A 108,663-nucleotide genomic window follows, 5' to 3' on the forward strand; every position below is an offset into this window, starting at 1 on the left:
GAACGCCTCTTCTCCGTGTTTAGTTAGGACTCTGGGAACAGAAAGCAGACAATCAGAGAGGTCAGGATAGTTCAAAATGTAGCAGCAGATCAGAAATGTATGTGACCCTAAACCATTCAATGCTTTATAAACCAACAGCAGTATCTTAAAACCAAATATTTAACAGACAGGAAGCCAGTGTAAAGATCTGAGAACTGGAGTGATATGATCCACTTTCTTGGTCTTAGTGAGGACGAGCAGCAGCTTTCTGAATTAGCTCCAGCTGTCTGATCGATTTTTTAGGCAGACCTGTAAAGACACCTTTACAGTAGTCAAGTCTATTGATAAACTCATGGACAAGTTTTTCTATATCCTGCTGAGACATAAGTCCTTTAATCCTTGATATATTCTTAAAATGACAGTAGGTTGACTTTGTAATCGTCTTAATGTAGCTGTTGAAATTCACAAACACTGAGATTTCCGGCTTGGTTTGTGGTTTTTAACAAGTGAAGCTGGTCCACTGTCTATTAATCTTTCTTCTTTGGTTCCAAAAACAATAACCTCAGTTTTATCTTTGGCTATCTGAAGAAAATTGTTTGTTTATTTGTTCAATGCACTCAATCTTATACTGGACCATAGTTGAAATGGTTATGTAAATTTGTGTATCCTCTGCATAATTATGGTAACATATTTTGTTGTTTTCCATAATCTGAGCCAGTGGAAGCATGTCGATGTTGAATAGAAGAGGCCCCAGAATGGAGCCTTGGGGAAATCTGTCTGTCATTTTTGTCCACTCAGATGTGTAATTACCTATAGACACTACGAAGTCCCTGTCATTTAAGTAGGATTCAAACCAGTTTAGCACTGTGCCAGAAAGTCCCACCCAGTTTTCCAGTTAGCCTAGTAATATGTTGTGGCCGACCATATCGAATGCAACACTTAGATCCAGTAATACTAAAACTGAAATTCTGCTACTGTCTGTGTTTAAGTGTATGACACCGAAGACATTAACAACAGCTTTCTCAGTGCTGTGGTCAAAATACTGACTGGAAGACATCAAAATAGTTGTTTAGTGCCAATAAGTTGTTCAGCTTTTGAAAAAAAAAGCTTTTTCAATTAACATCCAATCATCCTCTGTGGCATGTATAAAAATGCTGAGCAAGCCCAATAAATTCAGATTTTGTATCAAGATGACAAGAGGAAAAGATCTAATTGAGGGTTCATTGGTGGGGTACAGATGGCAGGAGATTCAGTCACAAAAACTGCTCAACTGACTGGTGTTTCAATAGGAACAGTGACTAAAGTGACATCTGCATTTAGATCTATGGGAGAAACATCAGTAAATAGGGTCAGAAATTGTGGTTGACAGCACACATTTGATGACTGTGATGTCCATGCATTAGTGCAATATGTATGGAAAAATAGAAAAGCAACTCTTCCTCAGGTGACTGAGAATGTCAATGCAGGACGTGATAAGGCTGTGTCAGCAAGAACAGTCCATGGACAATTACATAGGGAGGGATGTTATGGTAGGGTGGCAGTGTATAAACCCCTCATTACAAAAATGAATGCATATTTGAGAGTTCAGTGGTGCCAAAAGCCATAGGCACTGCTCTACAGACATGGGAAAGCATGTGTTTCGTACCTCAAGAGAATGGTACAGGCCTGAATGCTTGGCCCCTACAGTGAGGGGATCCGGTGGCTCTGTTATGCTGTGGGTGGCATTTTGCTGGCATGGTTTGGGTCCACTTGTCCCTTTAGAGGGAAGTGTCACTGCAAATCAAAGTTGTTTTGAATGATAACCTTAATCCTATGATGAAACATTTCCAGGCTCATCCAGAATGACAATGCCCCCTACAATAGGGCATGAGGGTTCACTGAATGGTTTGATGAGTATGAAAATGGCCTTCACAGTCATCAGATCTCAATCCAATTAAACACCTATGACAGATTATGGACTGACATGTTAGATAACGCTCTTCACCACCACCATCAAAACACCAAATGAGGGAATATCTTTAGTAACAATGGTGTTCATATATTTGGTCAGTTTTGTGAATGTACTCTATGTATATTTTTGTTTCAGTCGATAAATTGAGATTTTATGTTGGGAAAGGGCCCTATGAAATTTTCAGTAAGGCAACACTGTCTTACCAGAGTTGGCCAACTGGTGAACCTGTTAGTCATTAGTTGATTGACGTTCATTGTTGGTGAGAGGTTAAAAAGACTCAAGCATGAAACTGAAGAACTATTGCATAATCAAAAAATCATAACTGAAATGTCTGTGTATTTAGACACTGAGAATTGAATTAAAGCAACACTCTGATTTTTTTGTTGGGTTTGCAATCCTTTTGTTATACTTTCTGGATGATTTAAGGATTAAATAATTCAGTTGCAAGGAAAAGTTTATTTGTAGATCTTGGGAGAATAGATAAAGGTTTTTGTTTGCAATGTAATAAGAAGTTATGTTGTCAATGTGGGCTGTGCACAACACAAATAACTACTGCATGGCAACTTCACTCAGTTATGAGGTCATAACATAGTAGTGGATTTTACCTGGAAATAGGTATTAGAAATATCAAGGATATGTCCTATTTGAAAAAGCATGATTGGCTCTGCTTGCTGTTTGCAGGGTTTGTACCCGGGTTTGTCTGGCGGGCTTAGGCTCAAGGATGGACAGATAAGAGGACATACACACACACACTCACTCACTGAGCATACACGCTTCCAAGACTAAATCAAATATTTATCAAATTCAGGGAAAAAAGTTAGAAAGGAATGAAACATATTGCCTCAAATATAAACGTCTGCTGATGAGTGAAATTGTGAGTAATCCATGCAGTATTCATTAAAGTGAATGTTTTCTGTTTTCTGTGAAAGTTTCAGCTCCTCTTCATTACAACCCTAGGTTATATATACAGAATTCTATGCTCTTTTACAGTAAACCCTCAGATGTGCCAACATGAACATCACAAGGAATTGTCAGAGATAACAAGTTTACATTGAAAATGCATGTCAGGTACTGTGAATATAACCAACCTATCTACAATCAGGCAAGGTCTAATGGGATTTCACTTCCTGCATTGTGTACACAGACTGTATAAACTATGTTAAATCAAGTGGAGATGAAAGCCAGTAGCCTAATCTTAACTCTTTATATACCAGATAAATAATAGAGAAACGCTAACACTGCAATGGTTTTAATAAAGCTGGATCCTTCTCTTTCTCATACCTCTCATTCTTCCCACACTCCCTCATGTACTGCTTCACCTCCCCTCCTCCTTTACTTGTCTGCCCTAAGTGTATCTCATTTTAGCATCGACTATCTGTAAGCCAAGAGCCGCTGTCACCAGATCCCCCAGTCCTGCAGAGTTCTTAGGAATGGCATGTGTTCCTAATTTGCAGCTTAATGGATGCCAACTACGCAACTACAACCATGGGCTTTCTGGACGCAAAGGTGGGCTGAGCCACAGGTCATGCCTGGCAACTTATCAATAATACAATGAAGTAAAATTTAAGGCAAGGATGTGCTTGCAGACAGCTCCTCAATGTCTTTAGGAGGCCACTGTATCAAACAGGTACACACAGGTTTATCTCATCAGCAGTCTTGAATTAAACAAGTGTTGCTGGTTTGGTTTTTCAGCAAAACGGTATCAAACCTTTCCGATGCTTCTGCACATAGATAATGTCAATGTTGCTTCTCAGCTTTCAGAGGAAAGCGCCACAGGGAGAGCCAGAAGTTTCTTGGCAGTGACGATAGCTTCTCTCAACTGTCCCAACTACGCCAGAGCTGGCGTAGTTCGGAGAGTGTATGATGAGTGCAAAGAGTGCAAAGTGTGCAAAGTGTGCATGTGTCTGTAACTGAGTGTATGTGTAAGATATAGTGTATCTTTAAGTATATAATAAGAGTATGTACAGCATATCTGCTGCTCATCGTGTTGTCATGTGTCATGCAATACCCACACTTGCAGATGCACACATTTTCATTTACATTTCTACCCTGGCACATGGAGCAAGATTTAAAAAAAGAAAGAAACATGAACAATTTATAGCTTTGGCTCCAGAGCATGTGCTGCAGAATGTCACTGGGAGTGGCAACATTAACAGGGAATACTCCATAAAAGGTCAAGGTGAATATGTAGACAAGAGTAGGATAGAAAATTGTCACAGTTACACTGGTTCTCTTTTTTTCCTCCTCTGCCCCTCAATGATACTAACAACACCCTTAGTGTTTGGCTGACTCACTCCAGATTTAGTTTTATCCTTTAGCCCACTGCCTGTGAGGGCGTCACTGTTTCTCAGTTTCCTTCATTGGTTTGTCCTTCTCTATAGGGTCATTGTCCACTTTTGTTTTTTTATTTATTGATTCATTAATCACATAATGTCTCTGCGTAACTCTCACTTACTGAGCAATAATTGCATTTCTCCTCTATGTTCACTCTCTGCAATGCTGTTTCCAACAATGTCACCCATTTTATTCAGTTGCAATAGAGATGGATATGGATTGCCATAACATTTGGTACAGATGTGCACAATGCCCAGAGGATGAATCCTAATGACTTTGTTCATCCCCTGACTTTCCTCTAGCCATGAAGTTGACCTTTTTGCTTTGTAGTTAAATTTCTCTTCAATTATTAGATGGATTTTCATGACATTTGGTGCAGACATGTCCATGTTCCCTTCAGGATGAACTGTAATAACGGTGGTTAAACTCTAAAACTTTTTACTCCAGCTCTGCCATCCAGTCAACATTTTAATTTGTCTAGTGCTTTGCTTTATGACCAAAGCATGTTAGCATTGTCAATGCGATTATGGTAGCATGCTGACATTAGCATTTAGTTTAAATCACCTCTGTGCCTGGCAGATGCATAGCTGTATGACTCTCCATCCTTGGAAGGGAATGGAGCAACGCAAAGCAGCAAAGTCCAAATATAACTTTGAGTTTTGGCAGTTAAAAAGGAGTGAAAGCAAGTCAGCTATTTCTTACAAAGAGGGATACACTATATGATATCTTAAAACCTGTCCCCTCTGTCTTGTGTTATATCTTTGCCTTGTTTTGATTTTTCATCCCCAGTCTCAGAATGTTCTCCATCTCCTTTTTTATATACAGCAGTTTACTACCTTTTCTGACGTTCTGGTTAAAATACATTTTACAGAGGGATTCCACCTACCCCCACCCACATTGTCAGCCCGATTTTTCCTGCAGACACTGGCACAGCCCGGCAGAAACACAGAAATGCACACACACACATTCACTGACACACATATATACACAGAGGCAACCCAGTAATTAGGGCTACTGTAATTGTGACTTAGTATTGTAAACTGGTGTTGCCAGGGGAAGGTTTGTTGACTGTAAGATTATGACAGGGAATCTAAATGGTATGTGTTTATCTACATTCTGCAGTGGTGAGAGCTGCCGTCTAAAATATCCACCAGGTTCTTGGTAATGGAGTTGGCTGGGGCTGTAAAGTTCAGTGGCCACCATCATCATCACTGTAACTGGCATCTTCTCTGATGTATTCTTGCCTGAGTAGGATGATGTTGAAAATAAATGTTAAATGATGTCATGCACGTAAGTTACTTCGATTGTGTAATGTTTGTTTTTGGTTTTACGTAAGGAAAAGTTTTATGCCATAAGTGCGGAATGAAATACAACTAAACTTAACTTAGCAATGAGACATCATGACAGCATGTGTGCATTAATCATTTTGTGGTACCATACATCTGTTTACACAATCACATTATGGGGACATTTTTCCTATCTATATTTATATATTTGTGCATAAAAGAGGACCACTTTAAAAATAAACATTTAAATTTAAGGTTAAGATTTGTCTGATTTTTTTTTTCATGAAGTGGTTTTGGTTAAGTTTAAAGCAAGTCTCCAGGAAATGAATGTAAATCAATGCAGTGTCCTCCTAAGTGACAAAAACAAGTTGGTGTGTGTGTGAGTGTGTGTGTGTGTGTGCATGAGGGTGAGACAGGTGGAAGTAATGACAAAGTCAAATATTTGACACTGGGTAATTGCAAAGGTAGCCTTGTGACTTTATGTGGTCATATTTTCCATAGGTGTTGAAAACAAAGATTTTGTTCTATTCAGCTACATGGTGTAAAACTCAACACATGTGCATACATTCACGTGCATGTGCGTGCATATATTTGTGTGTATATGCGTGCATACAAAGCAAGCACAACATAACAACAGGAAGTCCAGCATCAGATAAAAAAGAAATCTACCATATTTTCTCTCTTTCCTTCAGCCCACCGTTTTTAAATTCCCATACTCAAACACAATAAATCTTCCTACAACAATATTTCCATTCATACCACCACAAATCACATTCATCAAAGTCGTACATTTCCAGGCTATTATTCCTTTTTATGGCATTCTCAAACTCAAATTCCCATGTCCGAAATTTCCATATAATTCATGTGAGTGGCAGATCAGCAGATTTTCTTTTTTCACAGTGCTCTGAAGTAAACAATGGCTGCTTTCAGAACTTGGTGCTAGAGGGGCTGAGAAGGAGCTGTTTGGTGGCATAAAATATCAAGGTGAGAGATTAGGGCTTATCAGAGATTTCCTTTGAGGAAAAAATGTTTTTTCCTACAGCTACTGTTGGACTTGTACAGCAACCAGTGGGAGTGGAAGAGGTATCCATGTATTGCAGCATGGTCAGGTGGTCAACAGCAGGTGATTTCCGGACTCTAAGGATGGTCTTCACATGTTGTCCACTTGTTTTCTCAATCCCTGCCTCTCATTCCTGTCCTCTGTCCGCTCTTTACCTGAGTGGGTTTGAGTGTTTAACCTCATGTACTCTCTGGCTAGCAAAGCCAAATTACAGGGGAGTGTTGACCTTCCAGGAAACAGTCATTCACACACTATTGTACCCTTTTGATCACCGCAGTATTTGCAGTATGGCAGAGGACAAAATATTCATAAACAGTGTCATTGTTGTCAACTTGAATGGAAAGGGCTGTGTTAACAGCGTGCTTAACGAGCACAGGGCATCGGAGAGAAGGTCAGCTGAAACTGACATGACTCCAAATGCCAGTCATACATGAAGGTTTGCGTCATTCAGTCAGCGGACGTGTAGCTCAGTGAGTTCTGGGGGAAACTACCTGAGTTATTTGGGATCAGGTCCCCCACTGTCAGTTAATACCCTACCACCCTCCAGTGGTCATGGGGCAAATTTAAAATGACCTTGGAGGTCATGTAAATGTGCCCATTTGAATACTAAAAATATTTTAAATAATATAAAAAGGGTTTATTTTATATGAGTAACCTCCTTTTGAAACTTTCAGGTTCACGAGTTCCTTATATGGCCTGTCCTGATTTTGCTTTGAGGTTGCAGGCTAGAAAAGAAAATAATTGAACAATGTACCAGGGTACAACCACCTTGATAACGTGTCACAGTCTTGCAAATTATTCATCAGTGTGCTTCAACTTCTCCAGGTAAGCAGCAGTCAATGAGCAAGAACGCAGGGCAACAAGATAAAGCACATCTGATTGTGTACCTGTTTTTAACACGGCAGTACCAAGAGTCATTTACAGTGCAGTACGTGTCAACATTCACACACAACTATGACTTGACCCAAAATCTCTCCTGACACTGTGACACGGAGCAGGGGACTTTTTACGTCACAGTTTTGACAAGTAGCTCTTTTCTTCACCACTCACAAAGCCTCAACTGTGCTCATAATGGACTGAAAGAACAGCTGCTCACATGTCAGCTCCAAGATTGTGAAGAACGCTGCTGGCTGAAAAAGGCCTAGTGTTGCAGGTGGCAGGGCCTGGTGGGTGTGGGATTTCTGGCACAAGTGGGCTCCTTGTCATGCAGGTGAATATCAGTATAGCAGCCAGTAGTGCCAGAAGGACTCTGGTCAGGCTATGCCAGTTCAGCAGGTGCTTCTGCACCCTGAACTCTGCTTCTCACCAACACTGCAAGTAAGTGATTGTGACAGAGATTATGGATCTCAGGCTGTAACATCTTCTCTTTTATGGTTCTGTGCCTATGCTAGTTAGGATATTAATTTGCTAGACTTCAAAAACATCTCTCTTTATATACTTTCAGGTGTCTTCATATGAATACCGTTATTTACACAAGAAGACCACACACTTACACACAACACATACACACTCAGACCACTTAGACTAAACTGTACCCAGTCCCCAGAGTTAATGTTTAGACACACTATGCCTGCTGAGATATACGCAGCAGGCGGTGGGGGTGCTGGGCTGAAGGTCAGCCCCACATTTTCTGTTTGATCTTTTCCAGCCAACAGCGAGCCAAATGACATGGATTTAAGGACCCGGTAGATGGAGGGAGGGGGGAGAGGGGGGAGAGGGGGGCGGCTGGGGAGGGGCTGGCAGGAGGTGAGCAGGCAGCACAGTCACAAGGTAGGACTGACCTACGTGACACAAAGTCAGCCTCAGGAGAAGTCAGTCAATGAAAGATAGAGAGGTGAAAAGATAGATAGTTACTGAGAAAGCAAGTGTGCGTTTGTGTGTGTGTGTCTGTGTATGTGTAAGTGTGCCGGTGTGCAAGAGGGAGGCAGATTGGCAGACATGCAGTAAAATGCAGGTTGGGATGTCTCCAAAAGACAGGATATTAAGGATATTTGTTTAATAGTCCTGTGTGTGTGTTTGTGTGTGTGTGTGTGTTGCCAAGAACTGTTGCCAAGCAAAGTAATAAAGACATTAATTCTCTTGTTATTAAACACAAGGTGTCAATCGATGGACAATCACACTTCCTTGTGTCTTATCTTATTCATGTCAATATGGTGTTCTAATTTTCCCCTTAACTAAAAGCTGCAGTAAAACAGTTAAGATTTTATCGATTTCTCCAAAACCGGATTAAACAACTACTTTGTCTATTATAACACCACAGGAAGCAAGAACTCCTGTAAAGCAACAATCTAATCTGTAACCTTTATCACTGCTGCTACTAACAGCTGTCGTTGTATAATATATCTGCAGTTTATGTTTGACAGTTATGAAAAACTGAATAACCTCAATGAAATAATTAAGTCTACAGCAATGCTAGCTGTGCAATGTAGCAATGTTTTGAGCTAAATGCTAACATGCTCACAATGACAATGCTAACATGCTAATGTTTCGCAGGTTTAATGTTGCATTCCATTTACCTCGGAAGTTGGAAGTCGGAGCTGGGAGTGACTTCACCCTGAGTTTGTATCATTCCAGTTTAGAAGGCAGAAAACCTAAAAAATTCTAGCCAGGTTAGCCATCGATAGCAATACCAGTTGATAAAAACGCATTTTGCTGTATTTTGTGCATACAAACACCGTAGTAACATGTCCACAGATGGAAGTTGGACAGTGCTGTGTGTATGATTGATTTAATGACACACAAATAAGACAAAACTGCTAATACACAGGATATTACTACAACTTTCACTTTGTTGATGCACAGGGCTACCATCTTGGATTTTGAGGTTGGGGCTGGTGAGGTTTGTCCGACCTACCGAGTTGGAAAGCCGACTTCAGGGGGCATTCTATGTGAAATTTCCAACTGGGAACTCGGTACTACTTCTGAGTACAATTGAAATGCACCATAATCTTTACTATGGTCACCATCTTAGTTCAGTATGTTTGCATGCAAAAATGTATTTGAATTTGTTTTTTGGTCTGATACTAGAGCTGGATGAAAAGTCAGGTGATCACCAATGTCAATAGAATTCATCTTCCAGGGACCCTGAATATCTGTTTCAATTTCATGTAGACCATAACTAAAGCTGTGCTGCTAGCGTGGCTAAAAATCTTGGGAAACAGTCATGGCAATGTAGTAGGATTCGTGTTGTATCATCTTACACTGCTGAAAGGAGAAGAAATCAAGTTGTGGTGATTTCATTGGTGTAAATGATTTGACCTTTATTCAGGACACCTTTACAGACAGAATTAGTGATAGAGTATGAACAAGTGACAGATTGACAGAAAGACAGCTGAAAGAGGTGTTGGTGACAGACTGACAAGTGGAGAGAGAAGAGGTAACAATCACTATCAGAAGGATTCAGCCTAATTAAGAAAAGAAAGTTCAAATGCTTATTGACATGAACAAAAATAGCCAGAATATCATGCACATGGATATTCCCGGAGCAGACTAAAGGTTACAAGAGGCATTGTTGACCGATCACTTCTCTATTTTTATTGTCCGTTCCCCCCGCACATGACTTTTTTCAAACTAATCTTGTCAGTCAACTTTCTACAGCATCATGCTGTGTTTCATTGTGGGGCCTTACCCAAAAATAGACACATTATCAGGCTTAAAATGGCATCATGTTACCCAACAAATTGTTGCTGTGTGAATGCACATCACATATCTGCTGGTAATCTGACAAGACTCTAATGGTGTGACCCTCGCCACATGCATGCATGCATGCACGCACATACACACACACACGTGCTCACCCGCAAAAACTCTTTCCAAAGAACTCCACCTGCTCTTTCCAGTCCTTTCCAACCATTCTCCTTGAAGCTGATTTGGGCCAAATCCTGCTGCTGTGTTGGCTGTGCTCTGCTCTAGCCAGTGAAAGGGAAGATGGGGTTTTGTTCTGGTGCCCAGAAAAGCTTCGGGATCTGACGCGGAAACCTCAGACAGGGAATACAGTGGAACAGAAGAATTCAGTGTGGGACTGACCACACACACACTGTCTCGCTGTCACACAGATGTACAGTCTATGTGTGTATGTGTGGAAGATAAATATGGTGACTCTATCCTGTGAGATCCAGGATATAAGGGATTTGTCTGTACAGGACAGGACAGGATAGGACGAGAAATGCACAAGAGAAAGAAAATGAGCCCAGGTTCACAATGTATGAACATGTGTGCAACATCAAGAGGGGGAAATACAGAGTTAAAGGGAAAGAATGAGATCATGACTGTGTGTGTGTGTGTGTGTGTGTGTGTGTGTGTGTGTGTGTGTGTGTGTGTGTGTGTGTGTGTGTGTGTGTGTGTGTGTGTGTGTGTGTGTGTGTGTGTGTGGTCGCTGTGTCTGTCTGAGTGTGTATGAGAGAGAGAGAGAGAGAGAGAAAGAGAGAGAGAGAGAGAGAGCAGTATTGGCTGCAGTGTCTGACTTTGACCCACACAGGCTGCCAGTAAGCAGGCAGCTGACAGCCTGGCCCAGTGCCATGCGAACCCAACGCCTCGGCAACGTGCAGCTCGCCTCGTACACAGCAGCGTCGTGGAAACAGTAACCAGGCGCGTCTGTTTGACTGAGTCAACAGCAGCCACTGGTGGACAAATCCAGACATTCATTCATTCATAAAACTTACAGAGCAGCAGAATCTGACCACACATGACGGGTACAGATATTAAATCCTGGAAGTATAAACTGCTAAATCATGAAAATATTTTGCATTGACATCATGTGAAGTTTCATCATTGATGAGACAGATGAGTCATTAACTGTGTCCCTTCACAGTTGCAGACATAACACATTTTTGCCTTCATGCACACAAGGTCCCCAACTCCCCAGCTATATACATCTCTTTCATACATACACACAAGCATTGATGCATTCTCGCTCCAGCTGAAACAACAATGTCTCCATACAGCCAGCAGGACATCTTTGGTTGTAACAGCTTATAGGACACAACAGGTCAGAATAACCTTAACCAGGTGTCCAGAGTCCAAACCATAATCAATTTAATCCCACAGTACTTTTGGATTAAAGGAGAGAGTAAATGAGTCTGCAGCAAGCACACTGTCACAACATGCAACAGTAGAAAAGAGTGTGTAATGTAAAGCATGAGTTCAAGTTCAAGACCTTTATTTTTCCCTGAGGGCCAATTGGTTCTCCTACAGTAGCAATAAAAAACAACACAGGGCGACACGCACAAGATAAAAACCACACCTAATAAAAAACACATATCAGTGAGCAGCGAGACAGCGGGAGGAGAAGGTGTCTGGTCTAATGCATGAGCAAGTAAATGTAGGAGGGAAAAGACATCAAGAAAAGCAAGTGTGAGGCAACAACAGAGAAGTAATAGCTTGCAGACTTTCCATGTTTGCTTAAAGACACACTCCAGACATTTAAAATGCACCTTGTTAAAAACTTCTTCTCCTTGTTGAAAACCCATAATCTATGAGTGCATATTCTCATACTATCCATTTTCAAAATTCTAACTACACAAGATGTCTATTACTTCTTCAATGAAAAGTCAATTCTCAGCATTTGTGTATGTTTCATACAGAATCACGATTGGCTCTAAACTAGTGATGTCACAAATTATGTTCATATGCCCACCCCTGAAACTCACATTTTTATCACTGAGTACAGAGAAACTTTCCTCCTCCTCCAGTGTCAAACTGTGCACACATACATCATTCTGCACAGTAAAGCTTAAACCTCTTGAAGTAAAGTATGCATTTTTGAGAGGAGGGGCACTCTAAAATAAAACCTGGATGTCCAGTCTGAACCATTGGGGGAAATCTCCACTGACAGGAAATGATAAATCAGTGCTTAATTACACTATTAACATTTCAGCAGTGTTGCAAGTGAAACGAGCAGGCTGGTCCAGGCTTTCTGTCTCACCTGCACTTTACTCAAAATGGAGCAACTAGATAAAGCAGTATTGTGGCATGCTCAAACAAGTATTGCAATTATCCATTTTGCCCTTCTTATAAAAAATGTTATAATATATGTATCTTAAAACAGCAAATGTAGCAAGAAAAAAAGGTAAAAATCAAACTGTTGTGACTACACTTTATACAGAGCTAAATTTACACAATTTGTACTGTTTCCGGTGACTGAAAAATCAACTATGATGCTCCAGCATGTTCATTTATTACATCACATAAATAATGCAGTACCTTAATCTTATAAAAATTCAAACTAAAAAGATTGTCCTGCTAAAAGCTAACTAGCCTAGCTTAGCTTGTCTGTAGATACTGCAAATTAAAAATATGCTTTGCTTCAGATTCTAACATATAGTGCAGCATCGAAATGGATTTTTATTATCATTATTCCTATTTTATGTAAAACCTGTAATGACAATGGTTTATAATTATCCAGAAAAGACATGCAAGTAAGGTTTTTATAATATGCAGTCAGAAGTTTGGACACATCCTCCTATTCACTTGAATGGGAAAGTGTGTCCAAACTTTTGCCTGATACTGTATATCTAACTGCCTTTGCCAAACAGTCTTCTGTTATTTAAGGGTATATAACAGTATTTAATCAATGGTTTGAGGTGTCGAACAGGATGAAGACAATACAGTACATACAGATGGGTGAGATAACATTGAACACTTTATCTGCAATGTAGCAGACTTTGGGATAGTGACGTTATGAGTCAGCAATCAGCCATGCAAATTGGCAGCACCAGAGGAACGATTTCACTAGGATGAGCTGCAGAGCACAGTGCCAGTATGTGTGTGTCTGTGCATGTAGCTAAATGAACAGATTTCAAGATTCAAATGTATTCATTATTTAATGTTGTTAAATACAAAACTGCAACTATTGTGGCATGCACAGCCAGAAATGAAAATGTTACCGTTGCAGACACAAGAGATTGAGGCACAGCTCAATTACTTGTCTTTTTCTGTGGCAGCTCCTTAGAGGTTTTGAGTGCACTTGGCCTCTTTTGAGACCATGCATATATACTGACCTATATGCAAAGTCCTGTCTGCATCTTGAGGGCAGCCACAAGAGGCTGAACCCCCCACCCACTTCATTTGGGTTAAATTTTAGAGGTGCAAGGCAGAGAGTGTGACTAGCAGCGTGACCACAGCACATGTGTTGGGTGAATGAAAGGGGGTCAACAGAATTGAATCAGTAGTGCTGGTGTTGGTGGTGGGGGGGGGGTACAAAGATGAGAGTGGCAACTGCGCCTCTGCAGCTGTGGGCCTACGTGAGCATCGGCAGGAACGCTGTCTCTCCTTGTCTCACCCCCCTCCCTTACCCGTTCCGTTGCTCTCTCTCATCTCTCACAGCCCCCCCCCCCCCCCCCCCCCCCCCCCACTTTACTCATTTGCACCTTCTAATAGACTTTTGACAGCCCCTTCTTTTCCTCCTTTGCCCAAATCCTTGTTGCACTGTTCTCTCTTTCTCTCTATCACAACTCCCTCGCTTCTCTCCCACGTCATGTTCCCAAACAGCGGGGACCTTGACAGTGAGAGATGTGTCGTGTTCAGCCAGCCAATGGATATCTGAGCTGACTGAAAGGGAAAGAAAGGAAGGCTAAGATCCTCTTTCCCACACATGCACACACAGACACAGCAGATCTGGCCTGAAATGACCTAGAAGGTGGGTGTGTGTGTGTGTGTGTGTGTGTGTGTGTGTGTGTGTGTGTGTGTGTGTGTGTGTGTGTGTGTGTGTGTGTGTGTGTGTCACTCACTGCAAGTTTACTCCTGTCATACGTACGCACATGTAGTAGCATGAATGCCAATGCACACACTCATGTGACCACTCCTGTATCTTGAGACTGTGTGCAGACGAAGGGCTTTGAGGCCAAGGTCAGAGGTGATACTATGCACAACATTCAGCAGAATGAGACTAGAAGAAGGAGGAGTTGAGGCAGGAATAAAGATGAGACAGAATGAATACAATGGATTAGTTAGGGAATGAAGGACAAAGTATACATTGTATAAAAGGAGTTTATATAATGTTGTACAAGTGTAATAACTGAAAGAGGGTACTGGACAAGACTAAATCATAACAAAGAGATAAAGAGCCAAGTCGAATGAACTGACTTGTCCTTGTGCTGGTCAGCAGGTGCATTTTTTGGCAGTGGATTGACTGGAAGGCACATGTTGTCACGTCCGTACAGCCTGAAGAGCATGACTGACCTCTACTGGCTGATTATGGATGTGCGCCTGTGTTTCTGTTTGCTAATTTATTCTGTTTACCTTTCCCTGTGTTTATTTTCTGTAGTCAGTGCAAACAAATCTGTGAGTCAGGTTCCTATTCATGCTGTGTACAGTATCTTAATTGGAAAATTACAGTATTAAACCGTTTAAATAGCATCACGTTATCAACAATCTGTCGCTGGATGAATGTAGATTAGCCTAGTTGTTGTTTTAAATATGCAGTGCAAATGAGTTTAGTTTTAAAACTTAACAGCAGCATGAGTTGAGACATACTTCAACAAGCAATAGGGAAGTGAAAGCTAAAAAGGGACTAAATGCCTCTCACCATTTCAAGAAGAGCTGAACCTAAATGGTTCAGGAAGTTGAACAGAAACCATGTTCTAAATGTTTCATACCATGATGAAGCAAAACATGAAATCCTTGCTTATATTACTGCACAATTATTGATTCAAGGCTGTTAAATGATGTGAAGTTGAAATAATAACCCATTACTTATTACATGTGTCATCTACTTACTTATGAAATCTCTTGCCACACACACACAATTTTCTACTGCAGTGCATTCACGTTTGTGTTTGTATGAGCCTCAGCTATCCCTTAAGTTGACTGAACAGGATCCTTTAATGTAATTGAGACTGAGCTGCTTTTGAGTTAAGGTCAATCAAATCAAACTTGTATGTGTCCATAGATGGTGTGTGTACATTGATTTTAAAAAGACGTCTTAATGGAAAAAAGACATTTCATGGAAGTATTTTTAGTCTGATGAGCAAATTCTAGATCAAGATGGTCCATGTATATGTAAAGAATTTCAAATAAACTCAAAAATCAGTCATTACATGATTGAAATTAGAAATGCATTGTTTAATTTAATAAGAAATAACCAATAATTCACAAAATTGTCATAAAAATCTAAAACAAATTACTAAAACGCTTAACTGTCAAATGAACAAAAATCCAAATGTAAACCTTATTCATTCAAACATGGCAGTAATCATCCTTTTTCATTTGTACATTTTTCAAGAACAGATTATCCTGCTTCCTTATCAGAGGGAATGAAAGTTTGAATAATAAAGTCTTTCAACTTTGGCAATCATAAAACCATTCAGCAGCTCAGTACAAAACCACTTTAGATGGGCACCAAATCATCACTTTTCTCATTCGGATATTAAAAGTGTTAAAAGTTATTAAAAGTTTCGGAGCCATTTGATTGATCCTCTGAGAGGAGGTTCACAGAGACTTCAAGTGATACACAAAAAAATACAGATGCAAACGTCTGTCCCTGAGCTCACATTGATTTGTTTCTTGCAATGGATATTGCCATTCACTTAATATAACCGTATTTAGCGCCACCCATTGGCAGTAAGTCCTTTGAACACCTGACAATGATCATCAAGACTCTTGGTTAGCACTGCTAAATGGTGGTTATTAGATGATAAAGTTAAATCATGGAGCCCATCAAAGGAAGACGGGAGGGATGGCGTTTTCATGGTCATTGTAGACAGATCCCTGGAGTCTGCCACCTTTATAGAACTGGCGGAGGCTCTGTTTGGCGGGTGCAGAGACATACCACATGACCACCCCTGTGGGGTTCACTGACACCACAAAGGTAGTGGAGTCTTTCAGCATCATGGGCTTCTCCGTGAAGATGTCAAAGATCTGAGGGACAATAAAAGAGAAAATAAGTGAGTGATTCTCCTGCTATGTTCGTATTTGTTGCAATTAATACAAATAATTGACCTTGTAGCTGCCGGTGGTGTAGTTTAGTTTGCTGAGAGAAGTTTGGTAGCGGTAGGGCATGTCAGTGCGACGACTGAAGAAAACTAAGGCACTGGTATTGCTTGACAGGGGACGCAAAAACACCTCAATGCCGCTCTTCTCCTGGCAGGAAGAAAAGGACCAAAAAATTGTAAATAAAGCTACAAGCAATGAGAAGAAATGTGAACAGGAGGATAGAAAGATAGAAACAATCTGTGAGATCAGTGCAAAAGTGGGTCACCTTTATGATGCGTCTTCCCTGGATACCCATGGGGTCCTGGTTGATGCTGATGGCCATTTTGTTTTGCAGGATACTGCGGGCCCCGCTGCTGATGGTGCGCAGGTCATTGGACATGAAAAGAGGAGCAGCCATAATCGCCCACAGAGCCATCTGAGAACGAGACTGGTCCATGCTGAGGCCAAAGTCACCAAGAACCAGCTGTGTGGGTCAAAAATCACACAATCATAAAATCAATAAATATCAAACAGAGGAATCAAAGTATAAAGATTAAGACAAAAAAAGGAAAGAAGGTACAAAACGGGTTGCTGTAATACTTGAGGGTCCTAACAAGGAACTCAGCCTTCAGTAAATGTCAGGTTACCATGTTATCATGGCCATATACTTGAAAATACTTGAGAGGTTCCTATAGAGACATTAAGGCCTTCTTCAATAACTTGTAATACTAATACTTCCTGATCTTACTGATTGACCATATAGTTAATATTGAAAAATTGTGTCCATTATTATATCTGTAAACAGACCATATCTGGGTCATTCCATCTTCCAGGTCCAGCTGCAGGCCCCAGGATATCCTGGTTTTCAAAGAACCAATCTGCAATGTTCAGTATGCTGTCCCAAGAGTCCTGAATGTCACCATAGTTACGCCACAGGTTGCAGATCTCCCCCAACTGAGTGTAATTGACCTGGAAACATAAAGCATATTTCACATGATGAAACAATAAAAAATGACAATTGTAATGCAATATGTAAAAACAGTGAGGCCTAAAGCTTCAGGTGGATTATAAAAATTCAAGATTTTGTGATTATACCTTAGGTGGCAGGCCACCCTGGTAGGCGGGCCAGCTGCAGGAGTAGCCAATGGGACGGCCCGTGGCATTTAAAGCCTTAGACATTCGAGGGTATCCTGTGCAAGAAGAGGAGAAGAAGCAAACAAGATCAAATCAGCAGCTTTTCCATAACCACAATGTAAAAGTCATCTCTTTGATCCTTACCTTGCTCTTGCTCTGTGGCGTTAGAATAACAGCCATCAAATTTTAACATATCCACCTCCCAGTCAGCAAAGGTCTGAGCATCTATCTCAATCTTGTCAAGTGTGGTGCCAGGGTAGCCCCCACAGGTATGTGTTCCCATGTCTCCGTAGATGCCCAGCTTGAGACCCCTGTCATGCATGTAGCGTGCAAGCTTTCGGATTCCTCCTGGGAATCTGAGAAGGAGGGAGTAAAGCACAATTATAATGTTATACCACACATTTCATGAAATATACTTATTAGGGACAAGGTTTTAAGTTCAACAAAAGGTAAGGCAAGCAATTTCAAATCATCACCTGTGAAGAACAACGTTTGTTTTTTTGTCAAATATAATATGCAGTTGAGAGATCAGTCTAAATGGATCCAGTGAAATGGTTACTTTCTGTATAAAGTTGGAGGTTATGGAGATTAGCATGAAATAATGCAAATACAAGCAATAAAATCCTAACAAGAAATAAAAGAAAGTGAAGCTCTAAGCCAAAAAAGTTTTCAGCTCATTTACGTCTGATAATAATCACAGTGTGAATTTTGTATTGTTTGTGTGTGTGACAATATTTGTACATCCTTCTTTTCATTTCCACTTTCCATGTAAGTCAAACGTCACTGTCTTTATTGTATTGATGCTGCAGTTTTAAAGCACACTTTTTTTGTTAGTCATATGATTGCGTGACCGTCACATTGTCACACCGTCAGTAACACGTTTATTGACTTAAAGATAAGTGTTTGCACTAAAGAACAGTAGCTTCTGTGTGTGTATGAGTGGGTGTGGGTGTACCTCTTAGGATCAGGTTGGAGCCGCCCCTGCTTGTCTCTGTCCATGGAGGCCCAGCAGTCGTCTATGTTAACATAAACGTAGCCGAGCTCCCGCCAGCCATCCTCTGATAGCCTATCTGCCATGTCGATGAACAGATTCTCACTGCAGGAAAGAGAGACAGCCCAATGGGAGGCAAATATTTTAAAAAGGGATGGATTTAAATGGAGTCACAGTGGAATTTAAAAGATAAGCACATAAAGAGCACTGTGACTGGCTTTGGTATGTGAAGGTATTTGCTGAGTGTGATGTTTGGTCTAAGATTGCTGCCTAAAGCTCATTGACAAATAACTGTAAAGACACCATGAGGTCAAAAGGAATTTTTTTTTTTACCACTTATAAATGCACATTGTTAAAGTGGCAATTTGTTCACCAAAGGGGTTTTTTTTGGTTTCCAGAGCATCACACCCACCTGAACTAAAAGAGGGTACTTATAGGTATATATAGTAATATAATAGTAGTATTAATGACAATCTTGGAGGATACATACATTAGATACTGTATATTTTTTAAGTTGTGTGCAAAACTAATGGTTTATAGAACTTGCCTGATGCAGTTCTTAGGGTCATGTTCACAGTCAATGTCACAGCGGAACCGTTCCCATGCCAACCAACCCATGGGAGGGGTCCTCATCAGCCCGTTGTCAAGGGCGAAGGTGGCCGCAGAGAGCACCGATGCAAAAACAAGCACCGTCAGATGCATTCCTGCCGAACAGATAATAACAACAACAAAAAAAAACACAATGAAGCAGAATTGTGAATGATATCAAACCTCAGTTGCGTCAACTTTGGCTGAGAAACATGCTGACCTGCTGGGAAAATGTCTCGTTATTGAAAATGTGGTTTATTGAGTAAAGCCAAGACAGTTTAAGTCTTTTACATTCTGACAGTATAATCTACTGAGTGCCAAATCCACCTGAGTCTCAGCTGACTGGGTGTGACCTGGCTGAAAGCATTAACAACCTGCCAGGTGACTTTTCTGGTTATACAGTCTTAAACAATAAACTTTATTGTGTAAAATGACATTGGTGCACTAAAACAGTAAACTTCACTGGGAATGTAATAATTGTGCATAACATTCAATTTAAAAAAAATCAGAACAAACAAAGCATGTATGTATATTTAACTTGAATTTAGAGAAGTGATCAAATATACATGAAATGCCGCCTACATAACGTTAACTTTCAAAAAAATATATTAGTGTGTAATGTATATCAGACAAAATATGCCAATACCGACATCTCTATATGCCAATATCGGAAAATAATATCGGCCGACCAATATTGGTCTGGCTAGACTGAATCAAAACTAAAAATGAAAGAGAACATTAAATTCTTACAACATGATTAATGGAGAGTTTACAATCACTCTTTACATTAAAAAAAACATATCAAAATGCAATGCTAGCCTATGTAAATGTCTAACACTATTGTAGCATTTATTTTGTTTTTAATTTGAAAATTAAACTAATTACAATTTTGAAAATGAAAGTGATTCTTTAAACTAAAATTAAGGGAATAACTAATACATTTTAAAAATCTATCCTTCAAAAACAGTTTGACGGCTTATATCTACTGACATACATTCACATGATTAACCTTTAGAGACACTTACTGAAGTTGTCTGGCCGGTTCTCAGTAACGAGAAGCTGAAGGATGAGAGAAGCTGCAAGAAGACGCGTTTAGACCTCCTGTACTCTCCTGAACTCTCCTCACTCCTCTCTATCCCTTTATAAGACCGGCTCCCTCATTTAAATTACAGTGGTCATAAGATCTCTGATCGGCTGTCATGAAATAAAATAAGGGGCTACTCTAGGGATATAAGGAAGTAAAGTCACATGACACAACGGCCTGTCAGCTGACTACATACGACGCAACCGGAAGGGAATAACCCGAGCCCCATTTTTTTCCTAGGATGGCGAAGTCATGACCCGCCCTACTCTGCCTCTGATTGGCTCGTACTTGTTGCCTTCATTGAGATGAGGAGTGAGATTGGTTTGGATTTTAGTAAGAGTGTCAGGGTCTGAGGTGCTAACAAGCCCGTGACAAGCTTCAGCTTCTGCCTATTTCAGGGGTGGTGAACCATGTGCCATGGAGAGCCATGTGTATGCAGGTTTTCCTTCCAACCAAACACTTCAACAGGTGATTTCACTGATTAACACAGCTTCAGCCACAGAGGTGTGTTAATCAGTGAAATCACCTTTTGAAGTGTCTGGTTGGAAGGAAAACCTGCATACACATAGCTCTCCATGGCACATGGTTCGCCACCCCTGGCCTATTTTCTCAGGTTGAAAAATATCATTCCAAAACTAATTCTATCCAGCAACTTAAAATTGATAATACATATGTGATAACCCCAAGCAAATTGCTACATACTGTTCAAACTTCTAGCAAAAAATATACTTCTCAATATTGTGAAAGTAGCGCATCTGCCTTTTTAGACTATTGAGGTGAATAATATTAATGATGTAGACAGAGATATATGTGATGCTCCTTTGACATTACAAGAAATAATTGATTCCATCAATAGCCTCAAACATAACAAGTCTCCCGGTGAGGATTGAATTACCTCTTCATCATTATTACCTGGTTCAAGTGGCCACAACAAAAGAAAGACACCTGTGTCAATTTATTTTAAACAAATGTAACCAAATTAAAGAGTTAACTATATGCAATAAAGGCTATGGAAATCAGTGGTGTATGTTATGCATGATTGGAGAGAGTGTGTACTAGGTTGTGTGCAAGCAAACTAAAACAAATAGGTGCCTGTAGGGAGAGGCAAGTGAGAGCTGCAGCAGCAAGACAGCTAAGTGTCAGAGAGAGAGCTGGCTGCTGCAGCCAGGCTTTAATAACCTGGAAACACCACAGGCCCTCAGGTGTGTCTGGTTACACTGACGATCACCTGCAGCACAAGAAGAGACAGGTTAATACCAGATCAAACCTCAAGATGACACCAGAGGTCATTCCAACATAGAAAAAAAGTGGTTATTCATCTGTAATATGTGATAAATAAACAACAATTAATTCATTTATTTCATATGCATGGTTTATTCACCAAGAGTATTTTAATTTCTGTTATTATTTATCAGTATGTTACCCCTTTTTTTCTGATTGGTTCTGCCTCCTGTGGATTTAAATATGACATCAAACAGGAAAAGATGGAGTGAAATATTTAAATATTAGAAAAGAGGAAAGAATGGACAGATCATAATCTTAACAGTGGGAATTTGGTTCAAGAATATTTGAAGAAGAGCTACTATAATTATGTAAATATGCTTACAGGGGGATCAAAACACTCAAATAATGAGCATGTAAGAGTGGGTATATATATATATTTAACAGTATTAAGATAATTTCAAACAGGGTTTCAGTATAATCTTCAATTGAGTTTCAACCAATTTAAGTAAAATATGCTCAGATTCTGCAGGACAAAGTGTAAAATCAGGAAAAACAGTTTGAACGGCTATTTTAATTGAAATGTATATAATCTTATTGGATCTACAGCCACTAGGAAAAGATGTTAATTTCTGTTCGATGATGGCACATGTTGGAATAAAGAGAAATAAAGTTGCAGATTAACTTGCACTAAACAAAAATCCTAATGAAATTCTAGAAATTTGTTCTGGGAGATCAGAAACAAATCCCCTAATTCACAGATTAATCACGTTTTGGCAGGAAATGTGGAATAACAACACTAAGGGTAGAGATTATTACAAAATCCAAAAGTATGCCAGAGTCAGAAGTCACTGAGGTATATGTAGGAATTATTTGTTTCTAGGTTATAAATGCAGGTACTTTTTTAATAAGGAGACAGTGAAGAAGTCATGTTACAGTCTGGTACATTAGGGGGCAGCATGTATTTTTAACATTGGTTTGTAATCCACCAGAGAAGAAGAAGAACAGGTGGAGCTTGTGCACTGGTTGGACAGATAGGAGCCATGGCAGCTATGAATCTTGGTAAGATCACATCAGAAACACTCTTACTTCACTTAAATAACACCCATATGTGACTTTAATGCAGCTTCTTTCATGTGTTGGACAGAGTTGTTGTATGGACAGGATCTGAGAGCTGCAGCCATGTCACACACAGTAGTAGCTGCTGTGGTGATATGTAAAAGTGATTATCTAGAAGTTCATCAGTATAGTATAGTATTGGCTTTACTGACAGATTTTGTGTTAGTGAGACATTCTGTTGAAATGTTTGTTGATCTTGCCGTAGCTCAGACATACTTCCTGGTTTAAGTTTCAGCATGAAGCCACTTGAATGGTTTCACTTTCCTCTTAAAGTGACAGGAGCAATTTATAACAGTATGAATAAGTGTATTGAAAATGGTATCAAGTTACTTTAAGGAAAAGAAGCTATTTTACAATTACAAGTACAAGTTCTGCATTCAAAATGGTCTAGCATTTATTGCATTCAGAGGTATTATCAGTAAAATATACTTGAAATACCAACAGTAAAAGTACTCCTAATGCAGAGTGACCCTTTTCAGAACTTTGTTACATATTTTATATTATTATTATTATTATTATTATTATTATTATTATTATTATTATTATTATTATTATTATTATTAATGTATTAACATTATTTTATGGAGATTATATCAACTACTTTAATCTATAACAAGTCATCATCTTTAATATGTTGATCATACTTTTTGTTTGAAAAATCTTAATCAATTAGTGTCAAGTAGTTGGAGTAATTGTAGCTGTAAGATAAAGCAGCAACTATTAGTAAATTAATCAGCTATTTTTATTGTCAATCAATCTTTTTTTAATTAAAAAAATACAAAGTTATCTGGTTCCAGCCTCTCAAATTATAATTATTATCATCATACAAATTGATATTTTATGGTGTCTTAAACCTTTACTGATAGTGTTGACTGTTGAAACAAAACAACACATTTGGTATCGACATTTTAATACACCAAATGTCCAATCAATGAATTAAGAATATAATAAACAGATTAAGTTTAGTTGCAGCTCTAAAGTTAAATGTACTGGAGTAAAAAGTACGGTATTTCTTCATGATATGTAGTGAATAAGAAATATGAAGTAGCAAAGAATTGAAAGAGAAGCACCTAAAAACTATATCTTAGTAAATCTTATTTACTACTAGAACATAAGATCTAAATCTTGCATTTTCACCCCTCTCAGGTGTTTTTGATGCAGTGAGACCATTCCTTTGGAGTGCAGCAGCGGGTTTCGCTTTTGGAGAAGCTGCATTATTTGCAGTTAAACCCACTCTGACTGAAGATGAGGTCCTGCTGTCTGCTGCCACTGTGACCGCTGAGCGAGTTGGTTCTACTGGAGTAGGCGTGATCACCGCATGTCTTGTATTTACCTCCCTGCTCTTATCTCTGGGAAGCGGCTTCCTCCTTGCTGCAATGACGATGAAGCTGTTCAGTAAAGTTGGAGTGAGGGTGCCGTGGTTATCAGAGGTGACAGCAGGAGCCTCTGTCGTGGTGGGCGCAGTCACTACTGGACTGCCAGCTGGAATCCTTCCACCGTGGATCTACATTGCAGCTCAAGGCATTCTGGTCCTTATAGTCTACTCATACTCCAATATTAATGACATGACCAAAGCTTTGTTAATCATCTTCACCACTCTTTTCCTCAGTGTCCTATATGGAAGGTTGGGTGTCATAATTGGATTCTTTGTCACAGGATTCACCATCTCTTTCCTCTTTGCCCTTCGAAAGTTCCTGACAGAGAATGCAACACAGACACCAAAATCTAAAACTGAATGCCGGCTGCTGGAGAGGATATTCTTCTACTCTGTTGTGGTGGGGATTCTGGGATTTTCAGTAGGTCTAGGGGCAGGTGAACCAGGGGAAGGGTCAAAGAAGGAGGTGGTTTCAATGCTGCACTCAGTCCTCTGGGTGGCGTTTCTGTCTGCAGGGCTGCTAGGTGCAGGTCTGGGAACAGTGGCCATGGTCGGGCTGGGGCCAAAGGTGGCTGAAAAGGTTGCTGTGGGGGCTGCTATAATATCATCAGCAGCCTTGAGAGCCATCCTGGAGTCATACTCTTCTCTGGGGGCCCGAAGCTTCACAGGGGGAATGCTAGGAGTGGCTGCAGCTGCAGGGGTGTCACTCGGAGCTGCAAGTGTTTCAGCAAAGCAGGCATTTGGGTCTAGAGAGTCAACATTAGCAGTTTTAGGTTCAGTTGTTTTCGGTGCAGTTTTGGCCACGCGAGGTTTAGCACTGAAAGCAATTCCGCTGGCAACATCAGAACTTATAACAATCGCTCTTGTTGCAGTTGGGGCATTTGTTCTGGGTGCACCAAAGAGCCCGTTTAACACTCAAGTGAATCTACAAAAGGGCCTCCTCAAGGGGCCAGAGCTAATTAAAGGAATTGGCATGGAGACGATCACTGCAGCAGCAGCACCTATTGGCGCAGGGGCACTTGGGGCTGCGGCATTAGCCACCGCAGCTCTGGGGAGTCTGGGGACTGTGGGTGTTGTGGTGGCTATAGTTTTGGCTTTGGGAAGTACTCTGAGCAGCATGACAAGAAAATCACCATCTGCAACACAGGCACACACAGACTGATGGACATCTGAGTGTAGATCTTGTTCTCCTGCTGATTACTAATGTGCCTGAAGACACGGTTGTTGTATGTCTGTGTGCAGACAGTCTTGAATGTAACGTTATTTTGATATGAGCAGATATGAACACATTTTCTTGACAATCAAACATTGTAATTATGTCAAACTTGTATTATTGGGTATATCAGTGTTGATTAAAGAAATGACAAATGTTAATAAATCCTGTGTTGGTATACTTTTGTTTGAGTGAGAGGGAAAAAGTAATAATAAATGGCCTTTTTTTCCTGACATTTTGCAATGTGTCTTTAATGATCCATTTTCCTCACCCTCTCACCATCTTCGCCACATTTCCCAAGACATGACTGCAAGCTGGCAGTTACTTTGGTTTCATCTTAGCAACAGTAACAGAGGATTTGCTGTTTAGAAAAAGGAGGGGGGAGTGGGAGGAGAAAGAAAACAGGGAAAGGAACAGAGAATAATATCAGAGGAGCATCTTAGAATAGATTATGATGTGCAGGTGTGATCATGATTTAAAGGAATGGGGATTTAATCATCAAAATGGGGTGTTTGTCAACAATAAGTTCCTATAACCCTTTCTGAAAGGATAATATGCTCCTTGTAAATGGATATCCACCTGTGGCTCAAGATTGTGATGGTCCACCATGGCAGCAGACTGGACTTCAGCTGCAAGAGGAGACTGCAAGAAGTTTTTTCATCACACGACAGAAGGGTTGTACCAAGACTGTGAGATGTTCTGCCAATGTTCTTTTTTTAAGGAGTTAAATTGCACTTAATTCATATGAAGAAACACGGTAATCGGTAGAGAGAGTTCCCCATGGATAAATTGTGAAACTAGTTGTTGCAACAGCATCTTGGTGTTACTTGGCACCCTGGAACTTTTTTTTATTCATTTTTTTTATTTCGGCACCATGGTAAAAGTTTGACAATGTAATTTCTCCAGTGGTAGTATAGAGATGGGACATATCAATAGTTTTCCGTTGGTTTTGGCATTCAGGGAACTTCAGGAATAGTGTTGTACAACAGTATTAAATAAACCAAGAAGATTACCTTTATTAAAACAAAGATGTCTCTGAACCGGATCCATACAACAGACACGGATCAATCTGCAGAATACTCTGTGGAGTATTCAGTGGAGGTTCCCGGTGATCACGGCGGAGGTCGGACGCGTGAAGTGACGGTGCTCCAGTCCAGCTGCTGCAGCTGCTTGCCCCGTGCTGTGCGCCTCACCTTTACGCCTGAATCACTGGAGAGGCTTTATCAGAGCTACTTCCGTCGGCAGAGAAAAGAGAACTTACCGGTGTTGTTGATGTTTGCTGCTCTTTTCAACAGCTTCATCATCATCATGTGTGCAGTGGTGTACACTGAGGACAAGCTGGCGATGGTGGTGGTGGCAGCTGTGGGGCTGGCTGCGGACATTGTGCTCTCCACGTTGTGCTGGCTGCAGAAGCTCCCCGTGTCACCAGTCTCACGCGGAGCAGTGCCATATATAGTGTGGCTGATGATCACCATTCACGTTTTATGTTACATGGGGCTCAACTATCGGCCTTTCCACCAAGCCAGTGACTCTGTAGGCTGGCAAGCCTTTTTCAGTTTCTCCACCTTTCTGACGCTCCCGCTGAACCTGGTCCCTCTGCTCCTGCTCAGTGCCCTCTCTGGTGGGATTCATACCTTGGTTTTGGGGGTGACTGTGGCTCAGAGGTTTGAAGATAATTTGCAGGGGCCCATACTGGTGAGACAGGTAAATATGGCCCTTGTTAAAGTGGCAACAAAGCACATGCAATTTAAAGGATGAGAGAAGCCAAAGATGGGAAAGATGGTCACACAAGCTTGGACAGCAGTGGAAGGAGAAAGGGGAATAATACACATGTCCATTATTTATTATAGGGAACAATATGATAAGTGGTGTGAAAGCCAGGTGCAGTTGTGTTGGCCTTTTGTCAGAATTTTGTGAGGAAAGACCAGCGCAACACTTACTGTTCTGAAAATACAGCTCTGTTACTGCACAGAAAGCAACTTAATCCCCTTTTGCACAATATATATATATATATATATATATATATTTTTTTTTTTTTTTTTTTTTTTTTTCAAACTTGGCCAGCAGAAATGTGCTCAAATATAATAAAAGTGCATTTTGTCATAAATACTCCAAATTAATGTAGTAAAGATATTGTTATTATACTAAAGTTATTCAATTTCCTTGTCTTAATTGTGTGGTATCAAATACATTCAGACACCTTGTACCATGTTGTATAATGCATTTTGTTTAAAAAAAAAAAAACAGAAAAACAACAACATTCAGGTAGAACCTTTCTGAAAGCTTTAAAATGAGAGTTAATGATCAATGATAAATTCGATTCAACCGAAATACACAAATTAAATCTAGATGTAATTGAGAGTTTACATTTTAGTTTTTAGATTTTTAAAACAATCAGAACTGAGCCTACCCCTGGTTTTCTCTGTGAAAAGCATTCCAGTGTAAAACATGGCCCTCCTTAAACCTAAACCTTGAGTTTACTAAATCTGTGCGTGAACATGTTTGAGGCAAGAAATACACCGTACAGTCTCCATCTAATCAATACATTTACTGAACTGATAGATAGTTGTTACAAAGTGATAGTGGAGGCAAACTGACCATCACACATTCACACATCCTTTCTTCCTCTCTTCAGCTTCTAGCCAATGTGATGCTGTACCTGTGCTCAGCCACAGTGGGCGTGATGTCATACTACATGGCAGACAGGAAGTACAGGACGGCCTTTTTGGAGGCTCGTCAGTCACTAGAGGTCAAACTCACATTGGAGGATCAGAGCACCCAGCAGGTACGTAGGGCATAAACAAGAACTAGTGTACACATTCTTTGCTTTATGAAATATTATATTTTCTTATTTTTAGGTAAACACACACATACACATGGGCTCACACTCACAAATACACCTGTGAGGTAAGAACACCCTGTGCTGCTTAATTAAAGAGTGTTTTGCTCACCTCAGGGCTAATAAGGTTGATTAGAGAGACTGTTGTTTTCACCCCCAGAGCCACCGTCAGGGACCTGCCTCAGTACGGTCAGCCTAAGCTCTGTGACAACCAACAGAAATATATAATAATATATTTTGCAAAGTGTTTAAAAAATATATCTTTATTCCTCTTAATTTCTTCTTCACGTTACCTCAATCTACTCATAGCTTATCATTTTATTTGTATTGCTTGTCAGCCTTTAATCATCAATCTCTTTTGCAGCTACATGAAGTTTGCTAATGTATAAAAACTGTGAATGAACCGGCAATGACAATGTTCCTTTGCAACCAGGTTATGCAATATTAAATCATATTTCTTCTCATGCTACCAGCAAGGTGTCAAAATTTGGAAGCTGATATTTCAAATTGCTAATTCATAACTTTATTTAGAATGTATTTTTTAGTTAAAGTTAATGTAACCTGTGTTGTTTCCAAGTTTGATTTTATTCATTTTATGCACTTCCATGATCCTGACTGTGACCATTTGCACAATAAAGAGAGTGGACCTGTGAGAGGTGTTTACAGGCAAATGGAAAGGATGGTGAATGTTGGTGGATATGTAGAAGATAGGGATGGAAAGATAGACAGAGAAAGAGAGTAGAGATTGAAATCCCAAAACAGTGCTGCATCAGTAGAAGAGAGATAGAACTAGGCAACCAAAACACATCTGACCGGTTGACAGGATCTCTTGAGGCCCGCTAGGATTAATTTACTGACTCAGTCATGCACATATAGGAACAATTTCTTTTTTTCTTTTGTCATTAGTGAATATGGTAACACTCACCGTTTCCACTGACTCTGTCTCCATGCAGGAAGAATTATTATTGTCTATCCTGCCCAAACACATAGCTGATGAGATGCTGCAGGGCATGAAGAACCAGGCCAATCAGAATGAGGTCCAGCAGCAACAGTTCAACACCATGTACATGTACCGCCATGAAAACGTCAGGTCAGGATCACAAAATCAACCTTTTCTGAGTCTCTAAACAATCATTATTATAGGAATGTTTTTACAACCTGTTAAATTTCACATTTCATCCTCTACGCTTGTGTTGCAGTATCCTGTTTGCTGACATTGTGGGCTTCACCCAGCTGTCTTCAGCCTGCAGTGCACAGGAGCTCGTAAAGCTGCTGAATGAACTATTTGCTCGCTTTGATAAACTGGCAGATGTGAGTATTTATTTTAGTCTGTCTCTGCTGTATTTTACTATTTTCTTCTGAGCTCATTTCTCTTCCTGTCCTTAAATGACTCAAACCATGAATCCGATTTAATAAGGACAATGGACTGCATAGTGTATTGCTGGTATGAGCATGGTTTTACATTTATAATAAATGCTGCAAAATTAACTCAGCTCCTGCTAATGTTTTGCTTTCCAACATCTCCTCTCTTGCTCTGGCCTCATCTTACAGGAACATCACCAGTTGCGGATTAAGATCCTCGGAGACTGTTACTACTGTATCTGTGGTCTTCCTGACTTCAGGGAGGACCATGCTGCCTGCTCCATAATGATGGGCCTTGCAATGGTTGATGCCATCTCGTAAGTAGTGACTTCACGTTTAGAGAAATAATTGATCCATTCAAAGAAGAGCAAAGACATAGCCAGGTGGGTGAGGGCAGGGGACACTGTTAATACAGAAGAGGTGATGCAGTCATTTTAATTTAAGACAACACTGACTCACAAAAAACACGTAGATTAGAAAAGAATGAAAGAAAGGAAGAAGGTAAGGCATTAGAGGAAGAAGGAGGAGGATATTTCTGCGTCAACTGCCACAATCAACACAGTATGAGGAAATAAAGGTATAGTGGGAAAAAATGGTTTTATGGTGTGAGACACACTACGTAGTGACTCTACAGGAATGCTTTACTTTTCTTCTCTCTCCAGGTATGTGCGAGAGAAGACTAAAACTGAGGTGGACATGCGTGTGGGCGTCCACTCTGGCATCGTACTGGGAGGGGTACTCGGGCAGAAGCGATGGCAATTTGATGTCTGGTCCACAGATGTCACAGTAGCCAATAAGATGGAATCTGGAGGGATTCCTGGGTGAGAGAACAATACTTTTTCTTACTGCTCGTGGTGATCAACCAACTATTTCATTTATTTCATTTTGAAGATTATGTGTCTCCACAGGAGAGTGCACATCTCTCAGACCACCAAGGAAAGTCTGCACGGAGAATTTGAACTGGAGCCGGGGAATGGAGGAGAGAGGTGCGAGTACCTGCTGGAGAAAGGCATTGACACTTACCTGGTTCTTGTGCCTAAACAGACGTCAAATAAGCTTAATGAAAATGTGAGTGGATTGGGCCTTTGTAGAACTTTTAAGGAAACTATAATTGAATTGATCTAAAACATTGTCCTGTTTCTTTCTGGTCATACGTTAAATAACTCTAACCTATAGCTAGCTTGAGACAAAACTACAAGCTAAAACGCATACTTTTCAAACACTACATTAAGTAAAACTATTTATCAAATGAAACTTCTCCATTTTTATAGAGAAGAATACATTTTTGATTTACAGTTTTATTTATGTCACATTAACTGATGTTTTTTCTTCTTCTTCTACTCCTCCCTCAGAAACCGGGCACATTTTTCAACAGGAATTCAAACCAGCTGATAAACACAACAGCAACCAATGGGAGCCCAGCCACATCCCAAAGCACGCCCACTGAGACTAAACCAGAGGTGAATTACAATTAATGACTTAATTTGTTGCCTCAACTAAACTTATGCTACACAGACACATGTCTTCATATTGTGCATGAATAAAGATTGTATTGATATCCAGCTATTCACAGAAACACACATATTCCTCAGTGTCATTACATGCACATGACATTCTTTGAAAAATCACTTGACAAGTACACTTGACAATCTTACTTCTCTTGTCATGCTGATTACCTCAGAGGAATAAGATGGTTGAAGAGCAAGTGATCAACAAACAACTGCGGCAGGAGCTGCTGGACCGAGAATCCCAGCAAATGTAAGAAAATTAGACTAATAAAAAGAAGATAAGAAAAGCAAAGGCAGATTAATACATAGTTAGAGGGATACAATGAAGGTTTAAGGTTGACTTTGCAAATTAGACTGTTACATGTATACAAGTAAATCTTTCCCTAATCGCTCCATCTCCCACCTTAAAGGCATTTTTGCCCCTTTGACTGCTCTCAAATCCTTCTTGACACCATTTCCCAACTGCCATATATCTCTGCATCCCTGACAGAATGAAGGATCATAAGATTAATCCTGTATCATTGCGTTTTGTGGATGGGAAGTTGGAAGAGCACTACTCCTCGGAGAAGGAGAAGCGCAGCGGAGCGGCCTTCTGCTGCTGCATCATAGTGCTCTTCTTAATCACAGCAATGGAGGTAGTCATTGACCCACTGTAAGTTCATTTATATTACTGTGTCCTATTGCATACTACAATATATGATACACATGAACCAATTTCATGCAGACTGTGAAATGTATTGTCTGTACTTTAATATGGCAACAGAGGTACATGTTTGCTGCCATTTATTAGCCATTACCTAATTATTCGCCTTATTTGTGTATTTGACACAAATTGTTAGAAATGGACTCATAATGTGTGTTTTTGTTCTAGGTTGGTTGTGAACTATGTGACTCTCGCAGTAGGAGAAGTCTTATTGCTAATCCTCACAGTGTGCTCTCTGGCTGCCATCTTTCCCAAGGTGAGAAAGCTAAAAAGTCCCTATGGTTGTGATTATGGGACACAGAATTTATTGCAAAATGTCTTTTATCAGCGTTTGATAGACCATTTCTGCTCAAGATCCTAAACAACAAAAGAGTTCAAATTTGCAACATCATATGTACATGCACGGAAAAATGGAACTCTGACACTGAACAATTGTCATTTTCTGTGACATACATTATAGAATGTGATTTTTGTGAGAATGTACAGACTTTTTTTTTGCTAACTCTATAACACTTGTTGGTGATATTGACACTGTTAAAGTTTGTTTGTTAAAGATGTTCTCCAAGAGGTTGGTGTCTTTCTCGATGTGGATTGACCGCACACGCTGGGCGAGAAACACGTGGGCAATGGCAGCCATATTTGTTCTTACCATGGCTGTGATCGCTGACATGGTATGACTGCAGAACACTCTGGCAGACTGTGATACACTGTGTGTGTATGTGTTTGTATGGATGACATTGTATTAAAGGAATAGCTTCCTTAGCTGAAATAGTAGCCTAAAGTATAAACTCTGCTCTTTCACAAACCTTAATCATCTCACGATTTATACCATCAAATCACCCAACCCTAGTAGGTGTGCATCTTTCCATTTGTGAGTTTCCAATTTGTCTTCATCATATTACTGCCTTTAATGTGTCCAACTACTTGTTCCCTGTGGGGTCCATTAGTAGTCTGTCTCGCTGCCTGCTGGCTCATTTGTCACAGCCCCACAGGAGCAGCCTGTTACACACACTGCTGCCTTTAAGGTCTGACAGGAATAGAGGACGCTTAAGTGAACATTCATTTCTCTACTTTAGCTGTCATGCAGTGGTGACAGTTTCAATTAGAAAAAAATGCTTGATTTACTACATACAATTTGTATATATATAGTAGCTAGGTTGGATATTCAAACATTATAAGTAAATAACATTAAATTAGATTTTTTAAAGACAGAATAACCAGTTGGTTTGGGGCTTGAAACTCCATGATAATTATATTGGTATCATGTTTGTGGCTCTGTATTTTCAGTGAATGTATCCTGTTTTCCCCAACTGATACAAATGTCAAAAACTGTATCCAGGCTACCCAAGGAGAGGTTGAATTGAGGGCAACCAGACTTAGTTGAAGATACTTGAAGGATTTGCCTCTTATCCAAGAGGCATCTTCACTGACTGGTAGGTATTTAATCTCTGTGTGGTTGATATCAAGAAAATATTAAATATCATATTATAATGACCCCACAGAGATTAAATGCCTGGGACTCCCTGCCAGCCAGTTACAAATAAAAAATAATAAGGTGAAACATCTTCAAGTGTCCTTGACTAAGTACAGTTGCCCTCGATTCAACCCTACTTAGATAACTAAAACCTGGATGACAGAGAATCCTCACAGACAACTGTATCCTAACGTGTAATATGAATCTAAATAACAAATGATCACTAAAAATCATTCACTCACTTTATTTGTGATGTCACAGCTCAGCTGTGTCCCACCATCCCTCCGGGTCTTCAACAGCACCTCCGGACCTGTGCTGGAGTCATTAGGTGACCTTGGCTGTGCAGAGAATCCCAAACACTACAGCTTCATGGCGGTGATGTCACTAATTGCTACTGCCATGCTGGTGCAGGTCAGCCACCTGATTAAATTGGGCCTCATGGTGCTAGTTGTCACAGCAACCGGTGCTGTTAATATCTACAGCTGGCGGGACATCTATGATCTATATGACTTCATACAGTTTGCCTCCTACAGGTGAGAAAAGTGTCATTTTATATTTAATTGAAAATAGATTTGATATATTAATAAAATAAATAAATAACTAAAATAAAAAGGTAATGATTTTATGGCCTCTGTCATTGTTTGAAATGTTAGTCAGTGAAGTTCTGTATGCTGTCTTTTACTTTGTGTCTCCAGAACATCCATGGTGCCATCCAAGTACCTCATGACCATGATGATCATCGTCATGATGATTAGCTTCTACATCTTTGCCCGTCATGTGAGTTACTCTCTCCTGTGCACCCAAACACTATCACACTTTGTTAACCCACAGCTTATCTGCTACAGCCTTGAAAGTCGGCACCTTCTGTACCAAGGAGATATCAGTGCCAGGGCAAGTTTCTCATTTCATTATTTCATATGTTTCTCTCCAAATATCTTTGTGTGTCACACTGTGGTGTGTTCGTGTAGTTGGAGCATCAGTCCAGGAAGCTTTTCCTGTGGAAGTTCGCTGTGCATGACCAGAAAGAGAAGGTGTTTGAGATGAGACGCTGGAACGAAGCTCTGGTCACTAACATGCTGCCAGAGCATGTGGCCAAACACTTCCTGGGCACTAAAAAGAGAGACGAGGTGTGTATGAGTCAAACAGTTCACATTCTCATCAGGAGCTAAGAAAAATAACTGTATAAATTTGATAATTGCATCATTAAAGTAATCAGTTTACGTTGTGTGTCACCTGCAACTTCAGTGCCATCTTGTGGCCCATTTCATATTAACATAATGCTGTTCTTACCTGATGCATTATAGGAATCATTGATGATAAAACGTTTAACTTTTGGGTAAAAGTAAAAGCAGAGTAACCTTACATCTTGTTATTTGCCATTTCAGGAGCTGTACAGTCAGTCTTATGATGAAACAGGTGTGATGTTCGCTTCAATCCCCAACTTCTCTGATTTCTACACTGAAGAGGGCATCAACAATGGAGGCCTTGAGTGCCTCCGGATTCTCAACGAGATCATCTCCGACTTTGACAGTGTGAGTCCTGTCAGTGTTTGTACAGAGATTTAACAACACAACTCCTCTGTTAGATCATGGTTTGAATGACCCACAGAGAATTAAACACCTGGGATTCCTTGCAACTAATCAATATGTCCACTTTCTCTGCTAGTTACTAGACAGGGACGAGTTCCGCCGCATCACTAAGATCAAGACGATAGGAAGCACCTACATGGCCGCATCAGGACTCACCCCAGAGAGCAACACTAATGGATACAGTAACCGCAAGGTTTGATACTCTAACTACATCTTTGTTACAAATACAACAATGTACTGCACTGTTTGATCATAGTGATGCAGCTGATGGTGACAACGATTACTACGAAAGCTGTTGTTTTTACACAGCCAGAGGACCAGTCACTGATTGAGCGCTGGCAGCACCTTTCTGACCTGGCAGACTTTGCCTTGGCTATGAAAGTCACCCTCAACAACCTCAATAAACAGTCCTTCAATAACTTCATGCTCCGAATCGGTCAGTGTGTGTGTATGTATTTATGTGTGTGTTCCTGTCTATGTGCGTATTTGCAAGCATGTGTGTTCATGTTTTCATGTGGATGTCTTCAGGTCTCAATAAAGGAGGAGTTCTGGCTGGAGTGATTGGCGCTCGTAAACCTCACTATGATATCTGGGGCAACACAGTTAATGTGGCCAGCAGAATGGAGTCCACTGGAGTAATGGGAAACATCCAGGTTGCACATCCCTCTTTAATATCTCGTTTTTACCGAGTTTTTTTTCAAATTTTATGCTTATCTTCAGCTTCTGATTTCTGTGTCCATCACACTAAAATGTTTCGTCTCTCTCTGCCCTCAGGTGGTGGAAGACTGCTATGACATCCTGAAGGAGTACGGCTTCCGCTTCATCCGAAGAGGGCCCATATTTGTCAAAGGAAAAGGGGAGCTGCTCACCTTCTTTATGAAAGGAAAAGACAAACCCAGCACCAATGGCGCTCCACAAACCACTGCCCTTCCGCATCAAGTAGTTCCTTGATTCTCTTCACCTGATGAGATGTCATTGACAAAAGGATAGACCTGGACAGAGTGTTTGTTTTGCTACATTTCTCTCATAGGCACAGTTTATTCTACATATCCCTTTTTCATAAACTCTATAGCAATGTAACATACATAAGGACATAGACCAACACAACTATCATGACTATTACAACAGTAAGGAATTTAAGAACACAAATTTATTTAGTTATTTGTATAGTTGTTCATAATTCAGCATTCACAGATGTCCTGCACTGAAGACTTGTTTGCACTTGATTCATAGAGCGCCCTTTAAAACAAACATTTAAAACTACTGTTGTTGATTTACCTTGAGCTCAGGTTTTGTAAAATAATGTAGCTTGATCACACTGTATTTATACTGTTAATTAAACTTGTTTGCACTACATTTTTGAGATTTTTATTTAATTTTGCCATGTGGCATTGGTATTTAGATGGGCTATGTCTGTTGTGTGGTCTCTTCGTCCAACACATTGATTGCAGAGCTTTAATTAGATTTTAAAAGGTGCCAGGGCTCTACACGGGCCATATCTGCACAACATGCATGTGCAGCTTTTATGGAGAAGTAGTCTGTAATGATTAGATAAATTGCCAATTAGATGGCTTAAAGGCACGAACACACACACACACACACACACACACACACACACACACACACACACACACACACACAAACAGCTGTTATCAATTATTCTCGCCAGACTTCTGCTCAGTGTGAATGTGGGTGGGGCTATGTTGGAAATTAAGTCAACAAAGTCAACAAACCTATAGGAATGGTAAAGATGAAAACTTTTGCACCTTAGTTGTAATAGAAACTTTGTCTGTCAACAACCACACTGTCCTGAGATTTGCTCTGACCAGGCAAAATAAGTGAAGTAAGTATAACAGTAACTGAATATTAAGTAAAATATTTAATGTGTTGTGGATTTAATTCGATCATGGCTGATTATTTCAAGACAGAAATAAAATCTTGATTAAAGAGAGAATCCCAATTTATATTTCAAATGACGACACCAACCTCTCTTGTAAAACTGATTGTTGCATTTTGTATTGTTGGAAAAATAAGAATGAATTATCTATGCTAAATTTTAGCGTGTAGTTTTGCTATTGTTACAGTGTTTCCATGCTAAAGGTATGGACTGATACAAGACAATAGTGGGTTAACTGTACCACATGCATTCAATTTCATTCATTTATTTAATCTGAATGGTAATTAAAACTGATTAGTGGTAACTGATTGAATTACAAATACAGCAGAAGTTTCTGTAGCCACTTTTTAAAAGAAAATCTTTATTTATTCAGCCCCTGATTAATTATCTGTTTACACATATGGCAGCGAAAAGACTTTGATCAGCCTTTGTCAGCTAGTTTTCTCGTAACATTTGGTTCAAGAAATGGACTTTGATTAGTTACAGTTACAGACTCTCAAACTCTTGCAAACTCTCACAAACACAACCATACAAGAGTATGGTAATAAAAATAATGAAATAAACAAAATTATACATTTGTCATACAGTAGAATGAGCCAGTGAAAGCATAATTTATGTATATAGTGGCTATATATACACACTAACTGGCCTCTATATTAGGTACACCTGTGCAATCTAATGCAATCCATACAACAGCTCTGCTATACATTTTACATTTATGAAGCTTACACATTTTCAGTTTTTGTTGACATTGTCAGGAAGGTGATGATTTTACTTTATTATTGAGGTCATAGTGGGTGATGGTGATGTACGTGGGTGCATTATATTGAATGGTGTTCCTTCTTTACATATGGTCAGATCAGTAATATCTATTGTTTGTTGTTGTTGTTGTTGTTGTTGTTGTCGTCTGATTGTGTCATCTTTTTATTTAATATACCTCTATACCCTATAACTCTAAAAACCTTCAGGCCATGACTTGCATAGATTCTACCTGGGTACAATGTAAATATATTCTTAGAGATAATTATTCTGGGTCTACGTTTGTCTATTAGTGATTTATTGATTATTACATTATAGTTATTATCAGATTATTATTGGTGTGTGTGGTTTAATTAGTTAGAGAGGTAAACTGGACACCTGTGGAGGGTCGATTTGAGGTTCACACATTTTTAATTCAGGCTGTATCAAAGTCAAGTCTCCGGAGACATCGATATGAATTTTAATGTGATGTGTTATTGTTGTCAGGTCATTATTATGATAATTAATTCTCATGCGCCAACCTTGGATTAAAATTCTACCCGGAAGCATGGTAGTGTAGGAATTTCCGGTTACGTCAAGGCGTCAGGACTCCATTAGAGCTGCAGCTGTTTGGAGAGAAACAACAACAAAAACGGGCTAAGTGATACAACCTCCACACTGACAGTCCGCTCTGAGCCCCACAACGAGGCCTCAAATCTGGAAGCTACGTCTTCATTTCCCACCCGGAGCTCCGCCGGCTTCTAACCACGGCCGCTCTCGGTGAGGAAACTCTGGCCTCCGCTTCCTCCTCCTCCGACTCGGACACCGGCGGAGCGTCGCCGCCCCCGCGGAAGAAGCACCGAGCCTCGGCGGCGGAGGGAGCAGGAGAGCCCGGGGCTTCAGCAGTTGTAACAGGCCTCTCTGGAGTTGTTTTAGGACTTGCTACACACTCTCAAGCCACCTCTGCCATCCACTTTAACCGCAGTGTTGTCAACAACCTCAGCAGCAGTATGCAGGCAAACGGAGCAGGACAGGGACAAGAATCCTCCGAGCTTTCCTGCCTAAACAGCGCACAAAACGGAGAGTCGTCCTCGGCCGGCGGAACCCACTCCAACGGGCTCCTTTCCAGCACAGACAACGGGAATAGTGTCGGTACCAGTAACGGGTCTTCAGCTGGGCCCGGTACGGGGACTTCGGCTACCTCCACAGCTTCAAGCTCGGAGGTCGGCTCTCTGAAAAAGAAAAAACGACTTTCGCAGGCGGAGGAAGATGTCATACGATTAATAGGGCAACATCTCCACGGACTAGGGCTGAAGTAAGTTTATTCAATGTGTCAGTCGAGGAAAAACACACAAAAGCACCTAACGTTCGTGTTGGGCATACGAAGTGTGATTCAATTAATGGCTGTTTTGTGTAAAACTGCGAAATAGCAGTGGGTAAAAAGCGCTGTTAGTGCGGCTTGACAGACACAAACATTGGGGGATGGGGCAGTTAGCCTGTGAGCTCGGCAGTCGGATAGAAAGAAGGGGTCCATCTTGCACAATAACAGTTAGCTTTGATCGCTAACAGCACTTAGCATGCGCTGAGGTGTTGTGTCCTGACATTAAACTGCTACACAATCACAACAAAAATAACTGCTTTTAAACATTTGGCTGCTAAACACATCAGTAGAGGATTGAACCGTGTTTTATGTGACGGTGAAAGCCGTGATGTGTTAATTAATGTTAACGATTTCGCATTGAATAAAAGGCATTACATCATCTATAATGTTAGTAACGTTTTATATTCAGACAAAAACAAACATCCGCTGACTTGTTGTGTTTTGAAAAGCAGATTGATTTAATCAGGTTGATTTTTAATGAACCACACAAACAGGATGATTGAGTTTGGAGTATATATCTATATATTGTTTGCGCTTCCAGAGCTGTTGCGCAAAATTGTGTGAAGGAAATGTTAATGTGCGGGATTGTCAACGTCGGTTTTCGCCTTGATGGTGTTTTTCCTTCATTTTTCCAGCCTCGGGAAGAAAAAAATAATAGCATAGTTGCATTAAGAGGTCGACCACACTGTAATAACGAGCGTGGTTATGAAAACTGTCCTGGTTATTTTAGTATTTCACAGTGCACTCTTTGTACGTCTTGAGCTGTCATGTCGAGCAACTCTTTTTTTTTTTTTTTAAATCCATCATTATCAATCACCTATTTTATATGTAGCTGTGTCACTAAACATAACTTTCTTCTAAGATTACTGTCTTCATTTTTGCTGTCACTGTCAGATCAATGTGTCAGCAGTCAGTCACAGGCAGTGACATGCATGTATTAGGGCTCCTATTTATTTAAAGATTGCAGCCAGCACCATGGGCGACATTTGGTCCCTAAATTGAACAGAATCGGTTGGTTTCATGGCGGCTGAGGAATGTGCCTTCTACCAGCTGTTTCAGATGGAAAGGCTGTGCTTGAATCTAATTATAGCGTAGTGGGGTTTTCAAAAAATGTATGTCTAGCCCTCTTCTTCTTCAATGTGGCTGTGGTAGACACAATTGGATAGACAACCAGCTAAGAAAGTGTAGCTGCCATTACAATGCACTGTGAAAGACAGCCTAACATCAGTATGTTTACAGAGAGGGTGGGTAGAGCCGGGGGGGGGGGGGGGGGGGGGTGGGGGTGTACATGGTTTTGGCTGGCATGAAACAGAGCCCCTACATTTCAGCTGGGGAAACGCAAGTGAAATCAGTGTTAGCAGCCAGCTGGATGAGAGGCTCAACAGAGAGCTGCTGCGCCACTCCATTGATACCTGAGAATGATGTCATCATGCTGAAGGTGTCAGTTATCCCACATCCTCAACGCACCTCCATTATCTCTCACACACACACACACACACACACACACACACACACACACACACACACACACACACACATACCACATCAGACCTGTTTGTCGTGGTGGAGTTTGTAGAGATGTGGTGTTTGAACAGATGGTTATGGTTCATGGTTGACAGGCTGATGTCAACTCAACTGCAGCGGAAGCTCGATTCACGTCGTCGGACCTCATGCTGTCCACAAATAATGCTCCAATGACAATACGGCTCCTGGCTGGCCTCCTCCAGACCATCTTGGCCACAAAAATGCCTTTGTGCCATTGTCAGCTAATGACGCTAATATTATCCCTGTGCTAAAGTTATTGTTGTGGATCTCCTACTCAACAACTTGCTATCCTTGTAAATATAACGTAATCTGACATGGTGAAAATGCCACATACAATTAACAAAAGATGAATAATCTGCCTTTAAATGCCACTTTCTACAATCACAAGATAACTTTTCAAAATAACACTGATTCTTCAGTTTTAAAAGCATCCTCATCTTTCTTTTATTCTTTCTGTGTTGTGTCTGTATGTCTGCCTAACTTTGTCTGCCCCTCTCTCTCCCTCTCTCTCTGTCTGTGTCTGTCTCTCTATGTTTCTCGCTGCAGTCAGACAGTGGACCTGCTGATGCAGGAATCAGGCTGCAGACTGGAGCACCCCTCTGCTACCAAGTTCCGCAACCATGTCATGGAGGGGGAGTGGGACAAGGTTAGTCTTGGGTTACCATGGTGACGTAATAGCAATCATTTTTTGGTAGAGAGGGAATCGTGGGTCCTTCCTAGTGATCTGTCCTCTGCACACTGTGACATGAAGAGCTTCTTTGGTCAAGAAAGAAGTAGACAGATGTATATGATTGCAGATCAAATTGATCTCATATGACTTATTTACAAAAGCAAACATGACACAGGTTAAGTACGTAAAGTGGTCTGAATGGTTTGCTTTATCTGTGTCAGATAAGTGTGATACACATTGCTGACACTTACCTGTGGAAAACTTGAATTAAAAATGAAATTTTCTTGAGCTCTTAATAAAGTGATATTCGACTTTAGAAGAACAACATCTTAAGTGTACATAGCTCTAATATTAATTCTGTAGTAGCCAACCACAGAATTAAAATAATTTATCCTGTTTGTCAGAAGGATACATTCATCTGCTTATACTCATTAATACCGAGAGCTTGTTTGGAAAAATCCTGACTTCTTGTGGTTGAGAATAATGTTTGCTTGGTCTTAGCGAGGGTTTCATGCTTAAAGTAATTATTTGTTTGTACTGAAAAGTCTCGTAACACAATTACAAGGTATGCCCGTTATGTATCTTATCTTATCTTAAAGCCAAAATTAATGTTAAAGTGACAACCTGAGGCACAGTGGAGCATTATTGCAGTATTGTGAGTGCTCCATTAGACCAAATAATGTGGATTTCAAAAACATTTTTATGCATTTGCACATTCAAAATAGTTTTCATGTAATTGGCTTTTAAATCACCGGTCTTAATTGTATTACCCCGTTCTTGATGCTGAATTCTCATTCCAACATTTTAGAGCTGAGGCTTATAAAAGTGCACATCTTATTAAAATGGCCCTGTGAATCTTCAGGAATAATGAACCCATCCATGTCAGTGCTGCAGGCTGGGAATTTAGCACCAGCTTCGAGCCAAACGATGGTAAATCTTTGGATGTGTTTGGCCGGCCGTAGCCAACAGCAAACTAGCCACTTACTTTTTGATTACACTGCTCAAGTTAACTAGCAGAGTAGTAAAAGCCAGTGTTTTTTCATAGCCACCAGAACCTGTAAACATCAAGGTTGTTTTTAATGTTATCTTTTAGAATTATAATCACAGCATTTAACACGACTTCCATTATTATTAATTTACTCTTCCTGAATAAGATCTGTATTACAGCTCATGTCATGAGGTTTTTTTTTCTTCTTTTTTTCTGTGCAAGCATGAAAACTGCTGAGCTAACTATTTCTCTCTCTGTCTCTCCCCTCCATCACCCTCTCTTTGTTTTGGTCCAGGCTGAGAATGATCTCAATGAGCTGAGAGCACTGATGCATTCGCCCAACGCTATTGTGGTAAGCTCCCTTTACCCAAACCTGAACAGTTTCTAGAACGATGCCGTTATAATGCGAGGCCGCAGGTTCTTGTTGTCGAACGCTGGATGCAAAATGTTCTGGATCGCGCCTCAGAAATTGTTGCAGCACAAATGGACACCGCATTCGCTTTAGGGAATGAGTTTGTGATTTAATTTTTTTTAAGCAAAATATGTCTCTATTCAGTGGCAAGCATGATTTTTAAAACCACCACAGTGTCCTTTGATTGGTTAACCCTTAAACAGGCAACGTGCGCCAGGAGAAACATACATACACATACATATATATATATATATATATATATATATGCATTATATATGCATTATATATGCATTTATACCTTAAGAGGGTCAACGCATCCTGGTGGAGATACAATTTATAAAATCCAAAATATACAAAATATTTTTTTAATTATTTGTGGAAATGTTTACTTAGGTGCAAATGAGATAACTAGTAACATCAAAGTAAATAAAAAGAATAATTTTCACATCTCATTTTCCACTCCTGATGTTTAAAGGGTTAAAATGAATGGACTGAAAATAAGCCTGTAGTTTTTTACTGTCACTAAGACTTTCAGGAGGATATGATTGAATGAAGATTCTTTATATGTATTTGAGATATCGTTAATTCAGATGCCTTTGTGAGAGTGTAACCACAATTGATTTGCCCCACTCTCACAATTAATAGATCTAATCTAACAGGGTTTTAAGGATCTTTACACTGAAAAAGTGCTGAAAGTATAATCAGGTATTTCAACATGCTTGCAAATTTTTTCCGATTTATTTATTTTAAATGTGATATTGTTCCACAATGCAATGAGCAGTGTAAATACAGAAGCTACTCACAGCTGGGAAAAAATATAATTAATGGGAATGTTGGAAAGATGGATCCAGGAAAATCTCAGTGAACAAAGAATAAAATAATTTAGAAACATATTTAGCCTTCTCTTCAAATTCTAAGTTTGTTGGACATCTGTAAGACTGCTTGTATCAATTTTTGTTTGTACAGAATGATTAAAAGAATACATTTATTTTATACTAAACAAAGTGGTAGTGTGAAGATTATAACACAACATGCTTTACAGTGTTCGTTAAGTGCCTGCGTCTCTCTGTCTGGTTTCTATTGCCAGCTGGGTTATTGAGAGAGTGGTTGTAGTTGTTGATCTTCATCTGTATCTGCAATGTGGGGGTAGCCATTTTAGGTCTAGAGTTGTAGCAGGTTAGTGTTGTCATTGTCAACATGGTTTTCACTGCAGTGCTAGGAGGCACTTTACTCGCAGTGTACCACAGGTTCAGTTGTTCAGGAGATGCACTCCTGTGGGTGGATGTTCTCCTTCTTTATCTGTGTGAGGTAGGTCTTACTGTGTTTGCAAGGCCGCAGTTCATGCTGCATACCTGAGATAAGATAAAGACTCTTTAAGGAGAAATTAATCACAGTGAATTTGATGGTATTTTAAAACTAGGTCACGTATGTAGTAGAAATGTTTAATTATTTTTGAAATTGATTCCCATTGACTAGAGAAACTGAGGAAAAAGGCTTTAGATTCCCCATACTGCTCTTAATGGAAAAACTACAACAACCAGAATGCTTTGAGCAAGTCTTATCCAATCAGCTTCCAGTGAGCTACCCATGTTGCGTTTACAACTAAAGACAAAGTGAGCAGCGTTATCTTTGCTCTGGATATATATCATACTGGAGTTTCTAACTAACCGCTTCTTCTTTTACTTGTTTTGGACGACGATGAGCCAGAACAGATTGTGCTCAAAGCTGGATTCAGCCATAATAATCTGTCAGATTTACCAAAGCAGCTCAAAGTTTGTTGCAGCACGTAGTTTCAGCCTGTCTCCGTCCTCCTGATGATCCTCACCAGGCTTCAGTCTTACTGCAGCAGCCTCGACTGACGCAGTTATAGCTCCTGTGGTCGATTCCTTGTCTGATTGCACAGGACTATATTCAGCCTCCATATGTTGTAATAGTGACACCACATCTCTTCTCTGATGTTAAATTGTAGAGCTAGTTGTTTATTTGTGTTTATTGTTAAGATTATGGAGAAACTCTGTAACTGAAATCAGGCTGCGGCTGCTACATCGCTCCAGTTTGGTGGTCGCTTCCTCTTCCATACGCTGTTTTATCTGATTACACAGCACTATATTCTGCCTCATAAATTGTTATACCACATCTCTGCTCTGACATTATATTGTAAAGATAGTTGTGTTAGATTCAGCTCTTCTGCATGAATCCTGGAGACATTTAGCAGCTTAGCTTAGCCGAGGCTGTGAAGTCCCTCCAGTCTGGATGTCGCTTCCTCTTCCAGACTCTGTTATGTCTGATTCAGCAGTACGATTTTCAGCCTTGTATCATGAAACTAGTGTCCTTTCAAATATACTGATATTTTAAAGTATTTAGTAGTGTGATGCTTTTCTTATCGCTGGCGTAACACTGCAGACGGTAGTGTTTGGGGAGAGCCACATTTTACCATCCTTGAAGGCACCACTATTGAAAATGAGGAAACGTAGTTTGTAGTCTAGTGTGGATCTCCAAAAGTCTGCTGGATAATGTGTTTTGCATCACTCGGCAGACATTTGTCTGCAGATGAGCTGGGAGCTCTGGGTGCAGGCAACATGGAGGGAAATTAAACATTTGCATAATACCCAGACTAATGATACAATGCCAGTTAAAAAATTAACAAAGTTTCCTTTTAATTCCACAGTGCTAAACATCAGAAGGAACTGGTAAACACTTGCCAGTGGTCTTCATTATAAAGGAAGTAGACTGTTATGTCAACATAACCATATGTCTCAGTTACATCTATAAATATATTCTGATAATGAGAACATGCAGCCTTGCAATAAGCTACCACGACCTCAAGTTTTGATGGCATGCATTAATTTTAGAAGAAGTTGATTTATTTTTGCAGGTTTATATGTGCATCTGTAGTCAAGCAGACTAGCTGCTGTCGGCTGATTGGTTTTCAGTGGTTGAAAATTGTCTTCTTCCTTTTAAAATCTTTTCTATATACTTACACTTTATAATCTTTGTCCACCTTTTCTGCTCCTCTACTCAGCGTATGAAGTTCTTGCTGCTGCAGCAGAAGTACCTCGAATATCTGGAGGATGGCAAAGTCCTGGAGGCTCTGCAGGTGTTACGAGGAGAGCTGACGCCACTCAAGTACAACACAGATCGCATCCACGTACTCAGCGGGTACTACTACTGTTCTAATTTTCCATCTTTCTCATAGCATTCATCAGAGAGTTGACCCTGTTTGTGTTAACACTCACCTACACACAGCTGCAGTATACACTATACTGTACCTCTCAGATACCTCTGTAGTCACTAAATATACAGCTGTGGCAAGCGGACTATACAGTAAAAGTTTAGATTGGACTAAAATGAAGTCTTACTTGGTGAATCACGTGCCAAATTTTATGTTGCTTCCACAACGTTTTAAAAATCAATAGCTTGGATCAATGTTCCTCAGTGATCTTTAGTTTATTATTAAGTTGGTTCTTCAATATACATATTATACTTCTAATCTGTTCTTTGACACATGGTGTCACTAGCTATAGGATCATCTAATCCACAGTCTGATCAATGCTCAGCACCAAACAAATTCTTCTCATTCCACTACGTAATCAATTAGTGGGCATCGATCACTCAACACTACCTACAAGCTTGTTCTTCTTAGCATTCTGTCACTCAATTGACTGAATAATTTATTGATCTGTCACTTGTCTTAGGTCAGTCATTCAGCTGCATCCAAATGTGCCCTTGACGCTGTCAACACATTTCTGTCATCCCATTTCTCAAAACCTGAATTCAGTGCACTCAGTTTCTTCATTTAACAGCACATAGGATTTCTAACCACTAGATGTTAAATTCAAATTTGTTGTTCACGTGTATTAAATCGGATCTGTTCTCCACTGGGTGTAGTACTACTGTTGTTTTGAGTAATCTGTTCTTAACACTGTTTCCCACCATAGTAATTACTATTTTGTGACAATTCACAACTTATTATTTTTTCAGTTGTATTATTTTGTGATTATCTTGCTGTGTCTGTCATTGTTTAATCTCTGTGTTCGTCATTTTCACTTTAGCTGCGTGCTTGTGTCTTCTTGCAGGTACTTAATGTGTAGCCACGCTGAGGACCTGAGGGCCAAGGCAGAGTGGGAGGGCAAGGGCACTGCCTCACGCTGCCGACTGCTGGACAAATTACAGAGTGAGGAGACGGGTTCATACACTGACTCTGTAGAGCTAACAGGCACTGCCTGCCTACAATACTACAGCACACATGATCCAAATGCAGGATGAACTTGTCTGGTTTTATCTCTCCCTGTAGCATACCTGCCCCCCTCTGTGATGCTGCCCCCACGGCGGCTGCAGACCCTGCTGCGGCAAGCAGTGGAGCTACAGAGGGACCGCTGCCTGTATCATAACACCAAGCTAGACAATAACCTGGACTCAGTCTCTCTGCTCCTCGACCACGTCTGCAGCAGGTCAGTACTGCGTAACCAGATTGCAGCTCAAGACCCTATGGACTCGGCGCTAAGTAATCATACTGCGGCATCTTATAATGGATGTGTCAGTTGACCTTCTGTTATAAAACTAAAATGTTAAGGGGCATGCACTGAAAAGCTTGCCTTGTGTTGCCAAAATGTTGTCTACTGTGTTGGAAGGTTTAGCTGATTTACCCTCTTGATTTTTATGTCTCTGGTGTCTTGCTCTCCTTTTATGGCTTCATTTTACTTGCTGTGCTACTGTATCTTGTTGTTTCCTAAGTTTTAATCTTTCTAATTTTTTCCCCCCTATCGCTGCCCTTTGTTGTATACTTAATTTTACTGTTATGGCCCCATATTAAGATACAGACCATATAAGAAGAGCTAACACTGCTTACGTACACAATGAAGATTTTAACCCACAGTCTTCTTACGTGTCATAGGAAGCAGTTCCCCTGTTATACCCAGCAGATTCTGACGGAGCACTGTAATGAGGTGTGGTTCTGCAAATTCTCAAATGATGGCACCAAACTAGCCACTGGCTCCAAAGACACTACTGTCATTATTTGGCAAGTGGACCCGGTGAGTGTGAGAGATATTTAAATAAACACACACTACCCCTGTTTTATGATTTAAGACAGCTAAAATTACCCAGCAGGAATGTGGTGGTTATGGCTTTTACGTGTTTATTTGCAGTCAGATTTGTCTTGGTAGTTTTTATTTTATGTATGTAAACACACGAAGCTGTGTGTAAATAGCCATATGAATAACCTAAACCTGTTGGTAATATTTGTGTGGTTAAACAAACATTATTAAGAGCATTTAGTATAATACAGTGTAGTATCTTTGAAGTAGTTTTTTACCATAATGAAGAGTATCTGCATAGATACTGTCAGCGGTCTTTTAGCCCTTAGATGTATGCATCTCAGATTTATTAGTATTCATAACACATTTGCATCGTTTATGTAAGGGAGAACTAAAAGCCTCCAGCTTCTTCATAGTTGGCTCAGGCTCTTTTGACTTTAATGCCAACTGAGTTTACTTATACATTTGGAGCAGTCTGGAGGCTTGTTGAGTTTTTCCACTCATGTCACTTCTTTCCAACCAATTTGCACCTGTTTGACTTTGCTTTGAATACTTGTAATCTTAGCATCACCGCATAAAAGGGCAAAGTCTTCAGTGTGAGTGTGAATATATGTTATTATCGTCCTTCGTTGTGTAGGAGAGTCATCAGCTAAAGCTGCTGCGAACTCTGGAGGGCCATGCATACGGAGTCTCCTACTTAGCCTGGAGTCCAGATGACACCAACCTGATCGCCTGTGGACCTGATGACTGCTCCGAGCTCTGGCTCTGGAACGTTCAGGTAACATTTAGACACACTGTTCCACACAGTTCTGTTTCAAGCTTTAAATAATCCTATATTTATGATGACTTTAAATCAATAGGGTCACAATATGCCAGCCACCGTTTTAACAATGCACATGACGCTGAAAACAGGTAGAAAAGCAGAGTACCATTGTTGTAAGAATTGTGAAATGTCCTTCAAATTCAGTAAACAAGTGGCTCCCTCAGAGAAAAACATGCCTCAAGCCCCCTATAGATATGCTCTAGAGTGTGTACTCAATGACCTCTCCTCCCATCCCTGTCCCTCCCCTTTCCTTTTATGTACCCCTCCCCCATTCTTATTTTATGTTTCTTCCTTCTATTTCCCCTCCCCCTGTTTCTCTCCTCTCTTCTGCTCTCCCTCTACGTCTGTCGATCCTCCTGTTGACCAGACGGGGGAGCTGCGGACCAAAATGTCCCAGTCCCATGAAGACAGTCTGACCAGTGTAGCCTGGAACCCTGACGGCAAACGCTTTGTCACTGGAGGACAGAGGGGACAGTTCTATCAATGTGTAAGTGTTGTATTCATATTTCTTTGTCCTTTTTTTCCTCTGGAGAGTTATGTATCACTTCTGTATTCAATCAGTGCTGAATGCCTGGAGAGGGGAGTATATGAGTCATTGTATATGTATGGCAGCTGGATGACACGCTGGAGTGTTGCTCTTACCTTAAACAGACAGCCTCAAGATAATTGGATCCTGTATCTATGTATTGATTTGCTGGTCATTAACCTGATGAACCCATAAAGGCATGTGTGTGCGGGGGGGGGTTGTTCACATTTCACTGGCATGATGGTACATGCTTGTGTTTTTTTGTGATTTAACAGGTCTCTGTGCAGTTGACAATTTATGTAGATTGCCAGAAATAAATATTTTAACTTGTCACACATTTATAAAAATGTGTCAAACTGCAAAAGCATTGTGGAAATGCCAAAATGTGCAGCTGTTTTAATGGTATTGTATGAGAAGCCATATTATTCTGGAATGGGCTGGTCTATATTTGTAAGCCTCATATCGAATCTGAAATGTTCGGACACTTGGAAAATAATACATTCTAGTATGTTTTTTCAGATTTTCTCCAAATGTGTCAGAGTCTGAACAGTAAGAAAGATGATTAGTGGCATCATCATCTGAGCCAGCACTTCATCCACTGTCTGTGTTATCAGGACCTTGATGGTAACTTGTTGGACTCCTGGGAGGGCGTGAGAGTGCAGTGCCTGTGGTGCCTGAGTGATGGCAGGACAGTGCTGGCCTCGGACACCCACCAACGTATCCGGGGATACAACTTTGAGGACCTTACGGACAGAAACATGTATGTGTCAACTGTGCTGCCGCCTGTGTGAATATACAAAGTGAAATGCATGATTGAAAAAAGGAAAACCACAGTGAAAGTGAACTCATGTAACCTATAATTTAGTCACAAATTGTGCAAGTCAAGCACTGTCTAAACTTTTATATACTGTTGGACTGTGTGAACTTTGTCCTAATGATATCAGCTTCCATGTCATCTCCAGTAATATTGTTGCATATTTGCATTATACAACACGGTAACTGACTGGGTTATGTTTCGTTTACGTGTTCTCTACAGAGTTCAGGAGGACCACCCTATCATGTCTTTTACTGTTTCAAAGAACGGAAGATTAGCTTTGTTAAATGTAGCAACTCAGGTGAGCCTTTTGACCAACTCCTCTGCATGTATTGTACAACTTTTACCTCAGCATTGTTTTGAGACCAGAATACAGGATATTTCGGTAATTAATAGTCCGTTCCCACACAATGTTTTGTAGGGAGTGCACCTGTGGGACCTACAGGACCGGGTGCTGGTCAGGAAGTACCAAGGTGTGACCCAGGGCTTCTACACCATCCACTCCTGCTTTGGAGGACATAACGAAGACTTTATTGCCAGTGGCAGCGAAGGTACATTCAGAGAGCGCTGCAGAGCAAAATATTAAATGTTACGATACCCCCATTGAGGGTGCTGTACCTTATAATACACTGTAGTACTAAGAGTTTGTGTGTCATGGTGCTTGTGTTTTAAGGTTATAGCAGTTATCTTTTCTTTTTCTTTTTTTTGTTACTGCATATTGCACTCTGTCATTTCTGATCAGCGCAGTAGTAATGACTCATATGAACAGACTTATCATAAATCTGTCCTTACAAGTTATTGGCTTGTAAAAGAAAAAAAAGTATTTCCCTTACCTGTTGCTGCTCTAATCTGTAGCAGTTATCCTACTCTGATATTTTCTTCTGTGTATATCTTTATGTTGCCCTCTTCATCCTTTCTCCACAGACCACAAAGTGTATATCTGGCACCGGCGTGGTGAACTGCCCATTGCGGAGCTAACAGGCCACACACGCACCGTTAACTGTGTGAGCTGGAACCCGGCCATCCCAGGACTCATGGCTTCCGCCTCAGATGATGGCACAGTGCGTGTCTGGGGTCCTGCACCCTTCCTTGACACGCAAGAGGCGGACGGACTGAATGGTAAGTCTCCTTGTTACACAAGCAGTGATAACATTAACATTTTGCCACTGTGCAATTAAAGTTTATTGGTGCAAGTAAGCTTTGTTAGCTACTTGAGATAGTTGACAGGTGGACTTGAGCTAAAAGCTACTGTTGTTCCAATTAAAGCTTTCAAAATCTGTTTTTAAAGTTTTGTATTAACTATTGTAAAATATATTGTATAGAGTAGGGGTTGGAGCTTTTTGATAAAGCATTACTGTTGTATTGAATTTTCTGTATATTTACTGACTTTCTTTTTCCTCCTCAGAGAACTGCAGTAACATGGACAGTTGATAGTCACTGATGGAGCAGATGACATCTCTCTTTAACAACAATCCAAGAATTCTACGATAAAAATATAATTTTAATGGGCGCGAATAAAATCTAACACCAACCCAAAGCAAGTCAAGAAAAACAAACAAAAGCCACCAAGACAAAAGAGCAAACAAAAGTGAGAAAAAAAATCGTCTCCTGGCTGGCCTAGACAAAATGGTGGAGGTGATGACGGACACTCTGAAATTTCAGGTCCTCATCCAAAACCTGATCCCGACCCAGAGGCCTGGAAAACCAGTCAAACGCCCAACGGGATACAACCGTCATCCACTGGTGAGATATAACGGCTGTTCTCCTCCTCCAACTGACCCTTCTTCCTCCATCTCGCTGCATGGCCACAGCCATGCCAGGTCCTCCCAGAGTTTCCAAGGAAACCCACCCTCCACCTTGGGCCCGGAGCACATCAAGTCCCTGTGATGCCTCCAGACGGACACCGCAGACCAGCTGTCTACTCATTGGACTACATCTGCCTGTTTGTCTCTCACGTTCCTGTATAATGTCTCCATGGACAAGGGTGGGGTGTTGTTGGGGGAGGATGGTGCATAGGGGGATATAGCAACTCTTCTGTATGTATGTTTTCCTCTTCCCCTCTATCTTGCTATATTCTTCGCATTCGATCTGTTGGACAGACGCTGAAAATCCACCATAAAAACACTTGACTGACAGACCAGCTGACAAAGAATACAAAAAAGGCTATGCTAAATGTTGGATTTTTTTATGATAGTCATAGCATTATTCTAATTTAAGAGGTGAATCTTAGCTCAAGTAGTGCCCGTGGAAAGCTTTAGCGTGAAGATTCCACTTTGTTTCTCGATATTAGGAAAACAAACTTTTTATTCCTTAATTTAACTTCTAACAAGGACAGTCGCTGTAATGTTTCCAACTGACAGCCCCCCCTCATCCCTCTGTCGAGCTAGCTACCGCACAACTCCATTACATCTGCCTAAAAGGAGAAGGACAGACAGGTCACATATCAATGGTGGGTGGGGGGGGGGGGTCAGACGTTGAGGGTGAGGTGGGGTTTCCACTGTCAGGACATATACTATGACCTTTCTCAAAAGACATGCTTTCAGATGTGAAAGAGTTCAAGTGCAACTTACATTGCACATTAGTGACTGCTGTCTCTCCTCTGTGTGTGTGTGTGTGTGTGTGTGTGAGTGTGATAGAGAGAGTGTGTGATTGAGAGCGATTATGCATGCACACATTTGTGTGAGAGTTGACATTTGTGGGTGCAGGTTTAATTGGCGCGTGTTTTGTATGTGTGTTCAATTCACACCAGCAGAAGATTCTCGCTCCCTCCTCCCCCAACCCTCCTCCCTGTGCTCCTAATCCCATAGTAAAATTGTAAAGAGGATTTTAAACCAATTCTAAGTTATCCAAAGCCCCATAGGGACCTCTATCTGTGGAACAAAGAATACATGAGAGCCATTTCGTAAAGAGAAACTTTTTTTTAATCTGGGGCTTTAATTTTTACAATAGAATTTCTTCTCCTTACCACGTGGCATTCAAACGGCACTGAGTTATTGGCATTGAATCATCTTTGTGGGGGAAAGAAAATTTAAAAGAGCAATTTGAACGAGGCATGCTTCAAAAAGCTGTAAAGTGTTGTGTTATTAGCAAAGGGTAATTTCATATTTGAAGTTAATGATTGTAATTATTGGACGAGTAGTTAGCGCAGCCCAAGAGAGAAGAGGCACCAGTAACCAGAACTACGCTCTGAGCCCACAGTGTTAAAGCGAGTGTTGTTGCAATCCTTAAAACATGCACGCACACACACAAACTGCCTTCCCGTTCATACACTTGCGCACACACCTTCAGTATGTATGACACCTCCGCTGCACTTTGAGTGGTCTTTTCGCTGTCACGCACCTACTGCAATGGTCTTAGGTTCTCATATGGTTGCCACACTCGCCATTCTGATTAAAATGTTGCATTGGCCAAGACTTAAAACCTAACAGGAGATTGCTAAGGGAATCAAGCCCTCACTATGCCTCTATGCACCCAAAAAAACAGTGACTGAGTAACTTTTAGACATTGTAAAGCTCAAACTCGCGCATAAAAGGCGTAGCGGCCTCATCTCGAGGGTACCACTGTTGGAGCTTAGAGATAATTCAGCATTAACCCCCTTGCTCTCCAGCCAAGTTATTCAGTGCACCATTCAAAGCTTTCTTCTTCCCTTTTTCAGGGTATGTAATGACTATTTGCTACAGACTGATATACAGTAAAAAAAAAAAAAAAAAAAAAAAAATGTTTAAAAACAGTGCTTTTCTGTCTGTTTTTATTGAACTTTTTGTTACTTAAATTTTTTGTTCACATTATATCATTTTTGGTTGACCTCTATCCCTGTATGATCATATTAAAATATAACCAGACATTTGGAGTCCTCTTTTTTTTTTAAATCTTTATAATCCCTCATCTTTCTTTTATTTATTTTTATATATATATTGATAGATAGATATATAGATATATATATATATATATATATATATATATATATATATATATATTTCTTCTTTTTTTTCTCTCATTCATTTCTTCTTATTCAGTTGCATTTTATATACCACTACTATTTCAAATGAATATGCACAGTAACACCGATGCCAATAGGAGTGGGAAGAGTCTTTAGGAAGTGTGTTACCTTTTATCAATCAGGTTCTAACTATCCACCCCTCGCCTTTAAAGAGTTTCCTTCATGTGAAAATCTATTTCACCGCATGTCTGTGTAATTGACCGAAATCTCTCTTGGTGTGCCATTGTTGATTGGCAGTTACCACTTATCTATCCTTTATCAAAGCCAAATCACTTGAGGCACTCGGTGGTGTTTCCTGTAGGTTATGTATGTCATGGTCTGATATTCACTCTGAAAACCTCTATCTCAACTCCCGGACTGCAGAACGGACTCTTCCGCTCTCTATGTTACGTCAGAAGACTTGAGGCAAACAATACACACTTGATAACACAAAAAAGCGTTTCAGTCGAGCCCATTATTCACTTTGCTGGTGGCAAATGCTATGTCTGTATGCAACCTGGTGTCTACTCTGTTTTTTTTGTCTGAGTTTACCAAGGGAGTTGTTTCTGATTTAACTATGTCTTATTTCTCTCTCAGAGGTGGTGGTGGTGGGTAGGGGGCTGGGTGGGGAATACTAAGGGCTTACTGTAGCATCTCTAAGTTCCTTGGGCTAGGGCGGGATGGGGTGATGTGTGGGTTTGCGTTCACGTGTTATTTACAAAAGTGATTGTACTGTTTTGTATTGTTGTGTAGGAAAAGTGTTATGTATGCATATTTTTTAATAAAGCATTCAGGGTTTTGAAAAAAAAAAAAGGCCCATGAAAGTTTGATGGGGCAGGAGATTGTGAAGCCCCCCCAGTACCAATTTCGGACAACCATCTGATACCCAGATTACCCATTTCTCCCATCCATCTTGAAGGCGTGTAGATCCCAGTTGGCCCTGAATCACTGCTTTTGGCAAAGCATGTGTCTGGGGGTTTTCCAGTAGAAAACACTGGGTTGAGTTTCTGTCATAATTCTACTTTGTATTCAGTCATTTATTTTTAAATGTCTTGAAAGCAATGTCTGTGGCCAGACCATCTGGGAAGAGGCTATCCTCAGTGCCAAAAGTAGGACTACCGTAATAAAAAACAAATGCCAATAAAGTGACGTTATTTGAAGTAAGTCTTGTTGTTGGACATACATTTCCATACAGAATACAGAAGAATATTTGCCATGGAGACCCAAAGTTTTCAATATAAAAAAATAACACATTATGATGTAAGAAAATATGAGTTGATACAGACAAATACAGTTTATTCCATGTGGTTTAGCAAAATACACAAAAACCTTTTTTTTTTTTATATTACCTGGTTTTGTTTGAATGAGATGTGGTGAAATGGAAGGTTTGTCTGTACTGCAGAAGAGATGTACGATATATACGTTGTTTTTCCAAAAAGGGCTTTAGTTATTGTATTTAATGATTATGTGTATAGGGACAAGTATATTGCATGAACTAATACCACAGCATTTATAGCCTTGGCTAGTTTCCAATGCCTATCCCTATATGGGCCTTTGAATTATAAAACTCATCAGTAAAATACACATGAAACTGCACAAAACTCAATAATATACTGTATATACATTAAATCACAAAACACAACAATACATGTACATACAATCAAGTAACACTCAATATACACATATACAAGAAAATAAAAATGATACAATTTGCAAATGATATAATAAAACGAAAAGGACAAAATGACTCACAACTACATGACTGATCCCTTTTTCAAAACTCCTTCAGTTTGAGTTCGAGAGCACAGCAGTATGATGAAGTATTAGCACCAGACTGGGAGGAAAATAAATTCTGAGATTTTGAGAATAAAGTTGAAATACTACGAAAATAAAAAAAAGTCATAATATTACGAGAATAAAGTTGTAATATTAGGCCTACGAGAAAAAAAATCATAATATTATGATAGTATGGTATTTCAAAATACAGCTTAAGCTTACCATAGGCTTATAAGGGATCATCAATATTTATTCCACTTCACAACACTCAACTGTCAAGGTACCAACATTTGGCACCGATTGATCTAACATGGTACAAGGTATGATTGGCTGTCCCTAAAAGAAACAAGATCAAGTCAAAACAAAGATCAGCAGTCAATGGCAATATAATTTTTCAAAAATTGTGAATCAGCACAACCAGGAGATATCCTTGGGTGTACAGTCATAAATGTGCAAAAAAAATATTAAGCTGATGGGTCCAGTAACATGTGAGATTAACTATATATCAATCTTAATGTTGTATTAAAGTTATTAAGTGTAATTGATTCTTGATGCTTTGGAAATATTGCTGTTGTGACATTCAAGCCATAAAGCAAAAAAAAGAAGAGAAAAAGATTTAGAAGCTGTTGAAAAAATGTGAGACACTCAAAAGGGTGAAAAAGCCTTTAATACTTCATGGCTATTCAGTCATTTAAAAACATAATATTATACATGTTACATGTTTCAGCCATTCAGCAGGGCAAGTACAAAATGGTCGACTTTAGGCTGCTTCCTATATATGTTGACAAGTAGTCACATGATCAGTGTTGACAGGTAGTAGTCACATGATTGATGTAGACAGGTAAAGTCACATGGCAGACACATCAAAATATTTACATAATATCAAGGCAAAAAAAAAAAACAGCACTAAACTATCAAAAAAATATAAATGAAATATAATTTTTTTCAGTAGTTTTCAGTACACACAAGCAATTCTTTCAATTTGAATTGTACATACATGCACATACACATGCAACTAAAAGCATGATGATAGTCAATGGCAAGTCTAGCAGTTCAAGTATGTAAGCACAAACTAGCTCCGTAATACAGATAATAATAATAATGAATTAAAACTGCAAGCAGTGTCGAAGGGCCCTCGCACCCCCCAGTTTTCCCCCCAACTGTAACGCGCGCCGTACGTGCATGTTGGTGCGTGCGGCAGTGGCAGGGCTGTCAAAACTGGCATGTAGATGTCTTTGCTCCTGTGCCTTTAATTGAACATTGTGTGATGGGGTTAATGTCTCCACTAGATGGCAAACTAAGACCACAAATGAGTCTGGGTGACTTCTCAGCACAAAGGAATGTGGGTGAAGGGCCAAAAAATCATCAAGATTGAGCATTTTTGCCTGGATGGCCGACTTCCTGTTGGACTTATGGTATGGGTCCAAGAGGCTTTTTTGTGCGTCTGGACATAATACATAGGCGTTGTCGATTTCATTTTTTTATGTCAATGTGGAAGGCGGGGCTTAAACTTTGAAATCTTCCAGGGGGCGCTGTGGAGTCATCTTCTCACTTAAAAATCCCAAACTTTGTCAGTACTCAATCTGTGTGACTGTTGAAGTATGTGTACAATTTGGTGAGTGTAGGAGTTTGGTAAAATGTACAAAATGGATAAAGGCATTAGGGGGCGCTATTGAGCTGTTGTGCCACGCCCAGGGGCAGTTATGGTCTCAAATTAAATTGCTCCTGAGTGTGAACCTATGTGGGCAATTTGGTGATTCTGTGAAGACGGGAAAGTCGTCTAAACTATGTGGGAAAAACGGAAAATTGACGCAGGAAATGCACAATAACTCACTTCCTGTTAGAGTGAAAATTTTGAAAAAAATAATTTGGGGGTTTACCCATGAGTGCTATGAGTCCTGTAAATTTCACTAAGATCAGACAAAGTTTGTGGTCACATGACCTGCTGTTAGGGGGCGCTATGGAGACCCCTTGCCACACCCACCCCCAATGATGTTGAAATTGAAACGGCGTCACCAAGTGTGACGTTTCACGCGCTGCATGTATAAACATCCGACAATGTATGGAGGAGTTATAAGGAGTTGTTTGTTTATACAAACAAACGACTGCCACGCCCACCTGGTATAACGTAGGTAAAATCTGTCGTAAAGTTTACATCATCAAGGTCTGAGGATGATACAGTTCGAATCTGAAGTCTCTGGAGTCAAAACTGTAGGAAGAGTTTTTTAAAGTACGAGGCCTGAAAATGGGGATAATGGCGGAAAAAATGCACCTGTGATCCAACATGGCCGACTTCCTGTTGGAGTTACGGTATGGGTCAGAGAGGCTTTTTTTGCGTCTGGTCATGATATATATGAATCCTAAATTTCACTCATGTACGTGTATGTAGAAGGCGGGGCTTCAACTTTTAATGTTCTAGGGGGCGCTGTAGAGTCATCTTGGCACTGAAAAGGTTGCGCTTATACCAAAAAATAATATTCGTGAGTCTTAACGAGTGTGTCCAATTTGGTGAGTTTTAGAGTTTGTCAGTACATACTAAGTGGGAAAAGGCATAAGGGGCATTAGCGCTACTGAACTGTTGGGGCAAAATGTTGGGCAAATGTGGTATCAGATGAAAGAGCTCATGATTTGAAACCTATGTGGCAGGTTTCATGATTCTGTGAACATCATAAAGTCCTCAAAGCGGTGTTCGAAAAATGAAAATCGATGCACACCACGCAGCGTGGTCAACTTCCTGTTTCGTAAAAAAATTCCATAAATTAATTTCCCAATGATCCGATGAGACCTATGACATATGGAAATTTCATGCAGATCCGAGAGGATTTGTGGTCACATGACCCGACGTGTGGGGGAGCTAGCGAGTCCCCTTACCACGCTTGCGTCCAATCACGTTGAATTAAATACATTTTCACCAGCTGCGACGTGTGTGCAGAATTTCATGAGTTTTCATGTATGTTCAGGCCACCAAAAATGCGATTCATTTGGCGGCATAAGAACGTGAACAAGAAGAATAATAAGAATCTTGGCAAAAGCAATAGGTCCCTCACTGACTTGTCAGTGCTCGGGCCCTAATAATGAATAATGTATAAAACTGGGTTTGTTTTGCTCCATCTGAAGGAGGAGGGGCGTATATAGTGACATCACACCGGTCCTCCCACCCCCCTCTCCTCTCCCTCTCTCTCCCTCTCTCTGTGTCCCACTCTGCTCCGCCGGCTCGTCCAGTGTTTGGAAGCCGAAAACAGAGCACCATCGCGGGGGTCTGACTGGCTGTCAACCGAGCTCCAGCGGCAGTCATGGCGGCGCCGTTAGCCCACTTCGATGAGGACTGGCAGGATTTTAACGAGTTCAAGCCGTCTTTAGAAACTCCCGACCAGCTGGACCAGCTCAACTCAAATGTGGCTGACTCCTCGTCGGGCCTAGATGATTTCTCCGACCTAGACAACAGTTTTTCCGGCGAGATCTGCAGCTTCAAATCGATGGAGGACCTCGTCCACGACTTTGACGAAAAGCTGACAGTGTGTTTCCGAAACTACAACACTGCAACGGAAAACATAGCCCCCATTAAACCCATCACGGAAGATAATTACATGAAAGACGACGAGTGAGTGGATTTCTTATTCAGGTTTTAACTTTTAATCTCTTGGCTAGCTAACATTAGCTAACTGGTTAGCCGCTTTAGCTAACCTGACGTGCATTTAAACCAGTGAGGGGGGTTTCAGGTTAGCTTCAATCAGTGTTGTGCAAAGTTAGCCAAGCTAGTGTGTGTTTGCACAACGAGAGCACACTTTAAATGGTTTATCAACTCAATATATTTCTCCTGTTTCATGCTGCTAACTTAGACTCTTGATTTAAGTAAACATACAGAACTTGAAATGCAGTATTATAAGTAACACATACTTCATTAGCTGCATATTATGACTGCTCTTGAAGGGACATGTCCAGTATTTTTCTAGTGTGTGTGTGTGTGTGTGTGTGTGTCTGAGAAAAGAGGAGGGATCACGCCACGTTACCAGTACATGAAATCAAGTACTTGATGTTTTTTTATTAAACTGCACATTCATAAACTGAATATCACCTGTATTTAAATGGAAATGCATGTTTGGAGGTCATGACACAGAACACGTTTGACTTGGTTTTATGTTTACATATTGAAAATGTCAGGTTTCATACTCGTAATTACCACATTCTGAAAGATTAAACTGTCAGTATCTGCTCTTACCACCGTAAACAGCCCCATGTTATCTCAGTGGGAAGTCTTCAGCAGTTGATGTATCACACAGGCACACAAATGTCACAACTACACACTCGCATGACAACAAGTGATCACTTCACAGCAGTCAGTCACATCAATCCCACACTGAGCAGTGACACTGTAACTACAGAGCTGCATTAATCGCACTCTTTTTTGCTTTCTGCAGCACGAAACTTTGCAACATGGTGACACTGTGAGATCTGATCACACACTGTGTAAGCCTCTGCTGCTTCACCAGAAGGGAAGTTAGTCATGCTTGCACACATCCACACAAAAAAGTGTTGCTTAAATCTTGGACTTGACTGAATTGGGACATGCAGGACTCCAGTGTTATAAATTATGCACAATCATGTAGTATAATAACAATATACATGTATTAATTAATTGTGTATAAAAAGTGCAGAATCTTTGAGAACATAATGGTGGAAGAAACCACCTGAAATGTCAGTTGCCATCCATTTAAGATGCACGTTAGAAAGCAATGATATAGGACTGCAAACAATGAACATAAAGAAAATGGCAATCATTCTTTGGTCTCCTAAATGTGAAAAATACCCATACAATTCCCTAAAGCCCAAGGTGACTGTTTTTATTCAACCTACAGAGAAAACCCCAAAGATATTCAGTTTATTTTTTTCATAAGACAATGAAAGCAGCAAAGCCTCACAACTGAGAAACTGAAACTCGTGAATATTTGCCTTTTTTCTTGAAAAACTACAACTTTAAAAGCTTTTAGATCATCAAAACAGTTGCCAATTGAATTTGCTGTAGACTAATGAATCCTTTCAGCTCTACAAGGATTTAAACTGGTGTATTAATATCACGCTAGCTGACAAAGATTAATGCTTACATTAAATATCAAGAAGATTACATCACAGATATCCGCTGGGTATGAGAAGTCATGACTCTTGACTGAACTCGAGCAGGACCCCGTGGCTTGGATATTGAATTTTATTTAATAACTAAACCCCTTTTTTGCCACAAACAAAATCAGAGACTGCTTTTCACATCAAAAACTAGAAACACTCTTGCTCAGTTACATGTTAGGAGTAATATAGAAAGGCTTTTCAGAGAGAGGGAAAGGATCCACGGTGCTTATAGCTAAAGAAACACAGTAATGATGGAATAGAATAATTGGACGGCAGCCTGGTGAAACCCAAAGAGCAGCGGCAGGCTCAGTGAGTCTTTTCTGGATGACTGCACTTTGCAGGACGTGCCCAGGCGCTTAATAACTTCTCCAGCAAGACGATGGCTTAGACGAACAATGGGAATGACAAGGAGGAAGTGTGTGTGTGTTTTAGTTAAGAAAGAAAGTTAAAAAAGTGTTAAAGCCAAGTCATGCATTATTTGTGCAAGATAAACATCCACATAAATATATTCAAGCAAGTAATCCAGACAAATTGGCACAAAAAAATATGTTCTTTGAAATCTAAGCAAGGCTTGTTTTTGAATGCAAATGTTCTCAGTGGAACTGGAGCTAATGGTGTATTTTGGCATGAACTCACGTGCCAGACACAGTGTCAGTGCTTGAGGCAGAAAAACATTTCCTGCCAGTCTTTGCCCCATTTAGAACAACCCCTGATCCCCCCACCAAGTCCCCAAGCCGTGCATGAGCACTTCAGGGAGAAACATGCAAGTTACGTAAACATTTGTGTGTGTGAGTGTGAGAGAGAAAGAGTGAGTTGAAGAGAGAAGAAGGGAGGGTGGGTATGATGATGCAGAGCCACTCTGACACATGGGTTCACAGCATCCATCCTAGCACTGCTCGCAGCGATCAGGGCCAGGAATAAAATTTTTAAAAAACAGTGATTTGCATGTTTGCTTGAATTTCTCATTTGCCACAGACTTGATTTTCTGTCACAGTGCCCGTTCGAACCAACCAAGTACAAGCTGTTGTGATTTACAAGTATCGAGCTTTATAAAACACAGAATGTTTGGACCTGATACCGACATTTGGCAACAAAAAAATCAGATTTTCTAAAATGAAATGCAGACACTGTCTTTTACACATGTTTCACTAAGAACCCTCAGATTTGGTAATTAATAAGAGAGATGATGCAGGCGGGGTATTTCACACTTGAACAAAATACTTGTCATGTTTAGCAGATTCCGCGCCACCATCTGCCCAACTGAGATATGTTTGCTGCCAACTTTGAAGCGGCAGATTATTGTAAACAGTGCAGGCTGTTGGTATAATGATGATACTGTTCCCAAGTTGGTAAATATTAGCCAACTTTAAGAGCGTATGTTTTGACCACACAGTTCTAACACTGTGGGTTGACAGGAATACGTTCAATATGTTCAACTAAAAAGTGTAGGGACCTCTGCTTGGAAGCTGAAGCATTTGCATTACGTCTCACTGGAAAATACTGATGTACTGTGTGTGTGTGCTGTCGCATTCGTCAGTGGTTTCAGGCAGGAACACAGTGAAGTGATGTGGGGGAGGTCAGAGAACAGGACACAAGTAATGCTGTGTCACAGTAAAAAAGAGAAGAAAACAGTCTTATCTACTCTTCCACCCATCGTCTGTTTTTCTGCTCACATTTTTGTTCCGCTCGTCGTGATATTGTTTTATTCTCCCGACCTCATTAAGTCATGAAGCCCTTCTGCTGCTTTCTAGGGTGTGGAACGCACTGACGGACAACTATGGCAACGTGATGCCCGTGGACTGGAAAACATCGCACACTCGCACCCTACACCTGCCCACCCTAAACCTCATTGAGCATGAGGTACCACAGACACGCACACACACACACACACACACACACACACACACACACACACACACACACACACACACACACACACACACACACACACACACACACACACACACACACACAGGAGAAGTCATTGGTGTGGTTTAATGTTACAAGCACACAGTTCCCTGCACACTATTTGAAATGTTACTGTACTGAAGAGTGGCTGAGACACAGGTGTAAACGCTTGGCTGTCAATTTGCTTAACCACCTGTTTGTTGTCTCATCCAAGTCGTCTTTCTGTTTCTCAATCTCTGCCCTCCTTCCATCCTTCCCTCCTTCCTTCCCTTCCTCGTGGACAGAAGTTGGACAACCAGTCTCTGGATCTGTCGGATGACGAGGAGCTGAGGGAGCAGATGGATATGCACTCGATTATTGTTTCGTGCATCAACGATGAGCCACTCTTCACTGCTGAGCAGGTAATGTTTCTCACAGTGTCACATTCATTTGGCTATTTTGGCATCTCACTGCTATCAATTAAACAATCATAATTAGGGATTTGAGGTTTTCACAGATTTTTATATCTGGGCTCAGCACAACTAAAGAAGTCAGAAAGCTACTTTGTTTTCTCTGCTGAAGGCTTTTCTTATCTGTGGCAAACCTTCAAACCGATAAATCAAAACAGTGTTATCTAACTAACCTAATTACTCTAAATGCTATCCTGTTTGTGCAGCAGTGCTTTCTATTTTAGCCACTACACAAATACAAACATACAAATACACACATACCAGTGTCATTTTGGTGGGGTCTCTTCCAAGGAAACCCATAATAGTCTAAAATTGGTTTCAAACAAAGCAATCTTAACAAATTGAACTGACAGCTTGTGTTGCCTAAAACAAATAAAGATGTTTTCCTTTTAACATTATAGTTTAGCTTCTTGAAGCTGTTTTAACTCTAAATATCTCAGTGTTAAAACCTACAACAGACTCTTGAGTGCCACACTTACATTTAGTTTGACTGCACCCAGCCCTGATACTTTTCCTGCGTCGTACACAAACGACGGCTGCAGTGAGACGTGCACGTCAGACTTGAGCAACCTTAATCCTGTGTCTGCTAGAGGGAGCGTCAAAGCAGAGTGATCTGCAGTGCTGCTCTGTTGTTTGTTAAAATTGAACAGTTAGACAGAGACTTTGATCATTCTGGTGCTCAGCAGGCACCAAGGTAATATTATACTGGAAAACACAGTGTCAAGCTATAAATATCCACGTGTAAACTACAATACCAGCTGGAAAAGAACAAACACACATGAGCGTTTTTCATAATCTGTTTTTTTTGGGGGGGGGGGTCATTTAGGTGATAGAGGAGATAGAGGAGATGATGCAGGAGTCTCCAGACCCAGAGGACGATGAGAGTCCCTCCCAGTCAGACCTGTCAATGCTCTCTCAGGACCTCCACGCTCTGAAACGCTCCGGCTCCAACACCAGCTACGAAGACCGTGAGTATAATAGATGGAATAACAAAGCTTTCAGTGGGCAATTATGAAATGTTCTTTTTACACTCTCTTTACATTCATGCAATAACCGTCTTATGTAATGTGTAACAAATACAAAGAGACAGCAGTTGCGTTTTCCCTGCATGTTATATAATAAAGCCTATATTTGGCTTGAGCATAATTTCTAATGACAGACTGGTGAGAATATTTACACTTTAGCCTGGAGACTGTAGATTTTGTCTAAGATATGTTGTATAGTTCATACTGAGTGTCACAAGGTTTATACACAATATTTACAGAAGGTTAAAATGTACAACTTGTTAACATATGAAAGACAATTTAATTCATATTGGGCTGCAACTAATGATTATTTGCATTCTTTTATTTCTTCATTCTTTTCTTTTTTTCTTGGTTGAATTATTAGAACACGGTGCCATCATTAAATGTCTTATTTAGTCCAACAAACAGTCCAAAACCCAAACATATTCAATTTACTATAATGTAAGACCAAGAAAAGTAGCAAACTTCCTACATTTAAGAACCTGGATCCATCACATCTTTTAAAAAAAATGACCTAAACAATTAAATCAGTTATCAAAATATCTGCTGATTTATTATCTTTATAATCACCTAATAGTTGCAGCTCTACATTCATATTACTTAAACCTTTGAGCTTCCTGCTATACTTAAAACCTTAGAATGCACTTGATAGTTAATGTACTTTGCATTAGAACTGAATTGATTGTTGATTAACAACAATATAATTAATTGGAAACAGTTTGATAATCATATACTATTATTTTTTTAAACAAAAAAAGATTTTAAAAAGTTCTGGTTTCTGTCGTTCAAATGTGATTTTTGCTGTTAGATAGTAAATATTTTGGACTGTTGGTAAGACGGTTCAGAGGTGTGTTTTGGCTGCCAAAGTACAACTGGACTTAACTACTATTTATTGTGAATACACATAAACTCTTCAATGATTACACTCAAACCCATATACACACAATAACTACATCTTCACACCATTCTCAGGTCTGCGTCAGCTCTCTGTGTCTGAGCTGACTGAGACTCTGGAGGAGGTGGAGACAGCCATCCGCCGCTACAGTGAAGAACTGATCCAGGCTCTGGCCCTGCGAGACGAACTGGACTATGAAAAGGAGGTACTGTGACTTTCACTTGGTTATAACTGGATCGCAGATTTACAACAACAAAGCAAGAATTGAACATGTTAAGTGTGTTTTAAGGTTCTGAAATGCCAAGAAGCAATCCAAGCTGTGTTTCCATTTGCACAAAGCAATCAACTGACATAATCCAGCAACATAACTACGCTTGGTTAGAAACAACCTTTTATAAATGTTAAAAACAAGACTTGAACAGCTGTTGTGTGGTGATAACAGGCTGCAGTGCTAATGATTGGCTGTAGGCCAATGAGGGTCAGTGAATTGCTAGCAGCTATGATTTAGCCTTTATTTTTGGAATACGTTGCCTAATGTGCTAATCTTTCACAGGAGTAAATAAACATTAAATTATGAAAAAGCACGGCACAGTGTGATCCTTAATACTGACGTGACCAACGAGAGTTTCTTTGTATTTAAAACAAACAGGTGAAGAACAGCTTCATCTCGCTGCTGATCGACGTGCAGAACAGACAGAAGGAGCACCGTGAGCTGCTGCGGAAGAAGAAGAAAATCCGAAGTACGACTACAACCGGACCCAATGGCCAGAGGACAGCCAGCACGCACATACCCGGCACGGTGAGTCATGTGGTGGCAGAACGTGTGGAGGCATGAACACATACGCCCCACGACTGTAATGACCATCAGTGAAAGAGACACACGTGTGAACGCGGCCGTACACTAAGCCGAGACACATGATGCATGACCTCAAAATGACATGTTTGCATGGGGGAGCTGCTTCATATCAGCACCGAGGGTTTGTGCCGAGCCTTTTCCTTCTTTCCTTTTTTAATATAGAAACCTCCCTATCTCTCTTCACTCTCTCTTTTTCCCTCCTTCCTCTCACTCCTTGTAGCTCCTCACTCTGGAGGGACTCTCCAATGTCATTCAAAATGGCCTCCGTCAAACTTTTGGCAGCACAGGAGGGGACAAACAGGTGCCCCCTCTCTTTCTCTCCACTCACATCTTTTTGTTTTCCTTGCAGATTTATTCCTGTCTTTATGTTTTTTTTTCCACTTTCATGTTTGTGTCCTTTTTTTTTTTTTTTTTTTTTACGGAGACCACTGGCATTTGCTGTCATTTGTTCTTCATTGTTTTAATTATTTCTTCTCTTTTATGGCTCATTTTCTTTTCTTTTTTGCTTCACTTCAGTCATTGTTATTTTTGTTATCAGTTGAATTCAACGCAGCGTCACTCTGTCACCGGCCATTTTTATTTTTCTGCTTTTTTCAGTGTTACCTTTGTTTGTACCTTTTTGTTTTAAGCCAGGAGGACACTGTTGCACTGTCACTGCTTTCCTTACTACACATCAGTAAACATTTGCTCTAATAAGCCTCTGAAAGGTAGAAACCAACCACTAAGGCATTTAAAGTGTGAGACTGAATAAAAATATGTGTGATAACAGTCGATTCTTGATGCAATCGTCCACCTTCATGTGTCTTACATGATCCTTCTGCTTCTCAGTACCTGACCACAGTAATCCCTTATGAGAAGAAAGCGGGCTCCCCCTCTGTAGAAGACCTCCAGATCCTCACAAAGAGTGAGTCAACAACAATTATCGAACTAAATCATAATCAAAAATGTAGATGTGGGTTGGCTGAGTATATTATGTTTTCAAGATTTAATGTACCGCTCTTTCCCTTTTAGTCCTACATGCCATGAGGGATGACAGCGAGAAGGTGCCTGCCCTGCTAACAGACTACATTCTCAAAGGTAAACACTCAAACCGTCCTTGCATCAGTATTCCATACTTGGACTTCAGGAGCAAAGTGAATAGCTGGGCAACATCAGTCTATAAATGAGTCATCAGTTATTAAAAACCTGAGAAGAATGGAAATGTTTACTTAAGTCGTGACCTAAATTTAGGTGTCTGTCACAGAAAAGTGACTACTGAAAATCACACATCCTGCCCCCTTGTTGGTTGAACAAGGAAGTACAGAAATGTTTTTCTCTATTTTCAGAAGGCTGTATAGTAGAAAAACAGAAAGTCAAAGGAAAGAAATCAACACAAATAAACATGAATAAAGGGGAGGGGGAATTTGCTTTTTCTTGGCACACTTCACTTTTGACCTGTACCTTCCTTGTCTCTCATCTGTGCTGCATTGTCCTTTGGGTAGCTCTGGTATGAGAGCAGTGGAAACCGAGGTTTGTGAGGCACTGACACATTAACACAGATTCTTCACCTTCAGCCATGTACTCTGAGCTGTGTCAAAAGCCCCTTTCTTTCTCTCTTTCTCTCTTTCTCTCTTTCTCTCTCTCAATATGTTTGTGTAGTATCACAATCTTACCCCCTCAGTAAAAAGCCAACAGCCTTCCCCTCACTCACACTCTCATTCTCTCACTCACTTACTTACTCCATGCTGTAGTAGCTATCGTGCTGTGCGGTGTTTGTGGCTGCACTTACCCTGAAACACACGAATACACTCATGCACATAACTCCCCCCTTTACCGGCAAGCTTGCAGTAGCAGCTGTTGACGTGTCTGCTTCTCACCTGTAGCTACCGTTTCCCTTTTTTCTCACTTTACATTTTTTTCCGCCCTTGTGGTAGTTGCTTTTTCATTCTCTACAGCTCTCCTTCATCCGCTATTAATCATGTGCGTTGATAATTAACTCAGCTCTTCTTGTCTCCACAGTTCTTTGTCCCACATAAAGCCAAAGGAGCCGCTCCTGTTTCCAGAACCTTCCACCAGGAGCAGCAGAAGAAGGTTCTGGTAATCTGGAAGAACCTGGATTAAAAAAAAAAAAAAAATCCAAACTATCCTCCTTATTTTTCAACACATAGACTTTCTTTCCTTACAGCATTTTTTTTTTACTCTGCCGCATTGTTGTTCCTCAGATTTTAACTCTACATATAACTGCCTCATCTTTTCATTTTTTATCTTTTTATTGCTTGAGTGCAACAACCCTGTAAATCCCAAGTGCATGACGACTCGTCTATGAATGCCAGTAATCAGTATTTATCTAAATGCCTCACTTCCTGATCAACCATTGATTCTTGAATGGTGAAGGGGTTAAGAAATGAGCAGGGTTTTTTTAATTCCATGAGCCTGAGTGAGAGAATTGCAGTCCAGTCGTCTTATTTAGTAAACACATTTGCATCCGTGTACTTCACGCTCGACGAAGAAAACAAATCTTGTCTGGATCTCTGCTGCCAGGCCGCTCACGGCATCAGGCGCTAGTTCTGTTTCTCCTGTAGGGAAAACCTTTGCTTTGCTGGCATTTGTTTGAATTGATTGCAATACGATGTGTTGAGGTTCGAAACTCTGCTTTCTGAGGATCAAAGAGCAAACCTTTTAATTCTGAACTCCAAACCTGTCTTTGCATTTTGGTTTTGGGTTTACGCTCAATATTAGCAGTTAGTTGAATGTTGAATTGAAATGAAATATTTTGTATACAATGGCGTGAAATTGCACAGTTTTTGAGAGCTTTTTACTTTTTAAAAAAAAGGGAAAAAGTGAAATGACTTAAAGTAATAGCTGGATGAACAAACATAGAACATATTTTTGGATAAGGAGTTTGTTTTTAGTGAGATTAAGGAGCTGCCAGTCGCCACTTTTTTGACGACATTGCAACATCATCTGTAGATGCTGTCCATTGACCTCTGAGCCCTCAAGTAGTGACCCCATCCCCAACGACTTTATCACTTCTCCTGGAGCTGTCACGTCTCCTTGTCACATTAGAAGATGACTTGGCTCGTCACATCAGTAGATATATGTGTAGTTTAGCTTCTAATATGAGTTGTGGTTTTTCTCTATCTGCCAACCCTTTAACTGTCATGTGATTTTTAGGGATCTTATGGTAGCACTTTAGTCTGTCAGTGACCTGGTCATGTAGTAGTGGAATATGTAGTGTATGTACTTTGGAGTACGTCTCACTAGATTAGTGTTAGATGATGCTTAGAACATTTAGCCAGTGGTGCAGAAAACAAGAGTTGTTGTCATGCATCTTGTTCCATTTGTTTCTTATTAGTCATCACAGGCATGACAATCTGTACACATAGTTGTTTAAACAAGCTTAAAGGGGAATTCCACTGTTTTTACACACTATACAAGCAGCTCACATGTCATGAGGAGTACAGCACTGCATGTAAAAACTGGTGTGATGTTTTCTGTGCATCTGGAGTCTGAAAATGGAGGAAATAACCCTGCTGATGTCATCTGGGATATCTTGAATTGGGCTTTAAATTTAAAACAGAAAGCCTACATATGACAAACTCAGAAAGTACTGGGTAGAGGTGGGTGTTTAGTAGGCAGGGAGGGTAAAACAGAAACATGCTATCACATTGCATTATAGGAATTTTAGAAACCAGTGTTGTTGGAGCTTGCCCCATACACGGAGCTAATGGTCAGGGTATCTGAGCTTATTCATCATTGATTTTGACCCTTTTTTAAAAAAAAATCATGTCTCTTTTAAGTCTCCAAATGCAATAATAAATCAGCAGAGCTCCCCTTTAAAAAACAAACACGTAACACCAATCTAGCACTACATGTCTGCCAAGTTGACACACTGAAGTTCAGATCACCAGCCACTACCAGATAAGGTCTAGTCTAGCTCTCAGGTACGATCATCAGTGTTAGCAGTTTGAAAATCTTGTTCTCAAAGGTACTTTGAGTCTTGGTTGCTTTCTGACAACATCTTCGTAGCTGGACTTGAATTTGCTGCACTTTTATCTTTTTCACACTCTGGTAAAATAAGGAATAAAATACCTGGACGAACAGATAGGTCGCCTCTTGACTAAATCAGGGTAGCATTACAGTTGTTGATTTTGACATGATTTGTTGAAATGTAATTTAAATGCTCAAAGTCATAGACTATGCTTAGTATTAGTATTAGTCATAGTTGTAGTCATAGTAGTAGGTGTAGCTAAGGAAAGGACCTCTTTAGAGGCTGCAGTTGCATTTGCTTGTTGTAGCAGTCTGGTGATGATGGCTTCGGTGCAGATTGACATCTAGAAGCAAACTCGTTAGAAAATCAGTGGTTAATATGGAGGAATAGGAGAGAATGTCTTGCTTGTCCTGTTTGATTACAGGTTGGTTGCAGATTTAAAGCATGACTCGTGGCCAGAGAAGAGGGCATAAGAGGAAGGTGAGGGGTGTGATAAAGGTTTTGGACGTTGGGGAAGATTGCACAAAGGGATACTAAAGTTTGAGGGGTCCATTTGTTCTTTTGAAAAGGAAGGCAAAAGCTTGTAGTTCTATATTTAACTGTTTCTATGTAACTGTTGTTTCTACTGTTGTCCGCTTTGAAAACATTCACAACCTAGCATGTGCTGCATGCACTTTACTGCTGCAAATACATTTCTAATGATGATTAATTTGTTTACAGACATATTACACTAAAGGGACATTTGCACTTTGCAATGAAATACAGAAAATCTCAAAGCATCAAATGAAAACTGTAAATCAGATAGAGCAGTAAAGATCAACATCAGCAAGCTTGTGACAGTGAAACGTCCCTCACTCAATAATAATCTGATATTTCAAAAACTTGAGTGAAAATGGTTTATAACACCATCTGTGTACATTTTTCTTGTTTTATAATGAAATGGCAGTCAGCACGGAGGTCACTGAAGGATCTCGTCTCAGGCCAGAGCCTCTTATCTGGTCGTCTTAGCAGACATATCAGTGTAACTACAGTTTAGAGATTTATATTTATATATACAATTAAACAAGCAAGGGAAAAATAGAGGCTGCCTTTGTAAATGCCTGAAAATTTTGTACATTTAAACCAACTCCTTTTGTTTTTAATGCAATATAATTCCCCAGTTTTGGGTTTTATGTTTACTGTCTCATGTGGTACTGCAGTATATTAACTTATTATGTAAATGTTTCTTTTGTAACCATATTATTGACTGTAATGGTACAAGTGTTTTGTGCCCGCATTGCATTGCAACTCATTTCAAATAAATTAATATGTGAAGACTTTAATATGGTTTTGGGTCTCTCTGTGTGTTGCGAGTAAACTGTGGTTGGTATTAGTGTATCACATTTTTATTAGATCCATTCTGGACACAGAAACTGTACATTCATATAAACAGGCAGCTGTCACTGTGTAGAACAGCCTGTGTGACCAAAACATTAATATTTCATTAGTTGAGAAAAACAGGCCTGTTTTTAGCTTTGTATAAATGCATTTTTAAAAACAAACCAATGGGTTTTTTATCATGCTTTATATTCCCAAAAGAAGCAAGAAAATCTTTGCAACACATAAAATAATATTTTGTCTAAAATATTGGGTTTTTTCCTCGGAGAGTTTTAATTAAAATTGACAGATATCTTCATAGAACAAAATGAGTATTTTTTTTCACCTCCTACAATAAAATTCTGTTCCAAAGCTTCACATACCGTATATTTTAGCCATTCCATAAATCCCACTTCTTGTTCAAAATTTTACTCCATGAAAATATATATCTTGATGCTTTTATTATCCAGTGGTTCATTGTTCACAATCACTGACAGTTGTATTGAATGCTAAAGAAAAACTTTGTGAGGCCTGAATCTGGTTATGTGAATTATTTGCAATATTGAATGGGATTAAGAAAACCAATCTAGCGCCTTTTTTTTTACTCACATATAATTATTAAAGGACAAGTTCACTTTTTTGAGTAAAACAACAGTAAAATGCCCAAATCAACATTCAAACAGGGTTTTCTTGCTGTAATCATTCCTCATGTTCATAATGACCATTAGTGGACCTCCAAATGCTGTTACCATGGCAGTGACTGGAGACAAAATCCACATTCCTTGTTTTGATCAAAAATGTTTTTATCTGAAGATAACATAAATCTGAGTTAGTCAAATAAAATGAACATCTTCCACAGTTACAGCCTTCTTAGTAAAACATGTGCCTTGGTGTCTTGACAGACACTGTTTTCCTGTGCATCTGCAAATGAAGGATGGAAACAAAAAGAGGGAATTTAGCACTTAAAATATAGAAACCTTAAAAATATATATATATTGGCTTTATTTTACTAACTTCAATAAAGTTTTAAATACATTTTTGTGGATTCTGTCCCACATCATTTACACTGAAAGTGTGTTAGAAAAACAGGATCTTTCAATGTGTAGTATGAACAGGAGGATACACAAAGAAAAACATGTCAATGCTCAGTTGGTCACCTGACTATTGTCTTAAGACAGGCTTGAAAAATGTGACTATCCTTTAATATTGTGTTAAGTTGCTTCACTTCATCTCGCTAATCATTATCTGTATCAACAGGATGGATACGACCATCTGACCACACCAAATTTGATAAATAATGCACAGCAGCGTTTAAATAAGCATCACTTTTTCCTCATTTCTCAGTTTATACAGTTTTTACGGTCTATCTTAATGGCACTTGCAAGCTGCATCCATCAAATATATATTAAATTCTTTGGGGATTCACCAGACAAACAGTTAAAGTTTAGGACAGTTTTTGTCATCCCATCACAAAAAGCATCAACTATTCATGTAAAGATGAGTAAAAAGGTTGCCAGTCATGAAGAGCTGGTGGGAAATGAATGACATGTGTCTGTAAAATAAAGAAGTATGTCACTTACAAAATTACCAGACAAAAGTAGAGGAATAAAATATGGAATTAAGTTAAATACAACAGTAAATGTTCTGCTGTGTCATCATGTCTTTGGTTCATTTTGTGTGTGTGTGTGTGTGTGTGTGTGTGTGTGTGTGTGTGTGTGTGTGTGTGTGTGTGTGTGTGTGTGTGTGTGTGTGTGTGTGTGCTGAGTCTGTATTCGTTGATGAGAAGTTTTGGATGTCAAACATCCTCTTATTTCTCTTGAAGAGCTTTCTGTAAAAGCAGATGCATCCTCCTCCTCCCTCTTAATATTTAGTTATCTTTCTTCAAGTTGTGTTTACATGTCACGGCGGCAACATTTTCCACTTCCTGTCTTGTGTTGCCACAGTTGTTCCAATGATTTTGTCACGATGTTATGTTAGGCTGAAAAGGAGAAATGTCTTGCGCTGGGGCTGACATCAACTCTTAAAAGTGACACTTTAACTGCATACAAATCAAGATCAATTTTATGTGAGCACGAGCACTCGCTTGTCAAAATGTTAAACATCCAGGGCGAGTGTCTTGTCAGGTTGAAAGGTCATCCTCAGGTCACAGGTTGGTGTCAGTGAACATTGTGTGCTCTTTCCTCACGGTGCTGAAGCCTTTGATGGTGTCAACAAATTCCTCATCGTCCATAAACTATAAAAGAGAAGAACACAGCTCGTTAAATCCAGACCTTATTTAAAGTCGCTTTGAAGTATTTTTGCCCTTTCAAATATCTGAAAATGGACTGCCTTTGAAACTGTTAAATTTTCTATTTCCACAATGTTTTTAATTATCCTTAAAGGGAAAGTTCACTCAAAAATACATATTTTTCTTCTACCTGTACTACAACTGATTCATCCAGATAATTTTTGTATGAGTTACCGAGTTTTGGAGATATTGGCTTTAGAGATGTCTGTCTGCTGTGGAATACAAAGGAAATGAATGCGACTCACACCAAAATGATCTAGATGGATAAATAGCACTATGGGTAAGAGGAAAAATATGTATTTTTGATTTTGGGGCGAACTGTGCTTTGAGCTTCAGAATTTCCCTGTTTAAAGTGTTGTAACGATAACTCACAAGCAATTTACATTAGTATTAGCTTGTCCTTTGATATTATTAACAGCTAAATTATTGTTTTAGTCAAAACAAATGTGCATTCTATGAGTCAGGGAAGAGACAGCATATTGCAATATTCTTGTTCAATATTGCTATTAAATGCTATATAGTGCTGATTCAATTATACATGTAGTTACTAGTAGGGTGTTTGACCATAAACATAGAAGCCAAAGCAGATATTTACTGGTAACAATCTTGTTTGGTGTGAACATTAACATATGCACTGATGCACTGACTTAATAACACCCCTGTGTGTTAATGTGTTGTTTTTCCACTCTTGTGGGTATATTAGGGTACAGCTGTGAAAATGATTTTGATGATGCTTGTGTTTGAGGTTATCTACACTCATATAATAAAAAATGTGTTCTCCAAGAGAAGTAGTATGTACATTACAAACATTACAGTATGGTACAAAATGCTATGAAACAGCATGGCAACATTCAGTTAATCTCATCAGACTCTCAGTGGTTTGAACGGGCTCTGCATACGTTTTTGGGGTCTCTCACCATCCCACTGTCATGGCCTGAAATATTTGGGTCCCACGCCTCATCGTCTCCTGTCAGGGACTTCCCGTCCATCACCTGGCTGACGCTGCGTCTCAGGGAGTTCACACTGAGGATCCCTGGTTCACCCTGCGGAGGGACTTCATCAGTGGGCTCACATTTAGTTTCCACTACGTCCTAGTGGGAACAAAAAAAAAGACCAAACATACTCTATACCATGAGTATGAGCAGGGGGAAAACATGTATGTTTGATGAGGGATTGATTTTTACCTCTAACTTCATGGTGAAGCCCTTGAGAGTTACACTGGTGGAGACGCCTGTTGTGTCAGGCACAGTCTCAAACTGAAAAGGAGAGCAATGTGCAATGTTTACACATACTGTCTCACTGGCAAAATCCATGAGATATTTGTTTTTCACTATATTCAGCATTTCTGACATTTATTAGTCTTATCCAGTTGTTGAGTGAGAATTGTGAGGCTCATAAACCATCAATTTGACTTAAACTATTCAACAATACAAACTAAAAACAAGATGCTCCCTAAACAAATGTTATTTCGGCTTGTCATCTTAAGAAAATTACAGGTGTTACTAATAACATTAATTAATGGCTCTGTCAGCTTTCTCACCAAAATGGAGTTGCTTTGTGGGTAAACAGCCATGGGGCTCCTCTTCTGCATGGGTAGGCCCGCCAGTGGGGGTCTCTCTCTGGTGAAGGGGGGTTTGTTCAAGGCCTAGTGAAGGATGATGAGAGGGAAAGAGAATATAGTTGATATGTCATTACAAAAATAGAGTAGCTACAAACAAGCTGAAAATATTGACTTTTGTGGCTGGAGGTGGAAATTTTCACCCAAAAGTGCACTGCACCATTGTGCAAGCAGACTTTAACAAATGTTACCTGTGCTGGCGCTTCATTATGCACACTCTGGTTTCTTACTAATGAAAGAGGAGGGATTTCAATGGTCTTTAACATTCACACTTACCTATGATGATCATTCTACCTACTCCATGACAGACTTTATAACAGAACATAACAGAGCACTGTCTCTTACCTTATGAAGCACGACCCCTAAAACGACAGCCAGCAGTAGCAGGGCGACGCCTGCCATCACTACGATGAACCACAGCTCCTGGAAAACTGGCTGGTCTCCCTGGCCTCCCTCTGCCTGCTCACCGCCCACTCCTCCACCTCCTATTCCTCCAGGAGGAGTGGGGTTCGGTGAATCTGGCGGGAAGAATAGAATCAAAATCAGCACGCCATTTTTTTGTTTTATCACAACTGTTTAATTTTTTTTACAGTAATAGTGAATAATAAATATTCATCCAATTATTAAAATATTGTTGTTTTTTGTGATTTAAAGTCTCTCTGTGTCAAAACCTCTGCACCCTTTCTATGCATACTTCTACAGAAGTTTACACTTTGCACTGTTTGAGAAAGAAAGGTGATCACACATGTGCTGCAGAGGAGATAACACTGTAACTGGAGACATACTTGCTTACATGGCCTAGTTTCTATCCTGCAGATAGCACCACACCCCACAATCAGCCACTCTTATCTATTTATATTTCTTCACACTGAAAGTCTTAAATATGTCAAGTCTCTGGATGTATGTTAGTGGATTACACAATATATTTGTAAGCTGTGGTGCTGGTAAATGTGTATAATAGTGGTACTATTTCATAGATCTTTCAGGAAAATGTCTCTTTGATTCAAATAGAATGGAAACCTGAATTAGGTTTTCAAAATTCTTGTTTGCAAACTGACTTAAAACTAACTGTATTTCCAGAAAGGGGCTGATGAAAACAAAAAAAAACCAAAAAAAAGTGTTCAGAGACTCACCAGTGCTCAGGTCCGTGGTTCGGCCTGTGGTGGGGGTGCTGGCAGCCCCTCGCTGTGTGATACATTGATCGGAAGGGCAAAGACCTGCTGGGTGTTTAGGATCACACCTGTTGCCCCATCAATATTTTACACTTGATACTTTTACTTGCTGACTTGCTCTCTCCTACAGCACCCTGATACAGCGAAAGTCAGAGTTATCAAAACAGACTGTTAGATTGTCTGTTCCCCTGCACCAAACGTAATATTTCCTAGAGATCATGAGACATAGAAAGTAGTATCTGGGCTAAAACAGCCTTGAACCATCTGCATGTGCGTCCCTCGAACCCTCCAAATCTCCCATCAACCTTAGCTTTTCTTCAGCAGTGCCATGGTAACAGCCAGGTGTCACGTTTCAGTTTACCTGAAGAGTCATGGTAGCAGCCATATCACCCGTCTGATCCTCAGGTGTACTGTGTCTTTTCTTATAAGAATATGTGTCTATACTGTATGTAAATATGTACTAAAATCAGCTGATGATGTGTGAACCCCACTAGTATAAAGACAGCACTGTGTACATAATGTAAAGGACACAGTACTAAACAAAATGTTATTATTCATTATAGTATGATGTAGCATAAGACACATGTGGGATTTCAGTGTGTTATAATAAGAAGTGAACCTAAGTTGTTAAGAAGCATCTGACCTGCTGAAGTGTCCCTGAGCAACACACACTCCGCTTTCCCTCTGTAGAGTGTATCTGAACAGAGGATTTCTCTGCATTAACTCATAATGTGTCACATTTTAGGTACTGCTATATTTTAAACTGATGCATCATTTCAGTTTTTATGCCCTGCCATCATGATAAATGTTACAGAGCAGTGTATCAGCAACATGGTTCTGTCTGCTGTCTGTGTGTTGACACTTTTATGAACACAGTAATAACCTCAACAACAATACAAAATGTAAACTTATCATGTAGGACATCGACTACTATAGCGAAGCGCTGCAATTTAAGAGTCTACACAATATTTTTGTCCACATACAAAACAGAAAATTATGTATTTTAACAAAGGCTACAAGCAGAAATGCTGTGTATCAGTTCCTCTGCTGTGACCTTCCATTATATGAGAACAGCTACAAATTCAATCTGATTAGTAATGATTAATTATCTTAATTACCTCATTAGCTAAATCAGTCATCTCATAATGAAAGCCTGGAGGGCATTCTCTTTTCTTTCAACAATGACATTGAAGCTATATAAGCTTTTATGTTTTGCTCATATTACAACTGTCTTAATCCACATGTAATGATCAATATGGATCTATTTCCAATATTTGCTACAGTATACTCGTGTTGGTATGTCTTTGACTCCAACAGCCATGCTAAAATTGCTGGGGGTTGTGTATAAATGGAAATATCAACGGCCCTTAAGTGTTTATTTAAAAGTCCTGTTTTTTTGCCTGTTAGATATGGATTTGAATTTGATAATAACATATATACTACTGGTCAAACATTTTAGAACACACATTTTTCTATTTTTATTGAAATTTGAGCAGCTCAAAACCAGTGAATAAACCTTCAATGAACAAAGGTAAGCAGTAAACTGCCATAGGTAAAACAAAACAAACCATTTAGATTGTCAAGAACTAAGAACTTTCCGAACAATATTTATTTTCCATTGTCGAGAATGTGTGCGTTCACCTGTTATATCTGCAAAAGGCAGCTAATCAATAACTTAAATACAATTTTGTTAAACAAAAAGATTCCATGATTTATTTATTTTAACTCCAGCTGTTTATACATTGAAACATTAAACTACGTACATTTCTAGAAAAAACTGAAAAATTGGTGTATTGTAAAACCTTTGACCAGTAGTGTGTTTAATTAAAAGTGATGGATGAGATCTGACCTTTGACCTTTGACAATACTATTTATTATAAATTAACACTTTCAAGCACCCTCTCTCTCTCTCTCTCTCTCTACCCTACCAAACAATTTTACACCTTGTATGGTCGTCAGTTGTCTGAGAATATCATGAGCTCATTGTCAAAACCAGCACGAAACGATGCTCCTTGCAGTAAGCTGTATGACCACATGATGGCGCTAAGCAGCTGCTACATGTTGTGCTGTCGCAGGCAGTGTCAGGGAAATGTCCTTTTGCTTGTCAGCTGCAGTGCTCCCTCAGGTACTGTTGTGCTACTGTCATGCCAAAACTGTAAACAGCTGCACGTGCATGAATGTTCAAAAATACACACATGCACCTGACACCATTTTAACACTCGTCTTTCCTGGTAAAGACAAAGCAGCACTGAGCTGATGGCCGTGATGTGCAAAACTTTCTTCATGTTGTCCTCAAGTGACCTCAAACTGAACATGTACAGTTGTCCATCTGCTGCAGGGGAGTGATTGGGAATGACAGGCAAGAGGTAGAACAGCAGCTTTGGTAACATTTTGTCAGGGTGTTCATGGAAGCGCCGCAGGAAGGCATAAAACTTTTACATGTGTGAGCAGCTCGTGTGGAATCCTGGGAAGAAATGAGGGGGTTGGATCAGGACTAGCTTTAAACATTTCTTCTTAACCCTAAAAGAAGATGAATTAACCATGATTCTCCATGTTGTGCCGGACAATGGACAATATCTTATTTCAGTAGCATCATAAATTTCTCAGACTCCTGATCCAATGAAGGAATGTTTTTTTTCTTCCTTTCTGAAATAGTGTATATTGGAAAGAAAGTTTATTTTATTGGCTTTTTAATAGATATACATCTTTTTTAGGATGAGAGAAAAATGCTGTTTATCAGGAAAAAATCAAACTTTTGTGGGTTAATTATTATTTAGTTTTTATTGACATTAATATTACCTTAAAACGTGAGGTTCATTGAGGGCTACAGGATGAAGCCATGTGATCTTTATTTAAGTGCAGCACACCTGAATGAAAACTACATTTTCTGTATAATAATAGAAAAACAAAAACAGATAACCATTCAATACATTTTTTTGAATCTACACCCCAGTTCCAGACATTACAGCTCTGTATAAGAGCCCCCCCCCCCCCCCCCCCCCCCCCGTTAACTAACAGCTCATTTGATTTATTTTTACAGATGAGGTCTCCTCCGTCTAATACCCTAATCAGCATTCATACCTTGCCGTGATGATTCGGGACAATGCTTTTTTATTGAGGAAGTGATCTCACCCTTGAGTGCCAGAATCAGCCTTTTTTACAGCCCATCTCCTCTGGGCCTCATCCATCACCAAAGTGCCTGGGCGACACGGCCGCTAGACACATACTAACTCATTTAAGGAGAGGGACATGCAGGGATATATCACTCAAGATCACTAACTCACTTACTGACGGCTGATGTGCTGAAAAATCTCCACCTTGCTCCAAATCCCTGGTGTGCACTCCGTGAGTGTTAACCACAGGTAAATACAGTGATTATTTAGCTTCTGCTGACAGATAGGGAGGGAGAAAGGACAAATGGGTTCACTTCAATAATGCTTTGTCTTTCTATCTCTTCATCCATCTTTATTCCTTACAGTATGATTTTCCTCTCTCCCTTCCAAAATCCTAGAACAAATTCACAACATGATATTCATTTGACTAAAAGTGGCATATTTACATCATTGTGTTCACTCAGATAACACTAAAAATGGAAGATACCCAACTGAATATACAATTTCTTTCTCATTGGACATATAAATAACATCACATGCTTCATGTTACAGAGCCAGTCGTGTCTGATTGCCACTGAAAGCTGTGTCATTCCGGTTAATACTTCCTTTATCGACTGTAGACTCAATCAAAAACCATGTAATCCCAGCAGAATATCTGCTTGTTCAATCACCAGTCTAATAAAGGCAGAGCATCGCTGTTCACAGATATGGGTTAAATTACATTTTCAAATGTGGCGTAATACACGATGTTGAGATTGATCAAACTGTAAGAAATACTGCCAACGCTTTATTTTAAACGCCTTCTTTTTAGCATTTGTATGAAATATACTGTCTAATCAATTAGTAAATGGTTTTTAAATGCAATATAATGTAGCTGTAAGCTGTATTTTAGCATTTATTTCTTTCTCAAAAACTCCAGTGAAATATTTATAGCAAGTGTGTATAATATAATACATGTATCATATTTATGAAGGAAGTGCTTAATATAGTTCTTTTTTAATCATTATCTATAAATACAAATTCATGCTCCATAACAACAGAGTAAATCAGATGATGAAGGCAACAAAATGCTGCTGAAAGCGTCAGAATATCTTGTGAATGAATGAAGAATGTTTTGTCAAACTATTATTTATGAACCTTCAGGCTCAACATTTCTTCTGATCAAAATAATATTAACTGTTACCTGAAACTATAAATATATGATGATGAGGAGGAGGAATTTGTTTTTCTCAGGATCACTGTATGACAGAGCGATGAGTCGGCTGCTCTGGCCTCCGTCAGCCTCACCAAGCATCAGATGACCAGCACTCCCTTGAGCCACTGTTAGACTTCATTACAGTATGGCTGTTAATTATAAATCTCCATCCAACTGGGCTCTGATGGCCTAAATGGGCCTTACTTGTAAAATGACAGTCCATTGTCACAGTGTAGAATAGACTGCGCCCACTTAACCAGCTCTTAATGAAGTGTGTGAAGAGTGTTATTCTCTTTATTGGGAAAGACGACACTGAGATGATATGAGCTTTGCATTAAGGGGATCATCTTTATTGCCCAAAGAATCCACCTGAGAATGAAATAGCATGGCGCAGCTCTTCCAAACAAAGCTTATCTGCATCTTCAAACATCTCTGTTGGCATAAGACATATACATCAAAACATACATTTAAACCGTCATATTGCTGCCACATCTGATCACTTTTGTCACAAAAATATGCACACCTTAGTGTCACAGTACCTTGCGTTATTAAGGACTAAAATAAGGAGACTTTTTATTTATTGTACTGAGATTCCTTCCCGAGTTTAATCCCTTCATTTAATGTGTGCGGCAAATTTCAGATATAACTATTCTTCACACAAAACACACTAACAGATTAACAAAGGGCCATCACCAGTATCCCCAAACATTATGGCTAAAAGGAAAAGTAGTGCACAAATTTCATCCTATACATAGACTTCTACCATAGAAAGGACATCAAGCGCCTCCCTACTCCAGATTATACAGTATGGCAGCCATTTTACATAGTTAAAGTTATATCTATGGGTCTACATAACTCTACGACATTATGGTCTTCAAGTACGTACTCCACTTATAATCACGTTTTCTTGAATTTCATGATATGGTTTAGGTATCAGTGCTGTAAGTGTAGCAGAGAAGCTAGTAAAAAATTATCTTACAATTTAAAAATCTTCTTAAAAATTATTATCCACTGTAATTGCTTGAATCTATTCTTCATTAATGCCACATTAGTAAATAAAAAAACAGCAAAACAACAGAAATAAATATCACTTTGTTGTCATACATGTGTTAAGTATTCTTTCCCTGAAATTGTCTGCAAAAATAAGGAGGCCGGTTATTATTTCATGAGATTATCTCTTCCCTTATATATGAATGTGTCCCATGTAGTGAATAGATAGATTTATTTTTTTTTTGCTTTTTTTTTTTTTTTTGCGATACACAACAGAGCAGGGATGCGGGTCTATGTGAATGTCTTACAGGCCACATTATATTATTGTGGACATTTGCTGGTATTTTTATGAGTATGAGTCTTTACTCTTTGGCAAGACTTAACTCTTCGGACACATTTACCTTCTCTATACAAAAAGGACAAATAAAATGAAAGCATAGAAGGCTCTCTAAATGCACTAGAATGCATATTAACAGGCTTCGAGACGGATGAAATAATCCATGAGGATCTTCAAGTATTAGGTGGTCGTTTGACAAAAGAAGCTCTACTTTTGGCATGTAACTGTAAATATCTCTAGAAGGCAATCCCTCTGTTTTTACGCTCTCTGGTCGTCCGTCTTCAACGTCTGAAGCGGGCCAATGCACTTATTTCAGTGTCACAAACATCTTTGTCACCAGACGCTAAATGCATGTCATTAACTTCTATTCAAACTTTCATTGGAAGGAGGACATGTGCGGCTCTAAACATGTTCCGACTGCTTGCCTATAGAATATACTTTCCGGCGCTTGCAAAGTCAAAACGTTATAGTCAAATGCAAGCTGAAATGGACAAATACATGGTGTCAAACCCCACCGTTACCCGTTATCCTTCACTTCCTGTCGTCCTAGCAGTTTAGAACGACTCTAATGTCTGTCTGTGTTCAGTTCAGGCTTTAGCCTCCAGAAGTTCAAGGAACAGTTTGTGCATAGGCACGCGGCCGTCCTGTTTGATGCTGCAGAAATGCTGGACAGCACGAGCAGCCGTCTGACGGAGGAGAGGAAGGGTCATGATCAGTTTGCCAGCTCGCCGAGGGTCCTCTGGGTGCTGTTTGACCTCATAGTCCTGTAAGGCCCCGTGAAGGACATCCTGGAGTCTCTGAACTGCCTCTGAGTCCTCAATTTGCATGGAGTCTATTAGAGGAGAGAGAATTTAGGGATTAAAAATGAAATCTTTTAAGTGGTCAAAACCTGAAGATAAATAGAAATGAAAAAGGAGTCTAATCGCTGAACTTTGTACCTGAGTTAGCGAGAGCGATCGCTTTGAGGACCACAAACTCCTCCTTCTCCAGCCCCATTGTCTTGTACTTCTTCACCAGCTGCAGGATGGCGTTGTTGAGGTCCAGCAGCCCTGCCAGCTTTGACTGCTCCTCATCCATGATGTAATCCTCGGCGTACACCAGCTTGTCCTCCAACGCCAGTGAGCGGAACACCACTCGCAGGATCAAAATCTCCATCCAGCCGCTCTGCAGGAGACTCATCTGGTCTGCCAGTGAGAGAGAGGGGAAGCCTAGAAACAGAGGAGGATAAAAATGGACCAGTTACAAACACTGCAGCTAGCAATCTTTTTGGGATAAATTGCTGCCTGAGGAAAAATTCCAAGCTGAAAACACACTGCAATCCAGAGTGGCAGCTTGTCCGAGCCTTTTTGTGTTGTCCACTAAGTACCTCTATTTGTGCACATACTGAGCATATTGAATTTCTCACATTTCTCACACAATGGCTCCCTTTCTCCTTTGTGTTTTTGCTGACCAGTCTGCCAAGCCTTCTTTTACTGTTTGTTTGTTGTGTGTGTGTGTGTGTGTGTGTGTGTGTGTGTGTGTGTGTGTGTGTGTGTGTGTGTGTGTGTGCGTGTGCGTGTGTGTGCGTGTGTGATTTTAAATAGAATGCCCTCATAGCCTGAGAGATAATGTTGTTTTTCTCCTTAAAGCTGCTATAATTAAAGTCTTCATCCACTCAAAAATGTGTCTTACTTCTTATTACTTCATCTGGAAGCTGTTTCACATTCATCCACTGAAGGAGGAAAGTTTCTCTGAGCTCAACTGAAATCCGAGTTTAAGGCATGTACCTTACATTATGTCCTTGTTTTAATCTTTGTATATTTTTAACAAGTGACTGTGTTGGTCACTACATCTTCTGCTTCTTCCTGTAAAGCTCTTTGTGACTCCTTTGTGACTCATGTCTGTGGAAACCGCTATATAAATACATTTCCTTCTTCTTCTTACCTACGAGCATGATTTGTGACATCACAACTAGTTTGGAGCCAATCGTGGTCCAGTATATGACCCTATACAAGTGTGATGTGGAAACTTGAAGCATCCAGTGCACAGACACTGAGAATAGACTTTACAGTGAACTGAAGAAGTAAGACACATTTTTGAGTGGATGAAGACTTTAATTATAGCAGCTTTAAGGAGAAAAACAACATTATCTCTCAGACTATGAGGGCATTCTATTTAAAATCACACACGCACACACACGCACACGCACACACACACACACGCACACGCACACGCACACACACACATTTAATTTTTGGGGAGAAAACCATATCAGACACAAAGTGTGATTTAAATCAGAGTATACTGGTGAGGATCTTTAATGTTCAAATTTTAAATTTTCACTTGAAGCGACAAAGAATTATCCCCCAACCCGCAGTTATTGTGATAAATTTATACCTGCTACTTCTCTTACAATTAGTGACTTCACTTTTGATCCATAAAATGGTTCCATTTACAGTCGCTTTACTAGCTTGTTGTGTTATATATCACAACCTTGACTTTGTACTACAATGTTAATTTCTCAAAGAACTTCAGTACAAAGTCAAGAGGTTGTGATATGTAGCACGAAAAACTATTCTCCAGAGACTGAAAACGTTATCGCTGCTTTTAATCTTTGGAGCTGTTTCTAAACATACTACTGTAACTGTTATCTTTGTAGTCAAAGAACATGTCACCAAGCACAATGGTGTGGCTCACTGACATGTTTTTTGTAGTTTTTGGACAACAATGAAGGTCTACGGCACGGTGAAATATGATATATCAGGATTAGGATATACATACAATACTTGTAAGTAGGATCGATTCATTTTTGGTTTGGATCTGCACATAACATTTGTTGACAATAAGAAAACTATAGAAAATCCCCTTTAATGAAACCTTGTGACATGTTTAAACAGTGGATGTGCCTTTAATATCTTTGATAATGCAGGTTTCTTGCAGCAGAATGATTCAGCAGGTCACACTCCAGAGGGCATAACAAAGGACAGGGGGAGTAAATAGGTGGTGAATTTAATTACACTCTGAGGGACACACCCACTTTGATTGAGAATTACACACAACAGGAGCATGATTAAACCCATTCACGTCCCTTGCATAAACCTGCATACACACACTCACACACACGTTTACTGTAATTAAACAGATGATTTTACAGAGCGAGGGGAGGAGGGGGAGGTGTTTGTATTTTTGACACCATCAGTGATTGTTATCAGGATCCACTGCTCTTTACAATCACTGTGGGTACGTCAGTGGCGCCCATTTCCCCACTATCGCTCCCTGATTGATTGGAAACGCTGTCTGTGGAAAATTTCATTGGCCGATAGGGATCGGTATTCTGGCACTGGACCATTGATCAGGGACAGAGACCTGTGTGAGTGTGTGATGAAATCTCAGGCAATATATTGATACATTTTAAGGACAAGTTAAACCTTCAATAAATAGAAAAGCCCACATTATAAAGGGACAAGTGGTGTGTCAAAGCAAAGGACACTGAGGGCATTAAGGAGTGTTGATTTAAAGGGACAGTTGTCTTGGCAGAGCTAGTTATATCATATCAACAATAAGAGTCACACCATAGTCGCTCTGTCTCTTACACTCATTTGATAGCCAACTTGCAGTAGAGTCAAGAAAAGGGCCAAAAGCAAAGAGGGCAGTTGGTCTTTAGCCAGCTCATCTGCCAGTCTGGCCCCTCAGACATCAGACCACATCACTATCAATCTGCCTGATAAGAGCAGACACGGAGAAGGGGGGAGCAGCCAGGACAGTAGCCCCATCACACTCACCTCCCCCTGGGCAAAGAACTCAGATGGCCTGGGCCACTTTGCCCAGGACCCCAGTTCTCCCAGCGATGAGGGCCGTGTGGCCTGCCACTCATCCAGAGCTGATGTGACATGGCCATTACGCTGCTAGGAACAAGCAGCCTTTTTTAAATATCCCTTTTCTATTTCTATGTGTCTTTTTTATGAACCTTTGTTTTCTTGCATCCCAGTGGCCAAGCTGCCTCAGTGTATTTTACCACCCCAAAATTGAATGATGTTATTGTCCCTTCCTTTCAGTTTGTCTTCTGTCATTTTATCTTCTGTCACTCTAATTTTTTCCCATTACTGTCTTTTCTTCCCATCTTTTATCTGCCCTTTTCTGTCTCTGCCTCTGTATTTCTTTTTCAGTCTTTGTATAATAAAACAGACGTTGTGGGTTTGTGGTAGACAGCTCAGTCATCACCTTCACTAGAAATTTAAAATGTTTACAGTGATACATCTTATCACAGACAGTTCATCACAGATTAATGTAATCACACATTTTATTAAATAATTAAGCATTTAGTCTAAATATAATTCTCATTAGGCTATGTGAGCAGAAAATAAATTCTGTGTATAGTCTGACAAGCGCGCAACCAAAATACCCTAAAACATAACTTTCATTAATGATGACAAAAAGAGACAAACAAGATTAAGAGTCTAAAGCGACGCTAGCAGCTCTGTGAGGCTGTACTGAGAGCTACCGGCTAGCATGCTAATTTTAATGGTAATGTTTCCCAAGTGGCTGTGTTTTAGTTTTGCACATCACAGCAGCTCAATAAGTCTGTTCATCCACCTCAACTTGCCTGATGCGAGTGCACCTTTTGTTGCATTTTTATCTTATTATTTGTGACATTTACAAAAGTTTGAGTAGGATTAGCTTGACAGTCGAAATGAAAATGAAAACATGGCTTTCTGGGTCTCACAGCCAAACCCTCCACTGGCAAAGGGCTACAAATACACCCATCAGTTGGGCTCCATCTGTCTCGTGCGTTGACAGCAAAGAGCCGACAACCGGTGAAAGAGACAGACAGCAGCAGCCTCGGGGGGAGGTAATGGTCGTCCTCCTTTTCTAACAGAACAATGGAAATGCTGATGAGGGACACCAAACACCAACGCACACTCAAATGGTTGCTTCATGTCCAATTTGTAGAAAGAAATGTGGGGACAAATATAGTAGAGATACAAGCACACACACACACCTGCTTGTTTGTATTGTAAGCATTTCAGAGACAAGACATCAACAAAAAAAACCAGGTGCTCCCTGGTGATGTTTTGGGTGTGGATAAACATGCCTGATAAAGCAGGCAGGGCTTCAGTTAGGAATAAAGACAGATAAGAAGACGACAGAGAGAAGAAATCGAGAAATGATCTTTGAAATAGCAGTTTGACAAGTTTTAGACTGGTCACTGCTGGAGCCTGTATCTACAGAGCCGCAAACCCTTGACGAATTTATATGAGCTGGTCCCCACAGTGGTCACGCGACGGGGTTGCTGGTTTACGTAAAAAGCATCACTACTGGTGTGCAAACGCGGGGAAGTCACCACAGACACCAGATTTAAAAACTCAAATAGATTTAACAGGCCGTGATTTGCTTAATCAGCATTGTGTGAACTTGAATGGCGAGGGCTTGAATGTAACAGACATCCATTTAAAGGTAAAAGTCCCTCACTGCAGCTTTAAATAGGGGGTAGAAAAAGTTGAAAAATGCATCTTACTCTGTGACTATTGACTATTTTTCTTGTGAATAATTCTATTTCACTAAAGTTCAGCCATATTTGGTCTGTTTGGAAGCTTTCGGGTCTATACTAGAATTTAACATAAACCTATGTGTATTTGAACAGCATGAGTTGGTTATGGCTACTGTAAAAAGTGATCTTAATACATGAAATGTCTAGAAATTTGACAAATAATCATAAGTATAATACAAATATATATTCAATTTACAATGTTGTAAAACATTGGAGTCGGCATTTTCACTGAACAAATGACCTTTTGTACTGAAACAATTGATGATTGTTGATTAACAAATGATCCAATCAAGACAGAATTAACCCACAGCATGTTTGATAATCAATTACCCATTTAAGTAATAAAAAGGTACGCTTTTGTCGGCTTTATCACCGTAAATTAAATACATTTGGATTGTTGACTATTGGTTGGATAAAACTAGATATGAAAAGACTTCAATGTGCATGATGTATGTAGTAAGAATGAAATGGGCATTTTTCACTATTTCCTGATATTTTATACACTGAATGATTAATGATGAAAATATAATTTGATAATGACAATAATCAGCATGCGGCCATATATTAACTGATTTTCTGTCAACTGAGCAGTTGATTAATGGACTAATCATTTCAGCACTAATCTAATGATGTTGGTAGTCATTAATTATTTAATTAATTCAGGTCACATATATTTTATCGTAACAAATCTTCAACAGACTGTAACTTTTGGAGGGTTTGTTCATTTCAAGCCCATCACACCCAAAACACATAAGGAAAATATGAATTGTCTCATTTGCTCCTGAATGAGTGTAAATGTCTCAAAATCCCAGAATCGAACCAGACCTGCGCTTTAAACCTCTATAGCCTTGTCCCTAAACAGCACACATTATTACAACCGTCAACATACCAGCATACCAATGTTTTAATCCCACTAAGCTGTCAGAATGCACTTCCCCTCTCCTTTCCACACTCTCATCCAAAGGGAAAAAAAACACTCTGGACATCCTTTCCGCTGTTGCCGTGTCAGACTGAAGCTCAATGTGTTCCAAGTGTCAGGAGGATTTCCGTAATTCAGACAGGAAGAGAAGACGGCTGCAGCTCAGGAAGTGAATTAAAACTTCCAGGTAGCCACTGGTCATCTGGTTGATATATTAGGAACACACACTGGCCAGTAAAGGGCATGGCACACACATTACACAGACAGAGGCTGACAGATAACGCACACGCACACCAACATGACCTCTCTCCTCTGGGCATCAAACAAGCGTCTTGGCAACTGCAAGTCACAACAATCCCCCCTCTGATCCGATTATAGATATAATATGATGCTTTTGTTTGCGGTGGATGATATGAGCGAACAAGAGACTGACTAGCTGACAGACTGACTCCTACCTGGGATGTGTTTGGCCCAGCCGATGTTGACCACCAGCTCTCTGTCGGCCAGGTCACACAGTGTGGTCAGAGCCTTGATGTCGCTCTCAGGCACGGTGGGATCCGGCATGGCAAAGATGCCCTCTGGTTCGGCCACCAGGAGCAAAGACACCACCTTGTTCTCTACCACACCACCAACACAGTCTGAAAAAGTTGGAGGAATTGTAACATCATTATTGTTATTATTATAAACCTTCATTTAATCTGGTTAAAGTCAGGATCCCTTTTTCAGCTTTCAGCTATAGAAACAGAGGCAAAGTTAGAAGTTTGAAATCATCAAGTGAATTTTTTATTTTTTATTCAGCCCATACATATGGTGCAAAGTACTGGAAGGCAATCTCCTCAAGATCAGTACTTCCAAAAGTGTAATCAAAAGTGTGATTTATTCAAGCTCACGCACTGAAGAAAACACAATCAACAAGTGATGTCCATTAATTTCTGAGTAAGCAGAGATTCTGGCTAATGTATAAAGTCACAGCTGAACAATAGCCGCCAACTCCTAATAAAAAATTTCTGCTGACTTGTTTTCCTACCAATGCATACCAATGCGGTTCACTATGCAGTTAGCCATAATACTGCGACAGACAGCTAATCTGAGCCTGTCAGCAACAAAAACAAACACTTGGTGGACGCACAGTGACTGGCGTCATTGCCCCCAAGGATTACATCGCAGCCTATATTGCGGCAGCAGGCTGACGTGATCTTGCTCAATACTGGACCATTTCCAAAAAAATATTGTCCCCATTAGTCTCTTAGACCCAAAATAAGGTGGAAAAATACCATAATTATCCTTAAAGTGTTCCTTTATGAGGTTGAGAAAATTGTCCTACTTCTAAAGCTAAATAAACCATTCAAAACCCCAGAGGATTACCTGAAAAATGTACTGCATTATGTAACAAAAATGTAAATGGGGTTGTTTTTCTTAGCTCTTGAAAAGTTTTGGAGATACATGGTATCCACAGGACGACAGCATTTTGCTTTGCAAATTAAACAAGACGTCCATTAGAGCATTTCAAAGCGTCCCACTTCTCACTTCACAAATTACAGCTGGCGTTGATTAATGCCAACTCATTAGCAAATACTGGCTATAAAAATGACTAAATGTCACGACTAACAACAACACAGAAAACATGATTTGATTGTTTTGAACTCTCAGACCTCAACAAATAAAATCAGAGCTACAATTCAGGTAATCCATTAATATATAGTGATTACTGAACATGTACTGTTGGGTTCATAATGCACCATTGTTAATATAAACTTTTGTACACTTACATGTTTTCTTCTGGGGTAAGGTGTTCTGTGGGTGCAGATATGGGCTGTTCTCAGCATCTATTCTCCTTTTGTACTTCTGTCTGCCGCCCCGAACCCGGTCCAGACGCACACCTACAGAAACACAAACACATACCATTGATGATGCATTTGGTGTTGCAGTTACAATCTGAACACACACACATACACGGAAATGAACAGAAATGAACACTAACCTACATTCATATTGGATATGACAATATAAATATTGCTTATAATGAAATTTCAGTCATTTGAATTTAATGAAAAAAACAAATTCTGGATTAAACGTAAAATATGTCTAGATTGTTAGATTTCAGACAGTAAACTCATATGGTGCTACTTTAAATACTACTTAAATAATCTTAGATTTGGAGATCCTAATAAATTGTTCATTCGTTTGAATCTTGTATAGATTTTGGAAGCAGTGTCATCCAAAAGTAGCAGAATTCTATCAGACATTCGGACTGATTATAGTTTCAAACAGGTAATCTCTTATCATTGAGAGGCTTCATGCCAAGCGTACTTTCGTGGAATCGGTCAACCATCAGGATGTTGCCCAATTATCCGCCCTCCGATGATCTCAAGGAGACTGAATGGTACAAGTCTAATGTTGGCAAAGCAACACGCATCCTGTAACATGACCCAACTACTTCAGAGCAGCTGGTGACAACTGGCCATCTTAACAAGCATTGTGGCACAGTTGTCACCATGGTGACAGGGATTTTAAGAGCATGTGTGTGTGTGTGTGTGTGTGTGTGTGTGTGTGTGTGTGTGTGTGTGTGTGTGTGTGTGTGTGTGTGTGTGTGTGTGTGTGTGTGTGTGTGTGTGTGTGTGTGTGTGTGTGTGTGTGTGAGGTGGCAGTTAGAAGAAGAAAAGCTGGTTGGTTTCAAGCTTATGGAGGAGAGACATGTACTGAGTCACAGTCGTCCAGCCAGTGTGAATGTGACTCAGGAAGCCTTCAGTAGTGGTGTTGGATTACCTGATCTATAGTGTAAATGGCCATAGTGGCCCCAAATAGATCTATAATGGCACTTGGATCTGAAAAAGACACTCTGAGGGTATTATTTGTCAACTTGACACCTCACAGTGATACTCCATCCCTTAGCACCACAGCAACCTGACATACAACAAGTGTTCAACCAACCTTTGACCACATTTTCTGACAGTTTTGTGTTGTGAGGTGAATTAAATTAAAGGTGAATTAAGCTGGCACTTGAAAGGATGGAAGAGATTGGTTTGGTAAGCTCAATGCCCCCTAACCCTCTGGTGATGCCGGTCAAATAGTAAGTGTGGATTAGCCTGGCCACCTGGCAGGTGCCACGCCACGGGATGGGAGTGCTTCTCTGTGTGTTGTCATCAGATTTAACACAAACGGTTGGCAAACACTGGATTACATCAAACGACTGCAGCGGTTCGATATGTAGAGAAAGCGTGTGCGGGTGTATTTGTGTGTGTTTGGATCTGACAGTTAAACACACATATCAGAGCTAAGTGTAACTCTTCACGGTGGAATGTGCTGACAACCAAAAGGCCAAGAATAGCTTTGGTGGATAACAAAACAGACACACACACCTCCTCCCCGTTCTCCTGTACAGCCCATCAGAGTTCAATAGGCATTGATCTATTTTTTGCCTCTTTCATCACTCAGCCGTCTTCACATGAGGGGATTTACAAGTTCCCAAAATGGCAGGATCAGAAACATGGACATCAGACCGCCAATCCAGAATGATCCAGGTTACCGTGTTCGGTGGCATCCCTCCCACCTCTTCGTTTCTGCTGCCACCACCAGCATGTGTTCACTATAAACAATCCCACGCTCTTCTCAGATGTTGTGACAAATGTACACATAGCTGCCTGCACCACTACTGCATCGGTTACATTCCCTACCCCTCGGTTTCTGGAAAATCGGCAGCAAAAAGCACACACAGTCCCTGTGTTCTTTTTTGGTGCTTTTCTGAGAATACTGATTAAAATGGCATGATTAGTGGTATGATTAACACATCTGAGGCCAAGTAGCTTCAGCCAGCAGGAAGCCAGTGAGACAATGAAGAAGAGAAAGGTATTTCTGCACCAGTGCCCATATTTCTTGGAAAGATAAACTGTTAAACCATAAAAATACAGTATCACACAACTGCATGCGTCGGATAAATTGCAATTTTAAAATACTGAACCCATTTTGTTAAAATACATGTTTTTACTGCCTTTAGAAGCGACAGCAACTGTCGAACTGAGCACTAAACATGGCTTAATCAAATCCTGCCTGGGGTCTATATGTCTTTTAGCTGTGTATTTAATACGGCACTGACTCTCCCCATTAAACCTCACAGCTCCTCTGTCTCAGGCTTTACTGCGGCCTCTCCAGGGAAGAGGGGCATTACGAGACACGATGAAGCGCGTTACGAGGGCGCTTACGACGGGAATTACGAGGGGCAGTTCGCATTTCACGGAGGTCCAGAAATCCCACAAGGCATCTGGAGGAATTTACGAGGGGGGAGGGAAAGCAAAGGGGGTGGCAAGAGAGGGGGATTGAGGGGCGGACCGGGATGCTGTTGATGCCCCAACCCTATTAAAAGCAGCTAATTTAGAAAAAGGGCAGACGCACACACACTCTCTCACAAAAGCACATGGAGGTGTGTGCATAAATGTCAGTGCAGACTGATGTGTTTAAACAAACTCATATATACAAACTGATACACGTGTAAAGATGCTATAATTCTTTGTATCTGTAACTCACACACACATTTGTGAAAATGTACAACAGCAATAAACAGATGCTGCTGTGTGTGTAGCCTATAGAAATGAATAGGTGGCATTAAAGGACAATTCTGGTTAATTACAACTGGGATCTTATGTTTGTAGTTTTGGCTATAATTTCTACTGGTTATAATAACATTGTACTCATGAAAGTGAGTGCTGATCTGGGAAAATAGATCATTACTACACATTACTACAACAAGGTCTGACGGGGCAAGAAAGGAAGGAATCAAGAATTTAGTCACATCTGTTTTGTTGTGTTAGATGTGATCGTTGTAAATGAATGTGTTTTTATGTGACTTTGTGATACATATGTTACACTGCTATTTTGGGCAGGTCTCTCCTGTAAAAGAGATTGTGTATATCAAGAGATTTTAAGTTAAATTAAATATATGTCAATACATATTTACTAAATATAAATATTGTATATATAACCAATATACAGTTTGGGTAATCATTTTACTGTTCTTTTTCATTTTCTCTGCCAAATAAGTTTGGCTAACGGGGGCCTTGTTTAGAGGCCTGGTCACACCAGGGTTTAAAACAAACATTTGGTGGCAAAATCTATTCATTTATTAACAGAACTGCCACAATCATGGGGGAAAGGTTGGAGAAAAGGTAACATCTGCATGCATTTTTCACACTGAGTTCAAATTTGGTAAACTTGGACCCACAAATTTGTGCAAAAAGGAGGAAGCTAATTAATCCTGTTAACTGTGTCATACCATCAACTTTACTTTAACCATCCTCTGTCTGACTATTAACTGCTCTACCCAAAAGAGAAACGACAGTTATGAAATATGTCTTGTACAAATACATCTTTTGAATTAACGGTGCAAACAAATTTTCCAACGGCTAACTGATAGTTAGCTAGCTTTCATTTTCCCTCTTCACACTTCAACAGCAGTTAAATGCTTCATCTTTACATTAACTATCTCTCAATCTCTAAATTTTACCCAACACCCATATACATCCACCGAGGCTTTATCTGCCCTCCACTTTTATTATCATCAGTTGGCCCTACACAGCATGCAACAAGTGGTTGGTACAGTAGGAGGTCACTAATGTTTTCCTTTTTGAGTCACTTCTAAATCTGGACAACAATATGTCACCGGACAGGCACACAGTCAGACCTGACTGCTGTCACCGACTCTCTGTGGAACGTGAACATGTACTCAGTGTGCAATTTTGAGCTTGTATACTGAAGTATTACATACAGAAAATTAACTAAATACAATTTGAAATTCATCACTAAAATAATATGGTATATGTTTTTATTTGGTGGGTATTGTGGTTGGAATACACTAAAAGTTTTATAAATAGGGTTCAGAAATTAGAAAAAAACATTATTGTTTAATCACAAAGCAATGGTTTGGGTTGGTTAGTTTGCTTGCCCCATTCTCAGTAAAATTCCCTCAAACATTTAAAAAAGTCTTAATTTTTGCTAAGTAGGAACCCCTAGCAACGACTCCCTCCATTATTTCACTAGTTGCTGCAGTGTTGCAAACACACTTGAAAACACACACTGGCAGATTTCCAGAAGCTATTTTGGAGGAACGGTGGTGAAACAAATACTGACACAACTGAATAGTTAGTAGTCCTCCTCCTCCCTCTCAAAGACGCTATGCATTGTTCAGGTCTGTGTTTACTACACATGCACACACATCACAGCTGGCACACAGGGCTTGAAGTTTAACTGTCAAAGGTTTTAAGTTTCACAACTACAGTACATGCCATCACCAGTTTACCGGGTGAAACATTAAGAGAGTGTCAGCTGGTAATCGTAGGGTGTCAGTAATAAAGTGAAGAAATAATCCTAGTATTGTTTCCACCCCACTTGGACCGTTGTAAGCCTTGATCTTCTGGGTGCTTTTTCTCCGTCTCAGTTGTATAAAAAACGAGGTTTGAACTCCTGCCAAGGTAACCAACCGATCAATCCCATAAAAAGCAACTCAGTGTGTTTGAAACAACGTTTTGACCCAGGTCTGAAAGTGAATTCTGCTCACCCTCTCTTAACATCCCCACAGCCAGACATTTCACAAATCGACAGGCCTGGCAGGACTTCCTCCTTCTCTTGGTGATTTCACATTCATTGGACGCTGGGCAGCTGTACTCAATATTACCTAGAGGAGAACAAGAGAGAAGATAACATGTTTTAACTGCTATGGAGACAATGATACAATAATTTAACATTACAGTCTATGACAACATTTTCATTTGCATATTGTGGTTCACAGCTCTTTCATTAAAAGGTACATTTTAAAAAAATATGCCTACTAAAGTGATTTAGTGTTGCCCTTTTATAAAGTTGGAGGGCTAGTGAGAAACAGATTAATAAAAAGAATAGTCAAATCAAAGCAACAGAGATATGCTAACTTTTAATTCCTAGTATGAGTGAAGCTCCAAAAACACTGGATCCTAAAGTTCCCATAATGCAACAGGCTAAAATATTTTGCCAGAGTCTCCCTATTTGGTAAACACTATGTCTTATAAACCTCACACCTCTAAGTTGTAACTCTGGATTTCTGTTATAAATGTGTGGTCTCAAACGGAAATTGAGATAACCCTGATGCCATCACCTTGACATCCTCAGGGTTATTTTCTAAGACTATGTAACAAATAAACCTTACATCATCAGTAAAATTATTCGAGCATCAGTTTGAATTCTTGAGAACATACAAATGCGTATTTATTCACTTTGGCTCACAGTCAGTGCCATCAGATCCAAAACACATGATCCTAACACCTAAGTGAGTAATAGCCAAGGCATCCAAATGTGCCCATTAAGGCTTATGGCGTTCAGCCATTGGCAGGCGCTATCAGCTGCCACCCTCGATCAGAAACAGGAAGTATCTGATGAGCTAGATATCAGATCTCCCAGTTTGAACTGACAGCCACTTATGCAGTTTGACTTTTGAACTCACCTACAGTAGCCAACTTCAAGAGTCCTAAACTCAACAAAGCCTGCCCTGTCCTTGACCTTGGGTGCAAATCAAAAGAGCACAATCCCTTTAAAACATACACCCTGCACCTCTGGCTCCCGCTGCTAACGTGCTAACGGCTTTCAGGGCTGGAGAGAATGAATACATTCAGTACTATATGTTATCGCAGGCTTTTAAGCCTGAAGTCACACATGTTGACTATATACACGATGCGCTGTAATTTAACCGCATATCAGCTGTTTGCAAACAGGTCTTTATTTAAAGGCTTTCTGTGGTTTAAGAGGCAGGAGGCGGAAGCTGTGAGCTAACTGATCAGGGCTTGTTTATACCAAAACAAATGCTTAGGGTACAACTGCATCTCACCATGTTGCTTGTAAAACAAGTTTATATGATGCAGGAGGGCATTATCAGCCATGCACAATAAACTCTGTTACTAAGTATAAAAAAGAGTATGTTCATGTGCATGAATGTGTGTTTGTTTGCCTCTTTCTTACCCTGGATGGTCCTCTTGAAGAAGGCCTTGCAGGCCTCACAGGAAGCGACACCGTAGTGGTACCCTGAGGCCACGTCACCGCACACCAGACACAGCCGCTTGGCCACTGAGCCCAGCATGAATTCACACTTCACTTGTCCTTCTTCCTCTCCAAACCTCCTGGATAGGAATAGAAAGAAAGAAAGTACAAAATTAAGGAGAGAAATAAAGAAGAATATACTCCCTTTTACGATCATAAATTAAGGGCAACATATAATCATAGTGATGCATACACCAACCTGTTAGTTCCTCCATTGTTGGCCAACACTGCTGGGTGTCCATAGAGGCCTGGTGAGTCCAGCCCGTTACTGAGACCATGGGCCTTTGTCAGGTGCCCGTAGCTGGAGTTTGTGTCTGAGGAAGAGCTTCCAGGACTGGGCTGTGCTGGACTGACGTCACCCTGAGAGCTGGGGCTGGGGCTGGAGGGTTCACGCTTTATGGAGGAGGGACAAGTGGGGTCCAAGCCCCTCACTGACATCCTGCCCAGAAGTCTGGAGAAAAGAGGACAAAGAGGAAAAATGAGGAAAAGATTTAACATATATGATTGTGTGTGCAGCTTTCCATATTCATGATAATGAGATATTTCGGACTTCCAGGTCAGCATTATACTACAATGAGTTACCTTGGTATTGTTATTATTATTAATAAGTGGTAGTTAGCCTTCAGGTGTGTGGGCTGTGACTAGTTTGATTAAGGCAGGCATTATTTACACAGATAGAAACCATTTCTATGTATGTACGGGTTCATGTATCATCTCGAAGAAGAACAGTTGTGTATTTTGATTTGGTCTGCACACTTTTTTTTCTTCCATCAAACTTCAGATGCTACAACTACATCCACCTCTCTGTCTCTTCATCCCTTCATTCATGCATCCATCCATCCATCCCAGTCTATCTAAACCAGCCGTTTGTGATTTCCCACATATGCAAAGCTGTTGTCTATTACACTGCTTTGTTTTCAAAGGAGGAGATTGCTTAAGCAAACCTAGGGAAATGGCCAAACCAGAAATCATCTGTATCATCACCGCCATTGTGTTCAATCCAAATTTGCTTGTCTTTCTTGTCTGTTTTTTTCTGCCACTTTGCCGCTTTTTATTGTCTCATTGTCTATATAAGTACTCAACCTGTTAGTAACAACAGTTAGCAGCTATTTAGTTGTTAGAAAATGTGGCAAAAATTATTTCACTGAGACTTGAACAAACATTTTTAATACATTAAGGAGAGAAAAAATATAAATTCTTTTGTATTCTAAATGGAAAATCAAATCAGACTTGTGTTTATACATTGTGAAACCCCTTTTATAATCATTTATTGTATCTTTCTCTCTAGTATCTGGTGTACTCCACTCCTAGGTCTGCATGTCAAAGTGTTTATCATTACTCTATTATTGGATCAAGATGTGGCCACAACAGTCTCTATGTCCCCACACAGAGGAGAAAAAAGCATCTGAAACCAGCTGAGGTGTACAGTAGGCTCGCGGGTATGTGATCTGCGCTTAAGCACACATCCAGAAAAAACACGCTCGCGTCCTGGCGTCAGACGTTTGTGTGCCGATGTAAAAATAAAAATCATAGACACGCTTCAGATGTGTGCACGTGTTCGGGAACATTTTCAAGCTCCCTGCGAACACACACAATTAGTTCATCCGCATTCCCACACACACATAGACACACTTACAGACACATTTTAAAGCATGTGTGTTCATAAACACCCCAACACATACTTGCATGCAACTGTGTGTCGCCAGGCCAACTTTAAAAAACTCTCTGCTGTCTCTCTCTGTGGCACACTGTAGACGTCTCTCCCATTCTAATCTTGGCCCTCTGTGGTGAATGTCCAAGTCGGTCTGTTTCCTGCCATGTAAATCAGTGTTCTCTCAGCCACAATCATTTGGTAGGCAAAGAGACTGGCTGCTTTTAACCACCCCCTGAGTAAACCATGGCCACGCGCTACTGACCCCTCTACAAACCCACGAAGACAGACACGATAAGAGAAAGACTGACAACAAGTAAACATACAGAGAGCGAGCCAACAAAAGGGAGAGTAGAAGACAACTTTAGCAACATTATTATAGTATCTCTACTGTTCTAAGTAGAGCTAATTATGAAACTTAATTAATTATCTGAGGCCATTTTAAACTCCCCCGCCCCTCCACTCCACTTCTTACCTCTCCAATCCACTTTGAAGACTATAAAAACAGTACAGTGAAGAGTGAACAGTTTCCTTTTAAAATGAGTCACTGGTACCCTTATTGGCTATCCATCACAGCCGTCCATATCGCTGTGTCAAGTCTGTGACAGGTACAGAGTGAGATATACTTTGTGCTCCATTATAATGCATCACAGGGAGGAAGAGGAGAGTGGGGTGTGTGTGGGGGGGTGGCTGTTGGCGTTTTGCTTTCATAATGAAATGGCATTTGAGTGGGGTGATCAGATGTGATGTGATATTCACTTTGACAGATTACTAATCTACAACTCCACATAAAAGCCTATCAAAAGACGGTCGGTGCAGCACGTCCAGCCAATGCTGCAGGGATAAATCAGGGAGAATGTGTGTGTGTGTGTGTGTGTGTGTGTGTGTGTGTGTGTGTGTGTGTGTGTGTGTGTGTGTGTGTGTGTGTGTGTGTGTGTGTGTGTGTTGTGTGTGTGTGTGTAAGTGTTAATGGGTATTCAAAGTTATCATACCTTACCCAGCCCTTTGTGTCCCAGTATCCAAAACAACCCTAATTGCACCTTGGCAACAAAGGCTAAAATGCAGCGTGAAACGACAAGAGAAGCAGAAAGAGAGAAGAAGAGAGGCAAGAGGAAATTACGAGAGAGGCAGCCAGATAGAGGGAGTGTGAAAAAAAGCCGGGAAGGGAGAGACAGAAAGGGGCAGTTCTGTGGCTCATTAACCTGCGGGTGTTGAAAGACAAGAGAGAAGGCAACACTCACTTTCAAATGAGCAGAGTCATAATGCAGACAATGACCCCACCGGATGAAGGAGGAAGGGAGGGAGGGAGGGAGAGAAAAAGAGGAGAAAAGAAGAAGAAGAAAAAATAAGTAAGGAACACTGACAGAGAGGTATAAGAAGCCAAAAAATAGCCCTTGAGAAAGTAAAAAAATAATAATAAGATTCTCTCAATAAATGCAATATCCAATGCTAACTTTTCAGCAGCTATTTAGGTCAGTGGGGTCTCAGTAGAGTTTGTTTGTTTTTTTTTAACTTATGAGCCAGCAGGAGATGAGCAGGGATCAGTGGCACCCCCAGCCAGCCGTAAGAGCCTTAGTCGGGCTTTGGATGAAGCTGTTAGCTGGGAGATGAGGAGCCTATGCCTGGGGCATGGACCCGCAGGCTCTGGAAACATGGATTGCGTGCCACGCAAGGGATCATCTGCGGCCGTCACCGTCTTTTCTGCCATTCTTTATCTGGTTGTCTGTGTCACCAGCAATCACCTAACTTGCACATCATCCGCATGTCTGCTTCTGTCTGTTTTCCTTTCTGTCCTTCTCGCAGTCACCTTTCTCTTTCTCTGCTACTATAAAAGAAAGTTCATTTCGATCCTAAAATGCTCAATGAGATGTTCTCAGTAAGGCAAGCGATTATACCACAGCTGATAGAAGCACTGCAGTGATGATTGTGAAGGGTTTTTTATGATTACAGAGAAGAAAGGCAATCAAAAAACTAAATTGGGCTGCTTCTTACATCTTTTCACAGGCTTTTATTTGCTTCGCTCACAAGGGAAGATGTTTACAGCCTCCAGGACTGGTTTCCTCCAAACTGACCTTACCCTTACCTCATCATTATCAACAAACAAACAGGTTGAACAATGGCAACCTGTAAGCAATGCAAACACACCTCCACACCTGTGGAAATATTTAACCAAACTGCCCCAAAAGGAAACATTTTAACACCTCTTAAAATCTCTTTTTATTACATAGCAGTAACTTTAAGTGCAAGCAGGCCTAGTAAATAATAGCAAAACAAATGTGTTTATGTGCACAGACATATGTGCAATCCATTTAAAATAAGATTTAAATCTCAATAAATGTGCAAAGGTCAATTCTGTATCCTCAAAGGTAAACTGGATTGTATACTGCAAATACTGTAAATGTTTAGTCTTATCCTTTCCTTTCTCCATCCTATCTAATGATTCAGAGTCTCACACTCACACAGCTCATTTATGTGATAAATATTTGTGGAAGTGTATACAGATGTGTTAGGCATGATTACAGTCTGTAAGAGGGAATGTTCCAGGTTCTCTAAAGTGTTGAGATCAAGTGGGAAACCAACACACAAATACAGAAATCTCTGATAAATATGTTGGCAAAGTCAGAAACATTTATGACATAAACACACAGAGAGACAATGTCCTACAAATTGAAAATCACATGAAGACACTGTCAATCATTATGACTTATCACATACAATATCAGCTCCATTCACACCTGTGTGACACTTGGTGCTCTATACACTCATTTTGCAGTGAGAAAGTACTTACTCTGTGTCAGAGTGGTAGGTGAAACACTCTGGGAGGTAAAGGTCGACTAAATCCATGTGCACTCTGCCACCATACTCCGAAGAGGAGAAAAAAAATGATTGTGTCCGGGGATGTCTGTTTCTGTCTGTCTCACCTTGTCTTTTCCTCTTTCTTATTTTCCTTTCTCCTTCGCCTCTATAGATCTCAATGCACTCTTTCTCTTTATTCTGCCTCCAAACTTGATCTCCATCTACTGGCCTCTCTGTTGTCTCACAGTCTCAGTTCCTCTCATTGTCCCTACGTCTGACTTCCTGTCACTCACACGTCTTACCGACAGCCACCGGGCCACTGTCTGCCTTTGAAGTCCAGAGTGTTGTGACTAGCTGGCTGTGTGACAAGGGTCTCCTAGCAAAGCCCGGCCCTCATGAATATCCAGCCACATTATTTGAATGGCCTCTCCTCCCCAGACAGCCGAGCTGACACTGGATTGGCTTTCCCCTGAGCCAATGAGAGCTGGCCTCTCACTAGGGCAGGTGGATGTTGGGCATTTAACTGGTTTTATTTGACAGGAATAACTTTATATGGGGATGTAGAAGGTAAATTCACATTTTGTATTAGAATATTTTGTTGTTATGATTCTGGCTGATATAAAAGTAATAATTTAACAGGGGATAGCTTTTATATACTCCTTCAAATGCTTTGGAATAAAAACTCTATCCAACTGTGGTACACATTTGTAAGATCTTTATGAATTTAAATTACAACCTTATTTGACAATTTAATTGTGTTTGCCATAAAAAAAAACCCTCATAAAATATCTGCTGTGTTTCAGACAATTTGTTATTTGGTTTAATTTGTTTTAGAGGATAAAAGTAATAAAAGAAACACAATCAGAAATTGGTTTTTGGCAGTAAAATCACTCAGATCTAACACTTTGTAGAGTAATAGATTAGTCAGTGTACATAACATAAACCCACTCTCTGGTCCCAGCCTCTCAAATGTACAAGTTGGCTGCTTTTCTCTATTTTAGATCATTTAAATTGAATATTTGTTGCTTTTGGACTTTTAGTCAAACAGAACAAGCAATTTTGTTTTCTAACAGAAACTAAATGACTGAAACAAAAATGTGAAACATACAAGGTGACACTAGTCAGGGCAAATTTTGAATATGACCTAATGAATCTTTAATGCAATGTCTGAAATAAAATCTTCATCTTTTCACACAGATATTAAGAAACATATGGACACACAATCACACAGGGAAACACACTTGGTCACTACGCCTTAACCGATTTATAGCTACAGTACTTGATCTGATCTAATCAGCTATGGCTGTGTGCCTAATGTGATGCTTTTGCCTTTCACTGACAACACACATGAGAGGCACAGTAAGTAGTCACGCAACAAAAAGGTTAACAGGTGCAAAAAGATATAGTCAAACAGATGCAACATCACATGGAAAAGAGATTTATATTTACTCATTTAATTCTCAACTTCAAGTTATACATGACATGCAACTCAAAGTGCTGAACATAAAGAGTTAAAAAGAACATAAGTTTGAATTTTAAAAAAGGTTTAAATGAATAAAGTATATTATATAATTTATATAGAGCATATCATTTTTTTTTTGCATACGCTCTAGGGCTGCAACTAACAATTATTTTCATTATTGATTTAACTGTTGATTTTCTTCTTGAAAATGTCAGAAAATTGTGAAAAAATATCAATCACCATTTCCCAAAACCCAAGATGCTTCCTAAAATCTTTTTTTTTTTTTTTGCCCAGACGAACAGTCCACCAAAGATATTCATTTTATGATCACAAGAGACTATACAGTGATACATTTTGTCAATCAACTCATCAATTAATTGTTGCAGCTCTAATAGACTCACAGGAACCGATATTCTGATTTTGCTGACATTCTATAATTAGAAGATCTATGAAATTATACCTTTAATAAAAACAGGAATACAACAGGCCATCAGTCCACTAATGAATGTTGTCATCTCCCCTGTGAGAGTGAAGTTAAGTAGACTTGGGCTCAGTGGGTCTTATGTAACCTGTGGTCACATATGTCCTAATCCACTTAAAAGAAAGATAAACATGAGATCTTTTGGGGTTCATATGTCAACACAAATCCCAAACACAAATCTATAAACACCAACACAACAGCTTTACAGTGTGTTTGGCTTTTGAGATACATTTCTGAGGAATTGTGGGCCAAACTCAGTTCGTAACAGCACAGACTGAAGTTTGCTGTGATTCTCATTTTCACATTAGTCTCTGTATGCTTGCCATGGAGAATGGCACCAATTACTGCAATATTATCTTTGATTAGAGTGAACAAACTTTTTTTTTTCCACATTTTTCCAGATCTATCTTTGATTTGATATCCTAGTATATAAGTCAATATCCCTTCATATTGTCCATCACATACTGGAAGTCCAAGTTCAGCAAATCCCATCTTTGATTTTTTTCAAAATTCCTCAATAAAATTAGACAAAGTTGCAGAAAATGCACTCAATGATAGTCAAAATGAATCTCCAAATGATCAAAGTTTAAAATGTTATTTTAGATTAAACGTGCAGATTTCAAAGGGAGTCATTTGACAGTCTTGGTTAGTCCCTTCCTCTCTCTTGGACTTGACGTTGTGCCTGTGCACCTAGCTGACCCCCACCAAACCAATCTCCACAGGAATGAAATCACCTGCACTAATCTGTTGCTCAGATAAAAGCCAGACAGCAGACTGCGTGGAGTGGACCTTATCTCATTATGCACCACATGAAACAGCTCGACAACAGAAACGCATACTGCGCAAAAGCAGCCGCATAACACAAACATGTGAGCTTCAAGCACATGCAAACACAAAGGAGAAAGTACTTACAAAAAGCCATACAGAATAGAGTGCGATTTCTAATTCAAGATAATTTTATCTCAACCATAAAACACAAAGAGCCAGACACTGAGTGCTACTATCATATCAAATCTCCTCAAGTTAATGTATCACCTAAAAAATTATCTACACTGAGGAATTATCTTTTATAAACCATTTAGGAAACCAAATGTTGACGTTAAAGCCAAGTGGTTCTTATCTCACAGTGGCTTTTAGTTTGGCTGCTGCCATCAATGGATTTCATATATTCATACAAGTGGCCAAGTACATAGATTAATACTTTTATCAATGGAGCTGATACCTGACGAAGGTTGATATTTTCCTTGGCACCAGCGGAGCGGTCTTTAGACGCACCACAACAATAGTATGACACACTTAAGTCAAGCCAGAGCGGCGTCTAGTAGTGGCCCACTCGAAGCAAAGAACACTCAGGAGTAGGCTAGTTTATTTTTTCTGATAATTCACTTGTTACAGTGTGCTGCTGTATAAAAGGGTTTTTGTTTGTTTTTTGCATTGCTTTGCAGACGCTCTGGTTGAATTGGGTTGACTTGAGTTTAGTTGATGAAGTGCAGGAGAGGTCAGAAAAGCCTTTGGGGTTTAAAAATGATATAATGTCACCATGTCAGTCATTGAACAGTTCGCCCGGGCCGTCATACAGGCTTGAACTGCCACCGGTTGGTAATTAACACATCCAGCAGATAAAGTTACTATTAATTTGTAGTTGTGGTTCTGACAACCTGGAAAACCTAATTCCAATATTGGCCCTGCTTTTAGCTCTGTTTTTGTCTCCACCAGGTATTTCCTGAGGGGAAAATATCTAGGGCTGTGTCTGAAATCACTCCCTATTTACTATGTATTGCACTACATTTACCCTCTGCCATTTTATTTGAGTTTCCAATTGCTGAATGTGTAAATATATCCACTATATAGTTCCCTCAAATACTCCACAATGGACTGAATATAGTAGTGGCCACGGCATGTACACTACCTTCTGCTAACAATCCCACAATGCAATGCTCCACATTTTAAAGATGTAAAAACTACTGTCGCACAAAATAACAATGATTAGATTAGATTAAATTGTCCGAAATCTTGATTTACTGCTCACTGTTGAGTGAACTATTTAGTGTTTATTATATAGGGAGTAGTGAATGAGTGAATAAAGGAGTAATTTCATACTCTGGACTGCAGAGTTGGGTGATAATTATTTGTGGGTTTGCCACCACAAGCGTCCACTTTTACAAACATGTTGTCATTTAATATATTTTAATATATAAATATTTATTAAAGCAGCTTTAAAGTAATTGATACTTCCTACTTAAAACTTTAAAAATGTATTTAGAGGTAAAAATGGACAGCTGAACTTAAATAAAAACCTATAAAACAACTTCAAGCACACAACAAAATGACAGAAACACAGATGATGAAGGACAAATACACTCAACAAAGAGAACAACCACATGAGCCAAAGCAAAAATCACAAGAAATAGCAAGAAACGGGAAAACTAAAGCTAAAAGCAGCAAATGAAATAAAATCTGCACGGCTACAGATCACCATCAAACATATTTTTACACTGCCGAAGCTGAACTGAAGACAGGACTTCAATAGCTGCTCCGTGGGGATGCTGCTTGTAAAAAAAAGCAGCCAGCTGCCAGCTATTGACCCCGCACACCAGATACATTCAGTATTCTAAGAGGAAAAGTAAAAGTAAGGGTGAAGCAGACACACTTTGTAGGACTGAAAACACACCCATCACCCTTGCACACCCACAGAACGTAAACTCACAGCCACCATAATCTCAGCCTCTGGGGACAGCTGTGGGATTGACTTCCAAATCTGGACACTGGTCACTCTGCAACTCCAACCCCCACCACACACACACACACACACTCACACACACACACACAAACCCACACAACCATCACCCCCAGATCAAGTAAGTGTAATCTGTTTAGTTTATGCCCGACTCACAGTCATCCATCAATTACTGAGACAGTGGGAAAGACTATTGACACTGTGTGCAAACACCATTGTCTCACTGCACGACACAGTAGCTCTCAGACCCTTAAGTGGTTCACAAAAGGGTTAGGGTTAGAAAGGAGGAGAAAGAGGAAAGGAGGACGAGGGAAGAGAAACATGAGCTAAAATATATATAAAGAGTGAGATAAAACTTATGTAGCTTCCTTCTATAGGCATGCTTTATGTTTCATGTCTTTAAATAGATGGATGAGAGGTAAATGATACATGAAAAGATGGATTGAGTGACAGATGAGCACATGGATTAGGATCAATTTCATAGTATTGATCTGTGCCACACTGTACAGGGATCAGGGGTCATATACGTACACACACACACACACACACACACACACACACACACACACACACACACACACACACACACACACACACACACACACACACACACACACACACACACAGTAGGAATCATGTGTGAATAATCGGTTTCTTTCCAGAAACCTTAGAAATCCTTTGGGAGAGGCTTAAAGCAACGTAACCATAGAAATGTCACTTAGAGCTATTAGGACCTGCTACTGCTGCCATCCTCAGTGGGTCAATGGTCTTCGAATGATTTTCACTTATCTCTGGATCTGGGATCGAGGTCCCACTTGGGAGGAAGTGAGTAAGGGCTGTGAAACATATATGTACAGGAGGCAGGGTTTCATCAAAGCTCATTTAAGATTATCTTTAATGTTTGAGACTAAGAGAAAGAAAAACAGGGCTTCCATACAGCATGTTTTAAACACCCTTATAACTTGCCTGGATTGCCCCCTAGTGGACAGACTTTTTAATGAGAGCTCATTATTTAAAAAGCACTTTTTATTAAGGACTCTAGTGGAACATGTGTGACTGATGTTTAATCTTCATTTCCCCTTCTTTCCCATCACCCATGCTGTCTGTTTGCAGATCTATAGGTTCTTATGTAACCAAGCCTCTCCTAACAACATAATGTGGATTACCACAGCCCAGCCCCATCACATCCTCAACAAGCGGTATTGGATTAAATGGTCAGCTTCTGGTCACCATCTCTGCCACTAGCCTTAATTCACCTCCTCTTTTTTTCTGTGGGTTTTGAATTAGAAAAGGAAAAAGAGGAGAAAAACATCTCTTATTTCTTCTCCCTCTTTGTGAATGGTGTCCTCGAGTCATGTATTTTTAGTGAGTCCTGGTAGAGGAGGTTGAGTATTTAGTGGCACTAAGAAGTTGTTTAGTGTTTTCTCTGATCAACATCTTTCATATGTACCCTGTTTCTGTCTATTCTATAAAAAGGATATCCATCACATGTTTGTCCATCTTGGAAAAGGGACCCTTTATTTAATTATTTACTTTTTTCTATAAAGGGTTTTTTTTTTGATGAGTTCTTCATCCATTTCAAGAGTCAATGGATAGAAGGTATCATATGTTGTATAGATGTTTTGCTCTTTGATGCTTATTTGTGATTGGAAGATGTGGAAAGAAACTAAGTGAATTTACTCAGGTGCAATTTTGAGGTAATTGAATTTGATTTGAGCATTTAAATTTCTATTCCAAACTTTCACTTCACTACATTTCAGAGGTAGATATTATACTTTTTATGCCACTACATTTATCTGACCGCTGTAGTTACTTGTTACTTTGCTGATTAAGATGTTGACATGTCCAAGAAATGCTTCTCCACGAATGCCTCAACATTTAAGTCCCTTTAACTTTTTAGCACTTTGTTAATTGTTGCACTGCTTTATTGTATTTGTATGCACTCGTCCCAGTTGTTTCTTACTTACAAAAGAAAAAAATCCTGCTGTGTAGCGTTCTTTCTCATTGTACTAACCTTGTCAGCTACTTGAGGCTCTTTTGAGTCACTGTCCACTAATGCTTGATTGTCTTGCCTGTCTTGTAAGTCGCATTAGATAAAAGCATCTGCCACAGGACTAAATATAAATGTAAACTTCTCACATGGTTTAATTTAAATAATTCTCCCAAGTCCAAAGAGGTTAAATTATGCATTATTTTACTTCCCCAAAAAGGACATTAGACAGAAATCGCCCCAGATTTATAAAGATTAATGTTGCAGCTCCTTGTTTTTTCTTCCTTCTCACTAATCATCTCATGAGTCCTCAGATTTATCTTGTGAGCCTGTGGAGCGGATTTGACCTGTAGACCGGAAACTACTGGACTAGAAGCTACTAAACTGTATATTTATGTAGTCCAACTCAACCAGCTACAGCTGTAGACTTTACATATTTTGCTTCAGCATTAATGATCTAATACATAATTATAAGTCATAGGCATTTTTCTACAAAATGAGTACTTTTTATACTACATTTATCTGATAATATTTATACACTTTAAATAATTATAAGTCACAGGGGCAATTTCATACATTGACCACATTTACATTTACCATTTAATACTACTGCACTTTTACTTTTACTTTAAATAAAGGATGTTCTTCCACTATTGGTGAATTGGGATTTTGGTCTATATAAATAACATTTTAAACACAACACACACACACACACACACACACACACACACACACACACACACACACACACACACACACACACACACACACACACACACACGCACACCTGGTTCCCAGACCTGTCTCAGGTGAGGAGCCCACAACACACACAGAATCCTGGGAGTCAGCACGACACACCTACTGCTGATGTCAGGAACTATTATACACACATTCACATACCCACCCACTCTCACACAAAACACAGCACACCATCTATCTCATCATACATCACACTTTTACCTCCACAGGTGGCAAATTTAGCCCTCTGGCTCTGTCAGCAAGTCTACAATAAACAAATCAACACAGATGCACTCAGAGATGAGCTGTGCTGTCAATTTTTTATTAAAAAAAAAAGTCTGCCACAGTTTTACGTGTTCACGCTCTGGCTTTCTCTCTATCTAACTCTCTGTCAGCAGCTCCATAGGTGAGCTTGTCTCATTTCACGACACTGTATCACACCACAGAGAGCTTATGCCAATACACTGAGCTCTCTTTTTTCTAATCCTTCACCACTCTGTCCTTCCTCATCTGATCATACAAATCAACTCAGGGGCAATGCTGGGAATTCCTAATTATTGGGCAAGATGTGACAACATGCCCCCACCCTCCTTCTCCAGGCTTGGACGGGGGTCCCTTTGGTCATACCTCAGCCAGTTAGCCCGCTCAGCGCAGTCCGCTGATTCTGGCCACGCCAAGGTACACCGGTCCAAATGTAATTTTCTGCAAGAT

General features: G+C 40.0%; 6 protein-coding genes across 9 annotated transcripts; 4 read left to right on the plus strand and 2 right to left on the minus strand.

Annotated features, from left to right (window-relative positions):
- Positions 1 to 15,655: 15,655 nt before the first annotated feature.
- On the minus strand, positions 15,656 to 20,470 carry LOC133997511 (alpha-N-acetylgalactosaminidase-like). Of its 2 annotated transcripts, none has more exons than XM_062437117.1 (9): positions 20,258 to 20,470; positions 19,192 to 19,348; positions 18,609 to 18,749; positions 17,798 to 18,009; positions 17,615 to 17,709; positions 17,327 to 17,488; positions 16,806 to 17,003; positions 16,547 to 16,687; positions 15,656 to 16,465 (listed from the first exon to the last, which is right to left on the minus strand). In XM_062437117.1, the coding sequence occupies exons 2-9, from the start codon at positions 19,344 to 19,346 to the stop codon at positions 16,265 to 16,267; spliced, it is 1,305 nt and encodes a 434-aa protein (XP_062293101.1). In that variant the 5' UTR covers positions 19,347 to 19,348; positions 20,258 to 20,470; the 3' UTR covers positions 15,656 to 16,264. The 2 variants fall into 2 exon arrangements, with proteins under 2 accessions (XP_062293101.1, XP_062293102.1); XM_062437118.1 differs by having other exon boundaries at positions 18,609 to 18,745; positions 19,188 to 19,348.
- A 2,081-nt stretch (positions 20,471 to 22,551) lies between these two features.
- LOC133997720 (uncharacterized) lies at positions 22,552 to 25,466 on the plus strand. The gene is made up of 2 exons (XM_062437412.1): positions 22,552 to 22,599; positions 23,803 to 25,466. Exons 1-2 carry the CDS (start codon positions 22,581 to 22,583, stop codon positions 25,191 to 25,193), a joined length of 1,410 nt encoding a protein of 469 aa, XP_062293396.1. The 5' UTR covers positions 22,552 to 22,580; the 3' UTR covers positions 25,194 to 25,466.
- Positions 25,467 to 26,273: 807 nt separating this feature from the next.
- On the plus strand, positions 26,274 to 35,670 carry LOC133998061 (adenylate cyclase type 3-like). Its single transcript, XM_062437803.1, has 20 exons — positions 26,274 to 26,948; positions 27,880 to 28,029; positions 29,037 to 29,173; positions 29,283 to 29,394; positions 29,635 to 29,762; positions 30,108 to 30,266; positions 30,354 to 30,513; positions 30,798 to 30,905; positions 31,127 to 31,203; positions 31,444 to 31,605; positions 31,825 to 31,912; positions 32,211 to 32,327; positions 33,392 to 33,663; positions 33,826 to 33,907; positions 34,099 to 34,257; positions 34,516 to 34,662; positions 34,796 to 34,912; positions 35,029 to 35,155; positions 35,248 to 35,372; positions 35,494 to 35,670. The coding sequence occupies exons 1-20, from the start codon at positions 26,274 to 26,276 to the stop codon at positions 35,668 to 35,670; spliced, it is 3,279 nt and encodes a 1,092-aa protein (XP_062293787.1).
- Positions 35,671 to 37,960: 2,290 nt separating this feature from the next.
- LOC133997144 (WD repeat-containing protein 26) lies at positions 37,961 to 53,393 on the plus strand. 2 transcript variants are annotated; one of them, XM_062436675.1, is made up of 14 exons: positions 37,961 to 38,669; positions 40,827 to 40,926; positions 42,234 to 42,290; positions 45,373 to 45,509; positions 46,427 to 46,524; positions 46,645 to 46,801; positions 47,245 to 47,383; positions 48,024 to 48,164; positions 48,577 to 48,696; positions 49,350 to 49,495; positions 49,772 to 49,850; positions 49,971 to 50,100; positions 50,474 to 50,668; positions 50,955 to 53,393. In XM_062436675.1, exons 1-14 carry the CDS (start codon positions 38,365 to 38,367, stop codon positions 50,978 to 50,980), a joined length of 1,830 nt encoding a protein of 609 aa, XP_062292659.1. In that variant the 5' UTR covers positions 37,961 to 38,364; the 3' UTR covers positions 50,981 to 53,393. The 2 variants fall into 2 exon arrangements, with proteins under 2 accessions (XP_062292659.1, XP_062292660.1); XM_062436676.1 differs by having other exon boundaries at positions 48,027 to 48,164.
- A 5,073-nt stretch (positions 53,394 to 58,466) lies between these two features.
- fez2b (fasciculation and elongation protein zeta 2b) lies at positions 58,467 to 70,850 on the plus strand. Of its 2 annotated transcripts, XM_062437366.1 has the most exons (9): positions 58,467 to 58,905; positions 62,177 to 62,285; positions 62,618 to 62,734; positions 63,609 to 63,750; positions 64,780 to 64,907; positions 65,352 to 65,501; positions 66,387 to 66,462; positions 66,570 to 66,635; positions 67,557 to 70,850. In XM_062437366.1, exons 1-9 carry the CDS (start codon positions 58,598 to 58,600, stop codon positions 67,571 to 67,573), a joined length of 1,113 nt encoding a protein of 370 aa, XP_062293350.1. In that variant the 5' UTR covers positions 58,467 to 58,597; the 3' UTR covers positions 67,574 to 70,850. The 2 variants fall into 2 exon arrangements, with proteins under 2 accessions (XP_062293350.1, XP_062293349.1); XM_062437365.1 differs by lacking the exon at positions 67,557 to 70,850 and having other exon boundaries at positions 66,570 to 67,547.
- An 11,333-nt stretch (positions 70,851 to 82,183) lies between these two features.
- On the minus strand, positions 82,184 to 100,592 carry LOC133997415 (estrogen-related receptor gamma-like). The gene is made up of 8 exons (XM_062436987.1): positions 100,537 to 100,592; positions 96,297 to 96,548; positions 96,020 to 96,177; positions 94,590 to 94,706; positions 89,812 to 89,922; positions 88,498 to 88,680; positions 82,535 to 82,804; positions 82,184 to 82,428 (listed from the first exon to the last, which is right to left on the minus strand). The coding sequence occupies exons 1-8, from the start codon at positions 100,590 to 100,592 to the stop codon at positions 82,184 to 82,186; spliced, it is 1,392 nt and encodes a 463-aa protein (XP_062292971.1).
- Positions 100,593 to 108,663: the final 8,071 nt, after the last annotated feature.

The sequence above is a fragment of the Scomber scombrus genome, chromosome 17 (assembly GCF_963691925.1).
Source record: "Scomber scombrus chromosome 17, fScoSco1.1, whole genome shotgun sequence".
Classification (NCBI taxonomy): domain Eukaryota; kingdom Metazoa; phylum Chordata; class Actinopteri; order Scombriformes; family Scombridae; genus Scomber; species Scomber scombrus.

What these genes read in the sequence shown, in the direction of transcription:
- LOC133997511 (XM_062437117.1), bottom strand. Translation starts at nt 19,346, where the DNA reads ATGCATCTGACGGTGCTTGTTTTTGCATCGGTGCTCTCTGCGGCCACC. An exon ending in CGCCACAGAGCAAGAGCAAG is followed by an intron (nt 17,710 to 17,797) that starts GTAAGGATCAAA and finishes CTTCTTGCACAG; the next exon opens with GATACCCTCGAATGTCTAAG. An exon ending in GATGGAATGACCCAGATATG is followed by an intron (nt 17,004 to 17,326) that starts GTCTGTTTACAG and finishes TGACCCACACAG; the next exon opens with CTGGTTCTTGGTGACTTTGG.
- LOC133998061 (XM_062437803.1), top strand. Translation starts at nt 26,274, where the DNA reads ATGTCTCTGAACCGGATCCATACAACAGACACGGATCAATCTGCAGAA. An exon ending in GCACTAAAAAGAGAGACGAG is followed by an intron (nt 34,258 to 34,515) that starts GTGTGTATGAGT and finishes TTGCCATTTCAG; the next exon opens with GAGCTGTACAGTCAGTCTTA. An exon ending in ATGGATACAGTAACCGCAAG is followed by an intron (nt 34,913 to 35,028) that starts GTTTGATACTCT and finishes GTTTTTACACAG; the next exon opens with CCAGAGGACCAGTCACTGAT.
- LOC133997144 (XM_062436675.1), top strand. Translation starts at nt 38,365, where the DNA reads ATGCAGGCAAACGGAGCAGGACAGGGACAAGAATCCTCCGAGCTTTCC. An exon ending in TGGAGGGGGAGTGGGACAAG is followed by an intron (nt 40,927 to 42,233) that starts GTTAGTCTTGGG and finishes GTTTTGGTCCAG; the next exon opens with GCTGAGAATGATCTCAATGA. An exon ending in ACTGCTGGACAAATTACAGA is followed by an intron (nt 46,525 to 46,644) that starts GTGAGGAGACGG and finishes CTCTCCCTGTAG; the next exon opens with CATACCTGCCCCCCTCTGTG.
- fez2b (XM_062437365.1), top strand. Translation starts at nt 58,598, where the DNA reads ATGGCGGCGCCGTTAGCCCACTTCGATGAGGACTGGCAGGATTTTAAC. An exon ending in CAACACCAGCTACGAAGACC is followed by an intron (nt 63,751 to 64,779) that starts GTGAGTATAATA and finishes CACCATTCTCAG; the next exon opens with GTCTGCGTCAGCTCTCTGTG. An exon ending in AACTGGACTATGAAAAGGAG is followed by an intron (nt 64,908 to 65,351) that starts GTACTGTGACTT and finishes TAAAACAAACAG; the next exon opens with GTGAAGAACAGCTTCATCTC.
- LOC133997415 (XM_062436987.1), bottom strand. Translation starts at nt 100,592, where the DNA reads ATGGATTTAGTCGACCTTTACCTCCCAGAGTGTTTCACCTACCACTCT. An exon ending in TGTGGGGATGTTAAGAGAGG is followed by an intron (nt 89,923 to 94,589) that starts GTGAGCAGAATT and finishes GTGTTTCTGTAG; the next exon opens with GTGTGCGTCTGGACCGGGTT. An exon ending in CTGGGCCAAACACATCCCAG is followed by an intron (nt 82,805 to 88,497) that starts GTAGGAGTCAGT and finishes CTCTGTTTCTAG; the next exon opens with GCTTCCCCTCTCTCTCACTG.